The 144,179-nt window shown below is 48.0% G+C and overlaps 2 protein-coding genes across 3 annotated transcripts; both read left to right on the plus strand.

The window, feature by feature from the left end:
- The first annotated feature begins 29,216 nt into the window (after positions 1–29,216).
- Positions 29,217–30,546, plus strand: LOC119974584 (class A basic helix-loop-helix protein 9). Its single transcript, XM_038813616.1, has one exon. It carries the CDS (start codon positions 29,218–29,220, stop codon positions 30,124–30,126), a length of 909 nt encoding a protein of 302 aa, XP_038669544.1. The 5' UTR covers position 29,217; the 3' UTR covers positions 30,127–30,546.
- Positions 30,547–52,466: 21,920 nt separating this feature from the next.
- Positions 52,467–110,222, plus strand: trarg1a (trafficking regulator of GLUT4 (SLC2A4) 1a). Of its 2 annotated transcripts, XM_038814342.1 has the most exons (3): positions 52,468–52,918; positions 70,916–71,048; positions 107,230–110,222. In XM_038814342.1, exons 1-3 carry the CDS (start codon positions 52,514–52,516, stop codon positions 107,238–107,240), a joined length of 549 nt encoding a protein of 182 aa, XP_038670270.1. In that variant the 5' UTR covers positions 52,468–52,513; the 3' UTR covers positions 107,241–110,222. The 2 variants fall into 2 exon arrangements, with proteins under 2 accessions (XP_038670268.1, XP_038670270.1); XM_038814340.1 differs by lacking the exon at positions 107,230–110,222 and having other exon boundaries at positions 52,467–52,918; positions 70,916–71,130.
- The last annotated feature ends 33,957 nt before the right edge of the window (positions 110,223–144,179 follow it).

Below are 144,179 nucleotides of genomic sequence, written 5' to 3' on the forward strand. Positions count from 1 at the left end.
CCGCCCCTCACCATCCCCTTCCAACCCTCTGCGGCTCTCAGCGCAATCGCCAGCGGCTCTATGGCCAGCGCAAACAGCAGCGGGGAGAGCGGGCAGCCCTGCCTGGTCCCTCGGTACAACCTAAAGTACTCCGACACTTCTTTGTTGGTCCTGACGCTGGCCCTCGGGGCCTGATATAATATTTTGATCCAATCCACCAATCCCTCCCCGAACCCAAACCGTCCGAGCACCTCCCATAGATAGTCCCACTCCACCCGGTCAAAGGCCTTCTCGGCGTCCATTGCCACCACTACCTCCACCTCTCTACCCGCCGGGGGCATCATTATCACATTGAGCAATCTCCTCAGATTGGCCGCCAGCTGCCTACCTTTCACGAACCCCTTTTTATCCTCCCCAATCACCTCCGGTACACAGTCCTCCATTCTACCCGCCAGTACCTTTGCCAGGAGCTTGGCGTCTACATTAATCAGGGAGATTGGCCTGTAGGACCCGCACACCTCCGGGTCTTTACCCCGCTTCAATATCAGAGATATGGTGGCTTGTGACATTGTCGGCGGCAGGGTCCCTCTGTCCCTTGCCTCATTGAAAACCCTCGCCAAGACCGGGCCCACCAGCTCCGAGAACTTCCTATAAAACTCTACTGGGTATCCATCCGGCCCCAGGGACTTCCCCGACTGCATGGCCTTTAGGCCCCCCAATACCTCCTCTACTCTAATCGGGGGCCCCAACTCTTCCACTCGCCCCCCCCCCCCCAACTGTTGGGTATGTTAACCCGTCCAGAAACCTTTTCATCCCCTCCGGTTCTTCCGGCGGCTCCGAGGTATACAGTTTACGATAGAAGTCCCGGAATACCCTATTCAATTCTGCCGGATCCTCCACTTTGCGCCCAACCTCGTCCCTCACTCTACCTATTTCCCTGGCCACCTCCCTCCTCCTGAGTTGCTGCGTTAACAGTCTGCTAGCCTTTTCCCCATACTCGTACACCACTCCCCTCGCCTTCCTAAGCTGTTCCACGGCCCTGCTCGTGGATAGTGCCCCCAGTTCCGCCTGTAGCCTCTGCCTCTCCCTGAGTAAAACCTCCCCCGGGGACTCCGCGTGCTCTTCATCTATCCGACCCATTTCCCTGACCAATCTATCCATCTCTGCCCGGTCTGCCTTGGCTCTGTGGGCCCCAATTGAAATCAGCTCCCCCCGCACTACTGCCTTTAGCGCCTCCCACACGGTCGCCGCTGAGACCTCCCCAGTGTCATTCACCTGCAGGTAATTTTTTATACGTTTCCGAAGCCTCTCGCAGATCCCCTCCTCCGACAGCAGTCCCACATCTAGCCTCCATTGCGGGCGTTGATAGCTCGCTCCCCCGAACTGCAGGTCCACCCAATGCGGGGCATGGTCTGAAATGGTAATTTCTGAGTATTCCGTGTTCTTTACCTCCCCCATACAGTCCCTGCTTAGTACAAAGAAATCTATCCTGGAATATACTTTATGGACATGCGAGTAAAACGAGTAGCCCCTTCCTGTTGGCTGTCCCTCTCTACAGGGGTCCACTGCCCCCATTTGCTCCATAAACCCTTTCAGTTCCCTTGCCATTGCTGAGAGTCTACCCGTTCTGGGACACGACCAATCCAAAGTCGGGTCAAGGACCATGTTAAAGTCCCCTCCCATTATTAGCTTGCGAGAATCCAAGTCCGGGATCTTCCCCAGCACTCTTTTAATGAAGTCCACGTCATCCCAGTTCGGGGCATATATATTCACCAGCACCACTCTTCTCCCCTCCAGTCTGCCCCGTACCATCAGGTATCTGCCCCCCCGTCTGCGGATATGCCCTCTGCCTCAAATTGCACGCGCTTGTTGATCATGATTGCCACCCCTCTGGACTTCGAGTCCAAGTCCGAGTGGAAGACCTGGCTAATCCAGCCCTTCCTTAGCCTGGTCTGGTCTGACACTTTCAGATGTGTCTCCTGCAACATAATTACGTTCGCCCTCAGGGCCCGCAAGTGCGCGAACACCCGCGCCCTCTTAACCGGCCCATTCAGTCCCTTGACGTTCCAGGTGATCAGCCTGGTCGGGGGGCACATCCCACCCCCCCCCCCCACCCCGCCGGTCAGCCATAGCCTTTCTCGGGCCGGCCCCTGACCCGTGCGTCGCGCCATTCCTGGCCCGCCCTTTGGCTGCCTCCACCCTCAACCTCCTTTCCAGTGCCTATTTCAAGTCCCTCTCCCGTCAGCAGAACAACCCCCCCCTCCCCTAACCCCATCCCCCGATACCCCCACCCCTGCCATCTACTGGCTGTAACTTCCCCCCCCATCTGACTTCCTTGACTAGCCAATCTGCTAGCCCGGTGACTCAACACTCCGGCGCCTTCCTGTCCCATTCCCCTTGTTTCCCCGTCCTCCTCCCCACCCACTGGGGCCAGCCGGCTCCAGTGTCTTCCGCGAGCTGCACAAAAAGAACAAACCAGCCCAAACAGGAAAAAAAAAGAAAAAACCACAGAAAAAAGAGAAAAAGCACATAAATGTCCATGAACAAAGGAGTCTCAAATGTTCCGCTTGGCCCCCTTGGCCCAGCAAACCGTTGAGCAGCAGTCCAGGCACATTCGGCGTTCCTTCCCACAGAAATCCTCGGGCCCTAACTCGCGTCCTTGGGGCCTCCTTTCGGGACCAGCCCCAGGTCCCAAAATCCATCGCTTCTTCGGGTTCGGAGAAGTAGTGGTGTTGACCCTGGTGCGTGACCCATAGCCGAGCTGGGAACAGCAGACCAAACTTCACGTGCTTCTTGAACAGCACCTCCTTGACATTCTTAAAGGCTGCTCGCCGCCGAGCCACCTCCTGGCTTAGGTCCTGATAAATGCGGAGAACACTGTTGTTCCACGTGCTGCTCCTGGCGCTCTTTGCCCACTGCAGCACCCGCTCCTTGTCCACGAACCTGTGGAACCTAATCACCATCGGGCGGGGGGGGGGGGTCCGCCCGGCCGCCCCTGCCTTGCCTGCACTCTGTGTGCCCCCTCCAGCTCCAGCGGTCGCGGAAAGGCTTCGGCCCCCATCAGCTGCTTCAGCAGGTCTGCTACAAACGCTGCAGCATCAGCTCCCTCCGCCCCCTCCGGGAGGCCGACCATCCTCAGATTGTCCCTGCGGACTCTATTCTCCAGCTCCTCCACTCTGTCCAGCAGTCTTCTCTGCCGCTCTTTCAGGCCGTCCACTTCTAGCGCTGCAACCGTTTGCGCATCCGCCTGCTCCTCCACCGCCTCTCCCAGCTCCTTAACTTTAACATCCTGGGCGTCCAGCCTCTGGTTCAGCTGATCCACCGCTTTCTGGATTGGGTCCAAGCTGTCCCACTTCAGCGCTTCAAAACTGGACTTCATTACCTGGAGCATGTTATCCAGCGCCAGCTGGATTGCTGAGTCCGGGGTCCGTGTGTCCGCCATCTTAGGTCCCACGTAATTTTCTTCAGGTTCTTGTCTCTGGCCCTTTTTCTCCTTCTTCTGCCTTCTGGAATCCCGCTGTTCCATATGCCGCAGCCCGCTCCTCAGCGCCTTCGCTGCCGCTTTCCTTCGCCCAGCTCCTTAAATTTTACCTCCTGGGCATCTGAAGTGGGTCCAATCTGTCCCTCCTCAGCAACTCCAAACTTTTTTTCTTTGTCCTGGAGGAAGGAAGGTCCGTGGGTCCGCCATCTTACCCTTCAGGCCAGCTTCCTCCTTGCCTCCGTCTCTCTCTCTCTCTTTCTTCCTCACCTGCTGGCCTCCCACAATTCCATCTGCTGCAGCCCGCTCTCCTCTTCTTTTCCGACAGCCTTTTTGCCGCCCCCGTGGTCCCGTTATCGCGGGGAATCAGCTGTTCAGCCCCGCCGGAGTGAGAGCCCACCGAATGTGCGGCTCACTCGAACATCGCCGCCACGGGAAGTCAGTTTTTCTCTTTTCTTGTAAAGCTATCGCACTGCTCTAACGGTTATTTGTAAACTCGTTGCCTGGTTGATTTGGAATTTCCGTTGTCTGCACCCTGCTTTACTAATTTAAAATGTGTTAAGGTTATTTATAGATCAGTGGAGAGGGATTTCACCTCCTGGTAGAGTTTCATAAACTTGAGCACTTTTTTGTGTGAATGTGGATCTGCATTTCTTTGCAAAAAGGAATTTTGCTCTGCACTCGAAACTAGACACAAAACGTGCACGCACTGACATACGTACAAATGTTGAACTTGATGATCAACCATGATCACAATGACAGGCTCGAAGGGCCGAATGGCCTCTCCTGCTTGTATTTTCTGTGTATGTTTTTATCCAAAGTCCAAAATAACCCCACACTCACAGACACGCCCTCATAAAACCCAATGCTGAGTCACAGGGCAGATTGTCATTCATTATGTCTGGTAAGGCTAACAAACAAATTGAGGTGGTGGTGTAGTGGTAATGTCACTGGAATTGTAATCCAGGGGCCCAAGCTAATGCTCTGGGGACCTGAATTCAAGTCCAACCACGGGAGCCAGTGGAATTTAAGTTCAATTAATAAATCTAGAATTAGACGTTCGTCTGAGTAATGGTGACTTTGAAACTACCATTGATTGTCATTTAAAAAAAATCTGGTTCACTTAATGTCCTTCATTCTTAGGAAATCTGCCATCCTTACCTGGCCTGGCCTACCTGTGACTCCAGACCCACAACACTGCAGTTGACTCAACTTCCCAGGAAATGACCTAGCAAACCCCTCAGTACAGGGGCAATTAGGGATGGGCAACAAATGCTGGCCTTACCAGCGACACCTGCACCCCACAGTTTTCAGATATGTGCGTCAAGAATGATGAGGCAGAAAATCAGCCTCGGATTCTTTGTTCCAAGGAACTCATAGGCAACTTTCCACCAGTGTCAAAAACGAGTAGCTTCCTGTCTACTGTACGTCAAACCATCCTTGACCAGGAAAGCCACTGTCCGTCATTATGTGGCCGAACGCACACAAAACATTGTGGACAAAATCAATCAATTATTTTCTCATTTAATACCCCGCCAAAAAGATCTGCACAATCCACAGCTGAATTAAAGAATATTTATATCCCTTAATTGTCTCATTAACTGATTGAAAAGTATCATATCATGGTGCTGTATTATGCTTTATTTGCATTTTCTTTTGGCAAATGGTCCAATGTCTTTTCTACAATCCAGACTCACTCTTCAATCCACAAATAATAGTAGCTACTCAAGGTTTGCTACAAATATACAACATGTACATTTATTCTAGAATGTGAAGCTGCAGCTAAAGTTGAATCGGGCCCTCTGGTTCAAGCCAGTTGTTTTGAATATGACAGGATATGTGTTGATATATATTTATATCAAGTACATTCTCATCTGGAATTACTGTAAATTCGGAACACTCTTGTAGAGGCACTCAGAAGGTCACATCTTTTTACTATCAACCTCCAACCAGCAACTCCCCTCTCTCTCTCACAGCTCCACAAAGAAGCCTAACCCTCTATATTTCCATTACTCTAGACTCCCTTCATTCCATAGTCACTTAACTGCTCTAATTATAGTGCATGATGTACTATACAATTAAATAAAACAAGTCTACTCAGGAAACGAGATCAGCCCTATAGCTGCAGGTCAAGGCATTTTCAAGACGTCTTGTCATTACTGTGGGTTATTGCTGCCTTGCTTATCGATGCTGGTGTCATCTAGATCTGCTGGGCTGATAGCTTCCAGCCACATCGCGTTCTATTGTCATGGAACTTGTGCCCCCATATATTTCAGATTAAAAGACAATAGCAATAATTAGTTTGCCTACTGTCAAAGAATGGCTCCTAATGTAGAATGTGGATTTTCAATGGAGGCTGATCTACTAAAGGGAGTATATTAATTTTAGATAAAAAATAGAGAAGTAGCCTATTATTAAATCTTGTTTTATTACACTGTAAAGTTTTCAGCCTGTTTCACCTGAAAATGCAGCACTTTTCTGCATATTAACAGGTTACGGAGTAGGTTTTCAATTCTAATCAGCATCCACATATTTGTGCAAACCTGATTTGTTCAGATAAATACGGAACATAGCACACAACTCTGTAATACCTTCAAGGCAATAGTATATTGTTCTTACTGGAGCACAGAATGGAAATACTGGAATCTTGTAAACCTCAGGATATCGCAGTCACTGAAGTACTTTTGGAGTGTAGTCACTGTTGTAATGTATGGAAACGTGCAAACTGTTTGAATACTGCAATGAGATAAATGACCGGATAATCTGTTCTTAATGGTGTTGGATAATTGATGGCCGGGACATTGGGAAAATGCTGTTGTTTTTCTTCACATCGTGTCCTGGGATCTTTTTTGAACCAACCTGAGAAGGAAGACAGGGCCTTGATTCAATGTCTCGTCTCAAAGATTGCATCTCCAACAGCGTACTGTTCACAGCTTCGCTGAGCTGCTGAGCTATCGGTGCGCGCTGCAGTCTTGGGTGGGGTTTGAACTGACAAACTTCTGACTCACAGACAAAAGTACTGATACACATGTGCACAGGATATAAAAGCAGACAGCACAAAACAGACAAGGCAACACGGGTGAATACCCAATAAAATTGGCACATCTGCCAATAGTTTACCCGAGAAAACAAGTACCTTGTGTGAAAGGCGGCTCCTTAAAATCGTTAAATATAACTAAGCATGAGGTCCCAGGTCCAATCCAGGCTCTGGGTCACTGTCCGTCTGGAGTTTGCACATTCTCCCCGTGTTTGCATGGGTTTTACCCCCATAACCCAAAGATGTGCAGGGTATTTGGATTGGCCATGCTAAATTGCCCTTATTTTGAAAAAAATGAATTGGGTACTCTAAATTTTTTTGTTAAATTAAAAGAAAATATAACTAAGCAGAAAATGCAACATTTCTGTTCTGCCACAACAACAGTTTCTTGAATTGCAAACATCCTTCCCATGACTAATTTTGCCCCATCTCAAAAAATGGTGGGGAAGTGTCGGTATGGCTTAGTCAGTGAAGCTTGAGCCTTGGAGTCAGACGTTGTGCTCCAGGGAATTGAGCACATTACCCCGGTTAACACTCCAGTGCAGTACTGAGAGAATGCCACCTTTCAGATGAAACTTTAAACTGAGGATCCATCTTCCCTGTCAGGTGGATGTATGGGAACCCTGGGCGCTACTTTGAAGAAGTGTTGGGGAGTTAGACCATAAGACCAAGGAGCAGAATTAGGCCACTCGGCCCATCGACTGGTTTCCTCTCAACCAGCGCCAAAGAAAATCGGATTATCTGGCCGTTCTCACATTTGCCATTTGTGGCACCTTGCTGTGCACAATGAATCCTACATCACAACTGGGGCTGCATTTGAAATGCATTTCATTGAATTAAAGCAGATTGTGACATCCTGAGGTTGTGACTGGCGCTATGGGAAGGCGCATGTTTCTTTTCACAGATGTCGACGAAAGCGGGTGAGAAGGACAAACCTTGCACTGGGCTCCCTTTGTGAGTGGCCAAAGTGGTATTGTCAGGAGAAGTCAGGTTCATGACTTAAATACTGACAAGATGTCTTCTGTTTAAAAGAAGGAAGAAGCCACGGTTCTCTGGTGTGGAATTCATCTTTCGGTGTGGAGACCGACAATAAATGTTGTTCGGCTGGGATTGATTTTGACCTGAGGCAAAGGTGGTTAAGAGTAGTAGCTGGAAAACACTATAGGGGTCATTTCATGTTTAAACTAAGTTTTATTGGACAGCTGGTAGTTAAACATCACATAAAAAGCCCTGTATCCCCTATAACACATGCTGCTGAGGAAGCTTCATTATCTTTCTCTCACCTTTTGTTATTACAGTAAGAAGTCTTACAACATCAGGTTAAAGTCCAACAGGTTTGTTTCAAACACTAGCTTTCGGAGCACTGCTCCTTCCTCAGGTGAATGAAGAGGTATGTTCCAGAAACATATATATAGACAAATTCAAAGATGCAAGACAATGCTTAGAATGCGAGCGTTTGCAGGTAATCAAGTCTTTACAGATCCAGAGATAGGGGTAACCCTAGGTTAAAGAGGTGTGAATTGTCTCAAGCCAGGACAGTTGGTAGGATTTTGCAAGCCCAGGCTAGATTAATTATTTGATATTATATTTGTAGTCAGTTAAGGTAAAGGGTAAAAATGGCAGGAGATCCCAGACCCGTGTTATGCTCCTCGTGCTCAATGTGGGAGTTCAGGGACGCGGCCGATGCCCCTGACTCCTTCATGTGCGGGAAGTGTGTCCGGCTGCAGCTCCTGTTAGACCGCATGACGACTCTGGAGCTGCGGATGGACTCACTTTGGAGCATCCGCGATGCTGAAGAGGTCATGGATAGCACATTCAGTGAGTTGGTCACACCGCAGATTAAGATTGGTGAGGGAGACAGGGAATGGGTGACCAAAAGGCAGAGAAAGAGCAGGAAGGCAGTGCAGGTGTCCCTGCGGACATCTCCCTCCAAAACAGGTATACCGTTTTGGATACTGTTGGGGGAGATGACTCACCAGGGGAAGGCAGTAGTAGCCAGCTCATGGCACCGTGGCTGGCTCTGCTGCACAGAAGGGCGGGAAAAAGACTGGCAGGGTTATAGTCATAGGGGATTCAATCGTAAAGGGAGTAGACAGGCGTTTCTGTGGTCGAAAACGAGACTCCCGAATGGTATGTTGCCTCCCGGGTGCTCGGGTCAGGGATGTCTCCGATCGGCTGCAGGACATACTGAAGGGGGAGGGTGAACAGCCAGTTGTCGTGGTGCATATAGGCACCAACGATATAGGTAAAAAACAGGATGAGGTCTATAGCAAGCGTGAAGTAGAGGTACAAATATGTAGACAGATTATAGAACAATGTAGGAGCAATAGGGTGGTTGTGATGGGAGATTTTAACTTCCCCAACATTGAATGGGACTCATGTAGTGCTGGAGACGTAGATGAAGCAGAATTTGTAATGAGCATCCAGGAGAGTTTTTTTAGAGCAGTATGTAAATAGTCCAACTCGGGAAGGGGCCATACTGGACCTGGTATTGGGGAATGATCCCGGCCAGGTGGTTGACGTTTCAGTCGGCGATTACTTTGGGAATAGCGATAACAGTTCCATAAGTTTTAGAATACTCATGGACAAAGACGAGAATGGTCCTAAAGGAAGAGTGCTAAATTGGGGAAAGGCCAACTATAACAAAATTCGGCAGGAGCTCGGGAATGTGGATTGGGAGCAGCTGTTTAAGGGTAAATCCACATTTGAAATGTGGGAGTCTTTTAAGGAAAGGTTGATTAGAGTGCAGGACAGACATGTTCCTGTGAAAATGAGAGATAGAAATGGCAAGATTAGGGAACCATGGATGACGGGTGGAATTGTGAGACTAGCTAAAATGAAAAAGGAAGCATACATAAGATCAAGGCGACTCAAAACTGATGAAGCTTCGGAGGAATATCGGGAAAGTAGGACAAATCTCAAATGCACAATAAAGAGGGCTAAAAGGGGTCATGAAATATCTTTGGCTAACAGGGTTAAGGAAAATCCCAAAGCCTTTTATTTGTATATAAGGAGCAAGAGGGTAACTAGAGAAAGGATTGGCCCACTCAAAGACAAAAGAGGGAATTTATGTGTGGAGTCAGAGGAAATGAGTGAGCTTCTTAATGAGTACTTTGCATCGGTATTCACCAAGGAGAGGGACATGATGGATGTTGAGGCTAGGGATGGATGTTTAAATACTCTAGGTCATGTCGGCATAAGGAAGGGGGAGGTTTTGGGTATTCTAAAAGGCATTAAGGTGGACAAGTCCCCAGGACCAGATGGGATCTATCCCAGGTTACTGAGGGAAGCGAGGGACGAAATAGCTGGGGCCTTGACAGATATCTTTGCAGCATCCTTGAGCACGGGTGAGGTCCCGGAGGACTGAAGAATTGCTAATGTTGTCCCTTTGTTTAAAAAGGGTAGCAGGGATAATCCAGGGAATTATAGACCTGTGAGCTTGACGTCAGCGGTAGGCAAACTGTTGGAGAAGATACTGAGGGATAGGATCTATTCACATTTGGAAGAAAATAGACTTATCAGTGATAGGCAGCATGGTTTTGCGCAGAGAAGGTCATGTCTTACAAACCTAATAGAATTCTTTGAGGAAGTGACAAAGTTACTTGATGAGGGAAGGGCTGTAGATGTCATATACGTGGACTTCAGTAAAGCATTTGATGAAGTTTCCCATGGCAGGCTGATGGAAAAAGTGAAGTCGCATGGGGTTCACGGTGTACTAGCTAGATGGATACAAAACTGGCTGGGCAACAGGAGACAGAGAGTAGTGGTGGAAGGGAGTGTCTCAAAACGGAGAAAGGTGACTAGTGGTGTTCCACAGGGATCCGTGCTCGGACCACTGTTGTTTGTGATATACATAAATGATCTGGACGAAGGTATAAGTGGTCGGATGAGCAAGTTTGCAGATGATACTAAGATTGGTGGAGTTGCAGATAGCGAGGCGGACTGTCCGAGAATACAGCAAAATATAGATAGATTGGAGAGTTGGGCAGAGAAATGGCAGATGGAGTTCAATCCAGGCAAATGCGAGGTGATGCATTTTGGAAGATCTAACTCAAGAGCAGACTATATGGTGAATGGAAGAGTCCTGGGGAAAATTGATGTACAGAGAGATCTGGGACTTCAGGTCCATTGTAACCTGAAGGTGGCAACGCAGGTCGATAGAGTGGTCAAGAAGGCATACAGCATGCTTGTCTTCATCGGACGGGGTATTGAGTACAAGAGTCGGCAGGTCATGTTACAGTTGTATCGGACTTTGGTTAGGCCACATTTGGAATACTGCATGCAGTTCTGGTCGCCACATTACCAGAAGGATGTGGATGCTTTAGAGAGGGTGCAGAGGAGGTTCACCAGGATGTTGCCTGGTATAGAGGGTGCTAGCTATGAAGAAAGGTTGAGTAGATTAGAATTGTTTTCATTGGAAAGACGGAGGTTGAGGGGACACCTGATTGAGGTATACAAAATTATGAGAGGTATGGACAGGGTGGATAGCAACAAGCTTTTTTCAAGAGTGGGGGTATCAATTACAAGGGGGTCACGATTTCAAGGTGAGAGGGGAAAAGTTTAAGGGAGATGTGCGTGGAAGGTTTTTTACGCAGAGGGTGGTGGGTGCCTGGAATGCTTTGCCAGTGGAGGTGGTAGAGGTGGGTACGATAGCATCATTTAAGATGCATCTGGACAGATATATGAACGGGTGGGGAACAGAGAGAAGTGGACCTTGGAAAATAGGCAACAGGTTTAGATAAGGGATCTGGATCGGTGCAGGCTGGGAGGGCCGAAGGGCCTGTTCCTGTGCTGTAATTTTCTTTGTTCTTTGTTCTAGATGGTTGGGGGGGGTGGGGGGTGAATGTAATGCGACATGAATCCCAGGTCCCGGTTGAGGCAGCACTCATGTGTGCGGAACTTGGCTATAAGTTTCTGCTTGGCGATTCTGCGTTGTCGCGTGTCCTGAAGGCCGCCTTGGAGAACGCTTACCCGGAGATCAGAGGCTGAATGCCCTTGACTGCTGAAGTGTTCCCCGACTGGAAGGGAACATTCCTACCTGGTGATTGTCGCGCGATGCCCGTTCATTCGTTGTCGCAGCGTCTGCATGGTCTCGCCATTGTATCACGTATCGGATATCTACACAGAGAGCTTATGGAGTCAGAGGAAACTCAAATAGAGGAGCTACAGGGCAAGTGGGAAGATGTGCTAGGGGTAGAGATGGAGGCAGGTTTGTGGGCGGATGCCACAGGCAGAGTTAACACATCCTCATCATGTGCCAGGCTCAGCCTGATTCAGTTTCAGGGTCCCAGGTTCGATTCCGGCTTGGGTCACTGTCTGTACGGAGTCTGCACATCCTCCCCGTGTGTGCGTGGGTTTCCTCCGGGCGCTCCGGTTTCCTCACACAGTCCAAAGATGTGCAGGTTAGGTGTACCATGATAAATTGCCCTTAGTGTTGGGTGGGGTTACTGGGTTATGAGGATAGGGTGGAGGTGTTGACCTTGGGTAGGGTGCTCTTTCCAAGAGCCGGTGCAGACTCGCTGGGCCGAATGGTTTCCTTCTGCACTGTAAATTCTATGATAATCTATGACAAGCATGCTTCTGTCCTCAAATTAACATCCTGGAATTACCATAGACCAGAAACTAAACTGGACCAGCGATATAAGTACTGAGCCTGCAAGAACAGGTCAGAGGCTGGGAATTCTACAGGGAGTAACTGATCTTGTGAGGTGCCAAACTTCAAGTCACAAGTCAGCAGTGTGAGGAAATTCTTTCCCCTTGCCTGGATGAGCACAGCTCCAACAACATACAAGAGGCTCAACACCATCCAAGACAAAGCTGGATTGGATTGGATTGGATTTGTTTATTGTCATGTGTACCGAGGTACAGTGTAAAGTATTTTTCTGCATGCAGCTCAACAGATCGTGAAGTACATGTAAAGAAAAATGGAATAAAAGAAAATACATAATAGGGCAACACAAGATATACAATGTAACTACATAAGCACAGGCATCGGTTGAAGCATACAGGGGTGGAGTGTTAACGAGGTCAGTCCATAAGAGGGTCATTTAGGAGTCTGGTAACAGCGGGTAGAAGCTGTTTTTGATTCTTTTGTGCGTGTTCTCAGACTTCTGTATCTCCTGCCCAATGGAAGAAGTTGGAGCAGTGAGTAAGCCGGGTGGGAGGGGTCTGCTGGGACCCCACCTGCACTTTGGGATTTTTTCAGAGTTCCTCATATGTAGAGGAAGCCACCACTGACGCAGGATGGTTCAACGCGGCATTCGCTGCCCACTGTGACACTCTGCATTAAAAACAGAAAATACCACCTGACAATTTATCAACTGACCCTTTACGAAATCTACAGAATTATATTCCGGAAAGGGAAAGGCAATTGAGCTCTCTAACCTGACCATCCTGTCGTGTCCCTGAATTTTGAAGCAGCATTGCATTGGTGCTGTGAGACTTCTGAACAAAGGTAATCCAGGTATTTGGACATGGACATCGATGGCATCCCATAATATTCAGCATACGTATTCAGGCAGCACGGTAGCATTGTGGATAGCACAATCGCTTCACAGCTCCAGGGTCCCAGGTTCGATTCCGGCTTGGGTCACTGTCTGTGCGGAGTCTGCACATCCTCCCCGTGTGTGCGTGGGTTTCCTCCGGGTGCTCCGGTTTCTTTCCACAGTCCAAAAGATGTGCAGGTTAGGTGGATTGGCCATGATAAATTGCCCTTAGTGTCCAAAATTGCCTTAGTGTTGCGTGGAGTTACTGGGTTATGGGGTTATGGGGATGGGGTGGAGGTGTTGACCTTGGGTAGGGTGCTCTTTCCAAGAGCCGGTGCAGACTCGATGGGCCGAATGTCCTCCTTCTGCACTGTAAAAAAAACTATGGAAAACTATGGAAAATACTGGAATCCCCTCCTTGACAGCACTGTGGGTGTACACACCCCACATAGGCTGCAAACGTTCAAGACGCCAGCTCATTATAAACTTCTGAAGGGATAAATAGGGACGTGCAATAAATGGTAGACTGGCCAGGGATTCTCTTATCTCCTGAAAGAATAAATACATAGAACATAGATCAGTACAGAACAGAACAGGCCCTTCAGCCCTCGATGTTGTGCCGAGCAATGATCACCCTACTCAAACCCACATATCCACCCTAAACCCGTAACCCAACAACCCCCCCCCCCTCTCTTAACCTTACTTTTTAGGACACTACGGGCAATTTAGCATGGCCAATCCACCTAACCTGCACATCTTTGGACTGTGGGAGGAAACCGGAGCACCCGGAGGAAACCCACGCACACACGGGGAGGACGTGCAGACTCCGCACAGCCAGTGACCCAGCCAGGAATCGAACCTGGGACCCTGGAGCTGTGAAGCATTTATGCTAACCACCATGCTACCATGCTGCCCCAATACGTTTTTAAAAAATCAACGTGCACAGGCAGGAGTCACTAGATAGGGTTCAGGAACAGAACCACTGGGCAACATTTCTTTCCCTCAAGAAATTGTAAGGGCTAATTTTCATGTCCCAACAGCTACCTCAAAATGAGATTAGCTAACTCAGTACAGGGTATGTTATGGTTGACATATTTTGACATGTTTACTTTTATAGGAACATCTTTTCTATTTCCCTTACACGTATAATTAGTCACAGACGACGATCAATGAAATAACCCACAAAATGACAGATGGGATGTGACTACACCAAGTTGTCAGATTTGGCTCACTCACCGTTATTACGTAAGTTATTGGTAATGGCAATTTTCCTCTTCAGAAAGAGAGCAATAAAAAGAGGTGGAGATTTGCCTTGTGCGTATTTTGTTCTTGTTCTCAGTGAATTATATTTCAAACACCAGAGACATTGCTACATACAGAATTAAGAAAGGTAGAATTCGGGCTCTTTAGCTTTTACCTCTCATTCTTTGCTCGTAACATTTCCATATCTCGACAAACTCTTTGATGTTGGAGGGTAGGGCAAGTACTAAACACCGCATAGGGTGACTCAAATATACTTTCATCTACTAAACTGTGCATCCTGAATGAGTACAGAAAACTTCCTTTTACTTAAAAGGACTACCTGCACGCCTACCCCCAATTGATTGTCCATCATTCTCTTGCTAACAACAGGTAAGTGGTTCACGGGAGGTTAGCAGAACCTACTTCTTTACTATTTATGTTTGCCGAATATATAACGTTCTGAACAATTACCATCGTTATCTGTTATTAATACTTACTTTTATGTGTTTTTTAAATTTTCGCAACTACAAGGACCTGTAACATTTTGATCCTTGTTACGCAGGCGGTCACTCTTTTTGCATGCATTTAGCATAAATGTGTTCCTATTTCTAAAGGGATAACGTTGATTGGAAAATCTAGCCTAGGAAATCTCTTTATCGCAAAACACACTAGCAGTATTTCTTCAGCTTGGCTCACTGGAAGGCAATCTTACCTCTGTGTCAGAAGGTTTTGAATTCAAGACCCAGTTAGGATTACATAACCTTGATTCCACTTGAGTGCGGTACTCAGAAGATGCTGTACTTTCAGACATGAGGTAGAATGTTAAACTACTGTTGTGTCTGCCTTTTTCATTGGCAGTCAATCTACCCCCTCCCCCCGCCAACACCATTGAAAGAGGAGCATCGGGTTCTCCTGGTTTGCCAACATCTTCCTTGAAAAATATCAAATATCACTTTGAATTACATGGAGTCTACAGAACAAAAACAGGCCATTCAGCCCAACTGGTTTTTGCAGTGCCTATGCTCCATAAAACGTTCCTCCTGCCTCCATTTATCTAACGTAAATTCTGGCCTTGTGCCCAGATCCCATGAATGAACCTTCTATTTCTACCTCTGGTTTAACCAGCTTTCAGATAAATAACAATAACAACCTTTATTGTCACAAGTAGGCTTACGTTAACACTACAATGAAGTTACTGTGAAAATCCACTAGTTGCCACATTACGGCACCTGTTCGGGCACACAGAGGAGAATTCAGAATGTCCAATTCACCTGACAAGCATGTCTTTCGGGATTTGTGGGAGGAAACCGAGGAATCTATGCTGTTCGCCTCAACTAACCTTGTGGTAACAAGTTCCACAATCTCACCATCCTCTGGTTAGAAGTTATTCTCCTGAACCTAGGCATTAGGTGCAGTAGGCCATTCGGCCCCTTGAGCATGCTCTGCCATCCAATAAGGTCATAGCGGTTCTGGCCAACTCCCAATAACCTTTGACTCCATTTTTGGTCACGAATCTGTCTACCTCTGCCTTAAAAATATTCATTGACCCTTCCTCCACTGCTCTCTGGGGACGAGAGTTCCAAAGATTCTCAACTCTCTGAGAGAATAAAATTCTGTTAATCTCCATTTTAAATGGGAGACCCCTTATTTTTAAACTGTGCCCCCTAATCCCAGTCTCTCCCACAAGGGGGAACATCCTTCAGCATCCATCCTGTCAAGTCTCCTCAGGTTCTTATATGTTTGAATAAGATCGCCTCTCATTCTTCTAAACTCCAGTTGATACTGACCGAGCTTGTCCAATAAAATAACCCCACCAAATTTCAGGAATCAGTGGAATGAACCTTCTCTGAACTGCTTCCGACGCAATTGTATCATTTCTTAAATAAAGAAATCAAAACTGTACATACTACTCTAGCTGTGGTCTCACCAACGCCCTGTACAAATGTAGCAAAACATCTTTGATTTTATTCCCTGTGGCATTTATTAGTAACAAATTGAAATTTGTCTCCACGAGTCTGGGCCTTCCCTACAAGTGCAAACATCTTCTCTGCAGTGACTAAATATATGATTATTTTTAATTCATTCACGGGATGTCGGCTTCGCTGGCTAGACCAGCATTTATTATCCATCCCTAATTAGAATCACAGAAAAGTTACAGCTCAGAAGTAGTTCATTCAGCTCATCTTGTCTATGCCAACCCTCGGCCATGTGGTGTCCTTTCTAATCCCACCTTCCTGCACCCGATCCATAGCCCTGTAGCTTCCAGCACTTAAGGTGTAGATCCAGGTACTTTTTAAACGAGTTTAGGGTCTCTGTCTCCACCACCAAACCAGGCAGCAAACTCCAGACTCCCACTACACTAAACGTAAAATGTTCTTCCTCATGTCCCCTCTACACCTTCTGCCACTTATCTTGAATCTATGTCCCCTGGTTCTAGAATTCTCCACCAAGGGAAACAATTTTATCCTGTCCACTCTATCGCTCCCCCTCATAATTTTGTGCACTTCAATTAAGTCACCCCTCAGCCTTCTCTGTTCCAAGGAAAATAACCCCAACCTATCCAATCTCGCCTTGTAGCTATACATTTCTAGTCCTGGAAACGTTCTTGTAAACCCCCTCTGCATTCTCTCCAGAGCAATCCTTCCAGTAATGTGGTGACCAGAATTGCACACTATACTCCAGTTGTGGCCTCGCCAGTGTTTTATACAAATCCAACAATATATCCTCACTTTTACATTCTATACCTCTGCCATTGAGGGAGAATATTCCATTTGCTTTCTTTACAACCTTCTCTACTTGAATGAACTGCTGCATTTAGGGACCCGTGTACTTGTACATCAATACCTTTCACTTCATCTACCCCTCTTAATATATTCCCATTTATTGTGTAATTGCCCTTGAAAGGTGGTGGGGAGCTGCCCTCTTGAACTTGCATGTGGTGTAGGCACACCCGCAGTGCTGTTAGGGAGGGATTCCCAGGATTGTGACCAGTGACAGTGAGACGGTGATATATTTCCAAGCCAGGATGGCGTGGGGCTTGGAGGGAAACTTCCATGCGGTGGCATTCCCATAATTGAATACACCCCGCAGGCGTATATTTTAGTATATTCCGAGCTGCCGCAGGATGGCAAACTATTTCAGAATGCTCAAAAGAAATTCTATTGCAAAGGCCAGAACAAAAAAGAAGAGTTTCTATTTTAAAAAATTAATGATAAAATATGAATTTTCAATAGTCAAGGAAAAGCTGCAAAAGCACAGCTTACCCTTGGCTAATAGCCACTGCTTGACTTGTTTTATGAAGACACACTGTTGCCAAGGGTCCTCACACAAGGTTAAGTTCAACCCACAGGTTTTTTTTCTACCAATTGTAGGTAATCACAGTTGCAAATTACACGTACAGTACATGGGAGAGAAAAAAAATCAGAAAGGGAGAAAAATTGCCGACTCTAAAAAAAAGAACAAAATGATAGCTCATAAGGAGATAAGTGGCACCTTTTTCGAGGAATCCACCTTACAGTAAATCACACCAAACTTGCCTTTTATTTGCCCGCGTTAGTACTCTATTAATTTAGGCAAACGGTTCCGCTCCAAGACAAGTGACAGGCCAGCGATGTAATTCCAGGGTGACGGCTAAAGTCAACAGTCCTCGCAGGTGCTAATTGTAAAATATTTTTTTGCTGGAGAATTTTTCCACCCTTTGATGTGCTGTCCAACCACCTTGCCTGGCCCGGGGGCGTCTTCCTGTTATTTATTGGCCTGTTATTTACAGGCACGTCGGCGGGCACAGTTCAAAGGAGTTACAAAGGATTGGGGTAATAGACAAATAGGCTGATGCTAATTGTACTTACGGAGAAATCTACATTTCAGATAAACAGATAAAGGGTCGTTTTGTGTGCAGATTTAAAGTGACTGGAGCTGATTAGATAAGAGGACAATTTGTCACAAATCAACCACCCGTTATTCAAGATCTAATAAGTTTGAGTTCAATTACATATTTCAATAATTCGAATACAAAATGTTCAAACTACCGTCACGTATATTTAACGAGAAACTGCGGTCTCTCCGTTTTAATTGGTATATTTTATATTCCAAATAAAGGAAACAGCCCCGATATTTAATTTAAAAACAATAACTTCATGGCCATTAAAATAGAAATATGATCAGATTTTGAAAACACTGATGTTTGCATTGTACCCTTGTCACAATCCCCCAGAAAACCTCTTGCACATTATCCTCCTTTGGAAATGCAGTAACTCGTCGGAACCGAGTGTACAGAGTTTAAATTGTCCCAATGACTGAAAACACCATTAGTATACAATTTGTATGAGCAACTGATGGAGCACTCGCTATGGCTGGTTGTCACATTTTTCACATGGTAACTTTGCAAGAAGCAACTTTATTAGGGGCTGGTTTAGCACAGGGCTAAATCACTGGCTTTTAAAGCAGGCCAGCAGCACGGTTCAATTCCTGTACCGGCCTCCCCGAACAGGCGCCCGAATGTCGCGACTAGGGGCTTTTCACAGTAACTTCATTTGAAGCCTACTTGTGACAATAAGTGATTTTCATTTCATTCTTTTCATTACCATTACCCCAGTCAATCTATTCATATCCTGTTCCATTCATTTTACAGAACCTTGCTTCCAAAGTTGAAACAAAGACATTGATCACTGAATATCTTTTTCCATATAAATATGTGCCGTTCACTATGAAGCAAGTCTGCCTGTGTTGTCAATAATGTTCAATTGGATAAGAAACGGGGATTGGGGTGGAAGAGGTTAAGGGACAGAGTGGGTACGGGAAATGAACTCAGTCATGCCAGAAGTTCTTTCAACCAAGGAAGCAGATTCAACACCAATTTTATAAGAATGGTGACTGAAAGACAAAATTTTTATTCATTTTTTGAGAAGAATGACCATTTTTGGATTGAAATATGAATCAGGGTGTGGGGGTGAGTGGGTGGGCAGTGGTTCTACCGACCTTGCACTGACCGGGGATCTAACGACAGAGCTCTGAAAACACCATTAATATACCCTTTATATAGAGCGGCACGGTGGTCCAGTGGTTCGCATTGCTGCCTCACGGCGCCAAGGATCCACATTCGATCCCGGCCCCGGGTCACTGTCCATGTGGAGTTTGCACTTTCTCCCTGTGTCTGCGTGTGTCTCACCCCCACAACCCCAAAACATGTGCAGGATAGGTGGATTGGCCATGTTAAATTGTCCATTCATTGGAAAAAAAAGAATTGGGTACTTTAAATTTGAAATATATATACAATTTATGTCCCATAACTGAACTCAGTTCTGGTTACTACACAAACTCTGTTTTATATTTAGCAAATACATACCTGGGACAGAAGACGATTATTTCTGAAAATCTCCCGTTCCCCACCACTGTAAATAAGGGAGGGGGATGTTGCTTATGGTGTTTACCCCATCCCGGCATATTCACTGATGCTTTGTGTACAGTTTATGACGAATTTTATTCATGACACATTGATCTGATAAGTGGCATTCTCACTGCACAAGTGCCAGGCAATGGAAATCTCCAACAAGAGTGACTCTAACCAGCTCCCCTTGGCAGTCAATGGCATTACCATCCCACACTATCAACATCCTGAGCTTGGCCCGTTATATAAATACAATGGCTACAAGAACAGGCCGGAGGCTGGCAATTCTGCAGTGTGACTTATTTCCTGAATCCCACCACCTACATGACACAAGTGTGTTGGAATATTCTCCACTTGCCTGGATGGGCTCAGCTCCAATAACTCAAAAAGTTCAACATCATCCAGGATTTTATTTAAATTTAGAGTACCCAATTCATTTCTTTTTTCCAATTAAGGAGCAATTAGGCGTAGCAAATCCACCTACCCTGCACACCTTTGGATTGTGGGGGTGAGGTCCACACAAACATGGGGAGAATGTGCAAACTCCACACAGACGGTGACCCAGGGGTGGGATTGAACCTGGGACCTCGGCGCCGTGAGGCATGAGTGCTAAACACTGCACCACCGTGCTGCCCAACATCATCCAGGATCAAGCAGCCCATTTCATTGGCATCCCATCCACCAACTTCAACATTCACTCCCTTCACCACTGATGCACAGTGGCAGGCAGCAATGTGTACCATCTACAAGATGCACTGCAGCAACTCACCAAGGCTCCTTTGACAACATCTCCCAGACCTGTGACCTCGACCACCGGGAAGGACAAGGGCAGCAGATGCATGGGAACACCACAACCTGTAGGTTCCTCTCCAAGCCACACACCACCCTGATTTGGAAATATATGGCTGGATCGAAATCCAGGAATTCACTTCCTGACAGCACTGTGGGTGTACCTCGACCACATGGATTGTAATGGTTCAAGAAGGCAGCTCACCACCACCTCCTCATGTGAAATTAAGGATGGATGATAAATACTGGACTAGCCAGTGGCTTCCACATCCTGCTAAAGAATATTTTAAAAATTCATACAAAAGTTGATCATTGTGGCATTGGACCAGGAGTAAAGGTATACCCGACTGGTCTCTCTGCTTTAATTAGCATATTCTGTATACTATACCAATAAAGTAAATGGCTCCGGTATGTTATTAAAACAGGTTCAATATCATTAAAAACAGAAATATGATCAGATTTTGAAAACACTGGAGTTTATAAAAAGAGAGCAAAAATGCATGAGAATTTTAAGTAGCATATGTACGGTATAAGTAGCAGCACGGTGGCACAGTGGTTAGCTCTGCAAAAGGGACGCAGGTTCAATTCCAGCCTTGGGTGACTGTCTGTGTGGTGTTTGCAATTTTCCTGTGTCTGCGTGGGCTTCCTCTGGATGTTCTGGTTTCCTCTCACAGTCCAAAGGTATGCAGGTTAGGTGGATTGGCCATGATAAATTTCCCCTTGGTGTCCAGGGATGTGTATGTTAGGTTAAGGGACTATTGATATAGGACGGCGAAGAGGACTTGGGTGGGGTGATACTTCAGAAGGTCGGTGCAGACTCGATGGGCTGAATGGCCCCTTGTGCACTGTAGGGATTCTATGTAGATATCAATTGAACACTGATTTATATACCCATTAATATATTAAAATGAAAATACAACCTCCTAACAGCCTGAAAGGGTGATGGAAATAGATTCAGCAGTAGGATTCAAAAGAGAATTGGGTGGATAGGATTCAAAAGAGAATTGGGCAAGGTGGCACAATGGCTAGCACTGTGGCCTCACGGCGCCGACATCCCACGTTTGATCCCAGCCCCCGATCACAGTCCGTGTGGAGTCTGTACATTCTCCCCATGTCTGTGTGGGTCTCACTCCTACAACCCAAAGATGTACAGGCTAGGTGGATTGGCCATGCTAAATTGCCCCTTAATTGGAATAAAAAACAATTGGGTACTTTAAGTTTATTGTAAAAAATTTAAAAAAGAGAATTGGGGAAATAACTGAGGGAGAAAAATTGTACGCCTATAAACAAAGAGAAAGGGATTTATTGTATTGCTGTATCAAAGAGCCAAGGTAGGTGCCATAAGTGGGATAACCTCCTTCTGTGATTTATCATCCTGTGATTCTATCTTAATCTAAACAATGCCTCCCACACTAAAACAAGTGAGTGATATCACTTCAGTTGGCAAGATGTTACTGTCGGAGATGAATTGCCAGTGTTTAGAGCACAGTCCTGTATTTGTTGCCAAGGATATAACAGCAACACCTCAGCACCCAGTCTGAACTCTTCAAGGTGTACTACCGTGAAGCATAATGCACCATTTCTCCTGTCTACAGAATAGTCTCCCATTATTTGTCTCTTGGTTCCCAAGCCATTTCCTGAAATTTGTTCAAAAGCATATCTAACCATTACCTGCTGAATCTGAGGTTGTGGGAATGAGGGCTAGATTATGGGAAACATGTTTGTTGTTTGATTCCAATCCAGTCCAACTCTTCCCAGTTATTCAACGGTTAAACAATCACCAAGATCCACACCTGACAGTTACCATTGACCTATGGTTGGTAATTATTGCATTTCTTCCAACCAGGCAGTAGTCAAAGTATATTGCCTGAATTCAACTGCCACCTTCCTACCCCTAAGAATGCCCTGTGTGTAAATAGCAACATGCATGTGCAAGGCCCCTCTTCCAGGGGCTAAATGTAAATGTTTATGTCGCAATTACACTTTCTCAACACATAAATTAACCTGGGATATGCTTAAACGGCAATGGGGGTAAGTAAAGTTCAGCCAGATTACCTACTCCTGGAGAGTATCTGCAGCAATGAAGTTAAAACAATAGCAAATTGTCACTCTGCCCTACGGTCAAGTCTCTTTCCAGAGCACAGCCAGGGACCTCCTATTCAGAGACAGATGCTGCTACACTTTCACAAGATCGTCATGTGGAGCAGCACTCCTTCCAGTAGGGCACCCAAAGCTCCACCTTAAGGGTGCTTGCAGGCATGACGTCAAGACCCTTAATACTGATGATCACATTTGGAGACACTAGCTGATGACAGAAAAATGGTGACACCCCACAACTATAAAAAATGCTAATTAAGCCACACTGGAGTGCTGTATGCAGTTCTGGCCACCACAATATAGGAAGGATGCGATTGCACTGGTGAGGGTCCGGAAGAGATTTACCAGGATGCTGCATAGGCTGGAGGATCTGAGCTATGAGAAAAGATTGAATAGGCTGGGGCTGTTTTCCTTGGAGCAGCGAAAGTTCAGAGGTGTATAAGATTACAAGGGGCACAGATAGGGTGGAAAGGAAGGCTCTCTTTCCATTACTGGAGGAGTCAGTAACCAGGGGGGCATAGATTTAACATGAGAGGTAGAAAGTTAAGAGAGGGGTGTTTTAAAGGGCCAATTTAAAATGGCCAATCCACCTCACCTGCCCATCTTTGGACTGTGAGGGGAAACCGGGGAACCCGGAGGAAACTCACGCAGACACTGGGAGAACGTGCAAACTCTACACAGTCACCCAAGGCAGGAATCGAACTCGGATCCCTGGCGCTGTGAGGCAGCAGTGCTAATCACTGTGCCACCATGCCACCCTAAGAGTAGAATTGAAGAGAACCTTTATCACATGGAGGGTGGTTAAGAGTCTAGAAGTCATTGCCTGAAAGGGTGGTTAAGTCAGAAATTCTCTGAACATTTACTTTTTTTTAGTTACTTACTTGTGATGCCATGACCTCCAGAGCAATGAGCCAAGTGCTGAAAATGGGTGTAGTCAGAACTTCGTTGACGGGCGTGGGCAAAATAGGCTGAATGGCCTCCTCCTGTGCTGTAAACGTCTATGGAAAAAAAACTCCCGTGGGCTGGCGGCGCACCACCACAATGAACAGTGGCTACCGTGCCTTGGCAACAGATGCCAATGCCAAAACAACAACACATAATGATAGCTAGTAGCTTCATGTACAGCACATGTGAAAAACAAAAATGGCACATGTGCCAGAAACTGTATCTCAAAGATTGACCTCTTCAGCCATCAGCAAAGGTGTATCCTATGAAGACATCTCATCTGAAATAGATTGTTTGCTGCACGTCCATCATCTTTCCCAGATGGAAGAATGCCGACAGACCCCTCCACTGATGTATTGCCCTAAAACAGTGTGGCCTCCTTTCTCTTTTTCCTGCAATAACCTGCAGATTAATTGTGGAGAAATGATGATATTTCTTAGTTTCTGAAACTTCTCAAACCTAAACTCCTTAAGGGTGCACTTACAACTACAAATTCCGTATCGTATCTGTGCTGAAGTTACATTATAAATCTGGGTCCAGGGACAATAGCCCAATCTGTACTGAGAATCAGAGCTGCAGGCAGGTAATTCCAACTAGCTATTTCCTGGCTGAAACCTTTATCACAGCTACTGGACTTCGATGGGAAACCGCACCATAAACATGGTGACACTGCAGCTTCCTTATTTACAATAAAAATACTATTACCCAAACTCTTCCCCAATTAAAAGAACAAAGCCCTTAATTGTTGTCCAATTGAATCCAAATCATTGTCATCTACTGGTTTTGCTGCAAGATTTAATGGGAAGGTTTATTCAACAACATTTTACATTCCAAAGCCATTAAATTTGCATCATTTTCCAACTTCCTTGAAGTTTATTTATTGCAAAATGTCAACATCGAAATGCAGACTCTATATTTCCATTATCCTCAAACCATTATTCCAAATAAAGATAATTCCACCTCTACATTCCGTTACTCATTTCCCCCATTACAGATTGATAGAATAATGGAAAATCATTCAGTTCCAGTGCCTCTATTAATCTTGGAGGGGATTATAGCTTCCCATAGGCCCGGTGTCTGGGTTGCATGATTCACAATTGTTGGTTTAAGAGTTTTGCCCGACATTCTCTCCTGCTGGTGGGTTCAAGACCTTTTTAAAAAATGTATTCTTGGAATTTGGGCACTATTGGCGAGGCCAGCATTTGTTTGCCATTCTTAGTTGCCCATTAAAATGTGGTGGTGAGCTGCGTTCTTGAAACTCTGCGGTCCATGTGTGTAGGTACACTCACATTGCTGTTAGGGAGGGAGTTCCAGGATATTGACCCACAACAGCGAAGGAATGGTGCTACATTTCCAAGTCAGGATTGTGTGTGGCTTGGAGGGGAACTTCTAGGTGGTGGCGTTCCCATGTGTCTGCTGACCTTGTCCTTCTAGATGGTAGTGGTTGTGGGTTTGGAAGGTGCTGTGTAAGGAGCATTGGTGGGCTGCTGCAGTGCATCTTGTAGATGGTACACTTGGCTGCCACTGTTCGCCGGTGGTGGAGGCAGTAAATGTCTGTGGGTGGGGTACTGTACGGTCATTGTATACCTTTTAGTGGCAAAACAGTTGAAATGGGCAGTAAGCAATAGATCTCCACCCAGAGAGTGGCACCTCTAGCGGGTATCCCTTAATATATTTACTGATCACTTAGAGAAGGTCCTTTGTAAATAACATTGAAGCATAAAGAGGTTACTGAAGACAAATCTAATACAGTACTAGTTGGATACACTTCAGTGCGCCTCTCCATCCTTATTCAGCATCCCGAAAATACTTTATTCAAACCACCTTATTCAAAAATTGTCTATTTGGTCGCACATTCATTACACTAGCGAGCTCCTCTTTGGCTTCTACCTATTCACTTTTGCTCTCAAGTGACCAAATAATAATCTTTATTAGTGGTTAGCACTGTTGCTTCACAGGGCCAGGGTTCCCAGCTTGGGTCTCTGTCTGTGCAGTCTGCACGTTCCCCCAGTGTCTGTGTAGGTTTCCTCTGGGCGCTCCAATTTCCTCCCACAAGTCTGGAAAGACTTGTTAGGTGAATTGGACATTTTGAATTCTCCCTCAGTGTACCTGAACAGGCACCGGAATATGATGACTGGGGGATTTTCACAGTAACTTCATTGCAATGTTAATGTAAGCCTACCTGTGACACGAAAAGATTATTATTAGTTGCGTGGAGCGTGTTAGCATGTAATGATAACAGCATGGGGTGGGCAAGAAGCGGTTTTAAACGGTGCTGACACTAAACTGCCGAGTGCAAATCGAGGCCAGACTTGACCTCAAAAAAATGCAGTGGTTTAGGCTCTCCAGGGAGATCATGTCTCTTGGCTGGAGTGTCATATTAGGTGTTCCTGGGCAGCACGGTGGCCTAGTGGTTAGCACAACCGCCTCACGGCGCTGAGGTCCCAGGTTCGATCCCGGCTCTGGGTCACTGCCCGTGTGGAGTTTGCACATACTCCCCGTGTCTGCGTGGGTTTCGCCCCCACAACCCAAAAATGTGCAGGGTAGGTGGATTGGCCATGCTAAATTACCCCTTAATTGGAAAAAATAATTGGGTAATCTAAATTTTAAAAAAATTAGGTGTTCCTTCCAGATTCAAACACGCTTTTACATTATAACTGCAGTGTGGGGATATTCCCAATGTGGTTTTGTATCACGAGTAACCCCCATGATTTACTGAACATAGCAACATTACTTCCATTATTTATATGGCTCTCTAAACACGTCAAAATACTCGCCAAAGTATCTTGCCCAGCCATTTACTCCCTGTGCGGTGATTGTTGTGTAGTCAGTCACTAGAGCAGAAATTCCATGCTTCACATTTTAAAATATTATTGTAAAACGAACACGCAAGGCATTTTCTGCGCCGTCCGATCACAATAGTAAGGGGAAAGGTCTTTGACTTTAGACATCACAGCACTCTCAAAAGACTCGCTATTTGGAGCATTAAGCTCCTTAGTCTCTCTGACAAGCTTTACTGCAGCCACTATGCGGTTAGCACACGGACCAGGGAGATCAACAAAACCATGTTGGCCAATCAGTGGTGACAACAAAAAGGGCATTCGGCCCGTTGTTTCCATGCTGGACAGCAACTCATCGAGTCCCACTCCCCTGCATTTTCCTGTAAACCAGTTATCCAGTGCTTTTAGACCATGAGAATAATCCAGAAATGATCTTTTGAAGGCCGTGATTGAGTCTGCCTCCACCATCCCATCAGTCAGATCCCGACCACTATCTGCCTCAATCATTCCTCATATCACAGTTGCTTCTACGGCCAATCAGAGTGTCCCCTAGTTCTTGACCCTCACAAAAACTAGGAACAGTTTTTGTATCTCTTCACTCCAGACAACTCATGATTTCCTGGGGGGGGGGGGGGGGGGCTATCAAATCCCCTCTTAATGTTCTCCTTCACGGAGAACATCCTCAGCTTCTCCAATCTAATAATAATAATAATCTTTATTGTCACAAGTCGGCTTACATTAACACTGCAATGAAGTTACTGTAAAAAGCCCCTAGTTGCCACATTCCGGCGCCTGTTCGAGTTCACGGAGGGAGAATCCAGAATGACCAATTCACCTAACAGCACGTCTTTCGGGACTTGTGGGAGGAAACCGGAGCATCCGGAGGAAACCCACACAGACACGGGGAGAACGTGCAGACTCCGCACAGACAGTGACCCTGGAGCTGTCTACCTAACTGGAGTAGATCATCCTTGGGACCATTCTGGTGAATCTTTTCCGCACCCTCACTAATACCTTCCTGAAGACTGGCGCCTAGAATTGGATACCACCCTCCATTTGGAGCTAACCCAGGGCTTTAAATAGTTTCATTATAACCTCTTTGTTTTTGTTACCCCCTCCCCCTATTAAAAAAGCCCAGGACTCTGCTTGCTTTATTTACTGCCCTCCTATCACCTTCAATGATTTATGCACATTTACCCCCAGGTCCCTCTGCTCCTGCGGCCTGTTTATTTTATATTGTCCCCTCTGCATTCTTCGACCAAATGAAAATTAAATGAAAATCGTTTATTGTCACGAGTAGGCTTCAATGAAGTTACTGTGAAAAGCCCCTAGTCGCCACATTCCGGCGCCTGTCCGGGAGGCTGGTACGGGAATTGAACCACGCTGCTGGCCTGCCTTGGTCTGCTTTCAAAGCAAGCGATTTAGCCCACTCTGCTAAACCAGCCCCAAAGTAAATCAACTCCAGCTTTTCTGCGTTCAATTTCATCCGCCTGTTCCAGCAGCCTGTCTCAAGCCTCCTTGTAGTTCATTACTTCTCATTAAAGTTCACAATACTCCCGATTATTTTGTGATCCACGCATTTTGAAGTTGCGCCCAAATCTGGTTGACTGAGGCGGAATGCTGGAGTGGGCAAAGTCAAACTCGCCCGGGGAGGAAGGTTGACGTGACCGGTGTCGGGAGGGTTTGCAAGCTCCCCGGAGAGAGAAGAGCCGCAGTTGGATTTGACACAGCAGGGAGCCTAACTGAGCGGTTACCTTGCAGCAGGGAGCTCAGAGTGCAGTGTAACAACACTCTCTGTGTTCCTATTGATGCTGCTGCGGCAGTCTAACCGGAATCAGGCTGACACCAAGTGGGAGAAGATTCCGGGAGGAGAGTTTTTCTCCATTCCAGCCAGGAATGAAGACAGCTTGCACTGCGCCAATGGGAATCCTGCAGTGTTGATGCAACCCTCTCAACACCGCTGTCTGCTCTTAACCCGACTTGAAATGTCGAGTTCCCATTGCAAAATAAACCGCGGAATATCCTCCCCCAATATCAAACTTTAACCTGGTGTTGTAAGACTTCTTACTAATATCAAAAGCAGAGCGATTGAACAGCACATACACAGGCGTTGGAGGAATTTAGTGCAGAGACAATGCTATTACAAGGAAATCCCGTGGCAGCTTGCAATTCGCAAGGGGCTCGATTTCCAATTGCCCCAGAGGCAGCTGGTAAAATCTTACCGTGCATCACAATTCCGTGGAAGCTGCAATGTACTCTGGCAACTTGCTAGAAACTACATCGGCGCTCTGCGGCATGCAAGGGAGCGAGTTGTCTGGAACTGTCTCAGTTGGCCTCACTCTGTGCAGTTAATTGAATTAATGATTGGGAATGAATATTGATTGTCAATGGGGTGCCCTCGGTACCTGGGGGGGGGGGGGGGGGTACAGTCCTTTCAAAATCACCCCCTGCATTTTCAGATGGACAACACTGGGCTCCGCGGATCGCCCCCAACTTGGCCCATCCAAGTGCCATTGAGGATTGTTCTCATTTTCACAATTTATCGTCACCTGCACATCTGGCACACACACTTTGGACGTTTTCCCATTCAGTTTGGACTTGTGGAGGGAGTGTGTTCTCTCTCAGGGAGAATGCACTCTCCCTCTCCCTAGGGGCTTTTCACAGTAACTTCAGTGAAGCCTAATTGTGACAATATGCGATTATTATTATTATTAGGAGTGAGACATGGCTCCACTGTCCCAGACTTTTCAAAAGTTGCTGGGAAATGAGGGAGGCACCTTGTGTAAATGGAGGGTGCAGCCTGGAGAGGGTTAATGGGAAGTGAGAAATGGAGGGGGGGGGGGGGTTAATGGGAAGTGAGAAATGAACAGGGGGGGGGGTGGATTTAACCCTCAGGTGCCTCACGTGGTACACCTGGAGTGTGTTTTTTTAAAGGGACCTGTATCTCTCTGAAAGCTTTTAAAAAGCTTTTCTCTGCCTCTTGGCTGGAGGAGCGGCAGATGGTGCCCTTAGCCCTCGCCTGCTCTGCAGCCATGCCCCGCTCAGCAAGCAAGGACAAGGTTCCCCTGCAAGCAGCAGCAGCAGCAGCAGCCTGCTGTTACCCTGCTGGAGTGCATCCCACTCACAACCCAGCAGAGGGCAGCGAACCAGCCAGGCAGCCCGGGGGAGCCAGCGAGCCAGCCAGGCAGCCCAGGGGAGACAGCGAGCCAGCCAGGCAGCCCGGGGGAGCCAGCCAGCCAGCCAGGCAGCCCGGGGGAGCCAGCGAGCCCTCCTGCCCGCCGGAGGTGGAGGAGACCCGGGCGAACAAGAGGCGCAGCCGCCCGGTGCGCTCCAAAACCCGCAGGATCGCCGCCAACGTGCGGGAGAGGAAGCGGATCCTGGACTACAACCAGGCGTTCAACGCTCTGCGCCTCAGCCTCAAGCACGACCTGAACGGCAAGCGCCTGTCCAAGATCGCCACCCTCAGGAGGGCCATCAGCAAGATCGCCTCTCTGTCCATGTTCCTGCGCTCTGCTCCTCCCCAGAGGTGGCCGTGTAGCCACGCCGAGTGTCAGAGCTTAGCCCAGGAGCCCAGCATGGGAGAGGACTCCTACCTTGCAGCCTACCAGACCCCAGCACACTTACCCCCAGAGGCAGCTTACGGTGACCTGGACCATCTCTCCGCCTGCCCCTCGCCCTATTATCCCAAGTGCCCCCCGGAAAGCCCTTTCCTCCTCCAGCAGCCTCCGGGTGCCAGGGATGAAAGTTCAATGGCTGCTCCCCAGTACTGTTCAAACCAGGCTGCAGCTAAGACAGCCTGTCACCATCACCATGCGGACCCCTTTGCAGACCCCTCTCCGCTTCCATTCGCTTGGCAGTTCAATTATTTCCCAGGGACTAACTACCAACAGACCCTCCCCATACACTGAGCTTCTGTGTTTTTCTAAAAAAAAAGGTACTTTTGTTTTTTTTATTGAACTGTAATCTCGCTATTGAGATCTTTCTGTCTCAAGGATCCTTCTCCAATAAAAGCACATCCCTCCTGATTCCCAAGTGGGAAGATTCCGTTTGAAAAAGTGACAATATCCCACCGGAGATCCTTAAAAAAAAAACTCTCAACAAGGTGCAACAACTGACATTTATATAGCGCCTGTAAAGGTAGGCTGAGGTTGCTTGTTCCTGGTCGTGTGTTATTGGTGAAACTTGCAAAGATTCTTCAATTGTAGTCGTGTCTCTTTGACTCTGGACTCGGTGCCAGCTTGCAGCTACATGTTTACATATCATTTAATATGTGTTGATGTTCTACCTGCTCCACAATCCTGAAAGACTTGTGAAGAATAAAATCTGAAAATGAGACTCGCTGGGCAGCCTTGAAGTTTTTCTCGTTCAAAATGAAATGTACCGATATACCCAAAGCGCTTTTAAAAAACTCCTGAATCCTGCACATAGACTGGGTGGCGAGAAATTGGGCTCCTCACTGCCCAATGTTTGGCCACCACGGGTGCCCTGAAAGTTCCACAATGGCATCCAAGGTCCACGCCTATTCTGGGTTGAATTGTGCCCGATGCACTAGTGGCACAGGGCAGACATATCATGCTACCAATCAGTCTGTAATGCTGATTTGATACCGCCTCTGCCACTTTAAAACTCGACGTGGAGATGCCGGCGTTGGACTGGGGTGAGCACAGTAAGAAGTCTTACAACACCAGGTTAAAGTCCAACAGGTTTGTTTCAAACACGAGCTTTCGGAGCAATGCTCCGAAAGCTCGTGTTTGAAACAAACCTGTTGGACTTTAACCTGGTGTTGTAAGACTTCTTACTTTAAAACTCAACACCTTGGTTAAAACCTCTCTTAACTTCGCACAGCTGAACATGCCAAGCAACAGGTAGGCTCTCTCTCTCTCCCCCCCCCCCCCCCCCCCCCACCAGCGCTACTTCAAAGGATGATTAATGCTTTACAATTTAAGTTGCTAGTTGGATACCTCTGGCTGTTTCTTCCGTGTTGCAAACGTTTGTGCTTTCTACAGTTGTCTCAAGGTACAATTATCTGCAGGGAGTGCTGTGGTGGGTGCTGAAGGGCTGTTTGCTGACCTTGAGACTTCTGCGCGAACCAATTGTCCCAGATGTGAGTACACCAGTAGCCATTCTACTTGGAATAGAGCACGACTTAGGTAATGAACAGAGGTGACACAGAGTAGGACAGGCTGCCGGAAGAGAGGGAAGGGAGGGTTACAGTTGGGGGGATGGTGCAAGGGTTCCCAGCTGGAGGCCATATCTGCCCGGGGTGTTCAAGGAGTCATTCTTGCACCTGAACCTCAGGGAAGAACAATGTGTGAGGTGCCTGTGCTTCAGTAAGGACACTGTTACTGACATCTGAAACCTGCCACAGCTACAACTGAAACTTCAGCACAGGGCAAGAATGGCATTATCAATAGCCGTGAAGAAGTTGAGGCAATGGGCATTAAACATCTGGCATCTTCCAGGCTGGAGTTGGAGATATTTGCAACATTTCAGGGTTTAATTGCCCACTGTCGAGTAAAAGGGTGTTCAGTGAGGCACTCGGTTCAAAGAGAGCAAATTGCATTTAATTCTCTTACCAGAGGCAAGTGGGGCAAACACGCAACTTTGCTCAATTTGTAGGATTCCCCGCGATGCAGAGTTCCAGTGACTGCATGCACATCGCTTTGCAAGTTCTTCATGTCAACTCTGTCCTGCACCAGAACCTTAAGCCCTCAGCGCCCAGTGGCTCTGCGACCATAGGCAACAAATCATGCAGGTCAATCAATGCCCAACACCCTGGCAACAGTCCTGATGCCTTTCACTGTGCCAGCTGCATTTGAGCAATATGGCAAAGCAAAGGGTGGCCCTCTGAGCAACAAAGGCAAGCCATTGATGCCGTGGCCGATGACTCCAGTTTGCAACCCAGGTGCAGGGGCACGCATACAATGAAAACCATGCTGCCAGATGAAATGCAACAGGGCAGACCATTGGCATTCTTAAACAATGCTTCCGTGACCTGGAGCAATCTGGAGGAGCACAATTGCTGCACAACCTCACCACCAGGAGGGGGCAGCACCTGCCGCCAACCAACTGGCAAGCAGCTGAGGGGAAGGAGAATGAGGAAGAGACAACTGAGACAATCCCTTTTTGTCCAGGTTGTGATGAAGGTGCGATAGCAGTAAACACAATCCCAGTTCCCCATTTACCAACAGAGCTGGACCTTATCTTACCTCTGTCGGTGACTGTGAGGTCACAATGCAAAAACAAAAGACAGCATTCCAACCCATAATTTACAAGAAATCAAACCATATTGAAAAATATAGTCAACTAATTATTCTTGTGCACATCCTTGGGGCCTGTCATCTGCCTGCCCTACTGCTATTATATAGTGGCTGCTGCTTGAGTGGAAGCCCACACCTGAGTCCTGCAAGGTCAGCTTGCTGCAATGCAAGTTCAGACCTCTGCCATCGGGACTGTGGATTATGCTGTGCAAAGGGACTTGCAGGATTGCACAGCTGTCCAGCAATCCGTCCTCCCACAGGTCACGCCACTGCAGATTTTCAGTGGAGGACGTTGCAGCTGGCCCTGCTGAGGAGCTCTGGCTGCTGTGTGCACCATCTCGGAGTGGGCTGCAGCAGGATGAGCTGGCTGCTTGGCAGGGGCACTTAGCAGAGTGGTAGGAACGGTCTTTCTCTGAGAGCAGTATAGACCAACAGGTTTGTTTCAAACACGAGCTTTCGGAGCACGGCTCCTTCTTCAGGTGAATTGACCTGAAGAAGGAGCCGTGCTCCGAAAGCTCGTGTTTGAAACAAACCTGTTGGACTTTAACCTGGTGTTGTAAGACTTCTTACTGTGCTCACCCCAGTCCAACGCCGGCATCTCCACATCATTTCTCTGAGAGAGGACGGCAGGTTCCTGCACCAGGAAGCCACTGTCACTGCCCCAGGACGATGTCTCAACAGTCCGAGTGATCTGTGGGAGGATAGATTGTTTTGTCTGCTTTACAATCCTGCAATCCTCTTTGCACAGCAGAATCCACACCCCAATGGTTGAAATCTGAACTTGCATTGCAGCAAGGTGGCTATCTATCTGTCTATGACCTTGCAGGATCCAGGTCTGGGCTTCCAATCAAAATGTTAGCTGCTGCTTCTGCTGCAATGGAAGCTGTGGCATTGGTGCATCCACAAGCGTGAGACTGGAGTTGATGACCAATTTCGTGTTGGAAGGGATGGGCTCCTAGCTCTGTGCAAATCCCTGTTGCAAGTTGGCCCTGGACTCATCCATGCTCCTTGACATTGACCGCTGGTTCTCAGCAGGCTGCCCTATGCACCAAGCATTTTGTTCTGCCCACCCATCAGTGTTCTTCCAGAGGCTGCTCCATTTAAGTCCTCTGCAGGAGAAGCCATGTGCAACCTCATCCTCTGACGACTTGGCGCCTGCACTCTCCTTGTTCCCTCCCTCCTTCTAAATGATCCTCTAAGATAAGTGCAGTGTCAATAACTGAGCTGGTGAGTGCAAGTGTGAAATCAAGAGATGGTACTGTGTCTTCATCATCACTTTATTCCTGATGTTCCTACTACTGTCTGACCAGGTTTCACCTCCAGGTGATCAATCAGAAAGGGTAATATCATGGTGCAGGGAGCAAAGTGAGATGCAAGAGTTATATGCTTCCTCCATCTGCAGCATATAAATCAAAAGAGAGTGTGGAATGGTGTGATGTGGGATTTGAGGAGGTTTAGGGATAAGAAAACTGCCATCTCTAATGATTTAATGAAAACTGGAGATATGGCAAAAGTCAAAAATGGAGGCTGATTTGGAGTGTATCTGAAGTTGGAATACGCTCACAGGCTCATTAAACAATTGGCCCAAATGTAACCCACAACCAGTACCACCAAGACATACTATCTGGTCATTATTCCATTGCTGCTTTTGGGATCTTGCTGTGCATAAATTGGCAAAGTGTTTTTGGTAATTTCAAAATTGTAAAAGGTACTCCATAAATGCTCGATTCGTCAATTAATTAATTAATTAAATTCATTCATTTTCATAAACCTTACAGTCATTACCAAAAGGTTTGCAGCCTTCTCAAACATGCAAGGTATGGTATTTACGTGTACCACTCAGTGAAAGTCCACAGAGTGGCCAGTGTAACATGGTTTTGGGTACCTGACATCAAAAAACATCAGACAACATTCCTATTGATTTTTGCACAACACTGTACGGTACAGATGAATAGATAACCGGGGGGGGGAAATCAATCTGGTCAATTTTGTATTCTTGAATCATTTGCACTGTTGTTTGGTGGCTGTAACAAAAGGAAACAGCAAATTTTGGAAATCTGAAATAAAACATAAATTGCTGGAAATATACAACAGGCCAATCAGCATTATAAAAGGTACACTAAGATGCAGTCTGCACATGAAACATTAACTTTTCATTCATCCTTTCAGACTTTGATAGTGGATGTACTTCCTGCATTAAGATGTACATAGTACATAGAACAGTACAGCACAGTACAGGCCCTTCGGCCCTCAATGTTGTGCCGAGCCATGATCACCCTACTCAAACCCACGTATCCACCCTATACCCGTAACCCAACAACACCCCCCTTAACCTTACTTTCATTAGGACACTACGGGCAATTTAGCATGGCCAATCCACCTAACCCGCACATCTTTGGACTGTGGGAGGAAACCAGAGCACCCGGAGGAAACCCACGCACACAAGGGGAGGACGTGCAGACTCCACACAGACAGTGACCCAGACAATGTGAAGTTGATAAGCCATTAACACTTGAAGCAAAGGCTGCACATTACTTTTGCCATGCTGAAATTTGGGACGGAGATGTTCTTTAACAAACCTCATTGTCCTCTCAACAAAATGTCACCGATGCCTGATAAGCTTTCCATTTAAGGAACCATACCAAATGCTGAGGCTAAAAGTAGCATAATAATGGTGTTGGGAACCCATTCCGTCAAACTTGGAAACCAAATATAAATTGATCAAATACACAGGCAATGCCAAAGGAGCAGGCATGGTGGAATACGAAGAAGCAGTCCACGAATCATGGAAAATATTGGACAGAATTAGTGGGCAAACAACAATAAGTTAAATTGCATGCAGAGCCGCATAGACATAGAGTAAAACTGGGCAGTGCATTTGTTCTAGGTGTTGAAATAGCTAAGGCTGAAATTGAAAGAGGCCTGGATGCCATAGCAATTTTGCTGCTCAACCAATGAAAAGTAACAATCAACAAGCCCAGCGATGCGACCATCAATTCACTCAAAGACATGAGTAGAAGTAAACCGAGGTTTTAATCAGCTTAGAACAGTGCCTGCCTGCGACTGGTACAATACTGTGATCCGCCTTTATACTTCCTTTCAAGGGGAGGAGCCATGGGCGGAGCCTGTACATGCCCCAACATATCCACCTGTTGGTGAAGCCACACAATGGCCCATAGGTGGAGCCCACAAGGTCAACAACATAACATAGCTGTAACACAATGGCAGAACATGATACTAATACACTGGTGAATTACTGGTACTATACATTCACCACACCCAGCAGATAATGAACTCTTAAAACAATTGAATTAGGTGGGGGGGGGGGGGGGGGGGGGTGGTAATTTCGGCCTTGGTCAGTAAGATAAAGCTGGCCAAAGCAAAACAGCAACACGTTTAATGCATTGCCTGATATTTCTTCTTCATTGAAGTCAAAATCAGGCCACGCATGAAATGGCCTACCAATGTGTTGTCGCTTGTTTCACACTGCTGACCAACTCCCCCCCATCCCCCCCCTGCAAGTGAAAGGAAGTTGCAATCAAATTGCACAACGTTCTGGTGAGAAAGCCAATGAAAAGTAACAATCAACAAGCCCAGGTGTGTGAAGGCCTGGCTCCCATTTCTAACAGAGACATTTTGAGCACTGTGGCAGCAGTACAGAGAAAAGCTATGAGACTGATCTTCAGAGTCAGGGCTCTGAGATATGATGGATGTCTGGAGAGAACTGGGCTCTTCAGCCTGCAAAAGGGGCATCAGAGAAATCGCCTTGTGAAGATCGAAAAATAAGGGAACAGAAATATTAAATTAGATTAGGTCAAGGGGAATCAGGTTCGAGCCAGTGAAAGGTAACTTCAGCACTGATATCGGAAAGATCTAATTCCCACAGAGTGATAACACTTGGGACGGGCTTCCAGAAAGAATGGTAAATGCTGGAACACTGACAACATTTAAGAAATCATTAGCTGCAGCAATGGGAAGCTGTAGAGCCTTTCTGAATGAGTGATTTAAGATGGCCAAAAGGCATGCCTCATCAATTACCCTGTGATCCTGTGAAATGGAACAATGGATTGCATCTTAGTTTAATGCTATCATGTCGGAATTTATATAACTCACTGCTGAAGAATTAACCTGTTTGTACATTTTTGATGTAAAAATAAAAATATTGAATGGCTAATTGGTACGTTTCCTGTAAAACGAAGAATCCTAAAGTTAGCACTGCGGAGGTAATTCCAATAAATGATGCAGACAAAGCAAGTGATACTCCATACCCAAGTAGAGGAATTAATATTCTATTATCTTTATCCTCTAATTGGATGTACTTTCAGCTCATTTCTAATTTATTGTGTCAATACTGATTCAAATGAACTCAACACCACTTCCTGTGACTTGATTTTCCTGTCCTACTTTTCTCTGTTTTCTTAAAATTGCAAACACACTATCAAAAAAAAGTCAGTGTGCGCTGAAAGAAAATGGCAGTGAATAACAGCACTTCATAAACGTCAAAGAAATAAAGCACGAAAATGATAAATTCCTGCCAGTCCATCCATACAAGAATGGGTGTAATTTATTAAAGCAACCAAGGAGCATATTTGATTTTGCAAACACGGAAAGTGAAAAAAATGTTCTTCTAGGTTACATAGAACATACAGTGCAGAAGGAGGCCATTCGGCCCATCGAGTCTGCACGGACCCATTTAAGCCCTCACTTCCACCCCATCCCCACAACCCAGTAACCCCCCCCCCCAACCCCTTTGGACACGAAGGGCAATTTAGCATGGCCAATCTAGCTAACCTGCACGTCTTTGGACTGTGGGAGGAAACCGGTGCAATTTTGCTGCTCAACCTTCTTGGGCAGCCCCTCAGGGTCGAGGATGCATTGCTTCCTCTCCGGGGAAGTGGGTTCAGCGGTGGCTGAAGAATCCGATCCTGGATCCGCAGACTCTGCCACAGGTTTTGGCAGATGAGGTGGGTGGGTGGGACACTCTGGATTCTGAGCTCTACTTCCGCTGTTTATGCTTGGCCCCTGCGTTCTCTATCCTATAACGCTCAAAGTGATTGGCACCTTTACGGATGCTTTTACCTTTTTGTGCATTCTGTGGGAAGCGACTCCCACGTGTCAGTGGGGAGGTTGCATTTTGTTAGAGAGGCTTTCAGAGTGTCCTCGTAGCGTTTCCTCTGCCCTCCTAGCGATCGCTTGCCATCGTGAAGCTCGGAGTACAGCACTTGTTTCAGGAGTCGGGGCCACAAAATACAAGATAGCTTTTTTTTAACAAATTTAATAACAATTCAAATTTTAGTTTTCAGTCTCCTGAATTATAGTCCTATTTGAATTGATTTAATCCAATTTAGATTTTTGAACAGAAAATAGCCTATTTCTTTCATGACCAACTTTCAGTCATAATTTAATTTTGGTCTTGACTAAAGTTCTAGTCCAAACCTTTAGTCAATTTGGCTGTTCATATTATTCCTTCACTTCCTGTCAGGAAGTATTTTCAAAAGTTTAAGACACTTTAAAGGTTGTCATGATTGGGGTTTGAGTTCTCACAGAACTCTCAAGGCCACACAACATCTTCAGAAATAATAAACCTTGGTCAAATTAGACTGTTTTCATTTAATATTTTAATCAACTTTGTTAAAATTTGGAAATTTATAGGATAATCAAGAACACTGACACAAATTTGTTTGTGGCAATTCACGTTTGACCAGCTTCATTGGTTTTTCTTAAGAAGCGACTGATTAGGTAGCTAAAGAAAATGGACTGCATGTAGCTAACACGGCATCTTCAGAAGATGTTCAATAAATTATCTGGCAGGAGGTACATAAAAAAAAAATCAGCAGTACATTGTAATCAGAAATGTAATGGTATTGGTAAAAAGTAGATTATGGACAAGAAAAGCAGAGTTAATGGGTGATGTTTGAATTAAAGATGCACTGAAAGTTCTGTACCTGTGGTCAGTGCTGGGTGCACTTTTGTTCTTAATATACATATATAAACACACATCAAATATATCTATGGATTTAGGTGGCAGCAACACAATCATGAAATTTAACGGTATTACAAAAGTTGGGGATTTAGAAAATAAAGAATTGGAAATAACTCAAAAAAGATTTTAAGAGATTATGAAGAGGTGGTACAGTGGAATTTAATATGGAGGAGTATGAGGTAATTCATTTTGGGAAGAAAATCAAGGATTTTAAGTACACATGTAATGAAAATACATTGAATGGTGGGGATCAACAAAGTTGACATGGGGGCTCAAATACAGCATTTCTTGAAAGTGCACAGATAAAGTCATAAAAGTGCACGGTTAGCACAGTTGCTTCACACCTCCAGGGTCCCAGGTTCGATTCCCGGCTGGGTCACTGTCTGTGCGGAGTCTGCACGTTCTCCCCGTGTGTGCGTTGATTTCCTCCGGGTGCTCCTGTTTCCTCCCACAGTCCAAAGATGTGCAGGTTAGGTGGATTGGCCATTCTAAATTGCTCTTAGTGTCCAAAAACAGGTTTGGTGGGTGACGGGGATAAAGGGGATAGGGTGGAGGCGTGGGGCTTAAGTAGGGTGCTCTTTCCAAGGGCCAGTGCAGACTCGATGGGCTGAATGGCCACCTTCTGCACTGTAAATTCTATGATCAGTGAGTTGAACAGTGTATTGTGCTTTATGAAGTTGCATCATTTGGAAGGAGGGTATAATTGATATAAACATTTCCATTATAAACTTGACATATGACATTTTAAGGGAAATACAAATATAAGAACACAATGTGTGTTAACAAGTGGGCTGAATCACATTTGTGTGCCCCAGTGCAATTATCTCCGACCCGCTAAATCCACTTCATTTGAAGGCGACTCTTGGTTTTAGCTCTCCTTGTGCAATATCACTGAGGATGTGCTGAGAAACAAACACATAGAAAATTAGAGCAGGAGTAGGCCATTTGGCCCATTGAACCTGCTCCACCATTCAACGCGATCATGGGTGATCCTCTATCTCAACACCATACTCCTGCACTCTCCCCATACCCCTTGACACCTTTAGAGTCCAGAAATCGATCTATTTCCTTCTTAAATATATTGAGTGACTTGGCCTTCACAGCCTTCCGTGACAGAGAATTCCACAGGATCACCACCCTCTGAGTGAAGACGTTTCTCCTCACCTCAGTCTTAAATGGCCTACCCCGTATTCTGAGACTGCGAGCGCTTGTTGTAGACCCCCCGAGTCAGGGGAAATAACATCCCTGCACCCAGACAGCCCCGTCAGAAAGTTACACCTTTTGATCAGATCGCCTCTCATTCTTCTAAATTCCAGTGAATACATGCCCAGTTGACCCAATCCCTCCTCATAAAACAATCCTGCCATCCCAGGAATTAGTCTGGTGAACCTTTGCTGCACTCCCTCTGTGGCAAGTAAATGCTTTCTTTGAGAAGGAGACCAAGGGCGCGGCCAAATGGCCACCCTGTGCCCAAAAAGCAGCTTGCAGCAGCGCAGCGTGGATGATAGAAGTCGGGAGGACCCGCTCGCGAGTTCCACTCGGCTCACAGTGCCTCATGAGATCTAACCCAGCTTCATGAGACGTTGAGATCACTTTTTAGCAAGTCTGCATATTAAAACGAGAAAGCTAGTCTCACGTTAATGTGCAGAGTCCTGAATTACCCGAGGCATGGGGGTCAATCTCCGTTGCCTTGGAGACCTTGGGCAAGTGCCATTCAGCACTGCTCTCCAGAAACACCAGTCATGGGGGTCTCCCAGGGATCGCAGGCCACCAGGTGCATGCCCTTTGGACAGGGTGGTACCCTGGCACTGCCAGCTGGGTGTGAGCTTAGCACTGCCAGGGTGCCCAGGAGAACTGGCAGGCGCACTGCTTGGGTACTATGTTGGCACTGCCAAGCTGATATTTTTTGTGTGCTGGTGATAGGTGAAGCACATCTTGAGGACGCCGATACACCGCTTCTGGCTACTGCGTGGGCATCGTTATAGTGGTTCTCCTGCAGCCCAGGCATTCTGGTGTGCTTGGTCCAGATTGAAGTTTATGTGGTCTGCTGCCTGGGTGCATAGGGCATATGTCACAATGTGGATGAACCTGTGTCAGGATGTTGGCGATATCCCAGATATCCCAAATATCCACCCAGCCCCTGGAAAGGCTCAGAGGCATAAACATTCTGGGTGACCATCACCTTGGTGGTCATCAGGAGGTGGTATCCTCCTCCAAACCCTTACCATGCCAGGTGCCCCATCATCTGGCACATGGTTCCTTGGTTAGCTGAAGTCTTTCCCGGGCTGGCATCTCCTCGAAGGACGGGTGCTGGCGGCATACACGTGCACCTCCTTCGCACCTCCTCCTCGGCCTGTTGGACGGCCAGCATTCGGGACTCACTGGCTGGCCCCTGCTCTTCTGTGGCAGGCTCCTCTTGTGCAGGGTCCTCTCCATGCAGGTCCAGTGGCTCCAGCCTCCGTGTGTCCATAATGGCAGCTGCAGCCAGGTATATAGCGAGAATTCGTGGGTCCACTCCGAAATAAATTCTCTGCAAGGGGAAAAAGAGAAGACATGTTAGCAAGATGAGTATCCAGATCCAACAGGCTACATGGTGACCCTGAGTTGCACTTCAGCTCCACCCCCCCAAACCCACCCCCATCCCTCAGCCATTTCCACAAAATGCGGCCTTCCACACTGCACCCCTGTCCCCATCAATGTCAAACGATAAGGAGCACCAGAGCTCATCTCACAGTGAGTCGTCATCGTCCTCCATCCCATAGACAAGACCCGCTGGTACTGCCCTAGAGGGCATCAATGTGATGTGGGGAGGCTCGATCCTCACCACCAGTCCCTGTCAACAGGGGTACAGGTGGCTGCTGCCACCCATGTCAGTGATAGGCTCTGCGCCTCCTGTCCTGAATCCCCAGCGGGGTCTATTGTGGTTCTCCTCATTGGGTGGGTGGGTGTTATCCTGCCAGCGGGGTGCCACCTGGTTATGCGGTGGAGAGAGTTATGGTGTGCCACCAATCGCCTTCATGCTTAGAGGCTTGTGTACAGGGGGTGAGGGTCTGGGGGTGAGCGAGGGAAGTGTGCGTCTGCTGGGAGAGTAGCTGCAGTGTGATGTGGGTCCTGGGTGTAACACACAAGTTGTGACAACCTGTCCAGGGGCAGGATGGATGGGAGCAGGGGCATGGCGGGCAGGCAGAGCTTGGAGACAGCTGGTGGTCCTGCAGAGTGGGCCGACTGATAGTATCATTGGTGAGGCCTCTTAGAGGGCAATGTGCCAGGGAGGGTGCCGAATGCCACGGTACGTGTATCCTTTGTTTGGGGTAATCTCTGCCACTCCCCTGCTTCCCCTGCAGTGGGGCTGCGTTTCTGATGAGGAGTGCCAGCACCTGGTGTGCCACTGATTGAGCTTGGCCACGCCCATCCCGTTGATTGGTCAACTGGGGGTTTCCAGACGGGTGGACTGGGGTGGGCTCCCAAATGACCAGAGGCTCTGTGAGCAATGACAGGACACAGGGAGCAGTCAGCAGAGTGAACAGCCAGGGGCCTGTTATGTGTACCAAACAGTAGTCCCCGCTGGGGATTCAGGACAGGGGCCGCTGAGCCTCTCGCTGACACGGATGGCAGCAGCCACCGGTACCCCTGTTGACAAGAACAGGAGCATTTAAAACAAATACTGCAGCAATGGCGACCACCCAATCCTGAGGGGGACACCCCGAATCCACGGACTGTCAGCAAGGAGCTCCCTGCTACAAACCCCCGGCCCTAGCAGCCCACCCCCAGGAATCGGTCCAATTTTTAACGGTTTTTCAAACGATGCTTACCTTCTCTTTCCCCCTCAGCAGCCATGGCACCCAGTCACTGATTGTAGTAAACCCCACTCGCGTGACTTCCGCCTGAGAGGGGAGAACATTGCAGAGGCCGGCAGCACCGTGGGTCAGACCCACTAATCACATTTAAATAAACGCAAATGGCAGTTTTGCATGCTGCCGCTGGCAGGGACCGGAGCATGGCACCCGAATTGGCGTTGGCCGCAGACCTCGATTTTGGCCAGGCACCCAATTTTCCACGCAAGCGCGGTTCGCGTTTGTGCTGTCGTGAGGCTGAGAATTTTGCACAATGTCTTTCACAACGACATAAAGTTCGGTAGCTAAAAATAGCAAAGGAATGTTTCATAGAATTTACAGTGCAGAAGGAGGCCATTCGGCCCATCGAGTCTTGGAAAGAGCACCCGAACCAAGGTCAACACCTCCACCCTATCCCCATAACCCAGGAACCCCACCCAACACTAAGGGCAATTTATCATGGCCAATCCACCTAACCTGCACATCTTTGGACTGTGGGAGGAAACCGGAGCACCCGGAGGAAACCCACACACACACGGGGAGGATCTGCAGACTCCGCACAGACAGTGACCCAAGCCGGAATCGAACCTGGGACCCTGGCGCTGTGAAGCAATTATGCTATCCACAATGCTACCCTGCTACCCTTGTTGTTTTTAACACAAAGAATCATCACTCGAAACATTAGCTCTTTTCTCTCCCTACAGATGCTGCCAGACCTGCTGCGATTTTCCAGCATTTTCTCTTTGGTTTCAGATTCCAGCATCCGCCGTAATTTGCTTTTATCCCATTATCGGAAGTTGTGAAATTGAATGCAGTGAAGTGTGGCAACATACATCATGAAACTGCCAAATTGTCACAAAGGTCCAACCCGGTTTGGTCATGCCCTTTGGGAAAGGAACCTGCCACTCCTAACGTCTTAGGAACAAGTAAACTAAAAACTCAATAGAAATGGAAAACAATAGGGGGGGGGGGGGATTAGCTGTCAAAAAATAACTCATGAAGTTGTTCTCAACCATCCATCTTATTGCTTAGAAATTAAATGGCACACTAATGAGCATTGCAAGACATGGCATAAAATATAACATTATCGCAAATGAAGTTATTGCAGTTTGTCTGCGATTTGAATAGCTGTTGGCAGTACAGTTCTTGATTTATGCCGTTAGATGGCAACAGCGCTTTCATAGCAAGATGATGGCACCTAGTGACAGAAGTTGTGTATTGCAGTCAAACTCCGGGAAGTTAACCAGAACAGGTAGATGCTGGAAAGCTGAAATGAAAATAGAAAATGCTGGAAACACTCATCACGTCATGCACTCTCTGGAAATAGGAATGCCAGATTAAAATTTCAGGTCTACCGGCACTTAGGACCCCCCGCCCCATGACTATAGATCATCGACTCAAGCCCTATTCCTACCTTCCTTTCTCCAGTCCCGACCAGCTGAACGTTTCTGCCACTTTCTGAATTAACTAGAAAGCTCAGGCCTCACGAGGACCCGGGTTCGATCCTGGCTCTGGGTGGAGTTTGCATATTCTCCCTGTATCTGGGTGGGTCTCACCCCCACAACCCGAAGATGTGCAGGGTAGGTGGATTGGCCACGCTAAATTGCCCCTTAATTGAAAAAAAAAAACCCCTCTGTATTTATTTTTTAAAAACTAGATTGCTCAAACTTGAAAGTACAAGAGTACGGTCACCATCTGTGGAACTGTGTGGCAGTAAGAGTCAGCATCATTTACGGTCTAATTTACTCTTTCTTCAGAACCTTACTTTTCAAATTTACCACCAAACAGTTTTGACACATGCCACATGCTGCTAATTATGTTTACTGTGACCCTTATCTGTAAAATTGAGCCTTTAAAACCAGTCCCCACCAATGCTTGTGAATTTAAAAAACCTACACTTATTCTTAAGATGTGAGGAACGCTGATAAGGCAGCTTCCCTTCTCAAAGGGGTGTGGCAAACCGGTTGGCTTTTTGTGACAATTTGGCTGTTTCATAATAATTTTATGAGGCAAATTGGCACAATTAATTAATTTAAATCACGTGGGCCTTTTATAAATGTACCATCAGAGTTTTGCTTCATTATTTTGTCTATCTAAAATTCAGCATTAGAACATAGAACAGTACAGCACAGAACAGGCCCTTCGGCCCTCGATGTTGTGCCGAGCCATGATCACCCTACTCAAACCCACGTATCCACCCTATACCCGTAACCCAACAACCCCCCCCCCCCCCCCCCCCCCTTCACCTTACTTTTTAGGACACTACGGGCAATTTAGCATGGCCAATCCACCTAACCCGCACATCTTTGGACTGTGGGAGGAAACCGGAGCACCCGGAGGAAACCCACGCACACACGGGGAGGACGTGCAGACTCCACACAGACAGTGACCCAGCCGGGAATCAAACCTGGGACCCTGGAGCTGTGAAGCATTTATGCTAACCACCATGCTACCGTGCTCCCCATTTATGCTAACCACCATTGTACCGAAAATTCATGTCAACAGTGAAGATTGATTCGCTAATTGATCTGATTTTAGTTCCTAGTTGGAAGTGGAGGAAGATCTGCAGAGAGCTGGCTGAGTTCCAAAGTAGGGTATCCTTCATGAAATCAATTGACTTAGAAATGCAATCTGTCTATCCGCAACAGCTCATAACATAACGACGGAAATGTTTCAGGAAATGTACACAGAGGGAATCACCAAAGAATTAAAGGACTTGCCTTGGGTAACGATGATAGACGAGTTCAGAATCATATGCATTTGGTTCTCCAGTTCAAAAGTGCACTAAATGACGTGATACTACAATATTTAATTTTGCTGAACAGAAATTGTTTCGCCGTGCAAGGCATGTGTGTTAGCCTGCTGATGGAAAGACCATCTGTTCTGTGATATAAATAAAGATCTTACATTGTTTATATAATGTTCAGCCCCACCTATTATTGTTAGCTAGACAGCAGCAAAACATGACATCATCAAAATGGGTCTTCTAGCAGGATGGGAATGTCTGCAAGGTCTTCACAACATTCTCTTTTCTTTGTTATTGAAGACCCAAGAGAATTAATTTCTCAAACTGTTTTTAATCTAAATAGGATAAAGCAAAATGACAGATAGATAATGAAGCATTGATCATTTCGAAATTCAGCGCAATCATCAATATTAATAGAGGAATTCTCTTTTTATAATTAAACAGCGAAACCCTTGATTGAAATTTGCCAAGGGGGCAGGGTCCAGATGGCATTAGGCAGACTTGAGCAGGATTCTATCAATTTTCTAATAGCACTAAGTAATTTCTTTTTTTGAAAAACATGAGAAGATGCCAATTCTTTTGTTTGCAATAACACAGGCTCAGGATTTCAAGAGCTGATGCAGACGGCATAGACCTTAAGAAGAGCAATAAAGCCACATAATGTATTCCTTAGAGCAAGGTTTTTCAAAGTGCAGGTCGAGACCCACAAGAGGATCATGAGCGGATGCCAGGAGGGTCATGGAGCAACCATGCACGCCATCTCCGCTGTGGCCCCCATCGTGGAAGAAGCGCCCAATGGCTGCTACCGGTTTTCACATTGAGAATGGTGGCCACTGCACCTTTTAAATGAAAACAAATGGGGCTGTGTGGCGTCTTCCGGCCAGAAGCAGCAGCAGAGAGCAGGTCACACGCCCTGCACGTACACTTGACGTCAAGTGCCTTGTACGTGCTTTTAGTGCCAACAGAGTTGCTTCCATTTTCCAGCTGCTGGCAAGAGCACTGTGAAGATGGATTGTTTTCTTATAAGTAAGAGATGGACAAAGACTCAATTAGTAATTAAATCCTACTGGACAGGATTTCACAACAGACTCTGCTGGAGAGAGCTGCTCAGGAGAGTCCAAGGCACGTCAGAGCAGTGCTGATGTTAGCTCTGTACAGAGTTCCAAAGCCTCTGCTTAACAACCTACAAAGAAGAAGCTTAACTCGGGAACAGAATAGTATAAAGATGCTTACTTGAGGTATGGGTTTGCCAATTTTGCCAATGCAAATAAAGATGCAAAGCCCATGTGTGTTATATAAAGGGAAGTATTGGCGAATGAGAGGAGAGGTTTCAGATTTTGAAAGTGAAGTGCTGGCTGGAAAATTATTTTTGAGGTTCAGACCTCAGAGTCAGTTATTTATTAACTTAGAGCTGACTCCAAATTAAAAGACTGCGCTGCTGTAACTGACCTGTGATACCATATTAAAAACACACCAAAAGGCCATAAGGCTGTCAGAATTCTGGAGTAGCATCTCTCAAGAATATCCAGTGCTGAGTAAAACAAGCAATTTGTTGCTATTGCCCTTCACGATGATCTACATGTGCGAGGTTGGATTTTCCGTTTTCATAAAGATGAAGGTGGCACAAAGGAACTCGTTGAGGTCTGCACCTGATATGTGCATTGCTCTCTCCTCCTTTGAACTGGATTCAAGTGAGATTGTGAGAACTGAGCAGGCTTCCCATTTGCATTAAAGGTAAGCGAGCATGAAGTCTGCCGCGAAGGTCGGCTGGCAGTTGACTGGCGTGGGTCACAAATGTCAGCTGGCATGGGTCCTGAAGCTCACCCATTTGCAAAAGCGGGTCCCGGGAAAAAAGTTTGAAAAACACTGCTGTAGAGGCATCCGGCCCTTATCCACAACAGTAACTTACAGTTATCTAGTCCCTTTTACACAGAAAAATGCTACGGGGGCCACACAGCGGCTTAATCATAAAACAATGGACATTGTAATAACCCCACAGACCCATGGGGATGACCCAATTGATCTCCCCTTGGGGCTCGAGGAATACACACTCCTCTGCTGAGGGGTGTAGGCCTAACAGTGGAGCTCATTGAATCGGACAGATAAAAGCTGGCCAGGATTGGAACCGGCATTGGATGGTCCCGGTCGGGAAGGATGTAGTGCCGCCGCATTGCGGCCTCACATTTCTTTCACTGAATAAACCTTTGAGTTTAAGCCTTCTCAGGACCCCTGTGAATATTGAAGACATTGAGACAAAAGAGATGGTATTAGAAGGGGTGACCAAAAGATCGGTTAAGGAAGTAGAGGATCTTAAAACAGGAGAGGGAGGTGAGAAGGTAGAAGAATTTAAGAAGGAAATTCCTAAGCAGGGGGCTTAAATCTCTGAGGGCAATACTGCCATATGTGGAGTGAAGGAAGGGGGATGTACAAGAGACCCAAGTTGGAGGAACAGTGATTTCAGGGGTGTTGTTGAGATGGAAGGAGTTACACCATTAGGAAGGGGCATGACAGTGAAGAGATTTAAACAATTAAATAAGAATTTTGAACATGATGCATTATGGTGTTCAGACGCAAGGAAGAGGTGATGGGCCTTTCCCAGTGAGACACATTGTAGGATATGGGGAGCAGAGGTTTGGACCAGCTGACGTTCATGCAACGTCATACAAGTTTAGAAAGCCAAAAGAGCCCTGCAGCAGTCAGGTCTGGAGGTGACAAAGGTTTGGATGAGGATTCAGTCAGCAGATGGGGTGATGTAGAAGCAGAAACAGGTGGAAATTGAGTGCCCTGGATATGAGTTTTGAATCTCCTTTCAAGGTTGAATAGGCTGACAAGATTGTGAAATGTCTAATTCCAGCTGAGATACACTGCAGGGAGGAGGGATGGAATTGGTGTTTTCAGGAGTATGGTGGGGGCAGAAGACAATTGCTGTTGGAAGTGAGGGTGTATGGGGTGTGGAAGAGGGTTCCGAGAAGAGAAATGAGCTCAGCTAGCCACCTTAGTTTGCCACCATGATCCTGAAGAAATGGACAGTTTTGGTAGAGCAGTGGGAGGCTTGATAGCACTTGATGTGGTATAGTCAGATCTGGCGATAGCTTGTTATGTGTCTCATATATACTCCACTGTTCTCTCTGGACATCAGGGAGTGAAGCTAAATATCAGCAGTCTGTGAATCATGGAGTTTATCACAATCAGATCCAAGTCTATCCTTATCCTGCATCCAAACTTCAAAATGGGCAGCAGAATGTTTGCCTAACTCTTGCCTTCCTATCTCCTACAATGGTGAACTACATCCCAACCAGTGCTCTGGTTACGATTTATTTGGATTCACTATCATCAAAGTATCATCTTGCATTATTGGCTTTGACTATATATGCTGTGTTTATGTAAACTACCTCTTCAATCACCGCTCCGAAAGCTAGTGATTCCAAATATACCTGTTGGACTTCAACCTGGTGTTGTCAGACTTCTTACTGTGCCCACCCCAGTCCAACGCCGGCATCTCCACATCCTGGTTAAGATTGGCTAACAAGACAAACCACAGACCAGACTTGGGGTCCTCCTGGTTTTAATGGTTCAACATTACAAAGTGCTGAGCCAAAGACAGGCTGAGCTATTGTAATTTAGATTAGAGTACAACAATATTGAATTAATACCAAAGTAATGATCAAAATGCAGAAGACAATAAGAGGTGTTGTTACGTGATAGAGGGATGGGGGGGGTGGGGGGGGGGGTTCACAGATCAGGCCATGAAGAGTTGGGCTACCTGGTTCCTTTGTATTTGTTAGCCACACAAAGCCATTGACTGTCTGTTAATACAGAACACATCTCCCAGCTTTTTCACTGTAGTTGAAGATTCCAGTTACAGAAGGAATTCTCATTTTTGATGAGTTACCTGTGACATTGAAGCTGTAAAACAGAGGATGTGATATTTTGAAATGTGCGCCTTGTGAACACCAATTTTTCTCTTCCCAGCAGAGCCTGAGAATCATTATATAACGCTCTTCCCCAACAACCTTTCCCAACACATACTGCTCACCAAGTTGTCTTTTTCACTCTTCCCAGCAGCTCAACAAACTGGTGCATCCATCCCAATAGGATCTTGTCCGTCAACAGTTTCACCATCTTCAGAAAATGGAATCAATGTGTACGGCAGACATAAGGAATAACCAGTGATAGTGACATTATTCCACAATTGTGAGCGATCCTGAAAGATGTACATCAGTTTCATATGATAGTTAAAGCTTTAGCCCAAAATGTCAGCAAGAACCAAAATATAGAAGGGTTTGTGGGAGTGGGGTTGGAAGGAGGGGGGAATGTGTCTGGGAGGTCCAGCATCTTGAAGATACACTAATATCAGTGAACAGCCCAGCTCCAGTAGCTGAGTATATGACTCACATTTCCGTAGTTTAGTTCTATTTATCAGAAGTTACAGCTACCTGCCTTTTATTTGGGCAATTTGCGAGTTGCTGAGAACATCTATACTTGGATTTGGATTTGGTTATTGTCACGTGTACCAAGTTACAGTGAAAAAGATTTTTCCGCTATACAGTTCAGACAGATCATTCCACACATGGGAAAAAATACATAGGGCAAACATAAATACACAATGTAAATACATAGACTCAGACATCGGGTGAAACACACAGGAATGTAGTACTACTCGGCAGAGAAGATGTGTGACAAGATCAGACCAGTCCATAAGAGGGTTGTTTAAGAGTCTGGTAGCAGCAAGGAAGAAGCTTTTGAATCTGTTAGCGAGTGTTCTCAGACTTTTGTATCTCCTGCCCGATGGAAGAATTTGGTATTATCTTCAGTCTGCTGTTGAGTAAAGAGTGAAGAATCCTGCTCCTTTCCCAAACACCTTTATTTTCCTTGAACATAGAATTTACAGTGCAGAAGGAGGCCATTCGGCCCATCCAGTCTGCACCGGCCCTTACAAAGAGCAACCCACTCAAGCCCACGTATCTACCCTATCCCCGTAACCCCCACTGAGCCTTTTTGGACACTAAGGGCAATTCAGCATGGCGGATCCACCTAACCCGCACATCTTTGGACTGTGGGTTGGAAACCGGAGCTCCCGGAGGAAACCCACTCCCACACGGGGAGAACGTGCAGACTCCGCACAGACAGTGACCCAGCCGGGAATCGAACCTAGGACCCTGGAGCTGTGAAGCAATTGCGCTAACCACTATGCTGCCGTACATACTCTGTACAAAACTCTATCACCACCACAAGTGCCACCTGCAACCCTTTTACATATCAGTAGCAATTATTGGATACTTAACATCAATTTGACATGTAATTGGAATGTCTCTTAACCCATTCCTAACAGTTGGAAGAATGCACATCACAATAGTGGGCAACAATTAAAATGAAAGTTGTTTTAATGGTAAGGAAGAATCTTCTGTAAACGAAAGTATGAATGAGTGTTCCAGCAATAGTGGAATGGATGGACCTAGAGACTGGCACAAACAAAGGGGGTGAATGTAAGCAGTCATGGTGAAGGCTGGTTGCTGTGTTGACTGTGTTCAGCTGCAGAACGCACTTATTCGCCAATGACTTTAAGTCTTACGGTTTAGCAACAATTTCGGAATCAACATTGTCATTGGAGGTCTGGATACAGTTGGCATATTGAACATATGAAGCACGCTCCCGTGCTTATAAATGGTAAAAGGCGTCATATAAATGAAAATGAGAAAGTGGAGGGGGGGGGGGGGGGGCTCAAGGAATGGGGCACAGTGGGGGTGGTTGTGCCAGTATGGTGGAAGAATGCATTGGTTGTGTTGGAGGGAACAGGGACAAGAGCCATGTGGGGTGTGCCACCATGGAGGAGACCCAAAGAGGAATCACAGTGAGAGGGTGGTGCAATTGATCATCTGCAGTGAGGCCAAACAGACAAGAGCATAATAGTTCTGGAATGGCAAGATGGTGCAGTAGTTAGCACTGCTGCCTCACAGTACCAGGGACCCAGGTTCGATTCTGGCCTTGGGTGACTGTGGCGTTTGCATGTTCTCCCGATGTCTGCATCGGGTTTCCTCCAGGTGCTCCGGTTTCCTCTCAGTCCAAAGATGTAGACGTAAGGCGGATTGGCCGTGGTCACTGCACAAAGTTAGGGGGGTAGGGCCAGGGAGTGGGCTTAGGTAGGGTGTTCTTTCAGGGGTTCTGTGCAGACTCGATGGACCGAATGACCTCCTTCTGCGCTGTAGGGATTGTATGGATTAATCTATCAACTGAATACCATTTAAAAATATATATTCCTGTGCTATCAATCAACGGACACTAATATATGATGAAGTACCTTGGGAGGAGAAGAAAACTTAAGTGGTTTATTTGAAATTCAAATCATTCCGATAGGTGTCGCAATCTTACTCCATCTTCACTATCTGCAAAATTGAGAACCAAGTAGTGTTCTTTGTAAGCGGAATAGTGGTCCATCTGATCCGATTAACTGGTGTCTTTGACAAGCCCATATCAAAACAGGGCATTGATATAATTCTATCTGACAAAACCATCACTTACCTCGAATTGAAACCCACTTTCAGAAGGAACGTTCAGGACAATCTTGATAGTCAGTCAGGTTCCAACGATCGGGGTTATGTTTATATATATATATATAAAAACGGACCCCATCCGTCCGAATGCATTAGCGGAAGCGATTTGTAATATCGATTTTAATTTTAATGCATGTTCCGATTCGCTGCAAATACAATACTATGAATTATGCACAGAGCGATTAAAGTGTTGAGAGAGAATGCGTGTGTATTGGGGGAGGCGGGACAGAGCCTGGAGAGGGGGGGGGGGGGGGGGGGGGGTGAGATGCATGTTGTAGGTGTATGCATTCCCTAGTGTACAGCAAATGAAGGGATCAGCCAGGCAGCAAACCAACTGCATCACCGCCCACCTTGCCTTGCTGCTTTCCCAAAAGCTTTTGAGCAAAGGCATTTGCGCAGGTTGGGAGGTGGGCAGGGCAGACAGGCAGGCAGGGCGCCGGTACAGCTCCCGATGGCGTTCCGATTGGAAAGCGGTTGAGGCAGGGCTGGTGAACCAGGGGAGGGGCGAAAGGAGTGGAGTTGTGGTGCGCCTTGAGAGGGAGGCGACACCCCCTCAGCATCGCTCCTCTATTTGTGCCGGTGGATATGAATGGTGTGGTCCAGCACATCTCCTTGGCTTGGTCTAGTGCGAGGGACGCCAGTGTCTCCACAAACACACACATCGTGTGTGGGGGGGCTGCTGCTACTTCAGGAAGCTGCCGCATTTCTATCTCCAAGGCTAGGAAACTCCAAACCTTTTAGTCTGGCAATTTTCTTTGACAATTCTTAACTTTTGAGGCAAGTTTAAAAAATATATACTTTTTACTTTTTGGGTGTGTGTGTGTGTGTCCCTCTCTTGTCCCCACGTTGGAAAATGAAATTGTAACGCCCCCCGCCCCCCCCCCCCCCCCACACACACACATTTTTTTTCCTGAGGTGAGAGATGGCATTAAACACGGACGTCGCGTTCGAGAAGAACTTGGGCGGATCCGGGGACACGGCCGCGGCCACGGGGCACCGCCAGGAGACCGAGAAGCTGCTCAGCATCTCCGAGGGCAGCCTGGAGAACGGCGTCAAGAACTCCAAGTCGTTCGCCGCCGACCTGCCGGGCGGGAAGGGGGTGGACAGCGAGCCGAACGGCCACAGCCTGCTAGCCTTCTCCTCGGAGACCGTGTCCAAAGTGGGCGCCCCGCCGACCTCCCCGTCCCGCCTGAGCGTGGGCAGGGCGTCGTCCACCGCCACCAGCCAGGACCAGCCCCCGCCCAGAGACTACCTGGTGCTGGCCATCATCTCCTGCTTCTGCCCGATATGGCCCATCAACATCGTGGCGCTGGTCTACTCCATCTTGGTGAGTTAGTGAGTGAGTGGGACAAGGTCCAGAACCCGCGACTTTCCTCAATTTTCCCGCCAGCAATGGGTGGGGGGGAGGGGGGGGGTGTGATGGATAAAGTTACATCTTAACCGGTCTTCCTTTTTTGCCCTCCCCACACCCCTAAAGCCGGCCATTTGGCCCAACCCATCTCTACTGCCCCCAATGCCTCCATCCTGATCTAACTCCCGCTGCCCTATCCTATCATCCCTGTCTTCCCCAGCCACTCTCTGGACCACATTCTCACATCCAGAGAAAAGCGTTTGATTGCGGATGCTGGAATCTGAAAGCCAAACTAAAAAACGCTGGGCAGCATCTGTCCGGGGATGGGGGGAGAGGGGGGAGGGAGGAGAGAGAGAGACGGAGAATGGAGAGAGAGGGAGGACAGAGAGGATGGGGGGGGGGGGGGGGAGAGAGGATGGGGAGAGGGGAGGGGGGAGGGAGGAGGGAGTGAGAGGGGGTGGGGGAGAGAGAGGAGGAGGAGAGAGGGGAGGGGGAGAGGGGAGGGAGAGAGAGGAGAGGGGAGGGGGGTGAGGGGAGGGAGGAGGGAGTGAGAGGGGGTGGGGGAGAGAGAAGGGGTTGGGGGAGAGAGAGGAGGAGGAGAGAGGGAGGGAGAGAGAAGGGAGCTAACGTTTCCATTCAGGGATGCCTTCCTCAAAGAGTCACCCGGACCTGCTGAGATTGTCCACTATTCACTGTCTGTGTTCCAACTTCACGGCCCCGTGTTCTCCAATCTCAATCCCCAGAAGTTATGTGGAAAGGTTTTTTTTTGGGGGGGGGGGCAGGTCTTGTCCTTGCCCCGGGGATGTGCAGGACATAAATCCAGCTCGAGGGGTGAGGGTGGCTGGAGAGGGGCAGTGGAGTGCATTTCACTGGGTAATGTCCCGATGCACCACAGTCTTTAGTGTGTGCGCGGGGGGGGGGGGGGGGGGGGGTTCCCATTTGACGTTCAGCAGAATACCCCCCCAATGGGAAACACGCTTCGCCAGAGAAAAAGCCCCCCCCCCCCCCCCCCCCCCCCCCCCCCTCCACTCCTCCCAAACAAACCCGAGAAAGAATGCGTCCAAGTGATGTTAGGGCTGTCACCAAAGATAAACCGCTGGAAAATCTCAGCAGGTCTGGCGTGTAAGATTACACCCAAAGGCAGGCAGTCTGCGGCGGTCTGTTTTATTTATTATTATTATTTTCATGCAGACAGGATAACAAAATAGCGGCCCGAGTAGGTATTGGCCGAATCTGGGCTGGGCTGAGGGGGAGGCTGCGGCGGTGTCTGAGTCTCAGCTGCTGGGGTCACCCCCAGGTTGAGGCTGTTTGAAGCGAGGGGCGGATTGAAATCTGATGTTGACTCTTCCTTCACTGCTGGAAGTGGCAGGAGTTGTGGTGTTTTCATGTTGCATGTGGCAGCGTGCAAATGGCAATTAAAAGGGTAGTTGGGGGAGGGGGGGAGAGGCTGACCCTTCAGATTTTGCTGTTCTCCCAGCCCAGGGACGCGGAGGGCGGGGCTGCTGTTCGCCGGCGCTCGAGGGATTTTCCGCCTCTTCCCCACACGGGGATTTCCCTCCCGCCCCGCGATGTGTTTTGCGGCGGCCCAACATTGTGGCAATGTCGCAATTCCCGGTCCCGCCGCTGTCAACGAGGGGGAGGGTCCGGAAAATCGCGCGCGTGTCTGCGGGAGCCGCTGGAAAATTTGCGGCTGGAAAATTTCCACCAGGCTCGCCTTTCCTCCCGACTTCTGGGAGTTCCTCACCCCACTTCTGGCGTCTGTCATTGGTTTAAAGTAGCTTTCCAAGTCCACCCCCAGGAAAGAGTGGGCAGGATAGAGCCTGCATCCGAAATGAAAACAATAGTCCCCCCCCCCCCCCTTCGCGCCGGCGGGGTCTTCCGGTCCCGCCACTGGTTTCACGGCTGTGTGTGTGTGGTTGGTGGTGGGGGCCATAAAACAGCAAACCCGTCCCATCGCCCGCCAATGCCCGTTAACCCTGCTTCCCTCTCCACGGACACCGCCAGACCCTGCCGGGTCTCCCCCACCATTTTCTGTTTTTGTTTCAGATTTCCAGCATCTGCAGCATTTTGCTTTTGTACCCCCGAATCCCAAATTGCCCCGCCTAGCGACATGTTGGCCTCAGGACCGCAACAAGGGACGCTGAAAAGTCGAGCAGCTTTTTCTGCTGGTCATTCTTATCTATCGACCCCCACCCTCCCTGGATGATCAGCTGGTTGGCACTTTGAGGGAGGGACAGCTTGGGCTTCTCAGTGGTGTTGTCTGCAGGAGACGGGCCTTCAAGCCTCCTGGCTCGTACATGTGAATTGGGGGGGGGGGGGGGGGGGGGTTGATGAGATACTGGGGATTACATGTCCACGGATCTGTATGCCAACATACATCAGCACCTTCTGAAAACTAGGGGTTGGGCACAATCCTGATTTTTTTTTATTTACTAGGTTCAGTTGATTCTTTAAAACATTCCTTTGTTTTCTTGCTCCTCCCCCTTAAGCTTAATTACCCATTCCACAATTGGGACTAGCAAGTAATAACAAAACAAGCACTTAAAAGGAAATGCAAAATGTTCATCAGTTTGTCTCTAAAGTAACATTGTTTATTATTAGCTTTGCAGAGATTTATTGTTGCAGGTTTCCACTATACCTCTGCCAAGGTTCTCGCAATACTATAGAGCAGACAAGTTCTTCTGTGTTCCAGAGCACTTCAGCTATTTCAGTGGGGATCAGCATTTAGCTCAAATTCAGAAGCCACGCAACCTCACAAAAAAAATCAGACTGATTGCCCTCTCTTTCCCCCTACCCACCACCTGTCTCTGCAGACTGTTGATTGCTACATCCCCACAGGGACTCGGGCACACAGCAGAAACACGAGGTAGCAGTTCTTCACAAAACTAAAATTATGATTTTAAAAATTGAGATACTCGCTGGAGGTTTGTAGATATTGTCCATTCCTTTAAAGAGACTAGATTGCAGGATAGAAAGTGCTTATTCGATCTTCCTTTAACAAAAAACTTTAATGCAATCTATCTGTGATTTGACAAGAAAACGAGTGGGCTTGTAAAATGTGCAGCTCTTTGTGAAACATTTGAATGAAGAAGCCATCTGGCAGTTCTGTTTAGCAGGATTGAATGGAGATCAATTTGGAAAATTTGAAATTTTGTGCTTGGAATAATTATTCATTGATTGGCCCTGAACTCGGTGATAATTGCACGCAAGGACAGTATATCTAATTTGCTGGTTCTAAACCAGTGCATTACCCAAGTTGGCACTAAATGTCAACATGACAACAGGACAAGAGATGGCATGATATGACTGGTTTACGGTTACAAAGTACATGGCAAGTGAAGCACGTTACAGCTTCTGTTTACTTGGCCTACAGGCAGGTGCATAATAGAGGCTGACAGCTGCCTATTGAAGGAAAGATGTGTCATTTAATAAGTAATATAATCTCATGTTTGTAAACTGACATCTGACCACGGTTATGAACTTTTTAAAGGATTGATCTATAGGTTAGTTAATTGCTCAGATGTTTACATTTTTCTTAGCTGTTTATGTGTGATTAATTTGAACATACAGGAAATGGAAAGTTATTGAAATATGTGTCACTCCAGTGATGAAACAACTTTGCTCAGCTATCAGTAAAAATGCAGGGATGTATTTTCCAACATTTTGAATTGAACGATTTTGTAATCAGAAGAGTGAGGCAGTAATTATTATTGAGTCATAAAGGACAAGGAAGCTAAAGTTAGGATGTGGTAACGTTAGATATCATAGAATTTACAGTGCAGAATGAGGCCATTCGGCCCATCGAGACTGCACCGGCTCTTGGAAACAGCACCCTACACAAGGTCCACACCTCCACCCTATCCCCATAACCCAGTAACCCCACCCAACACTATGGAAATGGAAATTGCTTATTGTCACGAGTAGGCTTCAATGAAGTTACTGTGAAAAGCCCCTAGTCGCCACATTCCGGCGCCTGTCCGGGGAGGCTGGTACGGGAATCGAACCGTGCTGCTGGCCTGCTTGGTCTGCTTTAAAAGCCAGCGATTTAGCCGAGTGAGCTAAACCAGCCCTCACTAAGGGCAATTTTGGACACGAAGGGCAATTTAGCATGGCCAATCCACCTAACCTGCACATCTTTGGACTGTGAGAGGAAACCGGAGCACCTGGAGGAAACCCACGCACACACGGGGAGAATGTGCAGACTCCACACAGACAGTGACCCAAGCCGGGAATCGAACCTGGGACCCTGAAGCTGTGAAGCAATTGTGCTATCCACAATTCTACCGTCAAATGCTATCAAAGGTGTTCCGGCAAAATCATCAAAACAGAAGTATTTCTGACAGATGGGCTTACCATTTCCAGGCTTTGAAAGTTACAAAGCATTGCCATTAACCTTAGTGTCCCTTCATCAGAGTGTAGGAAACTTAGTCAGAGCTCCTGCTCCTAATTGATATCCCATGCATGGCCCCTGCTGAAATGTGTGCTGACAGTGTGAGTTTTGCTGTGATGTCCTCATCATATAAAATAGCTTGATACCTGTCAAGTCTCGTCATTTAAGGCAGCAAGTGGCGCAGTGGTTAGCACTGGGACTCCAGCACAGAAGACCCGGGTTCGAATCCCGGCCCTGGGTCACTGTCCGTGTGGAGTTTGCACACTCTCCCCATTTCGCCCCCACAACCCAAAGATGTGCAGGTTAGGTGGATTGACCACGCTAAATTGCCCCTTAATTGGGGAAAGAAAGTCTAATCATTTAGCAAAATGAAGGATTCCAGATAAATGCTGGTCAATGCTTGTGAAACTGTGCTCTATCGCGGAGTCAAGTATTTCCATAAGAAGAGAGAAGAGGAGGAAAAGTTGGGTGTAAACATTCCGTTGAATTCTACAATATAAAATCTGTTTGTGGAATGAATAATATTCTTGCATACGATTAAAAACAACTGTACACGACTTCCGGTGGCGGCAATGATCAGCTAAGCCGCACGTTTGGCGGCTCCCGCGGTGAACAGACATTGGGGCTCTTTTCAGGGCCCCCAACGGAGCTGCAGCGGCGATTCCCAATGGGGGAAGAAGACAGGAGGCGACCCCAACGGTCCCATGGTCCGGACCAGGAGCGGGGCAGAAAAAAAACCAAGGAACGTGCCTCTGAAAAAATGGGGGCAGGAAGAAAAAATGGCGCCCGGCGAAGGCCTCGAGGAGCTGAGGAAGTGGGCCCAGGAGCAGCAGGCGATTCTGCTGCGCTGCTTCCAGGAGCTGAAGTTGGAGCTGCTGGAGTCCATCAAGGTAACCAACAGGGAACTGATGGAGACCCAGACAGCCCAGGGGGCTGCGATCCGGGAGCTGCAGCAGCAGGCCTCCGAAAGGCAGGACGAGGTCGTGGCCGTGGCGGGGAAGGTGGAGATGCACGAGGCGCTCCATAAAAGATGGCAGGAGCGGTTCGAGGAGCTGGACAACCGGTCGAGGAGGACGAATTTGCGGATCCTGGGCCTCACGGAGGGGCTGGAGGGGTTGGACCTAGCGGCCTACGCGGTGATCATGTTAAACTCGCTGATGGGGGCTGGGTCCTTCCAGGGGCCCCTAGAGTTAGAGGGGGCCCACAGAATTCTGGCTAGGAGGCCCAAGCCGAACAAGCCGCTGCCGGCGGTGCTAGTGAGGTTTCATCGGTTGTGGATCGTGAGTGTGTGCTCCGGTGGGCCAAGAAGGAGCGGAGCAGCAAGTGGGAGAACACGGAGGTGCGGATCTTCCAGGACTGGAGTGCGGAGGTGGCGAGGCGGAGGGCCGGGTTCAACCGGACAAGGCGGTGCTCCACAGACGGAGTGTGAAGTTCGGCATGTTGCAGCCGGCGCGTCTGTGGGTCACCTATAAGGATCGGCACCACTATTTTGAGTCCCCGGAAAGGCGTGGGCCTTTGTGCAAGCCGAGAAATTGGACTCAAACTGAGGGTCTAGGCTGAGGGATGTTGTATAATATTGTATTTGCGTTTGCTTGGTTTAGTGTAAGAATGTCGTACTGTTTTTTCAAAGGGGTTATTAAGCAGGGGCCGGGTGCACGGGTTCGGGCAGAGGGGTAAACGGGGAGTTCGGGGAGCTGGTGGGGGGGGGGGACTGACAATGGGAGTGGCCCTGGAGGAGGCGGGGCCCGGCAGGGTGAAAGCGCGGGCTTTCTGCGGGCTTCCCGCGCTGTGAGATGGTGGGGGCGGGGCCGGGGCTGAGAAGTGCGGATCGTTGCTGGTTGTTTTCTTTTCCCGCGCAAGAGCGGGGGGGAGGGTGGACCCGTTGACGGGCACAATGGAGGAGGGGCAGTCCCACGTTGGGAGGAGCCGAAGGTAGGGCGCGAGTCGCCGGGGTCAGCAGAAGTTAGCTGGCTAACGGGAGTGCTGTGGAGGGAGGGGCGCGGCTAGGAGGGGTCCTAGCCGGGGGGGGGGGGGGGGGGGGTACCGGGATGCTGCTGAAACGGTCAAGAAGGAGCTGGAGGACGCAGGGGGTGCTGGAGGGGGGGAGTTGGCGCCATGGGAAACTGGCAGAGCGGGGGACGCTGGCCGGGGGTGGGCAAGGGATGGGGTATGGCTAATCGGCAGGGGAGGGGGGCAGGGAGCCTTCGGATCCGGCTGATAACCTGGAATGTGAGGCGGCTGAATGGGCCGGTCAAACGGGCCCGGGTATTTGCGCACCTGAAGGGACTGAAGGCGGATGTGGCCATGCTCCAGGAGACACACCTGAGAGTGGTAGACCAGGTTCGGCTGAGGAAGGGATGGGTGGGCCAAGTATTCCACTCAGGGCTGGATGAGAAGAGTAAGGGGGTGGCGATCCTGGTGGGGAAGAAGGTGTCGTTTGAGGCGTTAAATGTGGTGGCTGACAGTGGCGGGAGATATGTGATGGTGAGTGGCAAGCTGCAGGGGGAGAGGGTGGTGTTGGTGAATGTTTATGCCCCAAATTGGGACGATGCGGGGTTTATGCGGCGTATGTTGAGCCGCATTCCGGACCTGGAGGTGGGGGGCCTGATCATGGAGGGGGGGGGACTTCAACACAGTACTGGATCCCCCATTGGATCGATCCAAGTCCCGGACGGGTAGGAGGCTGGCGGCGGCCAAGGTGCTGAGGGGATTCATGGACCAGATGGGGGGGGGGGTGGATCCCTGGAGGTTTGCGAGGCCAAGGGCCAGGGAATACTCGTTTTTCTCCCACGTACATAAGGCCTACTCGAGGATCGATTCTTTTTGTCCTGAGCAGGGGGTTGGTGTCGGGGGTGGAGGAAGTGGAATACTCCGCCATTGCCATTTCAGATCATGCCCCACACTGGATGGACCTCGGGCTGGGGGAAGAGAGGGACCAACGTCCGCTCTGGCGCTTGGAGGTGGGGCTTTTGGCAGATGAGGAGGTGGCCGGGAGGGTTCGGGGGTGTATCGAGAGGTATCTTGAGGCCAATGATAACGGGGAGGTTCGAGTGGGGACGGTCTGGGAGGCATTGAAGGCGGTGATGAGGGGGGAATTGATCTCCATCCGAACCCATAGGGAGAGGGGGGAGCAGAGGGAGAGGGAGAGACTGATAGGGGAAATGGTGCAGGTGGATAGGAGATATGCGGAGGCCCCAGAGGAGGGATTGCTGGGGGAGAGGCGTAGCCTTCAGGCCAGATTTGACCTATTGACTACCAGAAAGGCGGAAGCTCAGTGGAGGAAAGCACAGGGGGCGGTGTATGAATACGGGGAGAAGGCGAGCAGGATGCTGGCGCACCAGCTCCAGAAGCGAAATGCGGCCAGGGAGATTGGGGGAGTGATGGATGGAGCTGGGAAGGTGGTGCGGAGGGGGGTAGATGTTAATGGGGTCTTCAGGGACTTCTATGGGGAACTGTACCGGTCTGAACCCCCGGTGGATGGGGGTGGAATGGGACGCTTCTTGGACAAGCTGCGATTCCCGAGGGTGGAGGAGGAGCAGGTGGAGGGACTAGGGGCGCCGATCGAACTGGAGGAGGTGGTCAAAGGGATAGGGAGCATGCAGTCGGGGAAGGCGCCGGGGCCGGACGGTTTTCCAGCGGAATTCTATAAAAGGTATGTGGACCTGTTGGGCCCCCTGTTGGTCCGGACCTTTAACGAGGCAAGGGAGGGGGGGGGCTTTGCCCCCAACTATGTCACGGGCGCTGATTTCCTTGATCCTGAAGCGGGACAAGGACCCTCTGCAGTGCGGATCATATAGGCCAATTTCGCTGCTGAACGCCGACGCTAAACTGCTGGCAAAGATCCTGGCCACTAGAATAGAGGATTGCGTGCCCGGGGTCATTCACGAGGACCAGACGGGGTTTGTGAAGGGAAGGCAGCTGAACACAAACGTACGAAGGCTCCTCAATGTTATTATGATGTCGGCTGTAGAAGGGGAAGCGGAGATAGTGGTGGCCTACGAGGCCCCGATGGCGAGTGTAGCCACAAATAGGAGGAGGTCAGAGTACTTTCGGCTGTACCGGGGGACGAGACAGGGGTGCCCCCTGTCCCCCTTGCTCTTCGCGCTGGCAATTGAGCCCCTGGCCATGGCACTGAGGGAGTCAGGGAACTGGAGGGGCCTGGTGCGGGGTGGGGAGGAGCATCGAGTGTCGTTGTACGCGGACGACCTGTTGCTGTATGTGGTGGACCCGGTGGGGGGGATTCCGGAGGTGATGAGGATTCTTAGTGAATTTGGGGGTTTCTCGGGGTACAAGTTGAACCTGGGCAAGAGTGAGGTGTTTGTGGTGCATCCGGGGGATCAAGAGGAGGGGATTGGTAGGCTCCCATTGAAGCAGGCAGGGAAGAGCTTCAGGTACCTAGGGGTCCAGGTTGCAGGGAGTTGGGGGGCCCTGCACAAGCTCAACCTCACAAGGTTGGTGGAGCAGATGGAGGAGGAGTTTAAGAGGTGGGATATGTTACCGCTGTCACTGGCGGGGAGGGTGCAGTCCGTTAAGATGACGGTGCTCCCGAGGTTTTTGTTCCTGTTCCAGTGCCTACCCATCCTTATCCCGAAGGCCTTTTTTAGGAGGGTCAACAGGAGTATCACGGGATTTGTGTGGGCGCATGGGACTCCGAGGGTTAGAAGAGTGTTCCTGGAACGAGGCAGGATAGGGGGGGGCTGACGTTGCCCAACCTCTGTGGGTACTACTGGGCTGCCAACGCAGCGATGGTGGGTAATGGACGAGGAGGGGGCAGCATGGAAGAGGATGGAGGCGGCGTCTTGTGTGGGCACGAGCTTGGAGGCGCTAGTGACGGCGCCTTTGCCGCTCCCTCCAACGAGGTATACCACGAGCCCGGTGGTGGCGGCTACCCTCAAAATTTGGGGGCAATGGAGACGGCACAGGAGAGAAATGGGAGGCTCGATGGAGGCCCCGATACGGGGGAACCATCGGTTTGTTCCAGGGATCATTTAATGTTGGATTTCTGGGCTGGCACAGGGCAGGGGTTAGGAGGTTGAGGGACCTGTTTGTGGAGGGGAGGTTCGCGAGCTTGGGGGAGTTAGAGGGGAAGTTTGGGCTCCCCCCGGGGAACATGTTTCGGTTCATGCAGGTTAGGGCGCTTGCCAGACGGCAGATGGAGGGGTGCCCCTTGTTGCCCCCACGTGGGGTACGGGACAGGGTGCTCTCGGGGGTGTGGGTTGGAGGAGGGAGGATTTCGGACATATACCGGGTAATGCAGGAGGCAGACGAGGCATCGGTGGAGGAACTGAAGGGTAAATGGGAAGAGGAGCTGGGTGAGGAGATTGAGGAGGGGACGTGGGCAGATGCCCTGGAGAGAGTGAATTCCTCCTCTTCCTGTGCGAGGCTTAGCCTCATACAGTTCAAGGTGCTGCATAGGGCCCACATGACTGGGTCGAGGATGAGTAGGTTTTTCGGGGGCGAGGACAGGTGTGCTAGGTGCTCGGGGAGCCCAGCGAACCACGCCCATATGTTTTGGGCGTGCCCAGCGTTGGGGGGGTTTTGGAAGGGGGTAGCAAGGACGGTGTCGAGGGTGGTGGGATCCAGGGTCGAGCCAGGCTGGGGACTCGCAATGTTTGGGGTTGCAGTGGAGCCGGGAGTGCAGGAGGCGATAGAGGCCGGTGTTCTGGCCTTTGCGTCCCTAGTAGCCCGGCGGAGGATCTTCCTCCAGTGGAAGGATGCGAGGCCCCCAAGTGTGGAGTCCTGGATCAATGATATGGCGGGGTTCATTAAATTGGAGAGGGTGAAATTTGCCCTTAGGGGATCAGTACAAGGGTTTTTCAGCCGGTGGCAGCCTTTCCTGTACTTCCTGGCGGAACGGTAGGGAAATAGGCCGACAGCAGCAGCACCCGGGGGGGGGGGGGGGGGGGGGGAGGAAGGGGGGGGGGGTTTGGATTGGGGGGAGGGAGAACTGTGTACATGGGTCTGTGGAATGTGGCGGGTGCTATCTCTTTCCCTTTTGTTGTTTGGGTGCTTTTTTGTTTTTCTTTTCCTTTTTCCTTTTGTTTGAAGTTGCTCTTGAAGTTGGGGGGGTATTGTTCTTGGGGTGTTACTGTGGTTGTTTGTTAATAGAGTTAAGATGTTTATATTTTGTAAAAATTTCAATAAAAATTATTTTTAAAAAAAAGAAAAAACAACTGTATACTTTGTTTAATTACACCTTGATTAATATTTCATTTTATTCTAATCTGTGCATCAGTAATAAGAAAGAAGACACCCCCCAGGTTCATTGGGGATTTTAGCACACAGGGGTTCTGTTGTAAAGTTAAGAACTGCAGTTAGCCCCAATGTGCTCAATCCTCAATAAACAACACAGCTTCAAGCCCAATGTTGCCTTTAAAATGAACCATTTATGTTCACTGCTTTTCAAAAGAAAATCCTGGTGCTTTGTTGGTAATTCTGACAGCACAGTTTTTACATTGAAAACATTACTAGCGTTCAGACTCGATGAACTTCTACTCACAGGAGCTCCTTTCGTATTTTTCAGCTAGTTGGATAATGTCCAACTTAAGGTTAACATGCAGGTTCAGTCGGCAGTTAGGAAGGTAAATGCAATGTTAGCATTCATTTCGAGAGGATTAGAATACAAGACCAGGGATGTACTTCTGAGGCTGTATAAGGCTCTGGTCAGACCCAATTTGGAGTATTGTGAGCAATTTTGCGTCCGGTCCCGTATCTAAGGAAGGATGTGCTGGCCTTGGAAACGGTCCAGAGGAGGTTCACAAGAATGATCCCTGGAATGAAGAACTTGTCGTATGAGGAACGTTTGAGGACTCTGGGTCTGTACTCGTTGGAGTTCAGAAGGATGAGGGGGGAATCTTACTGAAACTTACAGGATACTGCGAGGCCTGGATAGAGTGGACGTGGAGAGGATGTTTCCACTTGTACGAAAAACTAGAACCAGAGGACACCATCTCAGACTAAAGGGACTATCCTGTAAAACAGAGATGAGGAGGAATTTCTTCAGCCAGTGGGTGGTGAATCTGTGGAACTCTTTGCCGCAGAAGGCTGTGGAGGCCAAATCACTGAGTGTCTTTAAGACAGAGATAGATAGGTTCTTGATTAATAAGGGTATCAGAGGTTATGGGGAGAAGGCAGGAGAAAGGGGATGAGAAAAATATGATCGAATGGCGGAGCAGACTCGATGGGCCGAGTGGCCTAATTCTGATCGTATGCCTTATGGTCTAAGAGCACCTCTAATTTAACACAGTCATTATTCAACCTCCTTCCATCCTGTGGTACAAGTACTCCCAGCAACATAACTGTTAATGAGGAGCACTTATCTGGTCTCCAAAAATTTGCAAGGAAGTGCAAAATTGTGAATCCAGACTGCTTGGCTGAAGTGATGTTACAGTAATGAGTGTATTGATTTACTGTAATGACCAACTGCATCAACCAGTCCTGATTTAATCTCTAATGCAGTGTTTTTTGTCTTGGCCAAACATAACCACACCCTTTCCCACCACCAGCTGCAACCATACATTTGAATTTGAGATTAATAAATAAATATTTTACTTCATGCAAGACATAAAATCAACCAAAAATACCACAAAAATCTGTCAGCAATTTTTCTTGTACAAATTATTCTGTTTTAAAAAAACTCTCCATTTTGTTTCCTTTGCCTCCTTGTTCCTTTTAGAGGCCCTTTCCTGATTGAGAGATTGGGAATATACCCTACTCCCCACACTACAAGCAGTATAGGATTCTTTCTGACCAACTTTATCAAAATGGTCTAAAGTGGCATATGTTTCCTCGTCTTGCAAGTATAAATTATGGGAATATGACTGTCCTGGAAAAGGACATTCCCAGCTGCCGATCAGTACAGTTTTACCTGACTACTGTTTGGCATTCCACATTGATGTGCCCAGCATACTACATTGGCAATATGTCAGTATGAAACCATGCCGTTTGGGCATTCTGCTTTTAAGAATTTTTTATTTTTTTTTTACAACAAAAGACCTGACGACGGTGAAGCTTTGATCAAATAATGATGAAACTGGGCTGAGAAAGAAAATTAACATTTCCAATTTTTAGCAATAGCGAACATTTCCAAGTTAATGTACAATATGAGTTAGAGGTAGTAAAATGCATTCTTATGTTGCAAAGATATTCCACGCGATTGGTAAATGGATTACCCACATCAACTATCCCAGTGACTTTGAGCACATTTGGACACATTAGGCAATAGTTTCAGAATGGATAAATTAATTTTACGTAAGACCCTTTCGCTATTTGACACATTCATCCAATTGTTCTGAGCTAGAATAAAATTCAGGACCGGGAGGTGAAGGAATAGTACATGGAATGACCCACTGAGCCACCACATTCTTAGCAACCTTTATCTCAAGATGATAGTTTTTGAAAAAATATTTTTATTCTCCTCCTTTTTCATATTTTCTCCCAAATTTACACCCGCCAACAATAAACAATAATCAGAAACAAATATGTCAATCCCCATATCAATAACAACGATCCCATCCTCCCACCAACCTCCAAACATCAGCCCGCATGTTCACACAAACAACTGACATAAAGGAATTAGGGATCACCCATAGTCGCCATTAACACACTCAGCCCCCCTTCCCCCAACCCTCCCACCCACATGCTCCAACTAATGTTTGATGTTATCCAGTTCTTGAAAGTGCATAATGAATAATGCCCATGAATTGTAGAACCCCTCCATCCTTCCCCTCAGTTCAAACTTAACCTTCTCAAGAGTCAAGAATTCCAACAGGTCCCCCCGCCACGCCAGGGCACAGGGTAGAGAGGCTGCTCTCCAACCCATCAGGATCCGCCTTCAGGCGATCAACGAGGCGAAGGCTACAACATCTGCCTCCGCACCCGTTTCCAACCCTGGCTGGTCTGACACCCCAAATATGGCCTCCAGGGGACCCGGGTCCAGTTTCACGTGCACCACTTTAGAAATTACCCGAAAAACCTCCTTCCAGTAATCCTCTAGCTTTGGACAGGACCAAAATATACGAACGTGATTAGCAGGGCACCCCCCGCAACGTTCACGCACATCTTCTACTCCTTCAAAGAATCGGCTCATCCTCGCCCTCGTGAGGTGCGCTCTGTATAACACCTTCAGCTGTATCAGTCCCAACCTCACGCACGAGGTGGAGGCATTCACTTTCCGGAGCACCTCACACCAGAACCCCTCCTCCATATCCTCTCCCAACTCTTCCTCCCACTTTGCTTTGATCCCTTCCAGTGGTGCCTTATCCTCTTCCAAAATAGCTCCGTATACCGCTGACACTACCCCCTTCTCCAGTCCCCCTGTCAGCAGCACCTCCTCCAGCAATGTGGAGGCCGGTTCCTCCGGGAAACTCTGTATCTCCTTTCTGGCAAAATCTCGAACCTGCATGTATCTAAACATTTCACCCTGCTCCAGCCCATACTTCGCTTCCAGCTCTTTCAATCCTGCAAACCGACCCCTAAGAAACAAATCTTTTAGTGTCTTAATCCCCTTCTCCTCCCATTTATGAAAATTTCCATCCCACCTCCCTGGCTCAAATCTGTGGTTCCCCCGAATCGGCATTTCCCTCGACCCTGCCCCCAACCCGAAGTGTTGGCGAAACTGCCTCCAAATTCTCAATGCAGCTATTATTACCGGACTCCCTGAGTATTTCCCCAGGGCTATTGGGAGCGGCGCTGTTGCTAGTGCTTTCAATCCCGCCCCCTGCACAAACTGTCCTCCATTCTGACCCACTGGGAATCAACCCCTCTGACCCAGCTCCGTACCTTCTCTACATTCGTTGCCCGGTAGTAATACATCAGGTTCGGAAGAACCAAACCCCCTGCCTGCCTTCCCCTCTGTAGCAGCACATTTCTAACTCTGGCCACCTTCCCTCCCCATATGAACAAAGTAATCCTTCCCTCAATCTCTCTGAACAAAGTAATCCTTCCCTCAATCTCTCTGAAAAAAGCCTTTGGCAGGAAAATCGGTAGGCATTGAAAAAGAAACAGAAATCGCGGCAACACGTTCATTTTAGCCGCCTGTACCTGGCGCGAGTTGAGGGGACGTGGCAGAGGGGAAGGAAACCGAGGTGGGGCATTGGACGCTGAGAAGGTGTTTGACAGGGCAGAATGGGGGTATTTGATGGCAGTTCTGGAGCGGTTTGGTATTGGACCAAGACTTGTGAACTGGGTAAAGCTACTATATAAGGAGCCGAGGGCGAGTGTCCGCACAAACAACATCAGCTCGAGATACTTTTCTCTCCACTGTGGGACTAGGCAGGGATGTCCTATGTCTCCCCTGCTGTTTGCACTCACGATTGAGCCGTTGGCCATTGCATTAAGAAGATTGGGAGTATGGAAAGGAATAGTGCGGGGGGGGGGGGAATAGAGCACAGGGTGTCCTTATATGCCGATGACTTGCTGTTATATGTGTCTGAACCAAGTGTGTCGATAGGGGGAATATTGGAGCTACTGCGGGTATTTGGGTCTTTCTCAGGGCACAAACTAAATTTAGACGAGAGCGAGTATTTTGTGGTGTCTCGGCCGGGGGTGGGGGCAGGGGTGGGGGAGCTGCCATTCCGTAGGGCAGGGACTCACTTTAAGTACCTGGGGGTGCAGGTTGCCCGGGAGTGGGGGGGGGGGGGCTCCGCAGGTACAACATTTCTAGTTTGGTGGGGAGAGTGAAAGCCGATCTGGCAAGGTGGGATGGTCTCCCTCTGTCAATACCCTTCTAACATTTGAAAAGAGCTGCCTCCCTCTCAAGAACCCCGTCTGATCTTCACCTATCACCTTTGGGAGGCACTCCTCCAGCCTACCCTCCAGTACCTTCGCCAATACTTTTGCGTCCACATTCAGAAGTGATATGGACCTATACAACACACACTCTGTCGGATCCTTATCTTTTTTTAGCAACAGGGAAATCGATGTCTGCCCCAAAGATTGTGGCAACAGCCCTATCCATATCGCCTCTTCAAACATCCCCACCATCAGGGGTGCCAGCTTATCCTTGCATTTTTTATAATATTCCACTGGAAACCCATCCGGCCCTGCCACCATCCCCGACTGCATAATCCCAATTGCATCCTTTATCTCCTGCTCCACTATCGCTCCTTCTGATGTAGCCCTGTCTCCCCCCCGTAACCTCGGGTACTCCAACCCATCTAGAAATTCCTGCATCTCACGGTCTCCCCCAGGTGGCTCTGACCTGTACAACCTCTCATAAAATTCCTCAAAAACCTTGTTAATCAGATCCGGAGCCACCACCAACTTCCCTGCCCTATCCCTCACCTGAACAATTTCCCTTACCACTGCCTCCCGCCGGAGCTGACCTTTTAACATAGCCTTATCTCCATGTTCGTAAATTGCACCCCTTGCTTGTCTCAGTTGGCGCACCGCCTTCCTGGTAGATAGTCGGTCAAAGCTCACCTGTAGTTCCTTCCCCTTTTCCAGCTTTGCTGGGTCCCCATCTTCTGCATAACTCCTATCTACCTCCAACATCTCACCTATTACCCTCTGCCGCTCCAACCTCTCCTCTTTGTCCACCCTGGCCTTAAACAAAATTACCTCACCCCTCACTACCGCCTTTAGAGCCTCCCAAACAACTGCCTTCGACACCTCACCCGAGCAGTTGAAACCTACATAGTCCTCAATTAACTTTTCAATTTTGTCACAGAACCCTTGGTCCCCCAAAAGTCCCACATCTAATTTCCACCCCGGCCTCTGCGCTACCCCCTTCTCCAGTACCATGTTCACCCAATGCGGAGCATGATCTGACACTGCAATTGCTGAGTAATCTCAAGATGATAGCTGATGGTGAACTTCTTTAATGGCCTTATCCGAAAGCCACTTTAATATTAATGAAACTTGGATGTCTTTAAATTCTGATCAACGAGTAGTGAACATATTGAAATGTCCATAGTCCCTGATGGGCGGAGCCTTTATTTCTATTCCAGGAGGGAGACTGAACATAGAACATAGAACAGCACAGAACAGGCCCTTCGGCCCTCGATGTTGTGCCGAGCAATGATCACCCTACTCAAACCCACGTATCCAGCCTATACCCGTAACCCAACAACCCCCTCCTTAACCTTACTTTTTTTTAGGACACTACGGGCAATTTTAGCATGGCCAATCCACCTAACCCGCACATCTTTGGACTGTGGGAGGAAACCGGAGCACCCGGAGGAAACCCACGCACACACGGGGAGGACGTGCAGACTCCGCACAGACAGTGACCCAGCCGGGAATCGAACCTGGGACCCTGGAGCTGTGAAGCATTTATGCTAACCACCATGCTACCATGCTGCCCTTACATGAAGCTCTGAGTTATGTCATTAAGTGCTTGTCCAAGCATTTGTAGCAATTCTGAGCAAGAGAGAGGACCCACAGACCAACCAGCTCCGAATTCACTTTGATATCATACTGATAGTAATGTTAAGATTTTGAAGATCCAGTTAATAGAGGTGAGCATTATGTAAATCAGTCTATTCTGCAGCAAAATGCAAAAGCACTTAATGCTCTTCTATAAAGATTGAATCCACCCAGTGATCCCATAAAAAAATTCTTCAAGTCTAATCATAAAATAAAAGTGACTTGATGATTTGAACGCACACCTTTGTTCTGTCTATGGAATGCCGCATAAACAGTTCAGACAGCAGGCAGAGCAGCAGGAAGATTCAGCCAGGTGTAAAAGTGTTATAGCTCAGTGACTCTGCTATCCCTAGAAACAGCGAATCACCAGGAGAATGACAGCTCAGATCGCGGGGCCAACCTCATTATAGGGGAATTTTCACAAGTTTGTATTAGAATCCTTTTGTATTAACGAATGAGAGACACTATCAATACAATTGCAAATCCAGAAAAAGGCTGGAGAGTTTTTTTTGCACCTCTGACTGGATTTTGTAGTTTCCTAGGGGCCGTTCAGTCCCTTGTATGAAATTGCAAAGCTGCTGAGCAATCAGTTATCCAGCAGTCTTGTAAATTGGTTGGAAAATCGGAACATAATAAAAGTTGTATTATTACGAACCTGTTATTTCCTTAAGTTATACAGTAATGACTTTTGAGAGAAGATACAATTATATGGATCACTCTTTGAGGTTCTGTAATCGTATCATTTCAATTTACTTGAAGGTTCTTTCTTCAATTACATTACACCAATCCATTTAGTAAAATCAAGTCCAGTGCAGGGCGATCATTGGTCCATTTAAAATGCTTTAAAATACATTCAGAAGCCTGCAATTATTGTGGGGACACTATAATATTAATGTTTATGGACCCAAGTGTAAAATAAATGAATTAACCTTTTAAAACACACTTAAGTGGCTGCAAAAATAAAGACCAGACTAGTCCCTTCCTCGCTTCGCATTCTTTTAATGGATAGTGGATTTATGCTTTTGCAATAATATGCTCAAATATTGGATTTGTTCACCAGGACTGTACCTGAATGATTTTACTTGCAAAAGGTTCAAGAATATTGCCATAACTTTAATCCACATTTAGCTACCTAACGAAAGAGTTGCTCACAATTTCGAATGTGTTTTAAAAAAAAAAACCTAACACATGTTTCTTTTTATTTATTCACCCACAAGTCCAGAAACAGTTTGCAACAAGGTGACACAGATGGAGCCAGGAGACTGGGACGGCTTGCCAGATTACTGAGTATTGTAGCAATAATCCTGGGAGCACTCATCATTATCACCTCCTGTATTGTCAACTATGCAGGTAAAGGAGATTAGGAAATAGGATACATCTGAGGCACTGTGCATTTGAGCAGCCTTACATTTAATAAAAGAAATAAAACAGCTTTCAGGTTCACTTCAGCTAATTTTGTAAAATCGATATGCATTGTTGTAAATCTAGGACCACGGGGGGGATTAAATGTGAAATCCGGTACTTGATAACTGTATAGCAATTTCAGTAATGCACGTTTCGCATCCAACGGTTTTATTTCCAGAATGTTCATCATTATAATTGTACTGTATCGAAACGAGTCATTGAATAATTGTTCACCATTTGCAACTGGAGATGTGTGTATAGAAGATACTCACCATGAATAGAGTAGGGTTTTGATTTGCTTGACTGAGGCTGACTTGCAAATGGAATGAGAAACCTGTACCACAGGGAGCCACTGGGTATTTTGATGTTCCCACTCGCTGCGCTTTACTTGCATATCGGAAAAGCAACACTGAAAACTAATAGGTAATATAAAGATATTACATTATAGAAAGTATTTCCATGGTTGCCGGTTACCATATGCGATTATAATGTCCTGTCTAGCTGAAAACACTCTGTTGAAGGGTTAAATGATGAAAATTAAGAAATAAAATCAGCGTTTTTAATTAAATAAGATAGAGCTGTCTAAGATCAACTTAATTCAGAGTTTATCTAATGGTGGAACCCTTGCCTGCCACACAAATGTCAGATAATGACCACCTTCAACAAAAGGTCCAAGTACCTGCCCCCTGAGATTCAATAATGTCAGCATTGCTGAATCCTGCACCAGCAAAATTCCACGAGTAATCATTGACTGGACCAGTCATACCAACACTGTGGCTCGCAAAAGCAGGCCAGACGCTGGGTATTTAAAATGATTGACTCATTTTTTGATCACTGGATGCCACTCCACTGTCCGCAAGACTCAAATCTGGAATGTGATGGGTACAGCTGCAGTAACACTCGAGAACCCTGCTACCATCTAGAATGAAGAAGCCTGCGTGATCAGCACCCTCTACCGAACATAATATCCATTCCTTGCACCGCCACATGCCACTACGATTGTAACATGTATGGTCTACAGGATGCATTGCAGCACTGTGACCTCCGCCATCCGAAGGCATGAAGGCAACAATACAATCATCTGAAACATTCTCTTAGTTACACATTACGTCAAAATGGCTGGACTATCCTTTCAATCGCCAATGTGGAAGCACCATTAGCACAAGCACTCAGTGGTTCCAAGAGAAGGCCCATTGCACATAAGGACAACTATTGATAACAGTAAATGTGTGGCCTTACCAGTGTTGCTCACAACTTGAGAATAAATGAACACAGGGTTATGGAAATGTTGCATAGTGGTTCTCTCACTGGACTAGTAACCCAGAGGCCAAGACTAATGATTCAGAGAAATGAGATCAGATCCCACCACAACAGTTGGGGAATTTAAATTCATAAACAAATCTCCCTTGTCACAGAAATGGTGACCATGCGATGACCGGATTGTTGCAAAAACTCATCTGGTTCACTAATGTCCTTCATGGAAGGGCATTTTCCATCCTTGCCTTGCCTTGCCTGGTCTGTACGCAACTCCAGACTCACAGCAGCAGGGTTGACTATTAACTGTATTTTGAAATAGCCAAGCAAACTACTCCGTAAAGAGCAATTGGGAATGGGCAATTCTGCTGGCCCTGTCGACGTCACCCAGGTGAATTAGCAAATCCAACTAGCTCCTGTTGATGAACTAACCTATTGAGTTCTGAATTGAAATGTTATTTAAGTATAATTATATTCTACAATAAACATAGCCAATATTTTATCTTTGTAGACCAAATGGGTGTAGAGACACAGTCTTCACAGTCACACAACAAATATTTCTGTTAATTTTCATGATGTCTTAAGTTGCTGATCTTGGCAGAACTTGATATTCTCGTCAACCATCTGTGGAGTCTGCATGTTCTCCCCATGTCTACGTGGGTTTCCTCTGGGTGCTCCGGTTTCTTCCCACAGTCCAAAGATGTGTGGGTTAGGTGGATTGGCCAAGCTAAATTGCCTTTAGTGTCCAAAACAAGAAGGTTAGGTGGGGTTACTGGGTTATGGGGATAGGGTGGAGGTGTGGGCTTAAGTGGGGTGCTCTTTCCAAGGGCCGGTGCAGATTCGATGGACCAAATGGCCTCCTTCTGCACTGTAAGTTCTCTGATTCTGAGTATAATCCATCAATAAGACAAGAGCATGAATGAAAAATCACCATTGTCAAGCCTCCTTGCTGACATAAGTAAAATTAGTCAACCTAGTGAGTAAGAAGTATAGTGCAACAGGACTGAGGTCCACGGGGCTTTGGGGACCAGTTTGCTTGAGGCTGCATGTGGCCTTACGGCCAGAGATTGGGCATTCCTGCTGTTATAAAATAGGTCTATAGGTACAGTGATGCAAGGCAGTTAGATATCTGCATTGGCATCATACTATATCAAACTGCTAATTAAAGACAGTCAGGGAGCCAATGTGTAGATTGAACTTCCCACATCAGATGTCTAAATCAGGAGTATGCTGCCAGTGCAGTGTTTAGCCTCTGATATCACAGAAGATCACAACTATATTATACAGTGCAAATGATTTGCCTGAGGGCAGGTCCCTGCTCATTTTTTCACACCTCACAGTTTTACACTTTCCTCTTTGATTGTCTGTAGGAGTCTCCTGTTTACAATTTCAAATTGTCTGACATCATTCTCTTGTCTTTATAAGCCTGTAATGTCCTTTTGTACAAATTGCCTTCCTAAAGAATATAACACTGTTACAACTGATCCAAGGTATTAGATATCTCTTCTTGTAACGTTTAGATTAATGCACAAATTCAGTAGAATATATTTGACTTTCAAATGGGATCAGATCCGCCAGAAATGATGGGCAGGATTCTCCGATTGCCGGCGCCGAAATAGCGATTGGCCGGAGAATCCGTTTTTACGCCGAAATGGGGGCGGCACCGTTTTTCAGATGCTCCGCCCCGATGGGCCAATTTTCCAATGGCATCGGTTGCGTGTCCTCTCAATTTACGGGGACCCCGAGTGGCGGCTGGGTACTGAGTCCAGCACCGCCACAGTCACGGAGCCGTTCTGCTAGCAGGGAGACCTTCGGCGGGGCTAGGGGAACTGGTGGGAGGTGGCGAGGGGGGGAGTGGGTTACAGAGGGGGGGGGGCACTATCTGGCAGACCGGGTCTGCTCACGGCTGGCGCTATGTTGTACGGCGCGGCCGCCGCAGGTCGCTGCAGGTCGCCACCGTCTACATGTGCGGCCACCGAGCCGGCCACTTTCAGTCCGTATCTGCAGGTATGTGGAGCGGCTGTTAGCCCCCCACCAGGCGGACCATCGGTGCGGGGGCGCCGCCGACTTTTTGGTCGTAAGACCAGACTCTTCCTCCGGACATTGCTGCAGAATTGGAGAGTCCAGCCCTGTATGTTTCAATAATGAAGTGTTATGTTTCCCTTACATCATCATTACTAATATATTAAAATTCTTCCAACTACACAAATTTCATGTTATTACACTTTCTTAGAATGATTGAATCATAGAAATTTACAGCACAGAGAGAGGCCATTTGGCCCATCGCCCATCAAGAAGCCATTCAACCTACTCCCACTTTCCAGCTCTTGGTCCCTGGCCTTGTAGGTTACGGCATTCAAGTGCATTTCCAAGTACTTCTGAAATACTGCCTCTCCCCTGTCAAGCAGTGACGCCAGATTCCCACTCCAGAATCTCAGAATTGTTACGGTGCAAAAGGCGGCCATTCAGTGCATCGTTTCTCCATCAGCTTTCCAAATGAGTGTTATGGCTTGGTGCCATTCTCCTGCCTTTTCCCCATACCCCTGCACAATTTTTCTATTCGGATAATCATCTAATGCCCCCTTGAATGCCTCCATTTAATTGCATCCACCACACTGCCAGGCAGTGCATTCCAGACCTGAACCACTCTGTGCCCACTCAATTGCGATTTTTTTTGCGAGCGGGAACAGTTTCTCCCTATCTACTCCATCCAGCCTCTATCACCTCTACCAAATCTCCTCTTAGCCGCCTTCTCTCCAAGGAGAACAATCCCAACTTACAATTGTCGCTGGGTTACTAGTTCAGTGACATTACCACTCCCCTCTTGTAGTCTATGCCCCTATCAAAAAAGCCTGGGATACTATAGGTTTTATTGACTGCTCTTTCCACCTATCACCTTTACTGACTTATGTGCATATGCGCACAGGTCCTTCTGCTCCTGCACCACCTCTAGAGTTGTACCCCTTATTTTATATTGTCTCTCTGTGGTCTTCCTATCAAAATTAATCACCTCACACTTCTCTGCATTGAACTTCATCTGGCACCTATCTGCCCAATTCACCAACTTGTCTACATCCTTGCTCTGGGTGAAAGCATTTCCCCGAGAATCCCTTCTATTCCTCCTATCTCTTACTCTAAATCTATGCCCCCTGGTTATGAACCCCTCAACCAAGGGTAATTGGGCTTTTCTATTCACTCAATCTAGACTCCTCATAATTTTATACCCTTCAGTTAGGTTGTCCTTCAGCCTCCTCAGTTCTGAAGAAAGCAATCCTAGTCTGTCCAATCTTTCCTCATAACTAAAATTTAAGAGGCAATATCCTCGTAAATCTCAACCCTGTCGCGTGCAGTCACATTTTACCTATGGTGCTGTGACCAGACCTGCACATAGTACACCAACTATGGGCTAACCAGCGTCTTATATAGCTCCAGCTTAACCTCCCGGTTCTTATAGTCTATAGTACTAGTAATCTGCTTAACGTCACGTCCTCTGCTCATTCCTTCATGCATCATGGTTTTAACACAATCCTTTTCAGAGGCCATCCATTTTCACTTTCTAGTTATCTAACATCATCCCTCTCTTCTTCCTTCTTGTTTTCTATCCCTTTAATCTTCCTTCAGTAAGTTTTTATCCAACATTTGGCTTATCCAATGTTACTTTTTCTTGATGAGGTTTACAAGCCTTCTTTCCTCCTCCACCATCCTGCGAATTTCTTCGTTGTTCTTGTGTTCCTTCCAACTGACCCACTCCATCCTTCTCCAGAACCACATTTCACAACTTTTTAACCTCGGGATGTGCGCTTTTCTCAAGGGCCACATTTCAGCCCCGTACAAAAAGACGCTGGAAATCATCGTCTTGATCATTCTTTTCTTAAGACTTTAACTCTTTCCTATACTTAATCTTTGGAGAATGCATTCTTTGCAAGTCATACTCTAACTTGGATTTATTTGCGGCAGTGACCTTCTGACAAGGTGCTTCTCAGCGATTCCTGTTCTAGCTGTTGATCATTCATCTTGTCATCTGCTTTCCCACCATTATTTCTTCCAATCTTCGCAACTTTCAGAACATTTATGCACTCATTTTCATTCAGTAAGCTTTTACCACTTCATTCATTCTATCATTCATTCTATCCATCAGTATCTATGAATCTGAACTGCTCGCCACTTAGGCTAGCTGTCTGAAAATCTCATTATGTGCACCAATTGACCTCCCACTTTGACAACTTTCTGTCATCATGGCTTTTACAATGCTGAATTGGCGTGGTGATAACAGACAGCCCTGTCTTGCCCTGCGCCTGATTACACCAGGTTCAATTTCACCAAGGAATATTCAGATTTCACCAGTCTGCCTCATAGACAGAGCTACAATCATTATTTTATCTCTCCAGTCAAGTCTGATTGCCCCCAGCACTTACAATAGCCGTCGCCAGTTCACCCGGTCAAAATCCCTTTCATAATCCACAAAACCAGTCTCTTCGCTAATAAAGATAAGTTTCCCAAATGCCTTTGTTACTACCGTACCTAACCGTTCAGCCACCTTCAGGAATCTGTGCCTCTGTTCCTCTACATTTCTCAATATCCTGCCATTTATTATGTATTCCCTTGCCGTGTTAGCCTTCCCCATATGCATTACCTCGCACATCTCGGATTGACGTTAATTTGCCACTCTTCCATTCATTGGACTAGTCCATTGAGGTATTGCTGCAGTCTACAGCTTTCTTTGCTATTATCAAGTACAAGGCCAATTTTGGTATTGTTTGCAAACTCCTTAATCATAGGCACTACTTTCAAATCCAAATCATTTACATTTACCAAAGTAAGGGACCTAGCACGTTTGTGACAAGTCTGCCATATGTAACCTTATCAAAATCCTTGCTAAAATCCATATGGACTACATCAACTCCACTACATTCATCAACTCTGGGTGGGGTGCTCTTTCCAAGGGTCGGTGCAGACTTGATGGGCTGAATGGCCTCCATCTGCTCTGTAAATTCTATGATTCTATGAACTCGCTTTGTTATCCCCTCAAAAAATCCAGTCGTATTAGCCAGAAATAACTTTCCCTCAACAAATCCTGCTGGCTGTCTTTAATTAATCCACGGGCCTGGTGATTTATCCAATTTCAAAGATGTTATGCTCCTTAATACTTATTCTTCCCACTGTGCCATGTTCATCTAATATCTCATGCTCCTACTCCGATTGTTGAATCATACTTTTTTTTGTGAAAACAGACACAAAGTGTTCATTAAGAACCGTAACAATGTCCTCCGCCTCCACACAAAAGTTATTTATGGGGCAGCACGGTGGCGCAGTGGTTAGCATTTCAGCCTCACGGCACCGAGGTCCCAGGTTCGATCCCGGCTCTGGGTCACTGTCCGTGTGGAGTTTGCACATTCTCCCCGTGTTTGCATTGGTTACGTCCCCACAACCCAAAGATGTGCAGGCTAGGTGGATTGGCCACGCTAAAATTGCCCCTAAATTGGAAAAAATCAATTGGGTACACTAAATTAAAAAAAAAACAAAATTTATGTATGGGTCCTAATGGGCTTGGCTTTCTTTAATTATGGAAGACAGAAAATGGTGAAAGAATTCAATACATACGCCCCCGTCCCACCTTTTGCACAGCCCGTCACATTTCTACCCCACTCCAGTTTCAAATCATGGGCGGGCTTCTCCCCTACCCGGCGGGACGGGAGGTCCTGGCGTAGCGGAGTGGCGCCAACCACTCCGGCGTCGGGCCTCCCCAAAGGTGCGGAATTCTCCGCACCTTTGGGGGCCAAGCCCTCACATTGAGGGGCTAGGCCTGCGCCGGAGTGGTTGGCACCATGCCGACTGGCGGCAAAACCGGCACAACGGCCTTTGACGCCCGGCGCCGGCCGAAAGGCCTTCGCCGGTTCGCACATGCGCCGCTGCGTCAGCTGCCACTGACGTCACCACCGGCGCATGCGCGCTGGGGGATTCTCTTCAGCCTCCGCCATGGTGGAGGCCGTGGTGGCGGCGGAAGAAAAAGAGTGCCCCCACGGCACTTGCCCGTCCGCCGATCGGTGGGCCCCGATCGCGGGCCAGGCCACCTTGGGGGCACCCCCCGGGGTCCGATCGCCCCGCACCCCCTGGGGGCCCGCTCGCGCCGCCGATCCCGCAGCCACCAGAGGTGGTTCAAACCACGGCGGCGGGAGAGGCCTCCCAGTGGTGGGACTTCGGCCCATCGCAGGCCAGAGAATCGCCGCAGGGGGCTCGTCTCTCGGCGCGGCGCGGTTCCCGCCCCTGCCAATTCCTGGGTGGCGGAGAATTTCTGCCACGGCGCGGGCGGGATTTTCGGCGGCCCCGAGCGATTCTCCGACCCTGCGGGGGGTCGGAGAATTTCGCCCCATATCTGAAACGTTGGATGGGTTTCTCCTGCCACGTCCTCCCAGCGACCGGAGAATCCGGCCGAGGCGTGGACTTCTCCATTGTCCGCGGCTCGACCGTGGCATTCTGGCGGCAGGCGGGGCGGAGGAATCCAGCCCGTTAACTCTATTTTTCTCTCTCCACAGTTGCTGCCAGACCTGCTGACCCAGCATTTTCTGATTTTATTTCTGATTTCCATATCTGCAGTATTTTGCTTTTATCTTTTATATTTTTAGTTATCCTCTTTTTTAAAAAAGTATTTTTATTAAGGTTTTGCAGAATGTTCCATAATAAAACAGTAGTAACCATAGTAACAAAACAAACTAGAGTGAACCTTAACATAGTGCAAAAAGAGAATATACAATAACAATTAAATAGACATTACCCCACACGACCCAGTCTTCCCACACCATCCCAATGAAGCACTCACCCCCCCCCCCCACAGATTGTTGCTGCTGCTGACGTTTTAATTTTCCCCGAGAAAGTCGACGAACGGCTGCCACCTCCGAGAGAACCCTATCGTAGACCCTCTTAAGGCAAACCATATTTTCTCGAGGCGGAGAAACCCAGCCATGTCGGTAACCCAAGTCTCTACACTCGGGGGCTTAGAGTCCCTCCACATTAATAAAATCCGTCCTCGGGCGACTGGGGAGGCAAAGGTCAAGACGTCGGCCTCTTTCACCCCCTGGACTCCCGGGTCTTCTGACACTCCAAAGATCGCTATCTCTGGACTCGGCACCACCCGTGTGTTAAGCACCTTGGACATTGCCCTCGCAAACCCTTGCCATAACTCTCTAAGCTCCAGGCATGCCCAAAACATGTGGACGTAGTTTGCAGGGCTGCCCTTGCACCTCATACAACTGTCTTCTACCCCAAAAAACTTGCTCATTCTCGCTGCCATCATGTGTGCCCGGTGGACCACCTTAAATTGAATTAGACTGAGCCTGGCACATGAAGAGGAATTAACCCTGCCCAGGACCTCTGCCCACAGACCCGCTTCCAACTCCTCACCTAGCTCCTCCTCCCACTTGCCCTTGAGCTCCTCCACCGAGGTTTCCTCCGCCTCCTGCAGTTCCTGGTAGATATCCGACACCTTCCCCTCCCCCACCCAGGTGCCGGAGACCACCCTGTCCTGTATCTTCAGTGTCGGAAAGCCCACTACCTGTTTTTTCAGGAAGGCTCGTACTTGCAGTTATTTAAAGGCGTTTCCTGGTGGCAGATTAAATTTGTCCTCTAGCGCCTTCAAACTGGGAAAGCTTCCGTCTATGAACAGATCTCCCATCCTTCTGATGCCTGCCCTCTGCCTGCTCTGGAACCCACCATCCAGCCTACCCGGAACAAGTTTTTAGTTATCCTCTGCTCCTTATACATTATAAATAAAATGTTTGGACTTCTCTTGATTTTACTTATCAATATTTTTTTTCATTCTCCCCCGTACTTTCTTAATTGTCTTTTTTTAATAAACATTTTATTGAGGTATTTTTGGTATTATAAGTGGGACAAAATAAACAATGTATATGAATGTATAAACATAGTGCAAAAGCCGTCTCCCTCCCTTACAGGTCCCACCTTTCCTCACCCACTACTCTAGGCTAAACCCCCCCCCCCCCCCCCCCCCACCTTCTGCTGACGATTAATTTTCCGCGAAGAAGTCGACGAACGGTTGCCACCTCCGGGCGAACCCTAACAGAGACCCTCTCAAGGCGAACTTGATTTTCTCCAAACAGAGAAAGCTAGCCATGTCCGATAGCCAGGTCTCCGACTTCGGGGGCTTTGAGTCCCTCCAAGCTAATAGTATCCGTCTCCGGGCTATCAGGGAAGCAAAGGCCAGAACGTCTGCCTCTTGCTCCTCCTGGATTCCCGGGTCGTCCGACACCCTGAAAATCGCCACCTCTGGACTCAGTGCCACCCTAGTTTCTAACACCGTGGACATGACATCTGCAAACCCCAGCCAAAATCCCCTAAGATTCGGGCATGCCCAGAACATGTGGACATGGTTCACAGGTCCTCCCGCACATTTTGCGCACCTGTCTTCCACCCCAAAGAATCTGCTCATCCGGGCCACTGTCATGTGAGCCCGATGAACCAACTTAAATTGTATCAGGCTGAGCCTGGCACATGTTGTGGACGCGTTGACTCTACCCAACGGGTCCACCCATAGACCATCCTCTATCTCTCCTCCCAGCTCCTCCTCCCACGCTCTTCAGCTCCTCGGTCTGTGTCTCCTCTGACCCCAAAAATTCCTTGTAAATGTCAGAGACGCTCCCTTCTCCTCTGGAAACTACCCTGTCCTGAATCCACCTTAGCGGTAGGAGCGGGAAGGTTGACACCTGTTTAGGTAGGAAGTCCCGCACCTGCAGATACCTGAATTTGTTTCCCCTCGCCAACCCAAACTTCTCCTCCAGTGCCCTCATACTCTGAAAGCTCTCCTCTATAAACATATCCCCCATCCTCTCAATCCCTGCTCTCCGCCATATCCGGAACCCCCCATCCATACTTCCTGGGGCAAACCGGTGATTGTTACAGATTGGGGACCAGACCGATGCTCCCTTTGCTCCCACATGTCTCCTCCATTGCCCCCAAACTCTCAGGGCTGCCACCACCTTGGGGTTGGTGGAGTACCGTGCCGGCGGGAACGGCAGAGGTGCAGTTACCAACGGCTCCAGACTGGTGCCCTTGCATGAAGCTGCCTCCATACGCTCCCATGCTGACCCCTTCCCCACCCCCCACTTCCTGATCATGGCTATATTCGCTGCCCAGTAATAGTTACTAAAATATTGCAGCGCCAGCCCGCCCTCTCCCCGACTCCACTCAAACATTACCTTCCTTACTCACGGGGTCTTGCCCACCCAAACAAATCCAGTGATCACTTTGTTGACCCGTTTAAAAAAGGACCCGCGGAATAAAGATGGGGAGACATTGAAACATAAACAGGATTCTCGGGAGGACCGTCATCTTCATGCCTGCACCCTCCCAGCTAATGACAATGGAAGCGCGTCCCCCCCCCCCCCCCCCCCCCCCCCAAAGACCAGCCCCTTGAGGCTCTTAGAGCGATTGCCAACGGCTCTATAGCTAGCACGAACAACAGTGGGGAGAGGGGGCATCCCTGTCTCGTGCAGTCTAAAATAGTCCAATGTTGTCCTGTTCATCCGTACGCTTGCCACAGGAGCCTGATACAGCAACCTGACCCAGTCAATAAAGCCCCGTCCAAATCCGAACCGTCCCAGTACCTCCCATTCTACCCGATCAAAAGCCTTTTCTGCATCCATTGTGATCACTACCTCCACCTCCTACCTTCTGGGGGCAACATGATCATAGTTAACCATCTTCTTACATTGGCCACCAACTGCCCACCCTTAACAAACCCCGTCTGGTCCTCCCCAATAATGTCCTGAACACAATCCTCAATCCTGGAGGACAACATTTTGGCCAGCAATTTGGCATCCACATTCCACAGGAATATCGGCCTGTGGGACCCACCCAGCTCCGGGTTCTTGTCCCACTTCAGAATCAGCAAAATCGTGACCTATGACATCCTCGGGGGCAGCACCCCTCTTTCCCTTGCCTCACTGAACATCCTTATCAACACCTGCCCCAATATCCCAGAAAACTTTTTATAAAACTCCACTGGGTACCCGTCCGGCCCCGGGGGTTTACCCGCCTGCATGGCCTTCAGACCCTCCACTATCTCTTCCAACCCGATCGGGGCCCCCAGCACTTCTACCAGCTCCCCGTCCACCTTTGGGAAATTCAGCCCCTTCATGAAGTGCCTCATCCCCTCCGGCCCGTAGGGGGTTCCGACCTAGAAATCCCTAAATGCCTTATTCACCCCTGCTGAATCTCCAACCAGGTTCCCATCTCCATCATTTACTTTCCCTATCTCTCCGTTTGCCTCCCTCTTTCTAAGCTGCTGTGCAAGCATTCTGCTGGCCTTCTCTCTATACTCGTAGATCGCCCCCTCACCTTTCTCAGCTGCTCCACTGCCCTCCCTGTGGTTAACAAGCCGAACTCTGCCTATAGCCTCCGCCGTTCCCTTAAAAGCCCTGCCTCTGGGGTCTCCACATACCTCCTACCTCCTATCGATCTGTAGTATCTCCTTTACCAGTCAGTCCGTCTCTGCCTTGTCTACCTTCTCCCTATGGGCCCGTATCGAGATCAGCTCCCCTCTGACCACCGCCTTCAGTGCTTCCCAGATCACCGCTGCTGAAATTTCCCCCGTGTCGTTGACCTGCAGATAGTTCTGAATTTCTTCAGCCCCTCAAACACCCCTTCGTCAGCCAAAAGTCCCACATCTAACCTCCAGTGCGGGCGCTGGTTACTGTCTTTACTAACCTGCAGGTCAACCCAGTGTGGAGCATGGTCTGAGATTGTGATCGCCGAGTACCCCGTGTCCACCACTCCTGCCAGTAAGGCCCTGCTCAAAATAAAGAAATCAATCCGGGAATACACTTTATGCATGTGTGAGTAGAAGGAGAACTCCTTCACCCTTGGCTGCCCAAATCTCCATGGATTCCCCCCCATCTGCTCCATGAACCCTTTTAGTTCCTTTGCCATTGTTGGTACTCTGTCCGTTTTCGAGCTTGACTGGTCCAAGCCAGGGTCAATAACTGTGTTGAAGTCCCCTCCCATGACCAACCTGTGCGAGTCCAGGTCCGGTATCTTCCCCAGCATCCTCTTTATAAACTACACATCATCCCAATTTGGTGCATACACATTCACTAATACCACCTGCACCCCCTCCAGTTTCCCACAGATCATAATGTACCGACCTCCTACATCCGAGACTATTCTACCCGCCTCAAACACCACCCGCTTATTGATCAGGATTGCGACACCTCTAGTCCTTGAGTCTAGTCCCGAGTGAAAGACCTGACTGGCCCAGTCTTTCCTCAATCTAATCTTGTCAGTTATTGTTATGGGAGCGGTGTTTTCAGAACCCCAAAATGTATCATGGAGTTCAACCAACATCTTCCTTTAATGTATTGTTGCTTTTGAAGCACATGGCTTGTTCTCCAGGTGTGGTATTACAATTATGGACATGTGGGTTTTTAAACACAAAACAATGTTTATTCCATGAATTCAACTTAACCTTTAAAATAAACATTGGATCACTTAACACCCCTTACTTCAAAGAAAACCCCGAAAATAATACAACACTACCCAATCCTGCAAACTGTTCTTTTAAACATCCAAAAAACATCAACCCTTCAAAAATAGGAGCACAACAGATTACATTCAATATATTTATAGTCTTTGGATTTGCAATAACCACCAGACCAGCTCTTTTCCTTCCTGCAGCTCTCTCAAACCAGCCAGGCACTTTTCAGCTGCTCTCTCAAACTGAAACCAAAAGCAGAAATGAGCTCAGCTCAGCTCCCCCCACCCTCTGACATCACTTCAGTAATATGAGCTGCTCCATTTCTTAAAGGTACATTGCTTAAACATCCATTTCTTAAAGGTGCTCTCACATGACCTTTCTCCCCAAGAAAAAGAAATAAACCATCAACTTCAGGATGGTTTCATTTTTCACTTTTGCACCATCCACTAAGAAATGTACATAGTAAATATACCTTTTTGTTTAAAAAAAAACACACGCAAACAGGTATAATAATATAGTCCATTTTTCTTTGTTCTTCTCCCTCCAGCCAAAATCCTTCTCGATTGACAGTCTCTTTGAACAAGAAAGTCAATGCACGATTCATCCATTCCTCTACGCCTCGGCAATTCTCTTTAAAGTTAGATACTTCAGTTCAATCTGATCACAGAGTCCCATGTAATTCTCCAACACATGAGCATTGGTTATCACAGCTTTCAGGCAGTCACATGCCTTTTGAAAGTCCGCTGTCCATTGAAATTTTTAACGTTTCTTTAGCAAGTCCATCAGTGGAGTAATCACGCCACAAAACGTTTGCACAAATGTTCGATCAGGGTAGCATGGTGGTTAGCATAAATGCTTCACAGCTCCAGGGTCCCAGGTTCGATTCCCGGCTGGGTCACTGTCTGTGTGGAGTCTGCACGTCCTCCCCTGTGTGCGTGGGTTTCCTCCGGGTGCTCCGGTTTCCTCCCACAGTCCAAAGATGTGCGGGTTAGGTGGATTGGCCATGCTAAATTGCCCGTAGTGTCCTAATAAAAAGTAAGGTTGGGGGGGGGGGGTTGTTGGTTTACGGGCATAGGGTGGATACGTGGGTTTGAGTAGGGTGATCATGGCTTGGCACAACGTTGAGGGCCGAAGGGCCTGTTCTGTACTGTTCTATGTTCTAAATCCACTCATGCTAAGAAATCGCATTATTTCCCTTCGTCTTGAGGGTATCGGAAACTCCTCAAGGAAAGTGATTCAGGCTTCTCCAAATTCACTTTCGGCTGGATTCATCACCAAACCCGCCTCCTGAAGTCGATCGAAGAGCTCCATGCGATGTTTTAAATGTTCTTTCCACGTCTGGAAGTTGGAAATAAAAGCAGATTGTCTCATTTTCTCAATGCAATCCTTGAAACGTGGGATAGGATAAGAGTCCGTTCTTGTAACTGCATTCACCTTTCGATAGTCCACACACAACCGTTGGGTACCGTCTGGTTTTGCTACCATCACTATGGATGAGCTCCATTGGCTGCAACCCACTTCAATTATGCCATTTTTAAGCATACTCTCAATCTCTCTGTTAACCTGTGCCAATTTTAAAGGGTTAAGTCTATATGGATGTTGTTTGATAGGAACGGCATTTCCCACATCTACATCATGTACAGCCATTTTGGTACTTCCCAATTTATCTCTACAACCATGCCCATGTGATATCAATAACTCTTTCAGGTCAGTTCGTTTTTCCTCTGGAAGGTAACTTAACAATTCATCCCAATTTTTAAGAACATCCTCATTTTCCAATTTAATGTGAGGTATGTCAAATTCACAGTCATCTGGATTTGGTTTGTCACTTTGAGTTAGAATCATTAAAACTCCTTTTTCTCTCCTTCCCTTTCAAAGTACCTTTTAAGCATATTCACATGACACACTCGGTGAGTCTTCCTTCTTTCTGATGTTTTTACCACATAATTCACCTCACTTAATTTCCTTTCAATCTGATACTGTCCACAAAACCTAGCTTTTAAAGGCTCACCTACCACTGGTAACAACACTAAAACTTTATCCCCACTGACAAAACTACGAACTTTGGATTTCTTGTCCGCTACCCATTTCATCACATTTTGTGTAACTTTCAAATGTTGTCTAGCCAATTCACCTGCTCTATTTAATCATTCCCTATAATTTGACATGTAATCCAATAGTGTAGTTTCCGATTTCTCACCCACCAATTTTTCCTTAATCAATTTAAGTGGTCCTCTTACCTCATGACCAAAAATTAGTTCAAAAGGACTAAATTTGGTAGACTCATTAGGTGCATCCCTAATTGCAAACAATACGAATGGGATTCCTTTATCCCAATCCTCTGGATAATCTTGACAATACGCCCTCAACATGGTCTTTAATGTCTGATGCCACCTTTCTAATGCTCCCTGCGATTCTGGATGGTACGGAGTTGATTTAAATTGTTTTATTCCTAAGCTATCCATAACTTCTTTGAATAACTTTGAAGTAAAATTCGATCCTTGATCCGATTGAATTTCTGTGGGTAGTCCATATCGAGTAAAGAATGTAAGTAACTCCTCCACAATCCTTTTAGCTGTAATATTACATACTGGAATGGCCTCTGGAAACTTAGTAGACACATCAATTATTGTCAAAAGATATTGATTCCAACTTTTTGTTTTAGGAAGCAGTGCTACACAATCAATTAGGACCCTCGTAAAAGGTTCCTCAAATGCTGGAATGGGTATTAAGGGCGCTGGTTTTATCACTGCTTGAGGTTTCCCTATCACTTAACATGTGTGACATGATTGACAAAGTGTAACTACATCTTTATTTAGTCCAGGCCAATAAAAATGTTTCTGGATTTTAGCTTGAGTTTTCCGGATTCCCAAATGACCTCCCACTGGTACCTCATGTGCAACTTGCAACACCTACTTTCTATACCCTACCGGCAATACTACTTGATGAACTTCTGCCAACTTTTCATCCGCCAGCATATGTACCGGCCTCCATTTTCTCATCAAGACATCACTTTTACGGTAATAACACTGGTATACTCTCAGATTCCTCTTCCGTATATGCTTCCTGATATATCCATTTTATTTCTACATCTTTCTGTCGTAACTCCGCCAATTTTCCTGAACTAAAAATATCCGCCTCATCCTCCACCTGTTCTTGTTCTTTTTCAGCCATCTGATCAAAAATCGTTTCTGATAATTGCACTTCAACTTCATCTTCACTCTTTTGTTTCTCCTCTTGTCTTAACCTGTGAATTTGCGACCTTGTTACTACACAATCCAGAAAAATCCCAGGATTTCCGTCCTTCAGCACTTCAGTTGTCTGATTTTCCACTGGCTTATCAACCACAGTAGACATCACTCCCACCTGCAATCCAGCTATATCATTACCCAAGATAAACTTTTCCTGGCCAAGATAGTTTATCTATTTCTCCTACTACCACTTCACCACTCTTCACTGGACTTTCCAACCTTACCTTATATAATGGAACACTACTCCTCTCACCCTGAATTCCACATATCACCACCTTTTCTGGCAACATTCTTCCCAAACTACATAATTCCTCATCTCTTACCATTAAACATTGACTAGCCCCTGTATCTCTTAAAATTGTGACTTCTTTACCTGCTCCTCCTGATACACATGAATAAACTTTACCCACACAAGTAAATTCTTTAAAGACATCTGGCACCTTCTTAACAATTACTTATTGAACAGGCACCTCCACTGGCCCGCCCCCAGGCAGCCTCCGCCCCAACCTCCTCTCTGTCCCTCAGCCCAGTCCCATCAGCTAACAGGCTGGTTTAGCTCAGTTGGGCTAGATCGCTGGTTTGTGATGTAGAAGAAGGCCAGCAGCGCGGGTTAAATTCCCGTACCAACTGAGAATTCTGAATTCTCCCTCCGTGTACCCAAGTAGGTGCCGGAATGTGGCAACTAGGGGCTTTTCACAGTAACTTCATTGCAGTGTTAATGTAGGCCTACTTGTGACAATAAAAAGATTATTATTATTATTATTATTAACTCACATTTTGGCATGGTAAAATTAGCCTTGCCCCCAATTGAAAGCTTTTGTTCCTGGTATGTCTTTGTCCTCTTCCATTACTACCCTAAATGTCACTGAATTATGACCACTTCGATCAAAGTGTCCCCCAGCTTTCCCCCTGCCCAACTTAATTCTTTAAAATTAAGTCCAGACCACCCCCACTTCGGTTGGACGTACTACATGTTTGCTAAAATGTTCTCCTGAATGCATTTTTAAAATTATGCTTGCTTCGTGCCTTTCACAATAATTCTAACCCAGTTATTAATAGGATCGCTGAAACCACCAACTAACTATACTACCCTATTGTTATTGCCCTTTATCTCCCTCTGACGGTGTGTGGATCTATAGTATACGTCTTCTAGTAGTGTGATTGTCCCTTTTTTGTTCTTTGGTTCAACCCATATGGCCTCATTTAATGATTCTCCTTCCTCCCTGCCAAGCTAGTTTAAACCCTCCTCAACCGCACTAGCAACAACCTCCACCCCCCTCCCCCCAGACAGGGTATGGATCTGAGCCCTGGTGAAGAGCAAGTCCCCTGACTGGTACATGTCCCGCTTCCTCCAGAAACGATCCCAATGTCTCAGGAATCTAAAACCCTACCTTCTGCACCATCTCTCCAGCCGTCTATTCACGAGCTTTATCTTTCTATGTTTGTACTCACTAGCATATGACATCAGGAGTAATCCAGAAATTACTACCTTCTATCTCTCTCCTAGCTCCCTAAACTCTGCCTGCAGGTCTTCATCACTTTTTCCACCTATGTTGTTGGTGTCAATATGAACCATAACCTCAGCTGTTAATCCTTCGGGCCCAGAATATCCTGTAGCCATTCTGTGACTGGGGAGGCAACATACCATCCTCGAGTAATGTCTATGACCACAGACATGTCTGTACGTTCCCCTCACTATAAAATCCTCTACTTCTATTGTTCTTCTACTCTTCTTCTTACCCTCTGGTGCAGTTCCCTGTATCATGGTTCCTTTATGCCATATATGTCAAACTCAAGGCCCGCGGGCCAAATTATCTTTGGCCCGCAAGATAATATCTAATTACCTTTTTTTTTTAATTAAAATTTTTTTTTTTTAATTTAGATTAGCCAATTATTTTTTCCAATTAAGGGGCAATTTAGCGTGGCCAATCCACCTACTCTGCACATTTTTGAGTTGTGGGGGCGAAACCCACGCAGACACGGGGAGAACGTGCAAACTCCACACGGACAGTGACCCAGAGCCGGGATCGAACCTGGGACCTCAGCGCCGTGAGGCGGTTGTGCTAACCACTAGGCCACCGTGCTGCCCTAATAATATCTAATTACTATTAAAGCTGGCCCCAGCAATTGAAGCGCCTATGGCGTATGATATGGTTGATGCCGAGTTTATTCAGGTATTTTTTTATAAATGTTTTTATTCAGTTTTCATATTTTATATTGAACAAATTACAAATTGTTAGGAGAGAGAGACAAAACAAAAAAAAAAAAACGAACACGCAAAAATTAACATACATATTTACAGGTAAGCATCTTCGTAGTAGTAACTGCGCCCCCCCCCCCCCCCCCCCCCCCCCTCAACATGTTTATTTAGCTTGGTTTTGGGCCTTAGCTAGCCATCAAACTCCCGTAACGAACCTGTAGCCCCCCCCCCCTCCCGCTACCTTCCCCCGACTATTCTTCCTCTTGTACATTGGCCACAAATAGGTCCCGGAACAGTTGCATGAATGGCTCCCACGTTCTGTGGAAGCCGTCGTCCGACCCTCGGATGGCAAATTTGATTTTCTCCATTTGGAGAGATTCCGAGAGGTCGGACAGCCAGTCCGCAGCTCTGGGCGGTGCTGCTGACCGCCAGCCAAACAGGATTCTACGGCGGGCGATCAGGGAGGCAAAGGCAAGGGCGTCCGCCCTCCTCCCCAGGAATAGATCTGGCTGGTCTGAAACCCCGAAGACCGCCACTATCGGGCATGGCTCCACCCTCACCCCCACCACTTTGGACATAGCCTCGAAGAAGGCTGTCCAGTACTCCACAAGTCTGGGGCAAGACCAGAACATGTGGGCGTGGTTGGCCGGGCCTCTTTGGCACCGCTCACATCTGTCTTCCACCTCCGGGAAGAACCTACTCATACAGGTTCTTGTTAAGTGGGCTCTATGTACCACTTTTAGTTGCGTCAGGCTGAGCCTTGCGCACGTGGAGGTGGAGTTGACCCTATGCAGTGCTTCGCTCCAGAGTCCCCACCCTATCTCCATCCCCAGGTCGTCCTCCCATTTCCTCCTTGTTGCGTCCAGTACGGTGTCGTCCCTATCTACCAGTCGGTCATACATGTCACTACAGTTCCCTTTCTCTAGGATACTTGCGTCCAGTAGGTCTTCCAGTAGTGTCTGTCGTGGCGGTTGTGGGTACGTCCTTGTCTCCTTTCGTAGGAAGTTTTTGAGCTGCAGGTACCGTAGCTCGTTCCCCCCAGCTAGCTGAAATTTCTCTGTCAGTTCGTCCAGTGTTGCGATCCTGTCGTCCGTGTATAGGTCCCTGACTGTCAGTGTTCCCCCGTCCTGCCTCCACCTTTTGAAGGTGGCGTCGGTCAGTGCTGGTTTGAACCTATGGTTGTTGCAGATGGGAGCCCTGTTCGACATTTTGGTCAGGCCAAGTTGCTGCCGCAGTTGGTTCCAGGATTGGAGGGTGGCTGTCACCACTGGGCTGCTGGAGTGTTTTTTGGGTGGGGATGGGAGTGCTGCCGTGGCGAGGGCCCAGAGGGAGGTTCCCATGCAGGAGGCCTCCTCCGCACGCACCCACTCAGCTTCTGGCTCCTGGATCCATCCCCTTACTCGCTCGGCTGTTGCTGCCCAGTGGTAGAATTGTAGATTCGGGAGGGCTAACCCTCCCCTGGTTTTTGTTTTTTGTAAGACCTTCTTTGGGATCCTAGCATTTTTACCCCCCCATACGAACGCCATGATGAGTTTGTCCAGCGCTTTGAAAAAGGCCTTGGGGATGTAGATCGGAATGGATCTAAACAGGAAGAGGAACCTGGGCAGTACGTTCATTTTGATCGTCTGAACTCTCCCCGCGAGGGAGAGCGGGAGTGTGTTCCATCTTTGCAGGTCGTTTTTAACTTCCTCCGTCAGGCTGGTGAGGTTCCATTTGTGGATCCCTTTCCAGTCATGGGCTATTTGGATCCCCAGGTAGCGGAATTTATGTCGGGCTTGTTTGAACGGCAGCCCCTTTAGTGCTGCCCCCCCCCCCCCCCCCTTGCGGGTGTAATGGGAAGATCTCACTTTTGCTCATGTTGAGTTTGTAGCCCGAGAAGGCTCCAAACTCTTTCAGGAGCGCGATGATTCCGTCCATGCTGCTTTGTGGGTCCGAGATATAGAGGAGCAGATCATCCGCATAGAGTGAGACTCTGTGCTCTCTACCTCCCCTTCGGATCCCCCTCCAATTTTTTGCTGCCCTGAGCGCGATTGCTAGCGGTTCAATTGCTAGTGCGAACAGCAGCGGGGACAGTGGGCATCCTTGTCTGGTGCCCCTGTGCAGCTGGAAGTATTGGGAGTTGGTATTGTTGGTCTGTACACTCGCCATGGGAGCGTTGTACAGGAGCTTTACCCAAGCGGTGAACCCTGTTCCAAGCCCGAACCGCTCCAGTACCTCTATGAGGTATTTCCACTCGACTCTGTCGAAGGCCTTTTCTGCATCCAGGGAGACGATCACCTCTTGTGTTCTCTCCCCGGAGGGGGTCATTATCACGTTCAGCAGGCGCCTGATGTTCGCGGTCAGCTGTCTACCTTTGACAAAGCCCGTCTGGTCCTCTGTGACCACCTCAGGTACACAGTCTTCTAGCCTTTTGGCTAGGATTTTGGCCAGTATTTTGGCGTCTGCATTCAGCAGAGATATGGGTCTGTATGACCCACATTCCGTTGGGTCTTTGTCTTTCTTAGGTATCAGCGAGATTGAGGCCTGTGCTAACGTGGGTGGCAACGTGCCCCTAGCTAGCGAGTCTGTGAACATCTCCCGCAGGTGCGGGGCCAGCGCTGTCGCAAATTTTTTGTAGAAGTCCGCCGGGAATCCGTCCGGTCCCGGCGCCTTCCCCGCCTGCATGGAGCTAATGCTGAGTTTATTCAGGTATAGTGTGAATCACAAAGTGTTGGCCTGTGGAAAAATGTTTTCATTAGAAATTACTCTGGAAAAGCTCCAGATAAAGCAATAAGAAATAAATGCAACTATTTTTTTATTTATTTAATATTTAATGTTGTTTTTATAGGCAATAACCTAAGCTTTATTAGTTCCAGGTTCAATAAGTTCATTTCAATAAGTTTTGCAAAAAACCATTGAACTAGTCCGGCCCTCGACTTGTCCCGATTTTTAAATTTTGGCCCACGGTTATTTGAGTTTGACACCCCTGCTTTATGCCTTGCAGCATTAGGTACAATGCTATAATGCTTGTTGAAGATACCATTATAGTTGCCATTCATTACTTTTCAATCCTCCCGCCAGTGGGGGCGCTGTAGTACGAGTCACTTCTCTGGCTGGCTCACTTTTTGTTGACCTCACAAATATGATTGTTCATTTGGTCTTCACCACAGTTGATTATTGCCCCACTCCTCATTCCTGCCTCTCTCTTACTCTGCATTAGGAATGGCTTTCTCAACCTGCTCTTCTTATTTACCACATTGTGATCTGCCCCTCCACCTTCCGGCTGACGATCTACTTCTCTTTGCTGCCTCTTGTGGCATGGGGACGATTCCTCGATACCGTTGGTGCCCACTGTAGGGTTATTTTAATGCCATGATCCCAGCGGAATATTTAAAAGAACGGGAAGTTTCAACTCCAGTACTTCACGCAGGATAGTTACATCGCAGACAATGACAAGAAGGTTTTTTCCCTCTCTTTTCCTAAAGCAGCCATACCTTTGAGCATCAATCGAAAAGCAATGAGGTTTTTAGGGACCCTAGCAGATTCTTTAAATAACATTAAAACCATGTAACTGGAAGCAGTTCTCAATATTAATCCTGCCATTTTATGCGGGACTTCAAGTGCAAATTATTTCTTAGACATGTATTAATTCATTACAAAGAAGAAAGAGAAGCAACACTGTACTGACATAGAATCATAGAATCCCTACAGTGCATAAAGAGGCCACTCAGCCCATCAAGTCTGCACCGACCCTCTGAAAGAACACCCTATCTAGGCCCACTCCACCGCCAAAATCCTCACCTAACCTGCACATCCCTGGACAATAATGGGCAATTTAGCATGACCAATCCACCTAACCTGCTGATCTTTGGACTGCGGAAGGAAACCGGAGCACCCGGAGGAAAACCACGCAGACACGGGATGAAAGTGCAAAGTCCACACCGACAGTCACACGAGGTCAGACTCGCGCCCGGATCCCTGGCGCTGTGAGGCAGCACTGCTAACCACTGTGCCACCCTTATCATCTTATCTTATAATGAGTAACAACATAGAAGGTCTTTAAAATTTGCCTGGTATTTCATGAACTATGGTTCTTTTGCTGAGTGCTCAGATTGGTTTGTGACCAATGGCATTTGTCATTGGTCTGTAGTTAACTGGTACTCACTAGGTTGGGTATTTTGAACAGAGGGGTTTTTCTCAGCATTGTTTGATCTGTGGGGCCAATTTGGTGGGAATAACAAATGCATTGTCATGGGTGACATCACATTATGGATTCAAGGTGGCCGTGCCTTCTTCCAGTTGTCACTTTTCCCGAGCATGGCAGCAAGCAGACCAAAAGACAGAACCTATTGTAAAGATAATGATGCTCACCATTATTCATGCACAAATCACACAGTAACTTTGGACAAAGGCAGATGCACGGTAAAAGGCAAAAAACATCGAGAAGTCACTGGCAAAGGTGGGCTGCTCCACTGTGAGCTTTCCAGAGATGGCACGACACTGACTCCCTGTTCAAATATATTCAGCAGTGTTCAGTTCCTGTATTTGAAGCGCAGGCGAGGAGTAAACTCACCACTGAAAGATAGAGCTTGTCCATTTCAATACCCTCTTTTAACAGGGTGATGAGCCTTCATTACTGCTGAACAACCTCTTGGGCACTGAACGTCAACATTTATGTGTTTTTCTTTGTTCGTTCCACTTTTAATTGTTGGAGATTTTTAAATGTATGTATACGTATATGTATTTTTCTTCTTTTAGAATCATAAAATATTACTCCACAAAAGGAGACTATTCTGCGCCGGTCTTGTCTAGTTTAAAGAGAAATCTGAGGAGCAATCTTGCCCCCCCCCCCCCCCAGGACAGTCGCCAGTCTGTCCATGGATGAAGTTTGGAACTCACAGCAGATGATCGTAGTCCACATGGCCTGGATAGACACCTCCGCAGTTTGGCCCAGAGCTCCCTACCCTTCTGCTACGTCCGTCAAATTTCCACACACCAGCATCTGCTGCCTCACCAACCACTCCAGAGGCTCACCATCCGACTTGGGCCCAGTCTCTGGATCACCTGGGACACTCCTCTCACTGCCCGAAGGCTGCTCCAGCAGGCGCTCCGGCAGCTGCATGTGTGATTGTGAACGGCCCACACCAGATTGTGCCTACCCTGTCCCAAAGTGCTCATCACTGCCAAGGTGCCAGTCTCGGTGCTGGTGCTTGGGGCAGAGGGAGAATATGAGGGTTCTTCCTCATCCGGGGGCTCGGGTTTGGTGGTGCATGGCTGGCATCAAAATGCTGAGCCTCGAGGATTCAATGGAAGAGGCTTCAACTGCGCAAGGGAGACGGAAAGAAGGCCATTAGTTGGCTTTCCAAACCTTCCAACAGCTGTGCAAGGTTAACGCAAACACTGTACACATTTGCAACAACATCAGAACCTTTCCACTAGGAAGCTTCCCTGGCTTTTAGCACCGGGTGGAGAATTTTAACATTCATTGAATTGTGACAAGCATTAATCCACCGCCCACTTGCCCTTCCTCCTGGTTTCAGCCATTTGCTTTGTCACCAGCCTCACGCCTTCCTCCAGTCTCCCCTCTGCCAATTGGCCTGGGCTGATGAGAGCAGGAGAACCTCCTCCTTTCTGGCTCAGGGACATCACCTCCAGTTTCACCATTTTCCTGGGCATTGTGTCAAAATGCAATGATTAACATGGTTGTGTTAATTGATGTCATCCAGCCTATGAATGATCAGCAAAATGCTTGTCCACCCTCCCCAGGCTCCTCCCACTCCTCACCCACTGGCCCAAAACAAAAGTGCACACAGACATTGACACGAAGAACAATGCCTCTGCTGAATCTTGCTGCTGTGGACCTCCCATCACTCACAAGCTTCCAGCATACGTTACTGTACCCTGTAACTTCCTGGCACAAGGGTACACATACTTACTCACCCTGGCCAACCCCAGGTTTCATAGATTTCATAGAATTTACAGTGCAGAAGGAGGCCATTCGGCCCATGGAGTCTACACTGGCCTTTGGAAAGAGCGCCCTATCCAAGCCCACACCTCCACCCTATCCACATAACCCAGTAACCCCACCCAACACTAAGGGCAATTTTGGACACTTAAGGGCAATTTTGCATGGCCAATCCACCTAACCTGCACATCTTTGGACTGTAGGAGGAAACCGGAGCACCCGGAGGAAACCCACGCACACACGGGGAGAACGTGCAGACTCCGCACAGACAGTGACCCAAGCCGGGAATCGAACCTGGCACTCTGGAGCTGTGAAGCAATTGTGCTAACCACTATGCTACCGTGCTGCCCAAAGCTAGATCATTGAGTCTCTTCTGGCATTACGTGCAAATGCATCACACTAGCCCTCCACTGCAGACCGCTGCTGCAACCTCCTCCCAGTCTGACCAGGGGAGCTCTCCTCTTCCCGTCAGCTGGCATCACTTGCTGACATCTGGTGATCACAGCCTGAGATATTCGCCGTCAAATCCCAAGGCTGCTTTGGTCCTTCCCCTTATTCCATTTCTTCATGATGTGGAGATGCCGGCGTTGAACTGGGCTGAGGACAGTAAGAAATTTTACAACACCAGGTTAAAGTCCAGCCGGTTTGTTTTGAATCACTAGCTTTCGGAGAACAGCACCTTCCTCAGGTGAATGAGGCAGGAACTCCCAGGCGAGACAACAATTGGAGGTCTGCTGAATCCTTGGACCCAGCTGGGTCTCAGCCTGATGCTGAGTATCTGGAACAGAGTTACCTGGAGCTGATGGGGATGATAGGGGCCAATCTGGACATTTAGGGGCGATGTCAGCGTCACTCTGGCAGATCCATGGCTATTTGGACGAGTCCCAGAGGCGATAAGCGCAGGAGATGGTGCCGGCAATGAGTGGCACCGAGGTCAACACTGCTCGGGTGGCAATCGTGGTGGAGAGCCTGGTGCACGGCGTCGGCACCATGAATGAAGGTGTCCAAGGCATTGCTCAGGCAGTGGCAGCCATGGCTAAGGGTCTCAGCAGTATGGCTGCCTCACTGGGGGATGTCACCCAGTATCAGGCTGACCTTGATGAGGTTCTGCGGGACATGACTTGTCCCAGTCACAGGTGGGCATGGCTGAGACACTGTAGAGCATGGCCCGGTCACTGTGGGATGTGTCCCAGTCACTGAGGGGCATCGCTGAGGGTGTCAACATGATGGACTATGGGGAGCCACCAGGCTGGCAGAGCCAGATAATGCAGGGGCAACCGGGGCTTGACCCAGCTGCCCCTCCATCCCAAGGCGAACCCCAGGGCCCTATAGGCGCTGGCCTGGAGAAGGGGGCGCTGAGTGCCAACCTGGGCCCATCCCATGGGGCCACCAGCACTCCCGAGTTCCACCCCCCTTATGAGCCCGTGTTTTGAGGTCAGCTCATGGAACATGGCGGCACGGCTGTGCATGTGCCATCGACAAGTGAGCAGGGGCCCTCCGGCCAAAGAACCCCAGGGACGCCCGCCAGGCAAGCAGCTGGCTGCCTCCACCTCAGATGTGCATCCCTGGCACACACCTCGATGTAGTGGTAGAGCGAGGAGGACCAGGCATGTTGAGCATCACTGAGGGCACCAGGGGAGGGGTTAGGCGGGGTGGGTTGGGCTGGGGGCTGCAGGACTACCGAGAATGGGGTATTGTATAGCCCATTAAACAACTTTTTGCACAATATGATGCCTATGTCACTTTATTCCGCAACGGAAGATGAACCCCGGACCCTTTGCCCATCTCCAGGCAATCCCCCCCTCCCTCTCCATGCACTCGCCCACCCTCCAGCCGTGGTTGTGTTCCGGGAATAGTGTCCCATCCCCTGGGTGTTCGGATGTTGACTGCTGCGTGTGTGGTTTGGACTCCCACAGTGTCCAGGCATCAAGGTGCGATTGGAATGGCTCCCACATGCTACATGCTACATGATATGTGTCAAGTGCTCACTTAACCACGATTGCCAATTCCCTATTAGTGAAAGCCTTCAGCTGCGCAGCCAGAGGCCTCAGCAGTCGCTGGGGGTTATGGGTGATCAGTGGGGCAGACAGGCAGGGGGTAGGCAGGAATGTGGGGCTGAAATTCCAGAAGTAGGTTCTCGATAAGCAGGAAGTTGAAAGATTACCAGGGGATGGGCGGAATGTGAAGTCAAGGTTAAAATCAGATCAGCCATGATCTTTTTTTTGTAAAATATTTTATTAAGGTATTTATAATTTAATAATTTAATTGTAAACAGTACAAATACAAATATAAACATAGTGCAAAAACCATCTCCTTCCCTAACAAATCCCTCCTACCCTAAACAGAAAATAGCCTAACTCCCTCCTCCTGCCCCCGCCTTTTTCTTATTGCCTCTGCTGACAGTTAATTTTCCCCGAAGAAGTCGACAAATGGCTGCCACCTCTGGACGAACCCTAGCATTGACCCCCTTAAGGCGAATTTAATTTTCTCATCTGAGAAACCTAGCCATGTCGCTAACCCAGATCTCTGATTTTGCGGGCTGTGAGTTCCTCCATGCCAGCAATATCCATCTCCGGGATACCAAGGAGGCAAAGGCCAAGACGTCGGCCTCTCGCGTCCCCTGGACTCCCGGATCCTCCGACACTCCAAAGATCGCCACCTCTGGACTTGGCACCACCCTTGTTTTTAGCACCCTGGACATAATAATAATAATCACTCATTGTCACAAGTAGGCTTCAATGAAGTTAATGTGAAAAGCCCCGAGTCGCCACATTCTGGCGCCTGTTCGGGGAGGCCGGAACGGGAATTGAACCCGCACTGCTGCCTTGTTCTGCATTGACAAGCTGGCTGTTTAGCCCACTGTGCTAAACCAGCCACATGACCTCTGCAAATCCCTGCCAGAATCCCCTAAGCATTGGACATGCCCAAAACATATGGACGTGGTTTGCTGGTCCTCCCACACACCTGTCCTCTATCCCAAAAAACTTGCTCATCTGGACCACCGTCATTCGTGCCTGGTGTACCACCTTGAATTGTATCAGGCTAAGCCTGGCACATGATGAAGATGTGTTGGCTCTGCTCACAGCATCCGCCCACAGACCCGCCTCTATCTCCGCCCCCCCGCCAGCTCATCCTCGCACTTGGACTTTAGCACCTCTCTCTGAGTTACCTCTGACTCCATGAGTTCTTTATAGATATCCGAGACCTTCCCCTCTCCCATCCCGTTCTAGAAACTACACTGTCCTGTATCCTCCCTGGCGGTAGGAGAGGAAAGGTCAAAACCTGCCTTCGCAAAAACCCCGTACCTGCAGATATCTAAACCCATTCCCTCCAGACAGGGAGAGCTCCCAGCTATGAATAAATCTCCCATCCTCTCAATCCCTGCTCTCTGCCATCTCCGAAACCCCCATCCAGCCTCCCCGGAACAAACTGCTGATGGTTACAAATCGGGGCCCAGACTGATGCTCCCTCCGCTCTCAGATGCTTCCTCCGCTGCCCCCAGACTCTCAGGGCTGCCACTATCACCGGGCTTATGGAGTATCGGGCCGGCGAGAACGGCAAAGGTTATCAATGCTCCCAGACTTGTGTCCTTACACAATGCTGCCTCTACTCGCTCCCACACCGACTCTCTTCGCACCCCCCCCCCCCCCCCCCCACCCATTTTCTAATCATGGCTATGTTTGCCGCCCAGTAATAGTTGCTAAAGTTCAGCAGCGCCGACCCACCCTCCCCCCGGCCACGCTCTAGCAGCAATTTCCTCACTTGCGGGGTTTTACCCGCCCACACAAAACCAGAAATCACCTTATTTACCCATTTAAAAAAGGACTTTGGGATAAAGATGGGGAGGCACTGGAAAACAAACAGAAATCTCGGGAGGACCATCATTTTCACAATCTGTACCCTCCCCGCCAGTGAAGAAAGTTCTCCTTCATTTGTTCCACTAGCCGGGTCAAATTTAAGTTACGTAACAGCCCCCACTCCCGTGCCACCTGGATTCCCAAATAGCGGAAACGCCCTCCCACCACTCTGAACGGCAGCTCTCCCAGTCTCCACTCCTGCCCCCTTGCCTGGATCGCAAACATCTCACTTTTCCCCATATTCAATTTGTACCCCGAAAACCGGCCAATTTCCCCTAAGACCCGCATAATCTCCCCCATCACCCCCTAACGGGTCGGAAACATACAGGAGCAGGTCGTCAGCGTATAGCGGGACCCTATGTCCAACCCCTTTCAGTCCCTTGATGCTCTTAGCGCCATCGCCAGTGGCTCTATGGCCAAAACAAACAGCAATGGGGAGAGGGCACATCCTTGCCTTGTCCCTCGGCGCAGTTTAAAATAGCCCGACCTCGGCCGATTCGTTCGGACCTCGCCACCGGTGCCTGGTACAACAACCGGACCCAATCAATGATGCCCCGCCCAAACGCGAACCGCCCTAACACCTCCCACAAATAGTTCCATTCCACCCGGTCAAAGGCCTTTTCTGCGTCCATCGCGACCACTACCTCTACCTCCCTTCACTCTGAGGGCATCATTGTCACATTTAATAGCCTTCTAACATTGGTTGTTAGCTGCCTGTCCTTAACAAACCCCGTCTGGTCTTTCCCTATCACCTCCGGGACACAATCTATCCTTGAGGCCAATATTTTAGCCGACAGTTTGACATCTACATTCAATAGGGAGATTGGTCTGTATGACCTGGGTCCTTCTCCTGCTTCAGGTTCAGTGAGATTGAGGCATGTCCACATTGCTGGCGGAACACCCTGCTCTCTTGCCTCATTAAATGGCTCCACCAGCGGCAGGCCCACCATCTCCGAGAACCTTTTGTAAAATTCCACTGGGTAGCCGTCCGGTCCCGTACCTTACCCAACTGCATGGCCTCCAGCCCTTCTGCTATTTTTTTCAATCTCAATCGGAGGAACCAACCCCTCCAACACCCCTTCCTTCCCAAAAACTGCCTCATCCCCTCCACCCCAGCTGGGGGTTCCGACTCAAAACTCCTTAAACACCTCATTCACCCCTGCTGGGTCCAAGGACGTATTCCCTCCTCTGTCCTTCACTCTTCCTATCCCTGGCCACCTCCCTTTTCCTTAGCTGGTGTGCAAGCATCCTACTGGCCTTCTCTCCATACTCGTATACAGCGCCGGCCCTAGGGTTGCTGGCGCCCCGGGCAAGCTGAACTTCGGCGCCCTTCGGGGGGGGGGCGGGGCGGGCCCGGGGGGGGGGGGGGGGGGCTGGGCGGGGCCGGGGGGGGGGGGGGGGGGGGGGCGGAGGGGACCCGAGGGGGGGGGGGGCGGAGGGGGCTCAAGGGGGGGGTCGGAGTGAGCCCGAGGGGGGGGGGGGGGGCGCCGGAGTGACCAACGGCGAGCCTGGATCCATCCGCCATGTTTGTGCGGGCGGCCTGAGGGAGGGCGGCCACCGTGCATGCGCTGGTTGGCACCGGCCCAACTGCGCATGCGCGGGACCCGAGTCTTTTACGCGGCGCCCCTAGCACATGGGGCCCTGGGCGACTGCCCGAGTTGCCGGTACCTTGAGCCGGCCCTGCTCGTATATTGCCCCCCTCGCCATCCTCAACTGCTCCACCGCCTTCCCTGTAGACAACAGACCAAACTCCATCTGTAGCTTCTGCTGCTCCTTCAATAACCCTGACTCCGGGGCCTACGAATATCTCCTGTCTACCTGGAGTATTTTCCCAACTGATCTATCTATCTCTGCTCGCTCCACCTTCTCCCTATGGGCCCGTATCGATATTAGCTCCCTCCTAACCAGGAGTGCTTCCCAAATCGTTGCTGCCGAGACGCCCCCCGTATCATTTATTTCCAGATAGTTCTGGATGGACTCCCTCACACGCCCATACACCCCCTCATCCACTAACAGTCCTACGTCCAATCTCCATTGCGGGCGCTGACCACCCTCATTTTGCTCAACCATAAATCCACCCAATGTGGGGCATGGTCTGACATAGCAATCGGCAAATACTCGGTATCAACCACCCCCGCCAGTAAGCCCTTTTGAAGATAAAGAAATCAATCCAGGAGTATACTTTGTGCATATGGGAAATGAAAGAAAACTCCTTCGCTCTTGGCCGCCTGAACCTCCATGGGTCAACGCCCCCCCCACCTGCTCCATGAACCCCTTTAGTTCTTTGCCATGCTGGCACCTTCTCTGTCTTTGACTGTGACCGGTCCAACCTTGGATCAATGACCGTATTAAAGCCCCCCACCATGATCAGCTTATGCAAGTCCAGGTCCGGGATCTTCCCTAACTCCCTTCTCATAAACTCCTCATTGTCCCAGTTTGGTGCGTAAATATTCACGAACATCACCGGCATCCCCTCCAGCTACCTCCCGCATCCGCCACTATATTCCCTGTCTCAAAGGACACCCGCTTATTGATCAGGGCCCCGACCCCCCCCTCTAGTCTTAGAATCCAAACCCGAGTTAAATACTTGCCCAACCCGCCCCTTCCTCAATCTGGTCTGATCTATTACCCTCCGGTGTGTCTCCTGTAGCATTGCCACGTCCGCCTTCAATCCCCTCAAATGCGCAAACACACGAGCCCTCTTAACCGGCCCATTCCTCCGTAGGCATCAACCTCCCATTTGTCTCCTAACACCAATCCTGTCAGAACAATTCTGCCCCCCCCCCCCCCCCCCCCCCCCCCCGCCCGCCCGCCCGCCCGCCCCTTCTATTAACAGCACAAAAATCCCAACCCCGTCAACAAACTTATCACCTGCTCGCCCCCCCCCCCCGTGAGCTATCCCGCCCAGCTAGCCTGGTAGCCCCTGCCCATGGAACCAAACATCCTACCCACTATTTTTCTCCCTCCCCCCCGCTCAGACATACATATTCCAAACAGCACAGTCCCCAACAAACACACAGAATAAAAAATCCACCCCCCTTACAGAATTGTATTGACTTACAGAACTGAGCAACGCCCCAAAAATTGATGCAGAAAGGATACCATGTACAGTTCAAAACTAAAATAACTTTTACCGAATCGATACAGCATTACCCGCCCCCAGAGTTCAGTGTCTTCAGTCACCTGACAGCCTTTTATCTTTAACAGAGTCCATCACCTCGTTCGGCGATCCAAAATAATGCTCCTGAGCGTCAGAGGTGACCCACAAACGAGCTGGATGTAGCATTCCAAACTTCACCCCCTTCATGAAGAGGGACGATTTTACTCTTATTAAATTCCGCTCTTCTTTTGGCCAGTTCCGCACCCAGGTCCTGGTAGATGCGCAGCTCGCTGTTTTCCCACTTGCAGTTACGTGACTGCTTGGCCCATCGCAAAATCTGTTACTTATCCAGGAAATGGTGCATTCGCACTACCATTGCCCTCGGCTGCTCATTCAAATGCGGCTTCCTCGCAAGCGCTCCATGCGCTCTGTCCACTTCCAAGGTTCGAGCAAACGCCCCATCACCTATTAACTTTTCAAGCCTACTTGCCACATATTTAGATTTAGATTTAGAACAGTACAGCACAGAACAGGCCCTTCGGCCCTCGATGTTGTGCCGAGCAATGATCACCCTACTCAAACTCATATATCCACCCAATACCCGCAACCCAACAACTTCCCCCTTAACCTTACTTTTTAGGACACTACGGGCAATTTAGCATGGCCAATCCACCTAACCCGCACATCTTTGGACTGTGGGAGGAAACCGGAGCACCCGGAGGAAACCCATGCACACACGGGGAGGACGTGCAGACTCCGCACAGACAGTGACCCAGCTGGGAACCGAACCTGGGACCCTGGAGCTGTGAAGCATTGATGCTAACCACTATGCTACCGTGCTCTAGCGTCCGATCCCTCGCTGCCCTCCGGGAGGCCGACGATCCTCAGGTTTTGTCTACGGGACCTATTCTCCAGGTTCTCTACCTTCTCCTGCAGCCTTTGCTGGTGGTCCTTCATCAGCCCCACCTCCGCCTCCAGCGCGGTTAGCTGGTTGTCATGCTCAGCCACCTTCTCCTCCACCTTCTGGATCGCCAGTCCTTGGGCTTCTAGACCCTGTTCCAGCCGATCGATTGATGCCTTGATCGGGTCGAAACCTTCTTTTGCTTGGTGAAACTCTCCCAAATGCATTTCACCAACTGTACCGTTGGCCACTGGGCCGCCAAGCCAGGATCCTGCACTTCCGCCATGTTTTCCTATGCTGTAGGTTCTGCACGCGCCTTCTTTTCTCGGGTATTTCTTCGTATAAGACCACTTCTGGTCCACGTCTCCATATACTGGTGAGGGATTCCTCCTCACTGCCTCACCCGCCACTGATTTTTCCAATAAAATTCCAAAAAAATCGTGAGAAAAGGTCCGTCACGAGTGGGAGCTACCAAATACGCGACCTCCTACTGCATGGCCGCCACCGGAAGTCCCATCAGCCATGATCTTATTGAATGGCGGAGCAGGCTCAAGTCGCCGAGTGGCCTACTCCTGCTCCTAATTCATATGTTCGGATGTATTAATCATTTTAGTGCAGAAGGGAAATGTTTTGTTTAATTTTGTTTTGTTTTTACTGCCATTACCTTTGTGGTATTATCATAAATGTAAGAACTGCAAGGGTTAATGAAGTGTCTAGAGGGAGTTAACTAGAGGAGTAACAGGAATGCAGAGTACTGGGCTAATGGCAAGATTCTTGGTAGTGTAGATGAACAGAGAGATCTCGGCATCCAGGTACATAAATCCTTGAAAGTTGCCACCCAGGTTAATAGGGCTGTTAAGAAGGCATATGGTGTGCTAGCCTTTATAAGCAGGGGGATTGAGTTTCGGAACCACAAGGTCATGCTGCAGCTGTACAGGATGTTGCCTGGTATGGAGGGAAGGTCTTACGAGGAAAGGCTCAGGGAATTGAGGTTGTTTTCGTTAGAGAGGAGAAGGCTGAGAGGTGACTTAATAGAGACATATAAGATAGTCAGAGGGTTAGATAGGGTGAACAGTGAGAGTCTTTTTCCTCGGATGGTGATGACCAACACGAGGGGACATAGCTTTAAATTGAGGGGTGATAGATATAGGACAGATATCAGAGGCAGTTTCTTTACTCAGAGAGTAGTAGGGGTGTGGAACGCCCTGCCTGCAACAGTAGTAGACTCGCCAACTTTAAGGGCATTTAAGTGGTCACTGGATAGACATATGGATGAAAATGGAATAGTGTAGGTCAGATAGGCTTCAGATGGTTTCACAGGTCGGCGCAACATCGAGGGCCGAAGGGCCCGTACTGCGCTGTAGTGTTCTATGTTCTATATAAGGCATTGATGCTTGGCCTTGGGGAGAATGTGCAGGAGTTAGCTAGAGAGAGTCACTAGAGATAGTGTGAGTAAGAGCAGATCATAGTTTATATCAGTATAAAGATTAGTTGTAGATGAGTGTAGTTTATATGTTAATAATCAACATGTGTATTCTTTAGGAGTACATGTCGAATCCAAACTAGCAGTGTTAATAAATTTATAGCTTTGTTCAAGTTAAAGCTATTTTGTGGTCTTTGTGATTACTACACCAACCATCCTGAATTTAGCAACACAAAGAACAGCACAGCTATGAGGTTGCAAAAACTTTTGTGGACCAAGATCGTTTTGATGTTGAACAGCAAACTATTCTCGGATTGAGATGTTAACAATCACGTGCAGTGACAGGAAAATGTTGCGCATGCCCCCGCGTTAGGGAGGTTCCAGACCGGTATTGTAAGAGGTCATCTTCAGGCAGTTTCATTCGACAAAAAGATTCTGGGAGTTGGACAGAAAGGAAAAGAAGAGGGTAAGAGCTTGCGCTGTTCGTGACTATTGATATATTATATTCAAATGCTGGCATGTTGTTGTCAGGGAAAGTTCAAACTGCATTTCTGGCACATCCAGTTGACACTAAATGTTACATTTACATTGGAGCACTGCGATCAGCTGGCAGAAGTGGGATAGATGCTGATCTCTGGCCCAGATCAGTGGGATCGAGCCAGAAACAGACTTGTGAAATAAATAACCTCAGCTCGTTTTATCCCAGAGAGGTAACATGGCAAGCCTCCATGAAACTGTTTGTACACCAGATAAAGAGTGGGTATCTCATGGGGGAGACATCGTGATTTTTATCGTCGCGTTTAAGAATTAACAACAGTGCACCATTAAGTCTAATATAACAGAGTACACTCAGGAAAATTTCTTAACTATATTTGAAGCAACAACATCTCAATAGCTCATGCTGCAGTGTACACACAAAACCTGATATTACAAAAATAGATCCAAAATTCAATAACGCTTCCTACCTAACTTAACAGTACATACAAAAGATTGTCAGTGTTCACTATTTGACATAAACATGTGCTTAATATTCATATCCGTGATTTCACTGCAAAGGAAATCGCCTATTAAACATAGAACATAGAAAATCTATATATATAATTGATGCACAATCAATAGACACGAAACGTAGGTGAAGTCCGAAACAAAAGGCTTTAATCAGCAAGAAGTGAGCCCGGCAGCAGACGTACAGAAATGGCCTGGCTGCTGGGGGACACTGGTTCTTATACCCCGCCTCGTATGCGGAGCTACCTTCCTCTTAGCCAATAGGAATACAGAGAACACGATACTTGGGCCAACTGGCAGCGAGCCCTCTGCACCAATGGCAGCTCACATTCCCAGGTACTGTAATACCCCTAGTCATACTACCACAATCATTGATTCGTTTTTCCAAAATCAAGTTAGATAAATAAAATGTCGCCACAGTCCCAGAAAACTATAGGCTGCTCTCTCCTTTGAGAGAGGCAGCTGGCTTATGGTAATTTAATCTGAGGGTCACCACAGCTCAGGCAAGGGGCAAGGTTGAGAAGGCGGTACGGGAATTGAACCCGCGTTGTTGGCATCGCTCCGCATCACGAACCAGCAAACTGAGCTAATCGATCTCCCAAGTGTGATTGAAAGGACAGATTTTTTTTGAAGAGTTTAAATGACTAAGAGAGATATCTGTTTTTATGATGACCTTAGGGCTAGCACTGTTGCTTCTCAGCTCCAGGGTCCAAGGTTTGATTCCCGCTTGAGTCACTGTCTTGTGTTGTGGAGTCTGCACGTTCTCCCTCTGTCTGCGTGGGTTACCTCCAGGTGCTCCGGTTTCCTCCCACAAGTCCCGAAAGACGTGCTGTTAGGTCATTTGGACATTCTGAATTCTCCCTCTGTGTACCCGAACAGGCGCCGGAGTGTGGCGACTACGGACTTTTCACAGTAACTAAATTGCAGTGTTAATGTAAGCCGACTTGTGACAATAACGATTATTATTATTATTTTGTCAATGGAGCTGGTGGTGTCTGAAATCTAAATGGTTTTTTTTGGGGGCCCCAATGAGCCAGACGACCCATTTCTAACTGGGACTTCATGAAGCCACTAATGTGCCTCGGGTAACATTGTTGGCAGCGATCGGATGGCTCAGTGTAATGACATTCCATCTTCGCATGCAGACCGTTCCATTTTAACACCAAGAAATGTGAAACAATTGCTATTTAAAATCATGCTTTGCTTGAGGCCATTGCGTCACATCATGTCACTCTGTGCGCTATGGCTCTTTTCCACGTGCATTCCGTAATGGGACCTTTCCCTTGTGCGCCCACCCAGCTGTCTGCAATCCCAATTAAAACCAGCCACACTGCGTCTGGTGCCTGAACGTTCACTAAAAATCCAGATGTTCCCGACAGCTGCATTCAGCTGCCAACCACAAGATCCGTGAGGAACCGAGCGACACATGGGAAGATCTCATGTGATGAAACCTCGAGCCAGTCTTTTACCCTATATCACCGGGGCCCCACCATGTTACCAGCCAACCGCCCCCCCCCCCCCCCCCCCCCCGAAGAAAACAGATTGCCATCGTTTTGAAATCTAAACTCACCTGAAACCTGCTGACCATGTGATAGTTCCTCCATTCATCACAACGTAACCAACAGAACGTTAGAAACAGATATGAAACAATGAGCTAGAATGTGCTCTGTTGACTCATTTCAAATGTCTTCTTTATGTTTCTTTCAGTTTCTGCATAGAAAAGATGCCACGCAAGCAAGAGGGTTTTGGATTCGTTCCTTGCGGGACATGACGAGAAGAAGTCCATCTATTTATGGAAAATGCGGTTTATCAACTCCAGGACAAGAGGGTCTTCATCGAGGGCTACACAGCCAAATCCAGTTTAGCTTAATGTGCACCACTTGCAACTCAGCGTAATGAGTGCCGGAAACAAAGTTCCTTTTCAGTTGACGTCTTACAACAGATTTCAAAGTTACTCAAATCCAAGTCCAATGAGGTACCTGAAAATAGAAGAGTTCTGCAAAATCCTTCTTGTTAAGAATGGCAGAAGTGCATGCGCCTGAGAGCACAGAAACCTCTCACCATTTTAGATATGATTACAAACCCCTTTCCATGCCATTCCACAAAGACTGCGATTTTTGTCCTCTTTTTGTACAAAAGGAAAGGACAGAGGGTTGTCTAGAGAGCTAAAACCTGCCAGTGGCAAAATATAAAGCATACCACGGGAGAAATGGAGACAGGAAGCCAAGAATTGAAGATATTGGAACAGGGAATGGAACCAACATTTATATCTTTGGTTACTTACTGGGTGTTGTGATGCAAGTTTTGGTAAATAGCAGGATTTTGTACTTTTTATGAAATGACTGTCACTTGCATGCGGAATATGAATGCATAACGATTAAATTACGTGGTTAAGGTACCTTGTGAGTGTGGATTTAATGGTCATATTCTCTGCTGTTGTATTATGCTCATTTTTGAGGCAGTCTTTGCCAAAGAAGAAATGGGTGTTCTCCAAATATGTTAGTCCCTTCTGATTCATTTTGCCATTTTCACAAAATGGTGTTTTGTACTGGCCAAGCAATTTCTGGGCCACAGAAACATCAATTGCTTGGCAATTTATTGGGAATTGATTAAATTGAGGAGGTCCAATTCAAGGGACTTATGCTTAAAAGTAGTTACACGTCATTTTAAAAGGAAGTTTTATTTTTGGAAGTTGCAGAATGGGCTACAGTCTTCCCACCTAATATATATTGAGTTGGGAACTGGCCCAAACAACAGTTCTGAAAATATAATATTTGGAACAGGGGCTAAGCATTTTCTTTCGGTATAATGAAAATTAAATACATTCTGATTGAAACATTTCTTTAAACGCCACATAAACAAGCCATTACAAACCTGACAAGTTAAATAAATTGTGTGTATGGAAGATTTCACATGGAGTTAAATCTGAGGTTTTTACTGAATCATTCACATGCTTAATTAAGCTACATTTGGAAGCAACCTAATTGCAACCATTTGTTAAAGCTGTTCTCAAAGTTGGGAGGATTGATTTATCCTACCCCCATTAATTGTTGCACCCCCCTCCCCCCCAAGTGGGCTGTCTGCTGCACTGTTGCAATTGTGCGCACCTCAAAACTTCAGCATGTATCATGGCTACACAGATGGGATGGGGAGACCTGCTACAGGAGTAGCAATGCGCTGACTGGTACCATATGTGGACTGTATATAAATGTCCACCTCCATCATTCCCATTGGACATTCATTACCGAGTTATGGAAGGCTAAAGGTTTCATTTACTCTCGGCTCTCAAGTTGCATTTTAAGCCCCAAACGTGAAATTCCTCTTCTTTTGTAATACATACCGGTAGTTTTACTTTAAAAACTTGCCCTTGTGGGGTACGTGGGTGACACACTAGGCTCAGATGACACTGAGACTTTCAGAGACTCATTGATGTCATCAGTGCCACTGATAATCAGCCACTCCGCAGGATGGCGCAATAACGATATTAATTTGTAATTCCACAGCAGGATCATTGAAGTCATTAATGTTCACAAATGTTTGGCTCGATCACTGTTCCTTGTTTTTTGAGGGGTGACATTACAGAGGCCAAAACCATCTTGCCCCTTTAAAACAGATTAAACAGACTGCTTTAAGGTCAACAATGGCTCAAGGGATTGGTATATAATGCAGGTTTCCTAGATACATGGTTCGAATTCATTCAATATCTTAATAGAGAACCTCACTGGCCATTTATTGTATTTTACACTCATTTCATACCTTTAATGTCTGCTTCTTCCATCTATTGTTTACTCAGATATCCATTAACGTCCACATATTTCCTCGAGAATCCAGATATAAAGTACACTTTAAGCCTTAATGGCTCCTTCCCTAGAGTCAACTCTCTGCATATATTAAACTCGGTGCAGGATGTATTGCAGGCTGCACGACTGAAGCATTAAATAAACATGACTCACAAAACATTATTTCCTGGCAAGTTCATTTTTAATATCCTGTTTCTTAAAGATTCACAAAACACATTTGAACAAACCAATCAGTAGCAATACCACATTAGATTGGATCTCATATTGGCATGAACCATATCGGGGAGGGGGGGGGGGGGGCACTAAAGTAAAGCTCTTACACAGCTGAGCAAGAGAAAAGACTAGTTTGATGGCTCGCACCTCACCGTTCACTAAAACCTTTTCTTGCTTCTGTACCAATGCCGTTGGCCTAAATTTTCTTCCTTTTCCCTGTATCCCTCGTTACATTAAAATCAAGTCTTGCTGCTCTGTCTCCTTCTCTGATTCATTCTTCTCTAGTACTACAAAACCATCCTCAGACCGCCGTCCTCTCTTATGACCTAAAAGTTCTAGTTTGACGGCAACTAATTACTATTTCTTGACCTTACCCATCCCTCCTGCCAGTTTCAACATTGATGCTGTGCTGCCAATATAGTTTTCGGTTCTACAATAAACAAGGGATTCGCTCCAAATTACCAGAACTTTATGAGCTGATTGTATTTCTTTCAACATTCAGATTTGCTGCGTCATCCTAAATCACTGCTAGATAAAGCTGGAGTGACTCGGATTTATTGAAAGAATACATTGCACTTCTCACCCAACCGAATGTCATAATTCGGTAAACATATATTTAATTTCCAAACATTCAAAATCTTAGGGATTGGAACTAGTTGATAGAAAGTACATGATAGTTTCTCAACCCTTCAAACCAGGGGTGGGCAAACTTTTCCGTGCAAGGGCCGCATTCAGAAATTCACAATTCACAAAGGGCCGCATAGTATATTAAGTAAAATAATTACTTCACCCGGTTATGATTGTGGGCGCCTCATATAGAACATAGAACAGTACAGCACAGAACATTGTGCCAAGCAATGATCACCCTACTCAAGTAAACGTATCCACCCTATACCAATAAGTAACCCAACAGCCCCCCCACCCATTAACCTTTAAAAAAAAATTTAAAAAAAAAAAAAAAAAAATTTTTAAAACAAATTTTTTTTTTTCTTTTTTAATGACTTGGAGGGCCGCAGAAATACCTTTGGCGGGCCGCATGCGGCCCGCGGGCCGTAGTTTGCCCACCCCTGCTTCAAACAAATCATTTGCACAGTGGCAGTTTAGCATAGTGGGCTAAACAGCTGGCTTGTAATGTAGAACAAGGCCAGCAGCGCGGGTTCAATTCCCGAACAGGCGCCGGAATGTGGTGACTAGGGGCTTTTCACAGTAACTTCATTGAAGCCTAATTGTGACAATGAACGATTATTATTATTTGTCCATAACTATATACTAAAGCCGGCTTGTTAATTGCCACTATGAAACACCATCCATAATTAAGACAGAAATGTCCAGCCACATTGCAGCAAGATGTTTTCTTTTATTTATGCACCTATCTTTAGACTTTGCGTATTGCTGTAGGAATAGTCTAACTTCAATGTTGATTTTATTACGTTATATCACGATTACTGCTTTACTGCAATCAATGTATAAGCATGAAAATTTTCTATTATATAAGGTTGTATGACCAAATCTTTGGGTGAATGACTGAATTCACACAGCAACTCTGCTAAAGCATGAATCCGCTGGTATCTTTGACCTGATACTTTGATGTGTCTGTTGACTATTTTCTTGCAAGTTGAAAACAAACGAAAACTCTGTACATATACTTATTTTGTATAACTTAGCATGGGATGGAATAAAATGTAACATGCATGGTTACTATTTGTGAATTACAGTTGACGTACATTAACAAAAGCAAATTTGCTAATGTGTCCCATCAGTACACTAATAAAACTTCAAACACAGAATCAATGCTTAAAAATATGATTACCTCAAACCAAAAAAACGTTGCAAATGCTGGAAATCTAAAGGGAAAACATAGGAAATTAACTCTGTTGGGTGCCAACCCGTTATCAAAACATTATTACAAGCATTCTTAGTTGACTGATAATGACACCATCCCATAACCATTAACGATCTAGATTTTGCTACAGCAATTGCAATGAAGCTATCGAAGCTCACCGTCATAATGCAGCAAATCTGACAGCAACCCCTGGTGTCCGCACATGCACAGTTAATTGCAGAAATTCCCAAGTTGCCTTCTCACTGCTTCTAGATGGACTCAACACCAAAATCACTGGAAGGAGGGAAGTTGGGGTATATACCCACTAGTTCATCAGTAAAGATATCAGAAAAAGTTAAGCATTTAGGTCTAAGTGAATATTTAATGGCATGTTAAGTGACATAATGGTCAAACAACCTTTCTGTCTCTGAAAATTTAATTTTACAAGTGTGGGGTGTCATTGCTTTAGAAGTTAATTGGTGTGGCAGAATTTGCTTTGTCTTTTTTAACCAGTCCCTTTTGTACAATGTCTTCCCGTGTCTTTATTTGACATTCTGTACATGGATTACATCTAATGCATGTTTTCCTTGGTTTACATTCTGTGGGGGTAATTTTATTCTGCAAAACAGGCAGGTGGGAGTCAGTTGAGATTTAGGGCTGGATTCTCCGGTCCCCCAGCAGTTTGTTTCTCGACCTCACGCCGTTTACTGGCGGCGGAATTCTATCTTCCTGCCGCATGTCAATGGGACTTCCCGCCCCATGCAGCCAGGAAACACTGCAGGTTTCTAAATCTAGATTTTTTAAAAATCTACAAAACCTGCTTTCTAGATTTAACCTGGGCTGGTTGGATTTCCTGGTACTTGGAAAACCCAGCAGCCCAAGGAAAGCCAGAACAGCTTCAGGGAAAAGGTTAATGCCTTTGTAGCACTGCATGTGGGCCAGGAGTAGTAGCAATGCTTCCAGCCACCATACTGCCTTCGTTCCTGCTGTTGAACCACTCCCACTCCAGGCCCTGCCATTGGGCCAGTCTTCCAGATTGGAGATCTAGGCTCTATGCCCCCAGTAATGCAGAAGCAGATTCTTTTACCTGCTTCTCATGTTTTAGCCTCTGCCAAAGTGTTCCCTCCACATATGGAGCCAAGCATCTCAATAAGACTGCCTTGCAGGAGTGGAACCTGGGATTTACAAGTTCACAGCATATGGAGAAACATGGGCCAGAAATGTTTGCCCACCGGGCATGTGAACACAGCAGGCCCATATGCACATGCGAAACGCATTCCCTGCCGCGATCTACCCCAAAGCGAAATTTTCCAATGGCTAGCCAATTAGTGTCCACTCAGCATGAAACACACTCTGTAAGAAGCTGAGCGTGCTGGGGAGGGCAGACACCGAGAAAAGGGAGAGTACAGGCTGGAGCGTCTACTGTGCTCCCTCAGGGGGACAGCCTCTAAAGAGCTGTCTCTGGGTGCTGCAAACCTGTGATAAATAAATAGCAACTGAAAAACTATGCAGAGTGCCTAGGCAGCACATTCAAGTAGGGACCTCTGTCCCCCAGACCCCTTTAAAAATTTTATTTCGGCCCTGACGGTTCACCCTGCCCTGGATCGAGGTGGCAGCTGAAACGTAAAGGCCGTCTGGCCAATCAGCCCAGGCGCCAACCATAAAAGCAGATGGGCCATGTGAAATTGTATTCAATTGACCCTTTAATGAACTGAATTACCTGCTCAATTGTCGCTGGGCGCACTTCTGATAGCCATGCGCTCCTGTTGAGCAAAATATCGCGTGAGTGCGCGATGACGCGATGCACGCCTGATATTTTCTCAAGCAACTTCATGCGCTTCTGGGTCGGGCAACGTAAAATTCTGGCCATGGACCCTTGGGTTTCCCTGGCAAAACTCTTATCCCATGTTTACGTAGCCCACCCCATTAGATATTGGGGTTCGCTTGTCCTCGTGAAGATTCTTCACTCTGGTTGATTGAAGAGCCTTCCTGTTCCTTGCACGATCAAAAGATGCCCCAAATTCCATATTGTTGAGCGTTCCCCGCTGCACCAGACACCCGATTACAGAGTCTTCACTCTGAAGCCCACGCTGCAAGGTGAACAGCCAGCAGCAGTCCTTCAGCACCGACCGTAAAATCCAGGACAGATCCATGTTTTGTAAATGTAGCAGAAGGCGGCGGAATGAATTGAAACACTTTCCTTTCCCCTCTTATCATCTGGTTTTGAATCCACTCTAAGCTAATGGAATGAAAATTTCGTTCTGATGGCTGAAGGGACCAAGGCAAAATGAGTTTGGCAGTTTCAATTCAGCCCCCAGGGGACTCAAATCCACAGAGCATAACAGCTCTCAATTCAGTTTCAAATTGGTAATTCAAGCTCAGAATCCACAGGATGGTTAATGGGATAAATGTGAAAAATATGTTACATTGGTGCAACCTGGTTATTTTTCCCCCAAGGTCAGTGTCCAGTGAATTGTACAGGCTGCATTGGACTATATGATTCTACGTTTACAACCTGATCCATGCGTACGTGACACCACGTATAAAATCTGGGAATAAAAGCTTTTTCCCCAGTACTGACACATTTTAAAAAAAATTTTAAGTGCCCAATTCTTTTTTCCAGTTAAGGGCAATTTAACGTGGCCAATCTACCTACCCTGCAAATCTTTGGGTTGTGGGGTGATACCCACAGAAACTCGGGGAGAATGTGCAAACTCCACCACATAGACAGTGACTCGGGGCCGGTGATTGAACCCGGGTCCTCAGCGCCGTGAGGCAGTAGTGCTAACCACTGCCCCACCGTGACGCCCTTGACACAGGGTTCAATGTCATTCATTACACATACAATATTGGACAGTATTAGAGTAACGTGATCAGGAGGTAAATAAATTCAAGTCAGGTTTTTTCATCTTTTATATAATGTCCACAAAAATGCTTTTTGCGAAATTAAGGGAATTGCTGCCTAGACTTGAACAGTGGATTGATTTTACTTGGTTACCGTAAGTCCATTACTTAATTAATAATTATCCACGCAGGACAGTAAACAACCTCTGCAGTCCGTTGTTGAAAATGCAGTCAAACGGTTGTACTTAAAATTTTAATTATCTCGTAAATTGAATTGAGCAACCAAATAGTACCACAGAATGAGAGCTTGGTATTGTAAAAATTGAAGTATTACTTGATTTTGAATTAATAGAAATAGGGACAGGAGTGGTCCATTCAGCCTCTCACCCACACTCTCTCACTCAGACTATGGCTGATCTGTGCACACCATACTACGCAAATTAAGGTTTCAGTAAGCTCATCAGAGTATATGACTGTTGAGTATTATTGTATACTCGTATCCCGCTGCTAAATGCTGATGGCTTTTTGTTAAGTATGCCAAATCCATTTAAAGTTTGGGATTGAAATGCACAATGTTGTGGTACTGACCCACCAATCACCCACCGACCACGGCAGAAAAGGCCAGGGTTTGTGTATTTAAGTGGAGCTAAACTTTTCACAGCATGATTTTTTTCAAAATACTATGTTCCCATTTTGTAACATTATTTGTGTGGCTCAATTCAATTCACAAGTTTTTCACAGCACGCCAAGTCTTAATTACTATCAAGCAACCTATCTAGCATTGGAAAATTCATTTTTATAAACGTGGAGTCTCATTCCTTCAGAATTTAATTGTTGGCGTTATTTTTAAATAGTATGTTTTATTTAACTTTTTCTTTCTGTCTCTCTCAGAATTCCTGTGAAGCAGCACCCCCCCCCCCCCCCCCCCCCCCCCCCGCCCGCCGGCAGCGGGATTCTCCATTCCCACAGCCGGCCAATGGAGTTTTCCATCATATCCACCCGACACCGTCGGGAAATCCGCGGGCGTGGGTGCGCTGCCGGTGGACTGGACGATCCTGCCAACAAAGAATTCCGCACCTCTCTTTCTTTGTCTCTGTTTTACTTTCTGTATATGATTTTACAATCAAATAAGTATTCTAATTCATACTTCCTGGTTTACGCTCTGCCTGTCTCAGTGTGGATTCTTCAATCTGATTGGTTGAAGAAACACACTACTGTTTGTATTTCTCACAAACAAAACAGGTTCCCTATTGGGAGTGCCCTACTGAAAGTGATATCTCAGAACATTAAATTGCCACTTAAAAGAGAAAAATCTGCAGGCTGATAGAAACAAATTGAATAGCAAGTGCCATTCTTCAGTCACTAACTGAAAACTCCGGGACATATAACCCATATATTAACATTGCATTGAGATACAGTGTCTGAAGTACTTAGATTACAGATATGCGGGGCAGCATGGTAGCATAGTGGTTAGCACTATGGCTTCACAGCGCCAGGGTCACAGGTTCAATTCCTGGCTTGGGTCACTGTCTGCAGAATCTGCACGTTCTCCCTGTGTCTGCGTGGGTTTCCTACGGGTACTCCGGTTTCTTCCCACGTGCTATTAGGTAATTTGGACATTCTGAATCCTCCCTCTGTGTACTCCAACAGGGTGTGGCGACTTGGGTTTTTTCACAGTAACTTCATTGCAGTGTTAATGTAAGCCTACTTGGACTTGGGGCAGGGGATGGAAAGCTTCACCAGGGATTCTGCTCCTGACTGATAATCGATGAGTCCTGTTGGCTTTGCAAATGTACAAACACTGGAAGTTCACCAGGAAAATCACTCACAGCTCAAAAATGTTTACCCCTCAGCAGCCATACAGAAACCTGGGATCAGGCCTGTGGTCTCTTTGTAAGGAAATAATTTGTCGAATGGGGAGATATTAGCTGAGTTAGAACGCAAAATTAGTTACATTTAAAATGTATACAGGAATGTCGGTCCCCTTTAAATTGACATCTTTTATCAGCTACAAATGAGGAATATGAACTATCTCGGAATTAAAATTCTATGAAAGGGATAAAGAGAGACATAAAAAGAGAACTTTGAATGAGGGGTATGGGTCGGTTTTATGACTTTGCATAGTTCAAAAGCTAGATTGCTGATTTAAAATAAAACTTGTCAAACAACTGTATCAAATCTAATTTTCCTGATGTGCATTTGAGAAATGTGTTCAATTCTAAAGAGATTGGATTACTTTTTTATTCCCACGACTTTATAATTTAATTAACATTGACTAAATGTTTAATACATCCATCAATTGGTTTGAAGGATGTCCATTGAAAGCACTAGGTTTAATTATACAGGTGCAATTATGCAACCAATGGTCCCAAAACAAAATAAAGCTGTATAGTTATGCGGGACAAATTGATTTTTCCTCTTCCAGTGTTAACCCCTCCACATGCAACATCACGGATCATATCCCTTTTCACCAATACTGCAATACTGGTCAGTAACTGGTGTACCTGGAAATTGGTCGTGCCAGATTGATCAAAGCCATCTCGTCTCCAAACATTCCCAGCATTCCTGGGGAAATGCAGCTACGTTGCTGCATTCAGATCAAAGTTTACTCCCATAGGAGTAGGCCATTCAGCCCATCAAGCCTGCTCCACCATTCAATAAGATCATGGCTGATCTGGTTGTGGTCTCAACTCTACTTTCCCGCCTGCCACCCCCCATCCAACCCCCGACCATAACCTTTGACTCCCTTGACTATTAAAATTCTGTCTAACTTTGCCCTGAGTAAATTCACGACCTAGCCCCCACAGATTTCTGGGGAATAGAATTCCACACACCAATGACCCTCTGAGAGAAAATATTTCTTCTCACCTCCATCTTAAAAGGGAGACCTCGGGCAGCAGGGTGGTGCAGTGGTTAGCATTGCTGCCTCACGGCACCGAGGTCCCAGGTTCGATCCCGGCCCTGGGTCACTGTCCGTGTGGAGTTTGCACATTCTCCCTGTGTTTGCGTGGGTTTCACCCCCACAACCCAAAGATGTGCAGGGTAGGTGGATTGGACACGCTAAATTGCCCCAGGGGCTGGTTTAGCTCACTGGGCTAAATCGCTGGCTTTTAAAGCAGACCAAGCAGGCCAGCAGCACGGTTCGATTCCCGTACCAGCCTCCCCGGACAGGCGCTGGAATGTGGCGACTAGGGGCTTTTCACAGTAACTTCATTGAAGCCTACTCGTGACAATAAGCGATTTTCATTTTCAATTGGAAAAAATTAATTGGGAACTCTAAATTTATTTATAACATTTCTTAAACTGTTCCAGAACAATTCTAGTCACAGTCTCTTCCACAAGTGGAAACATTCTCCCAGTACTCACCCCATCAAATGCCCTCAAGATCTTATGCATATGGCACGGCGGCACAGTGGTTAGCACCACAGCTTCCCAGCTCCAGGGTCCCGACTTCAATTCTGGCCTCGGGTGATTAGTCTGTGTGGAGTTTGCACATTCCCCCCGCGTCTGCGTGGGTTTCCTCCGGGTGCTCCGGTTTCCTCCTACAGTCCAAAGATGTGCCGGTTAGGTGGATTGGCATTGTTCAAATTGCCACTTAAGTGTCCAAAGATGTGTAGGTTTGTTTGGGTTACAGGGATAGGCTGGGGGTGGGGCTAGGATTGAGATGGGGAAGAGAGACATGCAGGGGCTGCACTGCAGGTCGAGGCCAACATGTAGCCCGTTGGACCTATTTGGGCACGTTAAGTACGCACCATGCTAACATGTCTGCCCTTTACTCCTTGCAGAAGATGGATTTTGGTGTACAGCCGGGTGTGGGTGGCATCTGCCGGTGCCGCAACCCTGGCGGATGCACTGTAGATGCACGAGCAGGGGCTGCTCGGAGAGGACCCTGCAAAACAGGAGCCTGCCCCAGAGGAGCCGGAGCCATCCGGTGAGGATAGAGAGCCAGCCGCCCAGCAGACTGAGGAGGAGGTGGGAGAGCGGTGTCACATCAGCCTCGTGTATACCGGCAGCGCCTGTCGTACGTGGACGTACCAGACTGGGCGTGTCGCCGATGACTACCGCTGAGCAGTGCGACCATGCAACATCTACAATGGATCATGGCACATCTGAAACTGTGGAGGTAGGGGGGGGAGGGGTGAGATCCTTGCAGTGGGGCCCACAGTGCTCACAGCCTCTGCCACCTGCGCCCAGGCCCTGTTGATGCTGGCGGGTGGCAGCCGCCTTCCCACCCTGGGGGACAAGGTGTCCCGCCTCTCATCCACGGCACCCAGCAATGTTTCCAGCTCTGCAACTGCGATCAGGGTCATTCCCCCGAGGTGGCATCTTCTTGGTTGGAATGAGAGTGGGTGAGGAGTGGAGTGCTTAGATGCAGCTCCAGCTTGTCAGGCTCCCCAGTGTCAATTCCAAGCCAAGTGAATCACACACTGGCATGAGTTGGAATTGCATTAGTTCCGCGTAGCGCGAGGGTTGTCCCACGTCCTGAATTGCTCTGGGACTGGCTCCACCATCGGCACCGTGGAACACCCACCGTCCAGCCCCAGCGTCAGCACTTAGTCTCTCAAATGGAGAATCCTCCCAGAGGAGTGTGAAGTGCTCTCACAACTAACCAGGTTAATTTGTCATTTGCAATAGCCTTCAGCTGTGAAGGTAGAGGCTGCTCACAGTCAAAGGGAGTGAAATTGACTTTCAGAATTGAAGCCACAGTAGTGCTTTGTCCTGGAGGTGTCTGGTAGGACAGACAGTCTGCAGCTGTGGTTGCCCCTGTTATAGGTCTCCACAATATTTAAAGATGGCTTGAAGCCTCACGGACCCAAAGCCCCTCACCACTCCCCAGCCCAGGGGTGACCCCTGCCCTGGAATGCTTCAGCCCCCCCGACCAAGCCCAAATCTTCTGAAGGGTGCCCCCCCCTCCCACCCCTCCCACTGGGCCAGCAGCTCCGGTGCCTTTGAGGTGCGTGCTGGTAAATGGAAATGGCTACTCACCTCCTCACTTCCCATCAGCAGCCATTGCACCAGCTTCACATTTTTAAAAAAGGAGTACTAAACGATGCCTGTGTGACCTCCCACTGGGGAGCCGGGTAATTCCCAGGAGGCCGCTGCATTCGACTTCAATCGCATTAATGAGATTGAATGAATGTAATTAAGGGATAATGACGTGCTCGCTATATTTGGGCACGATCTGGACTTGCCATCAGGACCAAGCTGGGTGAATTGCAAACTGGGTCGTGCCTGGTGCGAATCTAGAGCTTGGCCATTTCCGCTATTTACCCGGTGCACCCAGATCCACGCCAGGCGCAACATGGTGGTTAAAATGTGCCCAACATTTGTCACTAGAAATGTACTTTTAGGACTATGTAATCTCATTCCATTAGATTTGAATTATTCAGCTGCCTCACGGCGCTGAGGTCCCAGGTTCGATCCCGGCTCTGGGTCACTGTCCGTGTGGAGTTTGCACATTCTCCCCGTGTCTGCGTGGGTTTCGCCCCCACAGCCCAAAAATGTGCAGAGTAGGTGGATTGACCACGCTAAATTGCCCCTTAATTGGAAAAAATAATTGGGTAATCTAAATTAATAAAAAAAAAAAAAAAGATTTGAATTATTGTTGGAGATTCAAATTTCCATTTTGTTTTACAACTTTTATTGTGACTCTTATCTCTCTTCCTTAATACCCATCGTTGCTCCCTTCTCTTTATTTTACTTTCTGTACGTAACTTGGCATTGAATGAAATGTCCCAATTTACAATTCCTCGTATAGATTCTGTGTGGCACAGTGAAGAATTTCAAACCGATTGGTTAAGGAAGCACACTTACCCGGTTCACATAGGTTCCCAGATCCCCATTCGAGGGTGCCGTGCTGTTTAGAGCTTCCAATTTCTGCAAGTTGCAATGCCAAAGCCTATACGAAGTCTCTAGACCAGGGGTGGGCAAACTTTTGCGTGCAAGGGCCGCATTCAGAAATTCACAATTCACAAAGGGCCGCATAGTATATTAAGTAAAATAATTACTTCACCCGGTTATGATTCTGGGCGCCTCATATAGAACATAGAACAGTACAGCACAGAACAGGCCTTTCGGCCCTCGACGTTGTGCCAAGCAATGATCACCCTACTCAAGTCAACGTATCCACCCTATACCAGTAAGTAACCCAACAGCCCCCCCCACCCATTAACCTTTAAAAAAAATTTAAAAAAAAAAAAAAAAAAAATTTTTAAAAAAAAAAATTTTTTTTTTTTTTTTTTTTTAATGACTTGGTGGGCCGCAGAAATACCTTTGGCGGGCCGCATGCGGCCCGCGGGCCGTAGTTTGCCCACCCCTGCTCTAGACAAATGTAAGGTTAAAAAACAGCTGCAACGTTCACTGTTCGCATCACAGACACAAAATCGGGGCCGCGGTGAATATATGTTGGGAAACAATGTTTATTTTCCCATCCCCATTTCCGAGTTGTCTGGGCTGCCATCTGAAGCTACTTGGCTCCGATGCTTGAGGATCCATTGAGCTCAACCCAGGATGGGTTTGCAACTCAAGATAACAGGAGGAAAAATAAGAATGCTAAGAATGAAAAATAAAATTGCATTTCAGACTGCGCAACTTTAAAACAGGTAAAGAAAAAATGTGCATTTATACAATACCTTTCATGCACATCCCAAAACACTTTATTGTCAATTAAGTACTGTTTTTGAAAGGTAGTCACTGTTTTAATTTAGTAAACACAGCAGCCAACTTGTGCAAAGTAAAGTCTTGAAAACAGCTATGTGTTAAATGGCTACATAATCTACTTTAGTGACAATAGTTGAGGGATACACATTGACCAGGGTACCAAGGAGATCGCCTCTGCTTTTCTTCAATATAGTACCCAAGAGGATAGACGGGTCCTTGGTTTCACACCTCATCTGAAAGGTGGTACGGTTGACAATGCAGCATCAGAGTATTACCTAGAATATGGACCCAGGTCTCCGCTGTACAACTTTCTGACTCAGATAAAAATAGGGCCATCGAGCCAAGGCTGACAGTGAAAGCTGATGGATCATTTCACTAGTGATGAAAATCTACCTGATTTATTTAAGCTTTAAAGAAACGCTACACAGCACACATTTAGCTACTGTTTACAGTCAAGGTTCTGCAATTCTTGCAGGAATACAAATCCAATGTTTTTCCTTTCATCCTTCAGGATCAGTATAAAGCTTAAGGACTGATATTTGTAAGGTTTAAAAGCGAGAGAAATCCCCAATCGCACTCCACTGTAATTCACCAATTTTCACTGGGATGGAAATCATTGTGACATCATTTCACCAGACAAATTGTGAACGAGAGGACCAAGTGCTTTGACTTTCTCGATTCTTGAAGTGGAAGCCATTAATAATTGATCGGGGAGGAACTGGGTTGTGATTTACCATCTAATGTTCACTTAGAACCATCAATGTTCACTAGAGTTGTGTACACGGGGAAGTGGGGGGGGGGGGGGGGGGGGGGGGGGGGTCCAGCACCTGTTCCAGGCATTGAAGACAGGGGGTAGCATGGAAAAAGAAAGAAAGATCCCACCACTCTAACAATGTGTCCTAACCCCAATTCAGAGGAACAATATGTGTAGACCATTACAGCATGCGCACTTCATATGTTCCCTCAGAATAACCTCCCAGTGCATCAAGATTTCCTATACTGGCCAAGGTATGATAACACGGCAGTGCATTCCCATCCGCTATTCCTCCACTCAACTCCTCCTGTACTGCCAGATTCAAATAGAATTTTTCCACCCAGTTCCTTACGTATCCTAGGTTCCTGCAACTAATTTAATCTCTGGTAACTTTGCAGGTTAAATATGGAGAGTGAAGCTCTTTTTTTAACTTCATTTACAGGATGTGGGCATTGCTATTAGGGAGGGAGTTCCATGATTTTGACCCAGCAACAGTGGAGGAACGGTGATATATTTCCAAGTCAGGATGGTGTGGTGTTCCCAGGTATCTGCTGCTCTTGTCCTTCAAGATGGCAGCAGTCATGGGTGTGGAAGCTGCTGCCTACTATTCCAGAACTTAGAGCAAAGACGATTGAAAATACTGGTGAGTTCCTGTAATGCATCTTGTAAGTGGCACACACGGCTGCCTCTGTTCGTCGATGGCGGAGGGAGTGATGTTGGTGGAAGAGGTGCCAATCAAGTGGGCTTCTTTGTCCTGGATGGTGCCGAGGTTCTGCACTCATTCAGGCAAGGGGAGAGTAATCCATCACACTCCTTACTTGTGCCTCGTAGATGGTGGACAGGCTTTGTGGAGTCAGAAGGTGAGTTTCACGTTGCAGGATTCCTAGCCTTTGACCTGCCCTGGTAGCCACAGTGTTAATGTGGCTAGATCAGTTCAGTTTCTGATCCAATGGTAACCCGCAGGATGTGGATTGTGGGGATTTAGCCATGGTAATTCCATTGAATGTCAAGGGACGATGGTTAGATCCTCTCTGGTTGGAGATGGTCATTGTCTGGCACTTGTGTGGCAGGAATGTCATTTTCCATTTGTCAGCTCAAGCCGAGATATTGTCCAGATCTTGCTGCATTTGGACATGAACTGCTTCATTATCTGAGGAGTCGCAAATGGTGCTGAACATTGTGCGAACATCCCACTTCAAATCTTTTGATGGAAGGTCATTGATGAAGCAGCTGAAAGAACTCTTGCAGTGATAACCAAGGACTGAGATGATTGACCTCCAACATCACAATCATCCTCCTTTGTGCCAGGTATGACTCCAACCAGCGGAGAGTTTCCCTCCTGATTTCCATTGACCCCAGCTTAGCTAAGGCTCCTTGATGCCACATTTGATCAAATACTGCCTTGATGTTAAGAGCAGTCACTCTCACCTCACCTCTGGAGTTGAGCTGTTTTGTCCATGTTTGAATCAAGACTGTAATGAAATCAGGAGCTGAGTGGGCCTGGAGGAACCCAAACTGAACGTCAGTGAGCAGGTTATTTCTGAGCAAGTGCTGCTCAATAGCACTGTTGACCCATTCCATCACTTTACTGATGATCAAGAGTAAACTGATGGGGCTGTAATTGGCCGGATTGGATTTGAAATGAAATGAAATGAAAATCGCTTATTGTCACAAGTAGGCTTTAAATGAAGTTTCTGTGAAAAGCCCCTAGTTGCCACATTCCGGCACCTGTCCAGGGTGGCTGCTACGGGAATTGAACCGCGCTTCTGGCCTGCCTCGGTCTGCTTTAAAAGCCAGCTATTTAGCCCTGTGCTAAACCAGCCCCTATTTGTCCTGATTTATGTGCACATGACACACCTGGTGAATTTTGAAGTTGCTGATGTTGAAGTCAGGAGGAAGAACTATTGTTCAAATATTCGAGAACTTAGAGCAAAGAAGATAGAAAATATATTTCTTGGTTTGAAACTGAAAACCTTGGTGGACAAGAATAAGGATGACCTTATTCTAAGGCAAAGCTCATGTTGTTTTGGAATTTTATGGACAGTCATCCAATTAAAATGTACTGCCGATAGATTAAGATAATACAGACCAGAACTTCACGTACCCTGGGTGAGATTCTCCCATCGGGAGACTAAGGGGGGAATTCTCCGCTCTCCACGCCGGGTGGGAGAATCGCGGGAGGGCCGGGTGACTCACGGCATGCCCCCAGGCACCCCCCGCGATTCTCCAACCCCCCCCCGCTCGGATGAATCACCGCTCGCCGTTTTTCACGGCGACCGGTGATTCTCCGGCCCGGATGGGCCGAGCGGCCTGCCGTTCCCGACCTGTTCACGACGGCGGCAACCACACCTGGTCGCTGCCATCGTGAACATGGGCGCCAAATGCTCGTTTGTGGCTTGTGGGGGGCGGAGAGGGGAGTGAGTACCACGTCCGTGCTCGAGAGGGGACTGGCCCGCGATCGGCGCCCACCGATCATCGGGCCGGCGTCTCCAAGCGACGCACTCTTTCCCCCCGCCGCCCCGCACGATCAAACCGCCACGTCTTGCGGGGCAGTGGAGGAGAAGACGGCAACTGTGCATGCGCGGGTTGGAGCCGTCAGCCGTCATGACGTCTGCCGCACATGCGCGGGTTGGAGGCGGCTGACGTCACTTAGGCGCCGCCGTCGCGTCATTCTCGGCAAGCGTCAAGGCCCAGCGGCCGAGAGTTACCTTCTCAAGAGGGCAAAGGTGGAGGAAACCAGAGAGATGGGCAGACAGATAGACAGAGGACAACCTGAAAAGGAGAGGCTATCACAGGGGCCAGCTTGAGAATAGTGTGAACCAGGCTGAATATGGTAAAGTTCAGAGGGCAATGCAAAATGAAATGAAAGCGGCAGGAGAGAGAATGAGACGTGTCTGGCGGCACACGTGAAGGCAATCCAAACATCTTTTACAGTTCTTTCTCCTGACTTCAACATCAGCAACTTCAAAATTGACCAGTTGTGCACAAAAATCAAGACAAATAGGGGCTGGTTTAGCACAGAACGACTCAAGAAAGGGGCAGGGCCAATTCAGAACCAAAAAAGGGGATCTACATATTGGAGGCAAAGACCTCGGCCGATATTCTCCCTTTTGGGGACTAAGTCCCCACACCGGCGGGAAAACCGGCGCCAACCCCTCCGGCGTCAACAGCCCCTGAAACATTTTCTGCACTTTCGGGGGCTAGGTGGACACCGGAGGGGTTGGTGCCGCTCCAGCTGGCGCCAAAAGGATGGCGCAAGTACGCACATGCACCAAAGGGTCGGCGTGATCTCGCGCAAGCGCGGAACCGCCGGCATGGTTCTGCGCATGCGCAGGCCGGCCGGCGTATTTTGGCACATGCGCGGGGGGTTCTCTTCACCGCGCCGGCCATGGCACAGAAGTAATAAGTGCCCCCACATAACAGGCCCACCCATGGATCGGGGAGCCCCGATCGCAGGCCAGGCCACCGTGGGGGCCCCCGCTGGGGTCCAATCCCCCCGCACCACCCCGAGGACTGCCCCCTAACCTGCCTGGTCCCACCGGTACATGAGTTGAGTGAATCACGCCGGCGGGACTGGCCAAAAACGGAAGGCCACTCAGCCCATCGGGGCCCGGAGAATTGCCGGGGGGGCCGCCGCTAACGGCCCCTGTCCGGCGTGGCATGAATCCCGCCCCCACCCGAAAAACGGCGCTGGAGTATACGGCAGCTGGCGTGGGGTCGGACAATACCGCCCCACATGTCTGAAGTACTAAATGTCTGAAGTACTAAATGTCTGAGGTACTAAAAGATAGTTGAGATACTGACTGAAATTCGATAAGTGGGAGTTATTAGAATGACTGACTGGACTTTAAAAGTTGATAAATCTTCAGGGCCGGATGGGATGCATCGAAAGATGCTGAGGGAAGTAAAGGTGGAGATTGTGGAGGCACTGCCCATAATCTTTCAATCCTTAAAAGGGAAACATTGTAAATTTTAAATCAAAACAGAACATGGGATAAATACTTCATCAGGTCTGGGAACATCTGTGGAGTGAGAAACAAGAGTTAGAGTCTGAGCACTGTGACTTTTCATCAGAACTGGGAGAAGTAAATTTGTTGATGTACCATTGCCAATGTACTCTGTCGATTATTCTTTTGTCTACTATGAACGTACTGTGTACGTTCCCTTGGCCGCAGAAAAATACTTTTCACTGTACTTCGGTACATGTGACAATAAATATCAATCAATGAAGTAAGAGGGCAGCACGGTGGCACAGTGGTTAGCATTGTTGCCTACGGCGCTGAGGACCCGGGTTCGAATCCCGGCCCTGGGTCACTGTCCGTGTGGAGTTTGCACATTCTCCCCGTGTCTGCGTGGGTTTCGCCCCCACAACCCAAAAGATGTGCAGGATAGGTGGATTGGCCATGCTAAATTGCCCCTTAATTGGAAAAAATAATTGGGTACTCTAAATTTAAAAAAAAAAAAAAAAAATCAATGAAGTAATAAACGTAATGGCAGGTGAAAGAGGGAGGTGGAGGAAGAAGACAGTGGATGCCTGTGATAGGATGGGGACACAAGAGACTAAATGACAAAGGTTTCATGGTGCCTGAGGAGGTAGAAATGGGAGGATAGTTCCTGTATGAACATAAAGTAAATGAAATAAGAGAGAAACATGAGGGGGAAAAGCCAAACCAACAAAGAAACATGAACCAAAATGGGGCCGAGGTTATGATCTGAACTTTTTTTTACTCAATTTTGACTCTGAAGGTTGTAAAGAGCTCCAGCGAAAGATGAGATGTTCTTCCTTGAGCTTGCATTGAGTTTCATTGGAAGTGTCGTAAGCCAAGGGCAGAAAGGTCAGTTGGAGCAATGTGGAGAATTAAAGTGACAAGTGGCAGGAGGTTCAGGATTTGCTCCATTCAGTCCCCAAGCACCGTCCAAAATAAAACATACCATAGTCTATACAGCTGATCACAGTCAGAGCTTAGTATGACAGTTGGCTTAGACAATTTAACCTGCAAGTTAGGAAGAGGAAATGTTAGCTAGGATCCATACTGAGTGCTCTCGGCGTAACCTTGCTCGAGCGCACACATCAGTGTCAGCCGAGAGCAGGAACTGGTTTGGCAGTAATGGCTGCCACTCACTTCGTCAGAGATCTAGGGCGGGATTCTCCCGTACCCGGCAGGGCGGGGGGTCCCGGCGGGACGGAGTGGCGTGAACTACTCCGGCGTCGGTCCGCACCTTCAGGGGTTAGGCCGGCGGCAGAGTGGTTTGCGCCCCGCCGGCCGGTGTGGAAGGCCTTTGGCACCGCACCAGCCTGGGCCGAAGGGACTCCGCCGGCCGGCGCGGGTCTGCGCATGCATGGGAGCGTCAGCGGCTGCTGACGTCATCCCCGCGCATGCAGCTGACACGGCCGGCGCATAGGAAAAGAGTGCCCCCACGGCACAGGCCCGCCCGCGGATCGGTGGGCCCCGAACGCGGGCCAGGCCACCGTGGGGGCACCCCCCGGGGCCAGATCGCCCCGCTCCCCCCCCCCCCCCCAGGACCCCGGAGCCCTAGGGACCTAGTCTAATTTACGCCGGCGGGACCTGCATAGAACGGGTGGGACTTTGGCCCATCGCGAGTCGGGGAATTGCCGTGGGGGCCGCTGCGAGCAGTCGCCAACCGGCACGGCGCGATTCCCGCCCCCGCCAAATCTCCGGTGCCGGAGAATCCGGCGGCTGGCGGGGACAGGATTCACACTGCCCCCCCCACCCCCCCGGGCAATTCTCCGACCCAGCGGGGGGTCGGAGAATCCCACCCCTAGTTTCCAATTAGATGAGCACTTGAAACATAGAATACAAGGCTATGGATCGAGTACCGCAAAAGGATTAAAAATTATACAAGATAAAAATAACACCACCTAGCCCCTATTTATGGAAACCACCAATTCACCATGGCAAGATTGGATATAGCATTTAAACAGGGGGATTGAGACAGGTAAAATACTTATTCTTAGAAGATTCTTTGGGGCAGCACGGTAGCATGGTGGTTAGCATAAATGCTTCACAGCTCCAGGGTCCCAGGTTCAATTCCCGGCTGGGTCACTGTCTGTGTGGAGTCTGCACGTCCTCCCCGTGTGTGCGTGGGTTTCCTCCGGGTGCTCCGGTTTCCTCCCACAGTCCAAAGATGCGCAGGTTAGGTGGATTGACCATGCTAAATTGCCCGTAGTGTCCTAAAAAAAAGTAAGGTTAAGGGGGGGTTGTTGGGTTACGGGTACAGGGTGGATACGTGGGTTTGAGTAGGGTGATCATTGCTCGGCACAACATCGAGGGCCGAAGGGCCTGTTCTGTGCTGTACTGTTCTAAGTTCTAAGTTCTAAGGTAGGTTTGTGATCTTTAAAAAATTGAGGGAGAAACTCAAAATGCAGAGGGAGAAGTTTAAATATCTTCAATTATCGTAAGGGCTAGTTTAGCTCAGTGGGCTAAATCGCTGGCTTGTAATGCAGTTCACAGCCAGCAGCGTGGGTTCAATTCCTGTACCTGCCTCCATGAACAGGTTCCGGAATGTGGTGACTAGGGGCTTTTCACTGTAACTTCATTGAAGCCTACTTGTAACAATAAGTGATTATTATTATGCCCTCTTTCCTCCGACTACCAGATAACAACCTCCTTGATAAATTGCTCTTGCCAGCTGAGTTGGGGAAGTTACTAACATTTATAGATGGCTGATGCACACAAAGAAAACACCGATTGAGGAAATATAACAAAAGTGGGAGGAAGAGTTGGGTATGGAATTGGAATGGGGACTATGGAGTGAAATTACACACAGGGTCAGCACTACATCTTCATGTCCTAGAATAAGCTTAATACAATTCAAGATAGTACATAGGGCCCATATGACACAGGAAAGAATGAGTAGATTCTTCACAGAGGTAGAAGATAGATGTGAGAGGTGTAAAGGAGGACCAGCTAATCATGTCCACATGTTATAGAGTCATAGAGTCATAGTTCTGGTCATATCCACGATTAGCGGGGTTTCGATCTCGGTGTTTAAAATATTAACAAAAATTGTGGAGGTGGAAATATTACCGGGACCTCTCGAGGCAATTTTTGGAGTGTTGGAAATACCATGAGTAATAGGAGGGAAAAGAGCCGATGCGGTGACCTTTGCCACATTGATCGCCGGGGGGGGGGGTGCGAGTTTTATTGGAATGGAAGTTAGAAGATCCACCAAACATATCGACATGGTTGGGACATCGTGTGGAATTCTTTAAACTTGAGAAAATTAAGTTTGCCCTTTGTGGCTCAGATGGTGATCATTGCTCGGCACAACATCGAGGGCCGAAGGGCCTGTTCTGTGCTGTACTGTTCTATTCTATGATCTATCTATGGGGAATTCTGGACGAGTTGGAAGCTGTTATTATCTCTATTTACAGATCTGTTGTTTCCAGCGGGCAAAGGGAGATTGGGGGGGGGGGGGGGGGGGGGGGGGGGGGGAGGAGATAAGGGTGAAGGGATTGGGGGGGGGCAGGGGAAGGTTTAATGGAAATAAGAGAAACAAATCTCATATTAGGAGGATTGTATTTTATTTATTTTGTTATTGATTGTTTGTATGTTATGTATATCTTTATTCGAATAAACATATTTTTAAAAATCACACAGAAAACTAGTGATGAGAAAGCAGTTGTTTCAGCTCAGGCTAATTCAAGGACTATTGCTGCATTAATTACAGGGAGGCTGTAGTCACACAGCTCGCATACAAAAATTCAATTGATCATCATGCAGCTGCCGCCATGTGTGTCCAGTAAAACAAGGAACATACGAAAGGGCTGTAACCACATATCACTGGGAATCAGGGGGAAAATTCTCTGCTGGTTGGAGTCATACCTAGCACAAAGGAAGATGTTTGTGGTGGTTGGAGGTCAATCATCTCAGGGTAGTGTCTTCGGCCCAACCATCTTCAGCTGCTTCATCAATGACCTGCCTTCCATCATAAGGTCAGAAGTGGGGATGTTTGCGGATGACTGCACAACGTTCAGCACCATTCTCGTCTCCTCAGATAATGAAGCAGTCTGCGTCCAAATGCACAAGACGTGGTCAATATCCAGGCTTGGGCTGACAAGTGGCAAGTTACATTCTTGCCACACAAGTGCCAGGCCATGACCATCTCCTACAAAAGAGGATCTAATCGTCGCCCCTTGATATTCAATGGCATTACCATCTTTGAATCCTTCACAATCAACATCTTGCGGGTTACCATTGATCAGAAATTGAACTGGAATAACCACATTAATATTGTGGCTACCAGGGCAGGTCAAAGACTAGGAATCCTACGGCAATATCCTGGAACTCCCTCCCCTAACAGCACAGTGGGTGTACCTACACCTCAAGGACTGCAGCGGTTCAAAAAGGCAACTCACTACCATCTTCTGAAGGGCAACTAGGGATGGACAACAAATGCTGACCTAATCAGCGATGCTGGTTAAAAATTAACTGCTGTCCAGATAACTGGGTTGGATACTGGTTATCTTTGAATAAGTGTGAGTGTTTTGATTGGTATACGGTAATCACTTTGAAGATAAGCAAAAGGTATAATTGCTCTGTATTTTCTTTGTTTGGAGAGCCCAGTGGTGGATGTTTTTAGCTCCCCTGTTATAGCTTGAATAATGTTTTTTGAACTAAAACTCTGAGTGTCGTCTGGTCAGTTGGGGAGTGAGGTATATTATAGTCGAATAGCTGTAAAACTCCCAAAACATGCTGGAAAACAGGATTAGAATAGAAAGGTGCTTGATGGCAGCATGGTAGCATAGTGGTTAGCACAATTGCTTCACAGCTCCAGGCTCCCAGGTTCGATTGTCTGTGCGGAGTCTGCATGTTCTCCCCGTGTGTGCGTGGGATTCCTCCGGGTGCTCCAGTTTCCTCCCACAGTCCAAAGATGTGCGGGTTAGGTGGATTGGCCATGATAAATTGTCCTTAGTGTCCAAAAGGTTAAGTGGGGGTTGCTGGGTTTGGGGAAAGGGATACGTGGGCTTGAGTGGGTTGCTCTTTGTAAGGGCCAGTGCAGATTCGATGGGCCGAATGGCCTCCTTCTGCACTGTAAATTCTAAATTCACAGACATGATGGGCCGAAGGGCCTCGTTTTGTGCTGTAGAACTCTATGGTTCTCTGAACACTAGACTGCATGGATCTTCCTTATGCTTTCATATAATGTTACTCATGTATAGACTGATGCTAACCTCCCCAGTGCAGTGTCGTGGTGAACAGCTCTGTGACTTGGCAGACCTGGGAGAGACTCATCTGCAGAAATCGATCTCCTTCAGGAAATGATGCAGAGGCCAGCTGTTATCTGACAGCGTACGGGATTTTGGCACAATGTCAGTAAAAAATGATGTAAACTATTTAATTCCTCCATCATTCCTCATTTAGTGTTTTGGAACTTAATTCTAAGAAAAATATCCTATTTATAAAATGTCATATCTGCTGTTTACCCCCGACAGACAGGTCACAAATGCTGGATATGAATACGAATCCCTCCGATTTAATAAGATATTAAATTGATCCTCTGTCTGTTCAGGACACGATAATTACCGCAAAAGTGGAAGTAGTGGTATTCACAAACAGGAGCAGGAGGAGATCACATGGTCCCTTAAGCCTGACCCCCGCCATTCAATAAGATCACTGACGAACAACTACATAGCTATCTTTCGGCCCTGTCCACACAACCTAAATTCCCTCAGTCTCAAAGAATCTAGCAATCCTAGCTTTGAACGTTCTCGATAAATGAGCACCCACCTCTTCGCAGGGGCCGAAAATCCCCCAAATATTTACGACCTTCTTAGCGAGGAAATTCTCGTCTCAGTCCTAATTGGCAGACTTCTTTAACCTGAGATGACGACCCCAAGTTCTGAACTCTCTAGTCAGTGGAGTGAGCCTGTCAAGCCCCAAAGAATCTCAGTGGGGCAACCGAATACTTTCAAGGGTCTTCTTCATCCAAACTTATCTTTCGGACTTGTGAAGAACTGGGCAAAACCCCACTTTGAATTTTTCGGAGGTTTGAGACCCCCATACGGGCAGCACGGTAGCATTCTGGTTAGCACAATTGCTTCACAGCTCCAGGGTCCCAGGTTCGATTCCGGCTTGGGTCACTGTCTGTGCGGAGTCTGCATATCCTCCCCATGTCTGCGTGGGTTTCCTCCGGGTGCTCCGGTTTCCTCCCACAGTCCAAAGATGTGCAGGTTAGGTGGATTGGCCATGATAAATTGCCCTTAGTGTCCAAAATTGCCCTTAGTGTTGGGAGGGGTTACTGGGTTATGGGGATGGGGCGGAGGTGTTGACCTTGGGTAGGGTGCTCTTTCCAAGAGCCAGTGCAGACTCGATGGGCCAAATGGCCTCCTTCTGCACTGTAAATTCTATGATAATCTATGATACGTTTGTCCTGTTTTTCCTCCATCTGGCCAGGTGACGACAGGCTCTGTGCTTTTTTGGAATCCCTGTTTTGCAGCCTACATTTAATACTGGCCTGGTGATGCCTCTTGATGGTTCCACCTACTAGTGACCACCCCACAAGCTGACATCAGCGACTAGTTTAAGTTGCATTGAAACTGCTTCCCCTACATACACCCTCTGTGTCGCCATCACTTTACACTGCCGCATCACCAAAGATTTTACCATTATACAACAAAACAAGGAGAATATTATACGCCGGTTAAAATTAGGCATTTTTCAGTGTGATGCACAAGGCAATCAAACTTTATTGTCCTCAAAACAAAATAATTGTGTGCCAATTTAAAGTGTGGTTATTGTGCGGGATTTGCCGGGGGGATATTCCGGTCCCACGCCAGCGCACAGGTTTGCCGGCAATGAGGGGTGCGGTCAATGGGAAATCTCGCTGACAATGGTGGTACTGGTAGATCCCGCTGGCGGGCTGTCTCCGCTGCCGAAAAACACGCGGCGGGTTAGTGGGTAAATATCGTTTCACAATAACTTGCATTATCGTTATTAAAATGAACAGGATAACATCAATCATTGCCACAACTTTGCATCACATAGTATCTTTTAAAGTGTTGGCCTTTTGCCAGTGTGCATCACATCCCAGTGCCGTTCCTCCCTTACTGAGGCAGATGAACAAGCATTCTGTTCAATCCACATTCTTGACTTTGATAAATGACGTGTAATTCTACCAAAGAACCACTGTTTATAAACTGAGGGGCTTGGGGCAGATATTACTCACACGGACTTCAATGTCAGAAGACAATTATCGGTTACACAATATTAAAGTCCACTGCCATGCCTTATTTAAACTATTTTCTGCCCTCCACTGTATTAGTGCCAGCCATGGTGCGATGGGTGGCACTCAGCTCCACACCCCATTCCATCGACATGAGCACAAAATCTGGGCTGCCACCCCAGTACTGAGGGAATGCCGCACTCTCAGAGATGTCACCCTTGGATTGAGATGATAGACCTCTGCCCTCTCATGCCATTATTTGACGACCACCCATGTCTTGGCGGCACGGTAGCACAGTGGTTAGCACTGTTGCTTCACAGCACCAGGGACCCGCATTCGATTCCTGGCTTGGGTCGCTGTCTGTGCGGAATCTGCACGTTCTCCCTGTGTCTGCCTGGGTTTCCTCCGGGTGCTGTGATTTCCTCCCAGAAGTCCCGAAAGACATGTTTATTAGGTGAATTGGACATTCTGAATTCCCCCTCCGTGTACCCGAACAGGTGCCGGAGTGTGGTGACTAGGGGATTTTCACAGTAACATCATTGTAGTGTTAATGTAAGCCTACTTGTGACACTAACAAAGATTATTATTATTAATAACTCATCCCTGAACAAACTTCAAAATAATGGATCATTATCATATTCTCTGTGTGCTTTGGGATGGGCAACAAATGCTGACTTGCCAGTGACCCTCACATCCCATGTAAGGAAGACAAATTGGCTGCCTTATTTTGTCAACCTAGGCGGGTGAGTGGGGCACAGGAGTGGCCCTCCTTCAATGCAGTGAGATTGAATTCAAACACGTTCATTAACCATAACCCCATGAATATTTCCGAGCAAGATATATAATATGATTAATTCATTTATATATTAATAGTATCATCATCAGCTTCAAATGGGAAAAACTAAAGAATTATTTACGCCTTGGATGGTTCTCACAGTCGATGTTGTGAGCAATCCGCACGCTCCTCACTTCACTCATCCTCGCTTTACATGTGAATCACTTCAGTCATACCGGCAGGAAAAAAACTACTTGGATGGAAATCAGCGGAACGTGGAAACCCTGCGGGTGGGCAATGGTCAACAAATCGCCTCATGAGCTGCACTCAGAACATATTGGGCCTAGTGAAACCCACGGTAGCACAGTGGGCAGCACTGTTGCTTCAGAGCTCCAGGTTCGATTCCCGGCTTGAGTCGCTGTCTGTGTGGAGTTTGCACGTTCTTCCCCTTGTCTGCGTGGGTTTCTCCCGGGTGCTCCGGTTTCCTCACACAAGTTTCAAAAGAAGCGTTGTTAGGTAATTTGGACATTCTGAATTCTCCCTCTGTGTACCTAAACAGGTGCCGGAATGTGGTGACTAGGGGCTTTTCACAGTAACGTCATTGCAGTGTTAATGTAAGCCTACTTGTGACAATAAAGATTATTATTATTATGTAGTTCCCGGGCCGTAGGTTGCCCGCCACCGAATGGTTCAAAAGTATTTCACCGACTGTAAGATGCTGTTGGATATGCTGAGTTTCTACAATGCTGCCACATAGGAACACAGGACTCAGGATCAGGATAGGCCATTCAACCATTCAACATGATCATGGCAAGTCTAGTGCAGACGCACTACCTGATGTGTTACTCATTCCCACAGATTACAAAGCATTAAAGTTTGATTTTTGATCTGTGTTGAGTTAGCTGATCTCAGCCAAGCTGGTAGAAAAGCTACAACTGGCCTCAGTGGCTCCAAGCTTTGGAGACGGGAATAGACTGACAGTCTGCTCTCTCCCAGCCACTATTCAGTCTCTTTTTGGAAGTAAAGATGCGGCCTCGGTTGCCCCTCCCTCCCAACTCCGAACCAAAAGCTTCCAATATTTACTACCCAGGTTCCTCCAGGCAGAATGGTCACTCGCATGAGGGCAACTTTGACTCATAGGACCACACCCATGTTCAAGTCTGTGTCTGTGCAAAACAAAAGGGGGGGGAGGGATTTAAGACAGGCCAGAACTTACATTTTAAATGATCATTATTTGTTTACACTCTGGATCTATTGTTATTCAAAGCCACAATTGCTGTTGCCGCAACATGCTTTTTTAAAATGTGAACATCTAACTTTGAACTGCCTATGTAAACATTTAGAACGGATACTCTGTCTGTAAAAACTTGCCTGCAATGCAGTTGCAGGCTCTGACCAGTAAGTGGGGCTGTGCAGTGAGTTCCTGAAGGCTCCCACCTCGGTTGCCATTTTATGAATATTAACAATAGCATACATTATTCATCAACTGACTGTGGGCAATGCCAAGGGCGGGAGTTTTAAACTGTCGACATGTCATTCTAGCTGGGAAGAGCATAAGCACTAGGCCACAAGAGCGTGGTTTACAGATGACAACTGCCCGTGGCTAACTTGGACGGTGAAGCTATGTAGGTGTTATCACCTCGCCCGCTTCTGCTTTCCGTCTGGTCCAGATAAAAAGATTCTTGTGATTACTGTGTTGTTTGTCCATTCTGCTAAGGGAGTTGCTGCTGCCACATTATGTCGCGGCGTTCTGTGGTGTGGCTATTTATGCAGAAATGGAGACCTGATTGTGAAGACTGAATGGGAGTTGACTCTCAGCGAGCGCTGGTATTATCCTTGTCTATTTCCCACAGTGGTGCAACATAGTATCGACAGGGGATGAATCCATCTGCAGACACTGCCGTGAGATGAATCTTTGCAAAGCAATTAGGCAGAATTCCAGGAGTTTAGTCCTGCTTGAGTCTCAAGGACTGAGCGTGAGCAGTCTCTGGAGGCAGGCCACATTCAAAGGTTTTCTCGGTGAATCTTTTCATGTGCTTGCAGCAGGCTCTTTCAGTGGCAAGTTAAAACGGTGTCTTCCCCTCTTCCCCAAATTAAAGACTAGACTAAGAAACGGTCAGTTTGTCATCAGGGATACACCCCAACATACTCCATCCACAGTCCACATATAATGATTCTATCCCGCATCCCCACCTTGCCACCAATGAATCCCTTGGCTCACCCACTTAACTCTCTTGCTGCAAGGACAGGAGATTCACCGTTTGCCCTCTTAGCTTCAGCTTGTTGTATGAGGAGGGAGACTTCAAAAATAAAGGAAATAACTCTGAGGTGTGCCTATGCACGGCTAACTACTCCCACAGAATCATTAAATGGTGCTGAGCCTTTAACCGGTGCCTGTCAGAGTAGCACAGCCAGGACTAGTGATTCATTTTTAATTATATATCAATAAAGGGCCAAAGGTCACCAACTTCTGCTGTAAAGCAATAATTATAATTTGACTGTTTCTCTAATCTGCTTTTTTGTGGCTCGATTAGCGTTGATTACAATGGAGGGGGTTTAATGATACTTCTGAGCTTGAACTGTGAGGTTTCTTTGCACCTAACTTTTCAGAAATAAGGTCACGCCATATATGTTTATTTTACAACGTGTACAATAACTGGAGAAGATTGGTGGACTCAGCTCAGACCAGACTCCATCGGAATCACAAAAGATAAAAGCAAATTACTACAGCTGTTAGAATCTGGAACGCAAACAGAAAATGCTGGACAACCTCAGCAGGCCTGACACAGCATCTGTGGAGAGAGAAGGGAGCTAACGTTTCGAGTCTGGATAACTCTTTGCCAAAGCTGTAGAGAACTGGAAATGGGGTCAGCTTTATACTGTTGTTGTTGGGTGGGGGGGGGGGGGGGGGGTTGGCGGTAGATGCATGGAGCAGTGGGGTTGGATAAAGGGCAAGCGATAGGTGGAGATGGACAAAGGTGTGGTGAACAAAAAGATAAAGGGACTGTAAAAGGTGGAGATCATGGCCAGGAAGGATGCAGATAGTGCCACATTAACACAGTTAATGACAGAACAATGGTGCGATCTGCTCTACGTTGGAGAGACTAAACGCAGACTGGGTGACCGCTTTGCAGAACACCGTTGGTCTGTCTGTAAGCAGGACCCAGACCTTCCGGACGTTGCCATTTCAATTCACCCCCCCCCCCCCCGCTCGCACATCCACATCTCCGTCCTTGGCCTGCTGCAATATTCCAGTGAAGCTCAGCGCAAACTGGAGGAAAAGCACCTCATCTTCCGTTATACGGAACGTTACAGCCTTCCCGACTTCAACTTCAGTCTGTGAACTCTCTCCTCCACCTTCATCCCATTTTTATTTCTATCAATTCATTTTAATTTGAAATGAAAAATGAATGAAAATCGCTGATTGTCACGAGTAGGCTTCAATGAAGTTACTGTGAAAAGCCCCTAGTCGCCACATTCCGGCGCCTGTTCGGGGAGGCTGGTACGGGAATTGAACCGTGCTGCTGGCCTGCCTTGGTCTGCTTTAAAAACCAGCGATTTAGCCCAGTGTGCTAAACCAACCCCCTAATTTCTTCCGTCGCCCTGTTGTTTCCTCACCATTGTCACCCCCTCCCTCACCCCAATTGGGCATCTTCTCCCTGTTCCAGGTTGTCCTTTAACACACTGTTCACTTTTATTCTGCCGTTGACACATTCTGATCTCTTAATGTGCCACCATCAGCATCCTTCTTAGTCATTAGCGCCATTCCCTTCGTCTTTCTGTCCATGACATGTTTGCCAACCTCCACTTATCGCAGGCCCTCTATCCTGCCCCACTGCTCCACAACTTCCCCACCCCCCCATCCACAACAATATGAATCTGATGCTAATTCCTGTTCTCTCCGGCTGTGACAAATTCAGACTCTGAAACGTTCGCTTCCATTCTCTCTCCACAGATGCTGTCAGATCTGCTGAGATTGTCCAGTGTTTTCTGTATCTGTCCCACCTGAACCTCTGGACTGAAGTACAGGTGAATCTCGGCAGTGTTTTATCTGGCCACTTCAGCTTCCTCCAGCACACACGAGATTTTCTCTTTAGCACAATTCCATATTCTGTGTGTGGACAGGCGTGGGAGAAAACAAACATTTACCTTTAAACGTGTGGTTGTGTTCTTCTTTCTGAATTCTTCAACATCACCTGGACGGTTTGTGGTATTCACGAGACGGAAAATAAAAGAAACCTCCAAAGTTCAGTCAAGTTGAGTTATCTATTTGAGCAGCTCGCATAACAAGCTAATTGTCTAATGTTGAATGGGCAAAACCACAACATGGTTTCCACTTTATGAAGAAAGACAACACTGATATAATTAAATAGCCAGAAATGTTATGCCAAGGGACAGTTCTGGGACTGGGTAGTACAGGTTACAGCAGTACTGGGACCGGGTAGTACAGGTTAAAGCCGTACTGGGACCGGGTAGTACAGGTTACAGCCGTACTGGGACCGGGTAGTACAGGTTACAGCAGTACTGGGACCGGGTAGTACAGGTTACAGCCGTACTGGGACCGGGGAGTACAGGTTACAGCCGTACTGGGACCGGGTAGTACAGGTTACAGCCGTACTGGGACCGGGTCGTACAGGTTACAGCTGTACTGGGACCAGGTAGTACAGGTTACAGCTGTACTGGGACCGGGTAGTACAGGTTACAGCCGTACTGGGACCGGGTAGTACAGGTTACAGCATTACTGGGATCGGGGAGTACAGGTTACAGCAGTACTGGGACCGGGTAGTACAGGTTACAGCCGTACTTGGACCGGGTAGTACAGGTTACAGCCGTACTGGGACCAGGGAGTACAGGTTACAGCCGTACTGGGACCGGGGAGTACAGGTTACAGCCGTACTGGGGCTGGGTAGTACAGGTTACAGCCGTACTGGGACCGGGGAGTACAGGTTACAGCCGTACTGGGACCAGGTAGTACAGGTTACAGCAGTACTGGGACCGGGTAGTACAGGTTACAGCCGTACTGGGACCGGGGAGTACAGGTTACAGCCGTACTGGGACCGGGTAGTACAGGTTACAGCCGTACTGGGACCGGGTAGTACAGGTTACAGCATTACTGGGACCGGGTAGTACAGGTTACAGCCGTACTGGGACCGGGGAGTACAGGTTACAGCCGTACTGGGATCGGGGAGTACAGGTTACAGCCGTACTGGGACCGGGTAGTACAGGTTACAGCCGTACTGGGACCGGGTAGTACAGGTTACAGCAGTACTGGGACCGGGGTGTACAGGTTACAGCTGTACTGGGACCGGGGTGTACAGGTTACAGCCGTACTGGGACCGGGTAGTACAGGTTACAGCTGTACTGGGACCGGGGTGTACAGGTTACAGCCGTACTGGGACCGGGTAGTACAGGTTACAGCCGTACTGGGACCGGGTAGTACAGGTTACAGCCGTACTGGGACCGGGTAGTACAGGTTACAGCCGTACTGGGACCGGGGAGTACAGGTTACAGCCGTACTGGGACCGGGGAGTACAGGTTACAGCCGTACTGGGACCGGGGAGTACAGGTTACAGCCGTACTGGGACCGGGGAGTACAGGTTACAGCCGTACTGGGACCGGGTAGTACAGGTTACAGCCGTACTGGGACCGGGTAGTACAGGTTAAAGCCGTACTGGGACCGGGGAGTACAGGTTACAGCCGTACTGGGATCGGGGAGTACAGGTTACAGCCGTACTGGGACCGGGTAGTACAGGTTACAGCCGTACTGGGACCGGGTAGTACAGGTTACAGCCGTACTGGGACCGGGGAGTACAGGTTACAGCAGTACTGGGACCGGGTAGTACACGGTACAGCCGTACTGGGACCGGGGAGTACAGGTTACAGCAGTACTGGGACCGGGTAGTACAGGTTACAGCCGTACTGGGACCGGGGAGTACAGGTTACAGCCGTACTGGGACCGGGGAGTACAGGTTACAGCCGTACTGGGACCGGGTAGTACAGGTTACAGCCGTACTGGGACCGGGTAGTACAGGTTACAGCCGTACTGGGACCGGGGAGTACAGGTTACAGCAGTACTGGGACCGGGTAGTACACGGTACAGCCGTACTGGGACCGGGGAGTACAGGTTACAGCAGTACTGGGACCGGGTAGTACACGGTACAGCCGTACTGGGACCGGGTAGTACAGGTTACAACCGTACTGGGACCGGGTAGCACAGGTTACAGCCGTACTGGGACCAGGGAGTACAGGTTACAGCAGTACTGGGACCGGGTAGTACAGGTTACAGCCATACTGGGACCGGGTAGTACAGGTTACAGCCGTACTGGGACCGGGTAGCACAGGTTACAGCCGTACTGGGACCGGGGAGTACAGGTTACAGCAGTACTGGGACCGGGTAGTACACGTTACAGCCGTACTGGGACCGGGTAGCACAGGTTACAGCCGTACTGGGACCAGGGAGTACAGGTTACAGCCGTACTGGGACCGGGTAGTACAGGTTACAGCAGTACTGGGACCGGGTAGTACAGGTTACATCATTACTGGGACCGGGTAGTACAGGTTACAGCCGTACTGGGACCGGGTAGTACAGGTTACAGCAACACTGGGACCGGGTAGTACAGGTTACAGCCGTACTGGGACCGGGGAGTACAGGTTACAGCAGTACTGGGACCGGGTAGTACACGGTACAGCCGTACTGGGACCGGGGAGTACAGGTTACAGCAGTACTGGGACCGGGTAGTACACGGTACAGCCGTACTGGGACCGGGTAGTACAGGTTACAACCGTACTGGGACCGGGTAGCACAGGTTACAGCCGTACTGGGACCAGGGAGTACAGGTTACAGCAGTACTGGGACCGGGTAGTACAGGTTACAGCCATACTGGGACCGGGTAGTACAGGTTACAGCCGTACTGGGACCGGGTAGCACAGGTTACAGCCGTACTGGGACCGGGGAGTACAGGTTACAGCAGTACTGGGACCGGGTAGTACACGTTACAGCCGTACTGGGACCGGGTAGCACAGGTTACAGCCGTACTGGGACCAGGGAGTACAGGTTACAGCCGTACTGGGACCGGGTAGTACAGGTTACAGCAGTACTGGGACCGGGTAGTACAGGTTACATCATTACTGGGACCGGGTAGTACAGGTTACAGCCGTACTGGGACCGGGTAGTACAGGTTACAGCAACACTGGGACCGGGTAGTACAGGTTACAGCCGTACTTGGACCGGGGAGTACAGGTTACAGCCGTACTGGGACCGGGTAGTACAGGTTACAGCAGCACTGGGACCGGGTAGTACAGGTTACAGCCATACTGGGACCGGGTAGTACAGGTTACAGCAGCACTGGGACCGGGTAGTACAGGTTACAGCCGTACTTGGACCGGGGAGTACAGGTTACAGCCGTACTGGGACCGGGTAGTACAGGTTACAGCCGTACTGGGACCGGGTAGTACAGGTTACAGCCGTACTGGGACCGGGTAGTACAGGTTACAGCCGTACTGGGACCGGGTAGTACAGGTTACAGCCATACTGGGACCGGGTAGTACAGGTTACAGCCGTACTGGGACCGGGGAGTACAGGTTACAGCCGTACTGGGACCGGGGAGTACAGGTTACAGCCGTACTGGGACCGGGGAGTACAGGTTACAGCCGTACTGGGACCGGGGAGTACAGGTTACAGCCGTACTGGGACCGGGTCGTACAGGTTACAGCCGTACTGGGACCGGGTAGTACAGGTTACAGCCGTACTGGGACCGGGTAGTAGAGGTTACAGCCGTACTGGGACCAGGTAGTAGAGGTTACAGCCGTACTGGGACCGGGTAGTAGAGGTTACAGCCGTACTGGGACCGGGTAGTAGAGGTTACAGCCGTACTGGGACCGGGTAGTACAGGTTACAGCAACACTGGGACCGGGTAGTACAGGTTACAGCCGTACTGGGGCCGGGTAGTACAGGTTACAGCAACACTGGGACCGGGTAGTACAGGTTACAGCCGTACTTGGACCGGGGAGTACAGGTTACAGCCGTACTGGGACCGGGTCGTAACCACAACATGGTTTCCACTTTATGAAGAAAGACAACACTGATATAATTAAATAGCCAGAAATGTTATGCCAAGGGACAGTTCTGGGACTGGGTAGTACAGGTTACAGCAGTACTGGGACCGGGTAGTACAGGTTAAAGCCGTACTGGGACCGGGTAGTACAGGTTACAGCCGTACTGGGACCGGGTAGTACAGGTTACAGCAGTACTGGGACCGGGTAGTACAGGTTACAGCCGTACTGGGACCGGGGAGTACAGGTTACAGCCGTACTGGGACCGGGTAGTACAGGTTACAGCCGTACTGGGACCGGGTCGTACAGGTTACAGCTGTACTGGGACCAGGTAGTACAGGTTACAGCTGTACTGGGACCGGGTAGTACAGGTTACAGCCGTACTGGGACCGGGTAGTACAGGTTACAGCAGTACTGGGACCGGGTAGTACAGGTTACAGCCGTACTTGGACCGGGTAGTACAGGTTACAGCCGTACTGGGACCAGGGAGTACAGGTTACAGCCGTACTGGGACCGGGGAGTACAGGTTACAGCCGTACTGGGGCTGGGTAGTACAGGTTACAGCCGTACTGGGACCGGGGAGTACAGGTTACAGCCGTACTGGGACCAGGTAGTACAGGTTACAGCAGTACTGGGACCGGGTAGTACAGGTTACAGCCGTACTGGGACCGGGGAGTACAGGTTACAGCCGTACTGGGACCGGGTAGTACAGGATACAGCCGTACTGGGACCGGGTAGTACAGGTTACAGCATTACTGGGACCGGGTAGTACAGGTTACAGCCGTACTGGGACCGGGGAGTACAGGTTACAGCCGTACTGGGATCGGGGAGTACAGGTTACAGCCGTACTGGGACCGGGTAGTACAGGTTACAGCCGTACTGGGACCGGGTAGTACAGGTTACAGCAGTACTGGGACCGGGGTGTACAGGTTACAGCTGTACTGGGACCGGGGTGTACAGGTTACAGCCGTACTGGGACCGGGTAGTACAGGTTACAGCTGTACTGGGACCGGGGTGTACAGGTTACAGCCGTACTGGGACCGGGTAGTACAGGTTACAGCCGTACTGGGACCGGGTAGTACAGGTTACAGCCGTACTGGGACCGGGTAGTACAGGTTACAGCCGTACTGGGACCGGGGGAGTACAGGTTACAGCCGTACTGGGACCGGGGAGTACAGGTTACAGCCGTACTGGGACCGGGGAGTACAGGTTACAGCCGTACTGGGACCGGGGAGTACAGGTTACAGCCGTACTGGACCGGGTAGTACAGGTTACAGCCGTACTGGGACCGGGTAGTACAGGTTAAAGCCGTACTGGGACCGGGGAGTACAGGTTACAGCCGTACTGGGATCGGGGAGTACAGGTTACAGCCGTACTGGGACCGGGTAGTACAGGTTACAGCCGTACTGGGACCGGGTAGTACATGTTACAGCCGTACTGGGACCGGGGAGTACAGGTTACAGCAGTACTGGGACCGGGTAGTACACGGTACAGCCGTACTGGGACCGGGTAGTACAGGTTACAGCCGTACTGGGACCGGGTAGTACAGGTTACAGCCGTACTGGGACCGGGGAGTACAGGTTACAGCCGTACTGGGATCGGGGAGTACAGGTTACAGCCGTACTGGGACCGGGTAGTACAGGTTACAGCCGTACTGGGACCGGGTAGTACAGGTTACAGCCGTACTGGGACCGGGGAGTACAGGTTACAGCAGTACTGGGACCGGGTAGTACACGGTACAGCCGTACTGGGACCGGGGAGTACAGGTTACAGCAGTACTGGGACCGGGTAGTACACGGTACAGCCGTACTGGGACCGGGTAGTACAGGTTACAACCGTACTGGGACCGGGTAGCACAGGTTACAGCCGTACTGGGACCAGGGAGTACAGGTTACAGCAGTACTGGGACCGGGTAGTACAGGTTACAGCCGTACTGGGACCGGGTAGTACAGGTTACAGCCGTACTGGGACCGGGTAGCACAGGTTACAGCCGTACTGGGACCGGGGAGTACAGGTTACAGCAGTACTGGGACCGGGTAGTACACGTTACAGCCGTACTGGGACCGGGTAGCACAGGTTACAGCCGTACTGGGACCAGGGAGTACAGGTTACAGCCGTACTGGGACCGGGTAGTACAGGTTACAGCAGTACTGGGACCGGGTAGTACAGGTTACATCATTACTGGGACCGGGTAGTACAGGTTACAGCCGTACTGGGACCAGGTAGTAGAGGTTACAGCCGTACTGGGACCGGGTAGTAGAGGTTACAGCCGTACTGGGACCGGGTAGTAGAGGTTACAGCCGTACTGGGACCGGGTAGTACAGGTTACAGCAACACTGGGACCGGGTAGTACAGGTTACAGCCGTACTGGGGCCGGGTAGTACAGGTTACAGCAACACTGGGACCGGGTAGTACAGGTTACAGCCGTACTTGGACCGGGGAGTACAGGTTACAGCCGTACTGGGACCGGGTCGTAACCACAACATGGTTTCCACTTTATGAAGAAAGACAACACTGATATAATTAAATAGCCAGAAATGTTATGCCAAG

This window comes from Scyliorhinus canicula, chromosome 12 (genome assembly GCF_902713615.1).
Source record: "Scyliorhinus canicula chromosome 12, sScyCan1.1, whole genome shotgun sequence".
Taxonomy (NCBI): Eukaryota; Metazoa; Chordata; class Chondrichthyes; order Carcharhiniformes; family Scyliorhinidae; genus Scyliorhinus; species Scyliorhinus canicula.

What these genes read in the sequence shown, in the direction of transcription:
- LOC119974584 (XM_038813616.1), top strand. Translation starts at nt 29,218, where the DNA reads ATGGTGCCCTTAGCCCTCGCCTGCTCTGCAGCCATGCCCCGCTCAGCA.
- trarg1a (XM_038814340.1), top strand. Translation starts at nt 52,514, where the DNA reads ATGGCATTAAACACGGACGTCGCGTTCGAGAAGAACTTGGGCGGATCC. An exon ending in CGCTGGTCTACTCCATCTTG is followed by an intron (nt 52,919 to 70,915) that starts GTGAGTTAGTGA and finishes TTCACCCACAAG; the next exon opens with TCCAGAAACAGTTTGCAACA.